The sequence below is a fragment of the Podarcis gaigeae genome (genome assembly GCF_964106915.1).
Source record: "Podarcis gaigeae genome assembly, chromosome: 11".
In the NCBI taxonomy this organism is placed as follows: domain Eukaryota; kingdom Metazoa; phylum Chordata; class Lepidosauria; order Squamata; family Lacertidae; genus Podarcis; species Podarcis gaigeae.
In genome coordinates, this window is record NC_139687.1 from 37,444,042 (window position 1) to 37,581,320 (window position 137,279).

The window sequence follows — 137,279 nt, forward strand, 5'->3', positions numbered from 1 at the left end:
TTCTCAAGAACTGGTGCCTAGCATTATAGCTCTTAAAAGGTCAAGTTCCGCATTATTACATGGAAAAAAGACTACTGTATCCATGTAGTTTACAATCTGCTAGCTTTTCAGTATGAGAGTTTTATTTAAAATTTGTATTTAAAAAGCTTTATATTTTATATTTATAAACATTTTGCTAAAAAACTTAGCTCACTCTGACTAACTTAAATGGCAAAATTCTACAACTTCAAAAGGCAATATAGAGGCAAAACCCCATGTGTACACCGTTGTCTTCACCAAGAATCAAATCACCTTTCCTTAGTAGGAATCACAGAAATTCCAGAATCGGATGTATTGTTTTAGAGAAGACAACACACCAGATTTAGAATACAACTGAATGAAGTCAAGTTGCATGCGTCACTATGCAAATGTACATTTGATGTATAATTCTAGTCTGGGATTTTTATTTTTAAATATATAGTAGATAGTACCAGTAGATCAGGTAGTCAAGCTAAATAATAAAAAAAATTCTTAAATTTTACAATTAATGTTTGAGCTTGTTTACTAATAGAGGCAACAATCCTGAAGTAACCTAGTGAGCTTCTCTATGCTTCAGAGTTTTCTACAGGTTACTTCCTATAATAAGACAGAGTTGTCAGAGCCAAACTACAAGATACACTTTTTTCTTTTCTTTTTTTCTAACTGAAAAGGAGTCTTGGGACTTGCCATGAAAAGCAGAACACCTGCTGCTTAGCAGTGTCCTTTCTGTGGTTTCTATTTTTCTCCCCACAGAGGGATCCAAAAAAAACCTATAGACTGGGCTGGCTCATTTAACTGAATCATCCTTCATGCAAAAAGAATCCCGTGCACATAGAAAGTTATCATAGGGAAGGTTCTTTGCCTAAGACAAAGTTCATTCTGGGGGGCCTGGTGTATACTTCCCCTAAAACAAAATACCACAATCACTTATTGCTTTAGGGATGACATCCAGCTGGTCTTGCTCAGGCAATCACTAATCCTATAGTAATGAGCAGGATCTCCAACTCAATACCCTTAGTACCTCTTTACATTATGCACCTACAATGGAATTAAAAGATAAGCTGGGGTGTCTGTCTGAGAGTGTTCCTTTGTGAGCATGTGTTGGAAGGGTTTTTCACCCCCTGCCAACTGTTTCCAAGGACCTATGTGTGTGCCTGTACCCCTCATTCTAGCCCCTACCAAGCATTGCTAATTTTCATGAGTCCCCACTTGCTATATAATATACTCATATATAGTGTTCAAATTTCCACCTACTGACCAAGTGAAGACGCCTAGGCACCAGGATAGCACCTGACATCTCCACTATCTGGAGGTGCTTGCCTGGGGATCATCGGATCTTGACTGTTTTCCCAGACTAATGCCTCATCCTGTAGAATTCTATCAGTTACATTTTATCTGCACAACCAGGATGAATTTCAGGAACCAAAATGCTTTTTCTATGCAGCCTGAGCAGGAGCACTGGACAATGTTATAGTTAATTGTTGTAGCTTCTCTTCACTTACCCCACCCCACTTTCCTGCTCACAGTTGTGAAGAATATTTTTATATTATGAATGGTCTGCATCACCATTAAGAAAAGAGGTAGGAATAGGCCATTCTATATGTGGACTGTCCCTGGATCAAGTGACTTTTCTTAAATTCTCGAAGGTTGTTATACAACTAGCTCAAGGTTGTCAGCTGAACTAGCCAGATGTTTAACTGATAATCAGTCACAGTTTGACTATCAGTCACATCATTTGGAATCAGTCACATCATTTGAAATATAAGACTTTTAAGCAATCTTGTCCAAAAATAGCAACTAGATATTCTGTTCTGACGATTGTAACCTTGGTTTAGGGAGCCATTTGGCACCTATACAGTATATCTGAGTTTCTAACACTGGTCTTATAGCATATGAAAAGTGCTTTACTGTTAGCCTAATAAGTCTGAACAAGATATTTAATATTAGAGAGAAGAGTGGTAAATGATAGCAAGTTACACTCAAGGCTAAAAGAAAGAACTTTAACCCAGGCAACTTGCATCCATCATCCCATCTACAACACCACACCAGTAATCTCAATTTAAATTAATGAAATTCACCAATATGAAAACTGGTGTCAAGCATATTCCATTGCAGCTTATCCAAAGGATCACTAAAAACATGTGATTTTGCATATATTTAGCAATGACCATTACAAATAGTTTGGGAATGCCACAGTGGCTTTAACCAGCATTGACAGTAGCAGAGTTATATCCACGTGTTCCAAATGGACAGTTCTGCTATGCCAAAGGACATTATCAGAGCTAATTCTTGGTCATGCAAGTGAGAAAAGGGAGGAATTCAATGTCAAACTATGACAGATGATCTGCCATCTCATCCCACTCATGCGCTGTTCCGGGGCCACAGGGAAATGTGATGGGGCAACCCTGTTACACTAGCTGGACTTGTGCTGGCTCCCATTATGGTGTCAGGATTCTGTCAGCAGCTCCCGGCTTCCTGCCCAGGAAAGTATAAAGACAAGGAAAAGTTTCTTACCCTCTGATTTTATTTCAATCTTTACAGAGAGAGGCTGTAGAACCCAGCCTCTTGGATAATGGCGTTGTTCTGAGTGAATCTCCACCCCTCCCTGTCTCTTCCACTTCCACATTCATCATTCTCATCATCTCCTCTACAGGTGCTGCTACATGCCCTCTGTCTTTAAGCTCTTTGCTCTCCTACTTTTAAGGCTTGCTGGGTTCTGGGAGATTGAGGGTCTGGAATGCTTTCTAATGACAATGTGTCAGCTGGGTGTTGTATTCTAGACAACAGTCTCCTATCAGTATTCTAGATAACCTACTACAGCAGGAATATATTAATTGTGCTCCCCCCCCCCGCAAAGCTCTACAAGTTGATAGCAACAACTGAGTATAGACATTTCATGTGAAAGAATCTTCCACACTGTTTAAAAAGGAAAGAGCAGGTTCCCTACGGCAACCATAATACAGTTTGACTTGGGACCACATGTCAAAACCTGGGCACTAAATTAGTTTGATACAATTTGGTACTTTGCAATAAATTGTGCAACTGTTTTACTGCACATTCAGTACGCAACTCATCATCTATGTTACCATGCAAAAGACATCTTTAAGTGGTAGGACATGAATAACAATAAGAAATTACAATTTATTCACAACAAGGTGAATTCAAGACATATCAACATGTCAGTTTAATCATGTGAATTGGCTCTGCATGACCTTGCTGCCAAGTGCAATTTGTATATAGTTCATGTACAGCATCTCTATGCAAAAGGCCTGACAGTCTGGCAGTGCTGTATTCTATCAAACAGAAGATTCCAGGACATGGTCTGTGTTCAACAACTCCAAGACTATGACTATCTCTTCCATACTTCTGCTCTCAGGCAGGAGAATAACGCAGGAAGGTTTGTAAGTACTCAGTACATCGTAAATCAGGATTGCTGTGACATGAGATAACCTGGCAACTGACACAGCTTCAAGTGCAAAGCAACTGCTCTACCAACTGAATCATGTGACCGGGTTGTGCATCAGCAACACAAAGCAACTCTGCAGTGTGCCCAGGAGGAAGCACACAAATATTGCCTCTGCAAGAGAGGTGCACAGCTCCCATGACACTCCTAGCAGATGTAGTCTTCATTACTTCAACAGTGCTTTCTTCCATTTTCTATCTGCATAGATCTTTTATGATGCCAGAGTGTGGCATCTTTAATAGCACATAATGATTAACATCAAATTTACTAAACATCCACTCTAAATTTCACAGTAGCAATGGTAATGGCATTTCATGCCTCTTCCCAGGCATGACTCTTCAAGTCAAAAGTGTGTCAGACTTAAGCCATATGCTTCTGAAGCATTAGGGAGAGGCAGCGAAGCGAAAGGGTTCCTGAATCGACACAAAATCTGTCCCTTTGTTCTACTAGTGGAACCTTAATTCTAATCTTCAACTGGCAGAGTAGCAGCAGGTGTGATGGTGTTCTCTGCGAGAGCACCAATACCATGAATAACATGATGGAACACTTTGTCTACACTTAAGGGCTTGCCTCTCCATCACCAGCACAATCTCTTACCAGTTTTAGTAACATAGAACAGGGGATTTAGAGGCAGTGGCATAGTGTGGGTTCTCAGCACCCGGGGCAAGGCAAGTAATTTGTGCCCCCTAACCCGTGGATTTGCGCCCCCTAACCCTAACCCCCAGATGTTGCGGCCGGCCCCCCCTGCACCCCCACACTACGCCACTGTTTAGAGGCACTGTTAACAGCAAGTAAAACTGAAGTGAATGGCTGTGTCTCAGCCACCTAGCAGAGGAGGCCACTATATTAAATATCCCACTCTATTCCATGGGCTCAGGGCAGCTTAGAGCACTTTCTCAATGCTAACAGTTCTGCCTCGAAGGAGCTCATAACAGCAGCGTTTTCTGACAACATTATATTAAACCAGGGACGGTTTGTCTTATGTGCAAAGTGGGGCATAGCTCTGCCAAGATTCTGAACCCCTCTCCAAACCTCCAACGCCATGGTCCAGTCTTTGACCTGTCACTCACAATAATATCAATACATTTCCAGTGACTGAGATGATTCTGTCCATCTTTTCTGCTTAGCCTGTCATAAAAATCACTAGCATTAGATCCTGCTGTCTCCAAGAGAAGGAAACAGTTAAAAACAGCAACCCAAACATAGAGAAAGCAAGGGAGGCAGGGCAGGATCATTCCTCTTCCCCCTGCTTTCTCTTTCTCAGAAACCACCCTGGAGGCAAAATTTAAACTAAATTTAATCTCTCTAAGCCCCTGAAGGTGGAATCCAATGGGGAGGTTTCTGCAAGAGACCCAAGCTGTTTGCTTCTTTGAGTGTGCAGAGTTTCATTTATTGCTTCCCTCCCTCAATATGCTTGCATGTGAGAAAGAGAGGAAGAAGGATTTTGTCCAAGCACATGAGTGAGGTGTGTGTGTCAGGGGGTCTTTTTTGTAAACCCTTTGAGTTTACTTTAGAAATTCTTGAGAAAATTAATGGAAGAACCCAGCTTTCTCTTTTGCTGAAATGGTTGTGAGAAAAGGTGGACATTTGCTTATACAGGCCTCCGACCCCCTTGTGTGCAATTGGCATGTCCATGATTGCTGATGCACACACCATTATTGGCACTGCAAGGAGGTGGGGCAGATTTCTATCATACTGTGATTTATAGAGGTACTGCAGTGTACAGGTTCAGTGGTAAGACTGCTGGGCTAGGGGCCTGGGAAACCTGGGTTCAAAACCTCACTTAGCCATGAAGCTAGGATAATTGCTATGATTTTATTTTGGTGAACAATGTATGCTGCTTAAAATCCTCTATCCACTTACATAAGATTATTTAGCGCTTCTTTTAACCGGACAGGGAAGCAAGCCACAGAGTGGTTGACTTAGTATTACAACAGCTGGGCTGCCCTGCCTACCTGCCAAATTTGGCCTGCCAGGGGTGTGGGAAATAAATATCTGGCCATCCAACCAAAATGTTTCTCCACCCCTGCTTTACACCACACATGATAACAATATGTGATTATGACCATAAGTTGATGAAGAATTGTTCCAACCATAGCTATTGGCCATAATGGCTATGTGGAATCACCTGGCGAGGGCTATTCTCTTCAGGCCATCATTGTAGAGGCATACGATTTGTCACTGTGGGAAGCAGAATGCTGTACTAAATGGAGGACTGGTCCAATCCACGTGGGTACTTGAGATTGCAAATATATTTGTTTGTGTGGTTTAAATTCATTTTGTCAAATGAATATGACAAAATTCCGCTGAAAGATTTTAAAATCATATAAGGAACTCTACAATGGTTTCCCATGCTTCCATTCCAAGAATAATCATACAGCAGTACGTCGGTTTTCGAATGTAATCCATTCCAGAAGACTGTTCTGAGTTATGAAATGTTTGAAAACCAAAAATTCAATAGCCTACAGCTAGGCCTCAGGATCTCACACTCAGTGGAAGCCATGTGGCATGTTCGACTTCTCAGGCGTGTTCGAAAACTGAAACTTTTACCTTCGGGTTTATGGTGTTCAAAAACTGAAATGTTTGTCAACAGACGTTCAAAATTAGAAATTAGATTATCTGAAATAATCTAAAACTGATACAATGTAATCTACCCTGCCAGTCTCAACTGACTTTGTTGTTCTGTTCTTCTGAATCACCATTTCTTCTCTGTTGTTGTTAATAATATTAATATTAATTAAATTTATATCCTGTCCTTTCTCCCAAAGGAACCCAGGGAGGCAAACACACAAATGATGACACATCTAACGCATCTCCAATACAGATGCAAACTAGGAAATATCACTACTTAAAAGGTTATTGGAAGAAGGTCTTCAGTAAGCGCTGAAAAGGCAACAGAGATGGTGCCTGTCTAATATTTAACAGGAGGGAATTCCAAAGGGTAGGTGCCACAACACTAAAAGCCAGGTGCCTTTATTGTATAGAATGGATCTCCTGATAAGATGCATCTGTAAGGAGGCCCTCTCCTGCAAAGCACAATAATTGACTGAATATATGAGCAGCGAGACAATCTTTCAGGTGTCCTGGTCCAAGCTGTATAGGGCTCTACATACCAAAACTACCACTTTGAACTTACTCTGGTAGCTACTTGGCAGACAGTGCAATTCTTTCAGCAGTGGTGTAACATGGTGGTGATACCCTGCTCTGGGGAAAGGTTGAGCTGCCATATTTAACACTAGCTGCAGCCTCTGAACAAACGGCAAAGGCAGTCCTACATACAGCACAGTTCAGTAATCCAACCTGGCGCTTACCTGGATGACAATGGTTAGGCCATCCAGTTCAGAAATGTCAGCAGCTGTCTAACCAGCCAAAGCTGGTAAAAGGCGCTTTTAGCCACTGAGGGCAGCTGGACCTCTAGTGACGAAGATGGATCCAGGAACATTCCCTGACTACAAGCCTGCTCTATGGGGGGAGCCCACTCTTTCCAAAGCAGGCAACTGACTAATTGCCTGGACAGCTGTCATGCTTAAGAGTCAGTTTATTGGCCCTCAACAGCCCACCACAGAGTCCAGGCACCAAACCAGGGCTTTCATGGCATTCCCTGATTCATATGTTACAATTAGAGCTGGGTATCATCATCATCATCATCATTTAATTATTTATTGCTTGCCCTTCACCCTAAGACCCCGATGACACCTTACTCCATATCACTGTTTGTCAATACAATCAACACAAAATGTGTTGTACATACAACTTACACCATTTCCTCCCTGAGAAAGAGAGAATTGCTGACTCTGGATCATGAAGTAGCATTTATGCCCAACAAGGAATTTGAACAAGGATCTCCACAGTAAACTCTAGTACTACTCACTCTGCCACATTGCCTCTTGGGTCTGGAATTCCACCCCAGAACACCTATGTGGTGCCACCTCCTTGCCAAATCCCCCTTTAATGAAGCCACTGCTTAGTCCTCAATTTCCATCCCCAACTCCCACAACTGCATTTGAAAACACCCACCTGTTCTTGACTCTCTGAGCACTCCTTCCTTCTTTCATTTTCTCTCTGCCAGACTTTACACTTTAAGCTGCATGGGGAAAGGGGGGACTACTTGCCTTTGGGACAGGACAGATATTTCAGAAAAGAGGTTCAAGTAAACGGGAGTGCTATTTACAAAGGATTATGCACTCATAGAATGCCACCTAGATAACTGAAATTTCAGATAATTTAATACTATGTATGAATGGAACAACAAGAGAGGCAAACATCTGACAACAGTTAGAAGAATTTCAGATGCCAAACCATGCTGCTCATGTTTGCTTTTGAAGAAAACAAGTCCTTTTTCTGTACATGTCAGTACTAAATTATAACTATCTAGTCTAGGTCTGCAACTAAGAATTTTTCAGGAATCTATGAAAAGAAGAGATTTAAAACTGCAATAATTTGCCAGTCTTCAACATCATTCTGTCTCTGTAAGGCAATAAATAGTGGCATTTTTTGCCACTACATCTGTGATTTAAACACATGTCAATGGAGATACCTCCTAGTAAGTTACAGGTTACATTTAATAAACCATAGGTCAGATTGTCATTTTTCACATGCTAACTCAATGCGGGCAAAGAGGGAAGTAGTAACAATGTCACAAACATAGGCAGGCAAACAATGGCTGTGCATCTTTATCATCACCTTGTAAGAAGAAAGGGCTACGGTAGTGATGATAGCTCTCCCACAATCACATAGAAAAGAGGGGTGTGTTTTAAGAAGAAAAAGGGGCTGAAACAGTTCCTAATTCCAAGCACATTTTGTCCAACTGAGTATTGTCATTTCTGGTACAGACATCTAGCCAAGGGAAACAGTACTTGAGGAAGAGATGCTGCAGGAAGGAAAGTACAGAGTTCAGTGCCCCACACTAATACACACTTAAGCCACACCCCTATCTCAGGCTCCCCTACCTCAAACAGTAGCCTATAAATACTTGAAAACAACAACAAATATGCAATTGGAGCAGTTCTGGGTTTTAAACTCAAGTAGGAACCACCATCACATATAGTCTGGCCTTTTTGGTAACATGATTTTAGAGCTTTCATTAATATACTCTGTAGAAACATGAAATGTTAGCCAGCAGTGTTATGTCTGTAGCAGCTGGCTATCATATATACCTGAGTCAAAATTAGAGTAACCCAATGACTGATGGGAATGCAGCCAGGTGCCAAAAAGGCTTAGGCAAAATTCAACACACAACTTGTTGTGGATATCTGCTTCCATTTGTATTGGGCTTTTTATACATACAGTCTATGGAAGATTCTCTAGATGATCAAGCCTGCTCATTATAGCTTTTGCATAAGAGTAGATAAAAACAACCACCATTCCATGACTAAGAGTATTAAACACTCCAGCAGTTGCTGGTCTTTAGCAAGCCATACAGGTTCAACAAAGGTTCTGTTTTGGCTTTATTATTATATCAGTCTATACTATTGTTATTTTCCAAGGGTTATGCACTCACAAAATGCCATCAAGATAACAGAAGAGTCATTCCATATCTAGTGATCCATCTTTTTTACCTCATGTCATCCAATTTTCTTTTTTTGTACACTTGTTGGATGATGAAAACTAAATTTAAATCTAAAATTTTAATTTTTCATCTCATCCCATTTCACTTTTATAGTCCACCAACAGCACATAGGTCAACAACTATGCTTGTATTCACAGGTCGCATACCCAGTTATCTCAGCCATATCCAGAGATTTTGTACCTCCTTCAATGTCAAACTTCTCCCTCTCATTTCTAAAGGAGTACACCTTGGTCACAATTTCTGTTGGACTGGATGTAGCAATGAAATCCTTGTGTTCCCCCTTGATCACTTTCACTCTTGTCATTTTAGGAGCATTTCTTCTTTTCTGCACTCCTAGATAGAAAGGATGTTATCTTGGCACCAGTTAAACAATTCCAGCAGTGTCATAATGTTGCTTGATATTTATTTTGTTGCTAAACTTAGTTTTGGTCATTCAACAAGTGTACAAAATCTTAAGAAAATTGGATGACATGACGTAAAAAAGTTGGGCCACGTGATATGGAATGATCAAGAAGTTTCAGTTAATTTATGGATATGTATGGACAGAATGACAAAAGAGGAAAAACATCTGGCAAGGATTTGAGATGTCAAAACATACTCCCCCAAAACAGCCATGCTGTCTGCAGTTATGAGAGAGCTGGAGTCCAACAAAGTCTGAAGTGAACCAGGTTGGGGAAGCATTTGGCAAATCTACAGAACATGAGGAGGAAACTTTTCACAAGGGTGGCTAAGGCAAGTAGCAGACAGAAAACAAATGACCTGAATGCTACACAGAGGCATTTTGGAATGGGCAGTTTTAACAAAGCTTAAGATCAGGGAGCTATATTCCCTGCATGTACCGGTAAATGCAAATGTTTGCTTCTAGGTGGATCCATTCACCAACTAATAACTTCCTAAGGCATATTTACCACTTCAGTCATGCCACTACACTTTCCCTCACATTTCTGGGTTCCCACACATATGACAATTCAACCACAGCATTTATATAGTAAAATAATCATGTTTTCTCCATTGGTTGCTATTAGCAGAAATGAAAAGCATGCTAGTTTAATCACTACACTTGGCTTAGGATGTTCAAGGCAAGAGGTAGGCCAAGAATGGCAATCTTTTTGTAACCTTGACAGCATTTCAGAAATTGGCTATCCTATACATGGCGTATACATTTTCACAATGGGTGAATGGAAAACAATATACATGTGTACTCTCTAAATAAGACTGACAAGATCATCATCTGGGGCTACCAGTTCTGATCATGGTGGCTCTTCTCTTCTGGCTTTATTTCTCTGTCACATTAACTTTCTCAGAAAAGTAACTGTAAAGCTTCAGGTCCTGAATGGGAATAATTTTTAATGCCTTAGATTTTCTGTGCTTTGTTCTTCAGTACAAAACATATGCAGTATGTTGTAAATATCCCACTGATTTCACTGGAATCCACATTCTAATAACTATGCTGGCAGCATTTAAATGTTACACAAAAAAGCATGTAAGTGAACACTAGAATCTTTTCGTTGTCCCAAGAAGAGCCATGTTACAGAAGCAGTGGGGTCATTGGGCCTTTTTGCATGCAACATAGATTCGGGCCTTTAGATTTATGATGTAATAGATTAGGTTTTTCAAGGACAGAAGCAGGTTTAATAAAATAAAACACAAACCATTCAATGGCAATACTGAAGCTCAGATCCAAGTAGACCAAAAGCAAGAGAGAAAGCAAGGCCACAAAATCCCATGAAGTGGAAAAGCCATGGAAATCTACAGGCAAGACTGATTGTCCCAGCAAGCAAAGAAAACCTAAGCATGCAGTCTCAGGCTTCAGAAAAGACTGAAGATGGAAAGTTGGCATTCAAGGTACACTAAATCTCAAGTTATAGATTAAGCAATATTTTATAGTTATTTCTTCTTACTTTTTAAAAAACCCAATGCCTATGTGGGTAGGTAGGTGCTTAGCCCTTGTTACTCTATTCCCTGTCCTCTCCATCTCTCCCCCATAGATAAAAAGACAGTTTAGGGAGGGAGTTTGTGAACTGAAAACTAGCAGCTTCTTTCTGCATGCCTTTCTTCCATTGAGATGCCCCTGGCTGGTTTAAGCAGAACAAGAAAGGAGAGAAACAAGACTCTACACACAGTGACTCTAAGAGGAAACAGAAAAAAGGTGCTCATCTACTCTACTAAGGTCTCTGGCTTCCTAGTAATTACGCTCACTGAAAATTCACAGCACACAGGGATCTACCGAAGAGAACGTTAAATTATGATTAGCTTAGACCTGTACACAAAATATTACACATGCAGATGAATCCTTTCGCTGGGTTCAATCAGCTAAAGAAAGGTCTAGCATGGCTTGCAAGCTCATTATGTATACTTGACAATGAGGAACTTGGACCACATCTCCCTAGCCCAAGATACTGCCTGGTCTCCTGAGCTGCCAACTTGAAGACAAAAATAGAGATGCTGCAAGTTATATTTGCAGCAACAGAACTTGAATTCGGGGCATTTTAGGGCGTGGGGTTTCAGGTGCTGGCCCCTCCTTTGCCTTCTTGAAGAAACCATCCAGGACAATTAGTTAATGACCGAGCCCTACAGACACGGTAAGACATAGGAGAACACAAACCAGAAACCATACAGTACTATTTGTTGCCTTTCACTAGTTAGCCATGACATGCACTTTACTATGTAAACTAACCACACATTATCTTGATACATAAGAAGCATCTAGATTACAGTTCATATCACACATAGAATCATAGAATTGTGGAGTTAGAAGGGACCACAAGGATCATCTAGTCCAACCCCTGCAATGCAGGAATTTTTTGCCCAACGTGGGGCTCAAACCCACCACCCTGAGATTAAGAGTCTCATGCTCTACCAGCTGAGCTATCACATGATCCTTAGATTCTTTGGGGGAGGAGAGGGGAATGTGTAAAATAAGAATATTATTAACCAAGGATAGAAAGCAGAATATCATTAAAAAAAAAAAAAAAAACCCTCCATGCACATTCCAGCCAATACAGATTCCACAACTGCAAAAATACACATATGTATACTGTATGCATTAAGTGGCACTTTCAAAAACTCTCATATCTGTACTGGTGGTTGGCACCATCGATGAAAAGGTAGTACAGAAGTGTACAAACTACTTTGAAATAGCCATTCACCCAACCCACAAGCTGCTTAAGGAGCCATTTTCCTCACTTTTGAAAGCAACCAGCAGGGCTAAAAAAAATATCCCCAGCATTTTAAAGTATTTTGACTAAAGAGGATTTTCTAGAGTGTTAACTGCTTGCAGGAAAAGAGAGTCCGCATATTCCTCTTTCCATTATCTTTCTAGTACTTATGGAAAACAGGATCACTGATTAAGTGTCAGACCTGGCTGACAAAACAAGAGCAACAAATGTTTCCTGTTTTATGGCTGAAGCATTCCAGTAATATTTAACGTTATCCATATTCAAAGCTGAATAAATAAGTCTCTGGTTTCATTGCCGTTGTGACATTTCTCAGTGCTGCTAACCAAGATATTTACTAAGCTATTACGGAAGGTAGTCTTAGTGCCGATTTAAATTCCAACATAGTTACCTGTTACAGTGCCCCTCTTACAGATAATAGTGGAAATGACGTGGCCTATCTTTAAAAGGCAAGCATTCCAGACTTCATGTAAACTGGACATGTTAAAGACACCCACTCCCCTCCTTTACAACTCCTAGATTCAGTATGAAATCCTTACCCCATGATGACCAATGGAGACGTGCTATGTGAGTCGTTTAAGCAGACCAATTCCTAAATGGATTTGCCTTGCACTTTTACAACGCGGCCACTGGACCCCAGCTAGTTAGCAGTGCTGACACTCCTCCTCGGTCTGGTTTTCTGCCTTTTCCTGTAGTAGATCCCAGGTGTTTCCACGAAATCCACGGGGCCCTATAATCCTTCTCAGCAAAATTTTACACGCTAGAGTCTACAGGCATGTGGGAGCGTGACCGGGGGAGGGGGCAGAAACCCTTATGTAGAGAAGACAGGGAGTCTGGCTAGGGAGTCGGCCCGAGGGGACTCTCCCCCATAGCCTCCCGGAGCCAGTCTCCTCCGCACCCCCTGCACCACGGGGTCCAGGGGCAGCCCCAGCTCCCTGCCAGGAGGCGGCGGACAGGAGGTAGAAGCAGCAGCACCAAGCCAACTCTCCTTCTGCAGGGAGGAGGTGGGGGGGATTAGAAACCCCACAGCAGCGCTTATGCCGTCGGCAGTTAATAGAAATGCCCTGGAGCGGCGGCGAGAGCCCCGGATCGCCGTCCGTCTCAGGTGCAGAGCGGGATTGGGGGGCTTGCGGTGTGCGCAGCGCTCCGCGCCGCCCTTCCTTCTAACACCCCCGCCGGCAGCAGCAGCAGCAGCAGAATGGGGGGTGTCGCTTCATTTTCCCAAGCAGCAGCGGCGACGGCGGCAGCAGCAGCGGGAGGCGGCGGCGGAGGAAGAAGCCGTTTCGCCGGCGCTGACATCGGGCTCCGGTAAAACGGCGGCTGAGGCAGGGCACCGGCCGCGCATCCCTTGCAAGGGCGGGATGATGAAGACGTGGGGAGCTAAAGGGGAGATGTGGCGGGTCCCCCTTCAGGCACGCCTGTTTCTGCAGCGGGGGAGCATCTTCCTCCGGCTCGGAGCTGGCAGATCAATCATTCACAGCAGCAGCAGCAGCAGCAGCGAGGCGGGAGGAGAAAAAGGAGGAGGAGTGGCGGTGGTGGTAACCGCGTCGATAGCAGCAGAGCCCCCTCGCGCCCCTCTCTGCAGCAGCGGGGCCACAGCGCGGGCTGCTGCGGCGACAGCGGGAGGAGGAGGAGGAGGGCGCTTGCCCCTACAACACCTCAGGCACCGTTCCCCCGACGGGCGGGCAGGCAGTCAAGGCGCGGGGCTCTCTAACTGCAGGGTCAATCCGTGCCCGGCCGCTCAGGCTCTTCCCTGCCCGCAAAAGCCTCTCCGCGCCGCCCGCTCACATCCTCCCGCCTCACACCTCCTCCTCCTCCTCTCCCTGCCCTCGCACACGCCTCCGCCTCAGTCGGTTGCTCCCTCACTCTCTCCCTCTGCCGGTTTCCCGCGCAGGACAGGCTGGGGGCGTGAGGGGGGAGAGCCGGGAGGGCGGCGCTCAGAGCTGGAGGCGCCGCAGAAGAAACGGGCGCCCCGCTCTCCCTTCGCTCCGTCCCTCCCACCGGCGCCCGCAGCCACCCAACCCCAAAAAAATACAATTAAAAAAGCGGGTGGAAGGGCTGCGGCTGCAGCGGCGTGTAAGCAGCCCGGGCTAGGCGCGGGGTCTGCCCCTCCACTCGGGCCCAGCTCTTTCCCTGCGGGGCTGCGCGGTGCAATGTCTTCTCTCGGCTACTCCGCAACCACGAACCCCCTGCGCGGCAGCACCTGCTTATTCTGCCTCCATCCTCTACTCAGGGACCTTTAAATAGGGCACGTCACCACGCTCCCCTACGCATCGCCGTCACACACTGCTCCCGGCGCTGACGTCACCGGGGTGCGGGGGATGATGTCAGGTTGGTCCACGCCGCCGGAAGCGCTTCTATAATAGGGAATGGAATAGGGGCGCGCGCGAGTGCAAAGGGAGGAATGGATAGGCTGGGCTGCCGCGACCCACCTCCAGGATCTTGGCTTGCCCCTGGTGCGTCGTCTAACCACCCACCCCCCATAGTTACCCTCAAAAAAATTGCTTGTCTAGAAAAATAAGTTCTGACTCTTCGTTTTCCACCTAAAGACTGAAAACATGCCGTGAAAGTAGCAAATACGCCCTGAAGCAAGTCAAATCCAGACTCTGATGCTGGGAGTCAGCGTTGCAATTTGAATTGCAAACCAGGCAGGCAGCTAGCACAATGCTAAAAGGGTCACGTCCTCTTTGATGTTGTTTATATGTTGCTTTGGAGATTTTTCCTCAAAGAGCAACTCATAAATACTTAAAATAAATAGAACTACCCATAGTCTAAGGATGAAGTGGGCAACGACTAGATTGCACTGTAAAATATTTTTAGTAGAATTTTACGCATCTTTGGGTTTTTTGGTTTTGTGTTAAATATGACTTCTATGATTGCATATAATAAACATATTTTCAAATAAAAGATGGCTTGTATGATTACAGCTTAAATTGGAAAGTATGATGGCAAAAAACATTTAAAAATTAGAAAGAAGCCAATGCTGTGAATTGCTAAAGGGAATCGATCTACCTCTTGGTGGAAACAGGAAGCTGTTTCTACCAAGTCATCAACCAACAAAAGAGTTCCTCTTGGGCAGAATTGTGAATGCTAACCAGCAGCTGCTTGCCAGGTGTCAGAGAGAAATATTTCCCAGTTCCTATCTAGACACCAGGGGCAGAACCAGGGAACTGAATAGAAAACCACTAGAAACCCACTTTTCATGTATCAACAGACATATAACTTAGTTATCTGTTTGCATTAAAAGTTTTACTGATTTTATGTGTTTTTGTTAATATTTTTTTTAGCAGTTTGCGGAATTTAGCTGTGTTTTATCAATAATTTTTATTATGTACACCACTTAGAGACAGGTGGGATGTAGCAGCTGTCTCAGGCAGTGGAAGCCCCCAAGGCAGCATTCCTGCAGGAGCCCCACCTGCACTGCCGCCACCTGTGGAGAAGCAAGCACCAATTTTCTGCAAGATGTTTGTGAGATCTTGTGAGATCTCAGCAGAACTTGCTGCCGCTGTACAACCTAGCTGAGGGATGCTTCAATGGGGGTTGCAGCACTTCCCATCTTGCCTCAAGTGGCAAAACAGGACACACTGACCCTGCCTAGAGAGACCTGTGACTGAGCAGCCTCAAAATCTTAGATATAATTGTTACTGCTGGGTCTGGAAGAATTTGTAAGCAGAATTAAAATAAGCTGCTAGTACTGTTCCACAAGAGTTCATGTAATACTATATATAGATAGGAAAACATTTCTATATTGGAATCCTGTAAGGCTAACTGTTTGCGTACAAATATACGGCCAGGAATTTACACAGATGAATGAAAATAAATTGAAACATAGTATTCCTTAACATGATAGAAGAGTAAAACTGTATTTTTTAGTGAAAGGAAGGAAATAAATGCAATTCAGCTCTTCCTACCTGCATGTCAATGACCTGGAGTTTTTGCTTCCTTTCAGATTGTCATTCTTTAGCCTTTTTTCTTTTTATTCACTTTCTTGTGGTTCCTTTTTACCGCATTCATTCTTTGCTCATATTGAGACGTCTTTGGTGGTCTTTACACACATAGCCCTGTCATTTATTCTTGTGATGTTCTTGTGCTGACTCTTCAAATCTCTCAACGGTCTCAACTGCCGTCCCCCTGGAAACCTCTAGAAACTTCTAATCCCAGAAGCAGAGTAAAGAAATAATAGTTTACAAAAGCACCTTGTTTCAGACTTGTTTAAGAACAGCACATTCCAAATGAGGCAGAGAAAATTATAAATTTGCCTTGTAAAGGCCATCAGCCAAAGTGGGAAGAGGTAGATTTCCCCACATCTGATCCATTAGTTAACTCAAATCTACCTCAAGTTCTGATTAGCTAATAAAAAACAAAACGTCTCACGGGAAACATACATGCTGCTATTTATAGACTTGCTTTAGCTGCTGCTGTTTAAAGGAGTATAAAGGAAACAACAAAGAAAATTAAATGGGTAAAAAGCTTTCTAATTTGAAAACAGTTTGAATTAACTACATTGTTTAATTGGATGCTTTAATTTCCATGCATCCATTCAAAGTTTCAACAAGTACATTGGCCTCATATCGACACCTATCGCCTCAAGCAATAATAGTGAACTTCCCAGAGAGGTATTCTAATACTAGTAACACAAGTGCATGTAGAAACATGTATTAATTGGTATTTAATGTCAGTTACTTTGAAACTGAAGGAAGTATGTTGTTATCTCTATGGTTTATTGATATACTGATTTTCAGCTCAAAGGTGAGGCAGTCTCTGACTTAGTACATATTAGGAAGTGTAATTATTGGTACAAAATAAAAATTAATTTTAAAATATTCACATTTATGACAGGAGTATAGAATTCACTGGGAAATGTAAGGTACAGAAACAAGAGTTGACACAGTTGCCCTTTCTTCTTCAAGTATGGGTCAGAAAGAGCAAAACATTAGCAGCATCAATATGAAAACTGTCATATCCCAAGAAAATAGGATACCAGAATGCTTTTACCTAACACTATTTAGAGCCCTTAATAAAAAATGTGGACTATTGGAGCATGAAAGAAAAATTAAGCTCTTGTTACAAGCTACTAATCAGTATGTAACTGGAAAGGGCACCTCCTACAGTATAGGCCTCAAGTCTCAGGAAAAGAAATGTTTGGAATCCATTTCCCAAAACTGTAGTGGAGACTAGTGAGTTTTCAGAATATAAATTCATTTTGACATATATCACTATGCTTATTTTATTTTTTAAATGATGAATTCTTAGTTTTTAAAAAATCTGTTTAATGTATATTTTATCTGGAGTTTTAAATATATTTTACTTTCATATGCACTTTAAATATATTCTATTTTATTCTTTTTTCGATATGGTCTATGACCAGTACAACAGTATTCTGTTTTATTCTATATTAGTTTGATAAACTACACAGACTTAGTTTATCTCCCATCTAGCCTCTGCAGGTTAATCCCCCACCCCATGTCAGCAAAAACTCCTACTCTTTACTGCTCTATAACTCCAATAGGATCTGTAGATTTTCCTTCCGGGTTGCCAGAATTTGTTTTTCTCTTTGAACAGGAGACCCTTGTTGCCACAGAACAGAAACTGCTTTTGAAAGTCCTCCAGTGATGCTAGGAGCTAAAGTTATGTGGATCTAGTTGTCCAGTATTATTTTTTTGTTTTAACATATTTGTACAAGACAGTTCACCAGAAAGGAATGGGTCTTTCCCACAAGTGTCCACTTGTTAGGGTTCTAATCTTGTTTTAAATGCGTTTGTCATATTTGTGTATTTTAACCGTTTTTAATTATTTTATGTGTAAATCAACTTGTGACAGTGGTTTAGAAGGTGATTAATAAAGTAATAATATAAAATGTACAATTAACATAAAATATCAAAAGCAAATCCTAAACACTCTCTAAAGGAAAAAAAGTCAATAAAACTGTAGTACTACATCACCAGCAGGTTCCTCAAAGCCCTTGAAAGTGTCACAGATATGCAACTTCTCTGCCTTAAAAAGTAAGAATGATAGACATATATGTACTTTGGCAGGGAGCTCATTTTATAGCTTTGAGGCAACCATATCTTATCTTTCCCCATGACTGTACAGTATTGACTCCACCTTGACAGCAAGATGAAGCTGACAGCAAAACCACCTTTTGCTTCCCTTCCTTAATGGACACGTCTATATGGGCTATTTATTCACACAAAAATTCGCTGTCCCACACTTTCTACTGCAATTATCCCTTCACATAGCTAGCTGCTAACGGTCCCATATGAAAAGCAACCGAAAACTGCATTGGAAAGCGTAAGATAACCACTAGCTGCCAGTGCCATTATCTACATTAAAAAAAAACTCCTGAGCACAGTCGTTAGAATTGCTCTGTTAGCACTGGCGGAGGAACAGGGGTACAGACGAGCAGACTGCCCCCGGCACCACTATTCCAGTAGGGTGCCATTGCGGTGGCCAAGCGCCACCCCCCCAGGGGACCAGCCACACCCCTGTCTGCTCTCCGCCCCTGGTAGTGGAGCATGCAGCTTCACCACTGTCTGTTAGTAAGGAAGTTGTTAGTCCAAAAGTTGAGTGGTACATTTATTGTTCCTTATTTATTTATCATAAATGACATATACGTATGTGTATAAGTATATTTAATCAGTATAAATATTTAATTAATAGTGTCTCGGAGACTTTTTATGCTGAGAAGTCTATGCAGTTGTTTAAAAATTATATTCAGTAGCCATTTTAATTACTGCTTTGTATTGCTGTGAATGGTTTTGCATGTTTTCATACACCTGTACATTGTCTTGATATTTTATGGTGGTGATATACAATTTATTTATGAATATGTGTGTGTGTGTAATTGCTTAGCTTATTAGCATCTTTCCATGCTCTTGCGTTAAGTAGCCTTGCAGCAGTTAATATATGTAGAATATGGACATTACATACAAAGGCTTGCCTTGGTCAAAATTTAGTAAGCATGCTACAGGATCTAGTGGGTATTTGACATGATTTATTGGCCAGAACATTTGCCTGGTGCTGGGCATTTAAACAGTAACCCCTGGTTACTAAAGCATTCCTGATCATGGAACGCAAAATTATACATAGTGCTTGAAATAAAGTGCAAAACTAGAATTTAAATACTAATTTGTAACATAATTTGTAACCTGAGATGTAGCACAAAAGAACCTGTGGAGGCCTAGCTGCTGTGTCACAGATGTTCCATTCTCTCTCTCTCTCTCTCTCTCTCTCTCTCTCTCTCTCTCTCTCGTAACTACCTAGTCCATTAAGTTCCAGAAATATTAATCAGTAAACCTTCCTGTTCCCAATAATCCAGACAACTGACTGCAACACCGTTTGGATGACTGATAAACACTTAAAGACGTTTTTTGAAAAGCTTGGATACATTTAAAAAAAATGTTATTCAAGTATACAAAAACCAAAAAACCTTTTTAAAAACCTTTGACTATTATTCTTTTTAATTAAATTAAGTAAATTAATTATATAAATTTAATTTATATCCTGCCCATCTGGCTGGGTTTCCCCAGCCACCCTGGACTGCTTATAAAACACAACAAAACTTCAAACACTAAAAAACAAGATATCCTATACAAGCAACAAACCAACCAATACAGCAATAAAAACCAATAACAATAATAACAACAATAAACAATTTACAGTTATACCCAAATTAACCACCAACCCCAACGAAATATTTAACCAACACCAATCCAACAAAAATGAATTGGAGGATCCAAAATTAGAACAGTTTAAAACATTTTAGCCAGTTACCCCTACCCAAGAGGTGTTCCAACAATGTCCCTCCAGCCTCCCAGGAGCCTTTTAGCTGATCAGGGTGAATCTGGGCCCCGTCCCCTAGGCCAGGTGGAAATGGGTCTTGCAGCAGGGAGCAGACTTTCTTCCAGCAGCAATCACAGGTTTTGCTGCTTTATGTCATTACATCAAACTATATACAACTATTAAAATTATATGATAAAAATTTTTTTGCAAAATTTTAATGCCCAATGCTAAAATCCTGTTAGCTAGAATGTAAATGATAAAGGAATTGTTGATCCAATGGGAGGAATAAGGGGATGCACAAATGCAGGAACCAAAGGGGAAGGAGTTCTCAAAGATGCATAGAGACTACTTATTGCCCAATGAGCTTTGAGTAGTGAAACTTTTATTCAGAGGTGCTTCAGATGCAAGTCTTTCAAAAAGAATCAAAAATTGTATTCCATTGAATTTAGGATATGACTTTGCAAGCAAACTTTAAAAAATGTATCAGAATGTATGGACTACCATAATGACATCCAATCTCAGAGTTACAGACGTTCATTGAAAGCCTTCATATGCATTAATTTATCAGCATAACCATTTCAAAACATAAAAGGCTTATATAGAATTGATTTTCTTTGCATAATGTTGTGCTCTCGCAACACTAGGACACCCATAGATCGAAGCTGGAATGCATGGATGCACTACTTATGTAGGTGATGGTGTACACTGAAAATCTAAAACTGCCCTTGATATAATTCAAAAACTCTGAAACTCTGGTAGATTGTAGCAGAGGAATGTGGAGAAAATGTTGCTGTTATTTGTTACTATCTAGCCATTGCAAAACCTGCATTGCAAATATAACTCACAGAAGCACCAGTTTATGACAATATTTTAATTTGCTTTGGCCCATTTCATATTCAAATGGCATACTTTAGTTCACTTGGTTATTTTTTAGAGCCTTCAGGAGCTGGGAATATATTGTGTGTATCAGGAGTCTTGGCACCAGGCTCCACTAATGGATTCATGTCTGGAAAACACTTCAAGCGCTACAAAAGAATCCACATATTGTTAGCAATAGCCATGCAAATGTTGCATTTTTGAAGTTTTGTACATTGTAATGGTCCCATTTCAATAGAATTTATGAACCTTCCAAAACTGATTGCTGAGCAGCCTAATCAACACACATTATGTGGAATGTTTATAAAACAACACTCCAGAGCTCTAATGGATAAGTATTATGTATTCAAGAAATTGCAATCATCACCATGGATCAACTTCAAAATACCAGATGACACATATTGACATGGTTGGACTTTTACCGATTATTTGATAGATCTTGCCGTACAAACGATGTTGACCTTTTCATCTTTGCTCTTGGCAAAATTCATTCAATATTTGTTGCTCCTTACCACCCACATTTATTTTGCTGTTTGGTTGGTTTAACTGTAGAAGACACTGCAAACAAGGTTGCGGCGTCACAACAGGGAGGCATTCATGCATTTATTCACATGTGCTGCAAAGAGGAGGATGGTGATATGCATTTCAGTCAATATGCCTTTTAGTTGCCCATTATAAATGGCAAGGCTATTCAATGTGTGATGGTGCTTGCGAAGAGTAGTGGTGTGTGAACATCTCCATCATCAGCATCCAGCATGCCTTGAAACCCATTTGGGCAATTTGACCATTTCCTTCGAGTGCTTTTAAAACCACAGTGTTTTGTTCAAGCATTTTAAAGGAAGATTTGAAATAAATATATGGTGCTTCAGCTCCCTTCCCTGCATGAGTGTCTGCAAGGGAACAGGAGAAACAATTGTTCTGGATGAGCCACAATCCTTGGATTTCCAATTAAAGAAGAAAAAAGAACAAGTCTCAATTTGTTGCAGGCTCCAAGTTTCAAGGGGAAAGATGTAGGTACAGTTCTGCCTATTTATTTTGTAAGAAACTAGTCTACTCCTGCCTTTCAGTGTTTTTAGCTGATGATTCACATTTAGGAATCAGAGCTAGCTAATTAGACAGAAATAAAGTTAGAGTGCTACATCTATTGTCTGGAGAAGGAATTTGGTTTATTTTTAAGCCATTTGCTGCTCTTCTGGGGTGGAGATGTGACTGCTTCCACATAGTAAACAAGTCAGAAATCTAGCATTTTTGTGATTAGGCAGCAGTGTGTCTACCAGAAAGCAAAAGATAGCAGTAAAGACAAAGAGTTCATGATCTTTCTAACTCAGATCTTATTTCATACAAAAAAAAATGTGACACAGCCCATTTGATTACACTGTAAATGGCAATGGATACAAAGCCTGTCATTATATTGCAGGTGGCAGAGTTGTGGCTAAAAAAGCATTTGATACACCAGCTCTTTCCTGCTGGAGAAGCAGTAACAAATTCTATGATAATTCATGATTTTAGTAGATTTGATTTTGACAGAGTTAAAATAACCTGTGAGAGGCATTTCAGGGCTTTCCCTTCACAGCATGCCGAGAGGAAAGGCAATCTGGCCACGTGAGATCTCCTACTGCATTACCAGCTCACTTTGTTTCCTCACTGTGCACTGATAATGAACAGCTACAGCTGGGGTTGGAGGAAGAGAAACCTGTGCAATCCAGGTTCCTGATTGGGGGGGGGGGGGAGATTTCAAGGACGCTTGCAAATCACCTGCTTATTGAGCATGCATCCGGATTTGTTTGAGGGGAGGTTAGATGACGTTGTGACAAAGCAAGTGTTATCCCACACTTTCCAGTGCATTTTCCATCCCTTTCCTTATCACAAAAGTCCAGTCTTTTGGGGAAGCGAGCTTGTGTCACAAGAATTCCCAATTAACTATAACTGCACGTCCTGAATTCGCCAATATGTGATTGACTCCCACTCAAAAATAGCAACAGAAAAAGCTTTAATGCCCAAATATGACTATTCAGGTGTTCAAAGAACATAAAGTGCAGTGTAGTTTAGCAGTTAATCTTTCTTCCCAGGGAACTCTGAGAATTTTAGCTCTGTGAGGGGAATAGCAGTCTCCTAACAGCTCTCAACACCCATAACAATACTTCTCAAGATTCTTTGCAGGAAGCCAAGACTGTTTAAAGTCCTAGGATGCTGCTTTAAATGTACAGTGCAGGTAGGGCTATAGATTCTTCATGTAAGTAATTTAGAACCCTGATTACACAGGGTTCTAAATCCCACAGAAAGCCCATGTGTGCAAGACAAGTTCCCTGCTTCAGACCTTCCAGAACTTCCCCCCCAAATGAAGCCACTTTGGCAAGCACTTAGCAGCAGTCCTCTTAAACTTTGCAGCTGCTTCCTCCTCCTTTCTAGTTTTAGGCTCTGTTTGGAATCGTCTTCTGTGTTGTGGGTCATGCTGACGTATAATTTGGACTAATAGTGTAAGAAGTTGCAGTGGATTCCACACCACCCCTGCTGCAGTGATAAATGTTTTGATGCTTCAAAATTTGTAACAATAATTATTTTATAAATAAGAGAGATGTAATGGCCTCAGGATCAGACTCTCCAAGTTCAGGAAATAGTGCCATGGATTTCTAGATGATGGGGCAGAAGAGGGAACTATGACTCCAACTAAGTCTCCTTTTCCAGATGCCTGGAGGTTGCACTTTCATTGTCCAACAAAGTCTGAGGAATGTGCCTAGGCCATCTCTTAACAATGCCCCTGGTGCAGAGAGCGAGTGTCTGATCTAAAAGACTCTCCAGTGTGCCTGATACAAGTTTAACAATAGGATTGTTATGCACACCCCGATCTCTGAATGGTGTGATTTCAGGGGGGTGGTGCACCATGTTCCTGGTTATACATGGTTTTATTTATGCATATAAACTGACTGAGCATAATATGGATGGGTTCACAGCATTAGCACTCCAGCGGATCTTGCTCCCCTACTGGATTTTGGGTGGGAGGTTCCAAAACCATAGCTCAGGACCAAGGTCATAGTCAAGTGGGGATTTGAACCCTGGTCTCCCAGGTACTATCCCAACACTCTAACCACTATTCCACACTGAGCATTTTTGTACATTCACCAATTATATCATCTCCAGATGACATTGTCTCCCACTGCAAGAGTTACCCAATGAGTTTTGACTACAGTGGTAACTCGGATTACATACACTTCAGGTTACATACGCTTCAGGTTACAGACTCTGCTAACCCAGAAATTAAGAATTTTGCTTCAGGATGAGAACAAAAATTGTGCGGTGGCGGCAGAGGGAGGCCCCATTAGCTAAAGTGGTGCTTCAGGTTAAGAACAGTTTCAGGTTAAGAACGGACCTCCGAAACGAATTAAGTACTTAACCCGAGATACCACTATATATGTGATTTTGGCTTTAGGCGTGATCCCCAGAATGTAAACCCCTGTGTAAGTTGAAATCAATTAGACTTTTGAGTAGACATACATAGTAGTGCAGTTAGATTTTCTTTTGCCAAAGGCACAGCTGTACTCTCTAGGTGCACAACATACAAATTGTGATGAAAATAATACAGAATTGGAATGGTGTTTGTAAGAATCTCAGACTGTGGGTGTATTCCTGTGGTTCAAGAACTATAGCTAATCTCTGGTCCCAGCTATGCTTTTGTTAACTATGTTTTAAGGGGTGAAAACCTGCTGTAGACTTGGTGTTTTCTGCTAGGTTCACGGAAGGACATATCTCAGTTTCATTTTTCATTAATTCTAAGCTTTTAGATAGTTCTCATCCCCCAGTGATCTGAAAACCTTATTTTAGAAAATAGTAGAATCAAGGAAAAACATTGTATAAGCTGAATTCATTATAATGCACAACTGCTGGGGCACACTTTTTATATAAAGTGGTTTAGTATACTCTTTGTAGGCATTTACCTCACGTGAAAGTTTGCATGTTTGTCCAAATATCAAATGATGGTTGTGTTTCAGTTCTAGATTTTTTACAGAAAGTGTAAATTATGTACCGTATTTTTCCATGTATAAGACTTGTGTTTTTTACCAAAAAAAAAGGTTTAAAATTGGGGCTCGTCTTATACACGGGTAGTGCTAAGGGGTGTTTTCTTAATTTGGAGTCCCCCCAAATAGGGGGGTGTCTTATACATGGGAGCGTCTTATACACGGAAAAATACAGTATGTTCCCTTTAAAATGCAAACTGAATTTAATTTCTCCTAGGGAATGATGGCAAGTCATGGCTCTGGAGGCACTGTGGGAGAACTGAATTATAATGGCAGACACCAACCAAAGCCACTGCTGCTGCAGCACCAAGATACATGCTGCACTCAGGTGGCCATAACATACATTATGGGATTGTGACGTATTAGGTGGTGAAGCTTCCTGAAAGCTTCGGCTTTCAGCAACTGCCCATTAATATTACAACTGCCTGACGGTACTGACCCCTGGTTCCAGGCCTGGCTTTAATAAATGGTTGTTACTCTAGGACAGTGTTTTTCAACCACTGTTCCGCGGCACACTAGTGTGCCGTGAGATGTTGCCTGGTGTGGCGTGGGAAAAATTGAAAAATTCGAAAGATTTAAAAATAAAGTATTTTATAATTTTTCATATTTCTATTTACTTACTATTTCATAATAAAGTAATTATAAAATACTTTATTTGTGTTTATTTGATTCCTATTCAAGAGAACTACTTTATATATAGTCAATATAGGCACAGAGTTAATTTTTTTAACATTTTCTAATGTCAGTGTGCCTCATGATTTTTTTCATGAAACAAGTGTGCCTTTGCCCAAAAAAGGTTGAAAAACACTGCTCTAGGAATAACAGTGGATCTATTACTTTTTATTCTCCCCATTTCTGATATTCATGCATGGGTGCCAATGTTTATGTAGCCAAAATGGCACCATCTGCACAAAAGAGGCTCAGTGAAGAGGCTCAGGATTTTCAGAAATGCCACAAATATTTAGGGGGTACCCTCCCCTCATACAACCTACAAAGGGTGCTCAGGCCACAGAATGCTGAGCAAGTTTTGGGGGGAAGATGGCATAGAGTATGGCTGTCAGGCACACTAAACAAGAACACTCCACACTGCTACATTTTGTTGCAGCTTCCACTTCTGGCTACTGTTTACAATAGCTATAACACCTGCTGTGCTGTCTTAACTAAAGCTTCTAACTCAAGATACAGAGTTTGTGTCCATATAAGGATAAAAATTACAAATCAGTCATTAAAGCTTTTTGGCATGAGGCAGATTTAAAAAAAACACAAGACTGGTAATAATGAACAAAAGACCTACAGAACCATGTGTCAAGGAAATTTAAATATAATAATATGAACAGCATGTTTGGAGTAATTAAACATTGGTTAATGAAATTAATAATTCAGAGCTCTTATATAAAGCTGATCAATAAAGGGGGTAATTAAACCCATAGCATATTGCATATATTAAGAGTTCCTGTTATGGTTGCCATAGAAACCTTAACTTTGAGTTCTCTTCCATTTGCAGGTTTAAATTTTTAGCCTCAGTGTTGCATTAACATACCATTTTTTTGCATTGAATAAATTTGCCAATAGAGGATTATTAAGGAGCTTGACGTTTCTAAAGTGTCTAACCCTGTAGTTAATCTGCACATCAACATTTTAAATCACAAAAGTATTAATACTCAGCTCACAGAACATTCAAGATGTTCTGCCTTTGATGCGCTTATGCAAAGTTGGTCACCATTTTAAGGCTTCTGTTGCACCAGCTTCCTGAAAAAGCTTCCCCCTTTCCAACTACATGTGTGTTAGGAAAAGGTGCAAACTTAAAATCACTAGAGCTAAAGGTAGGTGGGGTGGGTAGGTGAATAAATAATCATTGACTACAAAACACACACCCTGCAATACAAGAAATCCATGCACATTTTATTAGCCCCATCCTCCAGAGCAGGGTTGCCAACCTGGTGCCCTCCAGATGTTATCACACTTCAGCTCCCATCAGCATCAGCCAGCAGGGGAACACATTTGCTATTCCTAATCTAAACTAATATCCTGGACCAAAACCCGAGGGTTCTTTATGACTGAGGAATCCTCAGCAATATCAATGGGTTTGGGGAAATAGGATCTTACTGAAAGGAGAAGGACCTTGAAACTAGGGGTTCCTTGGCCTTGCCATACCTTCTAGCACTGATCCAAGAAGGGCTAAATTGAACCTTAGTTACCTGGCTCTGCCACTAATGAACCCCTGACAATTATCAAGGAGGTGGAGCTAGGACCCCTGCTCAGTTCCAGTAGGGATACCATGTCTCTGAGGGTCAGCAGGCGAATCAACCAGATGTGCCTGAGACAGCATGGTAGAGGCTGTGCAGAGAAGTGCCCAGGCACACTGTCTATTTAAGGAAAACTTTCAGGAGATCCAATCTGCTGGGTGTAAGGCCAGTCTTTTGCAGAGGTTTCAATGTGATCCAGTTCTTTGAAGACTTGCAGCATCAACCTTTAAATGAACGCTTAGGGAAACTGAAGACAAAAGTAATGCTAGTCTGATCTTTAGTCTGATCTTATATTGTGTGTGATATGCACAGAAGGATACTGAAAGTCGCATTCCAATTTTCGCCTATTAATTTCTTAGGCTTTAAAATAAAGTTAGGGTGTTATTTAGAAGCTTTGTTATTTTCTTGTCGGGCTCTGTTATTGTCCTGTTTCTTAAAAGTCCATTTTAGAATTGCATTTTTGGTACTATTAAAGGCCTATATTGCCTTTTCAGAGGGATGTTTTTTCACTGGAAAAGAAAATTTCCTTTACTGCTAGCTAAGTTGATCTTTTGGCTTTCTTCCCAGAATGAACTTCAAAGTACTTCATATGGGTATTATATTTTGAAAACTACAATTTTCTCTGTGGAAACTGAATGAAATTAAACCCAATTAATGTAATTTATGTCTGTGCTGCCAGAATAGAGTATTCAATACGTTTGGTTTACTAGGTCATATTGGTCCCTCTGATATATCATATAAATTAAATTATATGCAAAAATATCAAAAACGTCTTGTTGCAAACTGGCAACAAGAAAGAAGGGTCATGTTCGGGCTATGCACATTTACTTGGGAGTAACCTCAATGCAGTGCCATTTGAATGTAAGTGCAGCCCTGCTGGATCAGAACAAAGGTCCATCTCAGCCAGGAATCTCTTACCAACAGCAGCTAGCCAGGTGGTTCCCAGAAGCCAACATTTAGGGTATAAAGGTAATAGCCTTCCTCCATTCCTCACCATGAGCCACTAGCTACGGTTACAGTTTCTCTGAACCTGGAGATTCCATTTATTCATCATGGCTAAGAGTAGTCAATTGACTGATCCTCCATGAATTTGTCTAATCCCAAAGCCATGTAAGTCAGTGACCCTCACCATATCTTAGGGCACTGAACTACGCATCGTGTGAATAAGTTATTTTCTTTCGTCTGTCCTTAACTGATATCAAGTCAATTATATGTCCCCAAGTTCTATCACAGAAAAAAACACCTCCATCTACTTCTCCAACACCATGCATAATTTTAAAAAACTGTTATCATATCTCCCCCACCTTAATGGTCCCTTTTCTGAGCTAAAGGTGACTACATAAGGTGCTCCAACCCCTTATTTTCATTTCTCACTGTAATATCTCTTTTTGAAATGGAATGACTAGAACTGTACACACTATTCCACACCAATAATGTGATACTGCTTATTTTACTCCATCCCTTTTCTAATAAATACTGTGTGACTACTGCTGTGCACTAAGTTGACCATTTCATTGAACTGTCCACTGTGATCCCAAGATAGCTTCCTATTTAGTTGACAGCCAGTTCAGATTTTATCACTGTGAAGTTGGGATTCTTTTTTGCCCCAATATGCATTGCATTGTATTTATTTATGCTGAACACTTGATTTGGCTGCTGTCCCAGAAGGAAGGCTGAATCTTCAACCATTTTGTTGTTGCTTTTAGCAGAAAGGATAAAAAGGACCTTGTTATTGCCAGTTCAGCCTGGAAATAAGTAGGTATTGTGTACCATAGTTAACTGGCAACAGCTACGTACTTATTACCTTTTATATCCTGACTTGGCAATGTAGTTGGCCAGGCCTTTGTAATAAATATTCAAGGCAGCTAGCAAAACAAAACCCCACAAAAAAAAAACCCTGAAAGCAATACAGAATAAAGACAGTGAAGATATTAGTAAAACTACAGAGCAATCTACAACTAAAAGACAATAGCATCATAAAAGACAGCTTAAAGATGGCACTCTGCAAAGGCATTATTCAAGGAAGCAGTATCAGGAAAAAATCCCTATAGAGCAAATATGTGCAGCCAATCATATACAGAAATTAGGGGAATATACCACAATCTCTCACAAGACTGTTGGTCAAAAATGCAAACATAAACTGGAATTTTAAGGAACACATTATAAGTGCTATGGATTTTGCTGTTCTGTGAATTTCTGTGAATAGGACTGTTGCTGTGTTTTTGCTTTATGATACTAGATATCTTGGACTTGACAAAGGCGTGTGAATAGCCCAGAACAGGTAATGTATACTCATGGAAAGATGTGTCCCTATGGAAGGAAGCTAAGGTTAGAAGATAACTTCTTGATACATGACCACTGGGATATTCAGAAAAGGGATTAGGGGGCATACACTTCCCAACTCCATATAAGGATGGTGTAATCTAGTTCTGTGTCACTGTGCAAAGGCACAAGAGATAGACTGCAGTTTTGGTAGTTAAGAGAGTTTTGGGGGCTCGGCAAGCTAACAGTACCAGGGAGTGAGGGAGGGACACCCTTTAGAGATTAAAGACTACCTGCTTCTCCTCACCTGTAATTGATGTCTATGCACATTATACGGCCGATTTATTCATCTGTCTTATTTCACCTTTACATTTTAAGTGTCCAAAGCAGTGTACATCATCAGTCGCAATATAAAACGTTTGAAGAAGTCAGAAGCTAGCAAACAAGAAGCATAGCTGGTAAAATACACTTCCTGAGAAGTTATCGGCTGTTATGGCCCTTTAGTTGAGGAGAAACCCTAATAATTCAGAGGGCCTTACTTCGAAGTAAGTATGTATTGGGCTGGCTCAAGGCAGTCGTGCTCAAAGCAGCCCCCCTGACATTAATGGGACATGTAGTTTTAATTCCATTGCTTTCAGTGGGTCTACTCTACACTTGTATTTTAGTGTTTTGTTGGAAGCCCCCCAGATGGGCGGAGTATAAATAAATTGTTGTTGTTGTTATTATTACTATTACTTGTCTGGATTCGCCTTCGTGTTTCTTAACCAAGCTGAGGAATTTTAGCATGCAAAATGGGTGAATCTTCCACGAGGCTAACTCTCCCGTTGCCTTTTAAGGAGAAATCCTCATACACATAACTGCGTAACATGTTCTTTTCAATACCATGCCTTGCCATTTAATTCCGAAATAAGGTTTCACTCTCCAGGAAGCACCCCGGATCACGTCGAGTTCTCAACCCTCGCCTGGCGCTAAGCAATACCAAGCCAACTCCAGACGGTTAGTCGCGCTTACACCGGGCTGTGGCGCATGCGCAGAGTGGGACGGGAGCCACTACTATGGAGAGGAACGCCGCGGAGCGGAGAGAGCGACGACGGAAGGGCGCTCGCGACGTATTCGAACACCTTCTCTCCCCCTCTTCTGGTTCTGGATCCGGGGCGAGAACGAGGCCTCAGCCATAGAGATGGCCAGGTGCAAGCGGTTCCGGGTTACTTCCGGAAGATCCCGCCTCTCCCTTCCCTTTCTCTCTAGAGAGGAGGAAGCGAAGAAAACAGAGCCGAGTCCGCTGGCTTCGGAGCGCGCTGGGCCTTGCCCAGTCAGCTGCCTCTCCCGCACCGGAGTAAGTTGAAGGAACGAATACCATTCGGGGGGCGGAGACATTTTTTTTGGGGGGGGACGGTTTCTACGTGGCCGTTCGTACATTCCCCCCTCAAGATTCTCGCTTGGAAGCGAGCGGGGCGCCAGAACCGGCGGGTGTGTGAGGGAAGGGAGGGGTCGTTTCTCAGATACTTAGGTGCTTGGGGGGGAGGGGAGCGGCTGGGCCTGAGGTACTTATTCATGGGGGGTGAGGGTGTTAGAAACTCTGGGGAGAGGCAGGGTGGTAGACTTGAGGGAGACTCCCGGTGGTCGCGAGTGCCTTGCGGGGGTTCCGGTGGGGCCCGAAGGCCTGGACGATGCTCCGGGTACGGATTGCCGATAAGGAACAACAGCCCTTGTGACGTCAGTGGTGTTCGGGGGGGGGGGGTTGCTGCTTTCTCTGCAGCTTAGCTGCCACCAGAAAGTTGCCTCGCTCGCGCCGGCGATGCCCGCGTGGACTGGTGTGTGCTGCCAAATCCTTCGAACGGAGCTGTCTGCAACACGGGCAGAAAGAGCTTTTTCCCAAGGCCGCGCTGGATGGTTGCTCGGTTTCATTAAAAAATAAAATAGAATGTGAATGTTTCATTCTGTATCTGGTGGGTCACTTACGACAGGCAAGGTTCTACCCGAGAGCAAGCTCGTTCACGATTACTGTGCTGGGGAAATGCTTTATCCGTGGGGCATGGTCTGTGCACAGTGGTGGGGGATGTTTTAAGGTCACCAAAGTGGCTGTCAGTAGAATTTGGTAACTGGCACACAAAAAACAGTGATGACTGTTTAACGAGAGAGAGGCTGTTTAAAAAGATTGGCCTTCTTGGAAAAATTGTGTAGCAAGCTATCTTGGAAGGGAACACACAGATGCTTATATGTACGCTGGTACTAGTAGCCTAAAACGAGGACACTGTTAAGGTAGGCATATGAAATTGGTGAAATCAGTGGGGCATGTTTATTGTTTAATGTGGTTATGTATGGAAATGGCAGGGGATCGTAGAAGAACAGCTTTGCTGGATCAGAACAAACAGGTAGCATCGTGTTTCCAACCGCAGTGGTTAGCCAGATGCCTGTAGGAATCCCTGTAGGGCAGAGTCATTTAGGAAATGTAGAAATTTTTCCTTTTCATCATGATCCAAACATGTATTTATCAGTGTGTCTTAGAGTAATTGAAGTTGCCCATTACTATGCTTTCTTCATCAGATACCTTCTTTACTTCATTCCTTATCTCCAGTTCACTCTTGAGTGCTTTGAACAGGGAGATGATAATTTGTGTCCTGTATTAAATTGCATTTCAAGGTAACGTATCTGGTCTGCTTAGGCCTTAACCCCCACCCCTTTTTAAAGATAATGAATTGGAAATATTAAGAGTGCCTACCTTGCTTTCCCAATGCATCTGGAAAATAATAAATACTAATTTTGATGTGTCTGTGCTTGTGAATATTTAAGGAAAAATACGTTGTAACAACACGTTATTGCCAAAAAACACTCGGAAGTTATCAGCTTGTAGTAATGGCTAATATATGTAAACCTTATGACTTACTTTAGTTGCCTGATTTCAGTTTTGTTTTTTTTAAATAATAGGTAGAAGAATACATGTTTACTTTGAGCATAGAAGAGCATGTTCCCAAATTCTTCCAACTTGGGTCATCCACCCTTCCCACTAGAACATCAACAATACAACTTCTTCATTAATCTTCCAGTGAACATACCTCCTGTTCTCTTTCACCAGCAATTCCAGAATACAACGTAAGTATGATAGAATTTTAATCTGAAATTTCCTGCCAGAAACAAATCTTGGATTTTTAAAGAGCCTACTTGCAGTCTTAACATTATCACATAAACTACCACAGAGAAGCAATTTAATGTCCATTTGAGCTTTAGGTTTGCAGTGAAAATAAAGTTTGAGTAATAAACCTGAGTACTGTAGTTTGTATTTCATCACAGTACTGAATGGTAGCATGCATGTTCACTTTATTACTTAAGTAATTACTGTATGAATGTTTAAATTTAAATTCAAAACACTGGCATGAATAATCATACTGCATTATAATTTTCCTAGAACTCCAGTAAGTGGTAATCTTCTGACCATCCCACCTGTTTCACCTCCACCTTTTGCCTATAGAAATGGCAGCCCAGTGCATACATCAGCTGCACCTGCATCATTCCGAGGCAGAAAGTAAGTGCATTCTGTGGTTCTCTTCCATGTTATGTTCCCTTAGAATAAAGCACTATAAAGTAATAGAAATATAATACTGAAGTGACCCCCTATTAAAGGTGTTACTCTTTGAGACTTGTTATGACACTTTGCCCACATTTTGTTTATTATGATGCCTATCTTGTTAGATGCTGACACACTCTCAAAATGGGAAGTTTGGAGTCATTTCCCACCCAGCTGTATTCTCCACTGTTCTCAAGGGTGCATATTGCTATGTGTTTGTGGCACTGTTCATGCATTTTTTTCTATTTGCAACCACAGAAAAGCTAGGGAGTGACTATTCCCTTCCCATACTCACAAGGGAAAATGGCTGTGAACACATCTGTTGTAGCTTTGGTAACTTTACTGAAAACAATGGAGTCATACCATATGCAGATAAACAGAGGAGACCCTGGCATTTTTAGGTGATGGTCCTTGAATCTTTACTGGTATTTTCCAAGTTAATAATATTTTCAAGACCAGAAGCAGTATGCTGGACTGGATAGTTTGGTCTGGTCCAGAAAGGCTGCTCTTATGAGAATGTGTGAACCAGATTTACTGCTCTACTGATAAGGGTGAAGTGTGTGAGGAATAAGAAGTGTGTGGTCAGTAGATTGGATCCTGAGTCGTCCTCGTCCTCCATGGACTACTTCCTCTTCCTTCCCACTTTTATCACAGGGCACACATTGCACACAACTTCTCACTGTAGCACTCTCCTCAGATTCAAAACTGCTCTCTTGAATAGGAAGTATTTCAGAATGAGAACTGTATTTGCTGTGCATAAGAATGGCTTGGCAATTTGATCTAGCATTGTCTTTCTATGGGACACAAATTCAGCGCTTGCACATACTTTTGAGTCCCCTGTTTTAAGACTTTATTTGCATCATATCAAAGTTGGGCATTCCTCTTTAAAAATAATACATAGTCTTAATTGGTAGCATTGACAGTTCAGTCTCTCCCCCCCCCCCCGCATAGTTAAGTACCGAAACTGGAATAGTCAAACCTCTCTTACATTTTTAGGAGGCTGAAAGAGCAGGATGTTCCTTATCAAGTGAAGCGCCAGCGATTTCATTCACCTCATCATGAATCTGCTTCAGCTAACCAAGTAGTGCCTTTACCAGAAGATCACAGGCGGTCATTCCCTGGATCAATTCCTTCGCCATTATTTCCAGCACATTACATCTCTGATTTGACGGGATGTGTGCCACCCTTACAAGAAGCTTCATTTCCTGACCTTATAGAAACTGCACTCCCTGTGGCCAAAGATAAGGTAAAATTGAGAACAGGTGCTCTTTTCCTTTCTATAAAGTTTTCTGTGCAAGACAGTGGCTCCCAAATCCTGGGCTGCAAGAGGAGCTGAAGGGTATCTTAAACAGAGCCAATGTGTTGGAAATATTTACACTGAGTCTTAGAGCAAGTATAGATTTCCACTCCTGCCTTCAGTCAATATAGAACCAGTAACATCATTCCCAAGGGAGCGGAGGAGAGTGTGTTGGGATTTCTTGCCACAGCCACTGCTTTTTTGTAAAAATAATAATAATAAATAGTTAAAATATAATTGAAGAATGCTGGGGAATGTGCATCTGAATTGTCACCTTTGCCCCTGACTGCAATGGGAATGGCAGAATGTTGAAGGATAATAGTAAATGATTTATTCTGTGGTTGCAAGGAGGATGCCTGCTTCTATTGTGGGAGCAGATTGAAGAAACACACAAAACAGGAACACTGCTTTTAATAGTAAAACTTCCACAGTTCTGATTGTGTTCAAGCAGCAATAGTAATACTATGCAGCCATGTATTATTGCAGCAAGAACAACAATTTTAATTGCCTGTGTGCTGTCCAATAACAGATGTTTGTCTGTAGAATAGCAAAGTTTAGAGTCTCGCTAATCAGGCTCCTGCTAAATGATTTATTTACAGTGAATTCTCGTAGGACTTTGATTGGTGATTTGGGGAAAAAACCTTTTTAAAAGTGTGTGTACATAAATGTATTTACTATATATGTATAAGAGATCATACTGATAGTTGTATAGTAAATGCTGGTTTGTTTTTTGCATATGTTAAGCTAAGTCAGCAAATACTGGAATTATTTCAAGTGTGTCAACAACAAACTTATGACTTGAACAAAAAAGAGCTTTGCCGAACACAACTCCAGAGGGAAATTCAGCAGATCTTTCCAAGTATGTTATCATTCCATATGTTTCTGACACTCAAATAGTCATGTTTTTAATTATTCCCTTCTTCTAAAGAATAAGATTTTATTGTATGGTTCTTTCCTTGCAGATAGTAGACTCTTTTTGGTTGGATCCTCACTAAATGGATTTGGTACTCGTAGCAGCGATGGTGACCTGTGCCTGGTGGTTAAAGAGCAGCCAGTAAGTACTAGAAGGAAAACCTGCTGTCTGTGAAAATAGCTTTCCAAGATTCTTAGCTTTTTTCTGAGAGAGATTGGAAGGGGAGCTGCAGTGTAGGAAGGGGCTGTGATGCCAGAGATCTTTAACAAACTTAGTTAAAAGGAAATTAATGAAATTCTAAACCTGAGTCTTTTTCATTTGCATTTTCTGCCCCTGCCTGATGACTTGGGCCCCCAACAAATCATGGTCAAGTGCAAATATTTTTATACTTGTAGAACGGTAGTGAAGAATTGGCCTGGTCCTTATCTCCCTTAACCCTTACAGGCCAAATATGATAGGGGGGCAGGGCCACCCACCGTTCGATCACCTGACATCACAAGGACTTCAGAGTGGCATGCCTGTCTTGCAAAGAACCCTGCACAGTACTTTGAACTACTTCAGATCAGTTAATAATTGTTCTTTAAAGCATTCTGAGCTCTTTGCAAGTCTCTTCAAGAATTGACTGGCTATGGAGTTCCCAGGTATCCTGCTTTTCTGCGGTGATCAACTGGCTGTGGAGTTGCCCATGGAGAACTCAATTGTGCAACTGATCCTAGCTGGTTTATTTTCACTGCCAATCAGCTGATTGGCGAGACAGCAAGCCACGTCACATGTGGGACAGGTGGATGTGGTTTCGAGGAAGCAGCCAAGTTGGAACTGGTTGCCCCCAGGCCAAAGGTTTCTCATCCCTATGGTGGAGCCAGTTCATATTACCTGGCTGTTCCTTCTGCCTACTGCATAAGGTCACATATAGCCGCCCCATCAAAGGTATACTTGCAGAATTTATGTACTGTATGCATTCTTTTCTGTATGTGAAGGCAGAAAACAAGACAGCTGACACAAGACAGCTTTTTAAGATGAAGGAAGGCACACTTCAGAGGAGCAGAACCTGTAGCAAAAAACCCCAAAATGAATCTGCTTCTCTGTAGCCGAGAAGAAAAAAGGGCAATTAGTGATGGATCATACGCATTTTTAAAAAAAGAGTACCTCTTAATAGAATGGAAACTTCACCAGATAATTTGAATAAAATAATCACATTTCTGGAACCATACTATCACTTAGATTAACAATGTAACTGCATTACACGCTGCATTAGCTTTAATCGTGCTTTTAAAAAGACCTACTTGCATTATTCTCATTCCTCATGAAAGCTGTTAATGATTAGCAATACTCATTATGCAAATACACCTTATTCAAGTAGGGGTTTAAGTTGTATTCCAGGAAGGGCAACTTAACTCACAGTGTCTCTCTTTAGTTCTGATAATTTTTCTGTTTTCTAATCTTAAGTGAGCATAACTTAAGTGAGTGGTGTGTGAGCATAACAAGTATTTTATTCCCGGTATCTCACACTCCTAGCATTATTGTTGTTGTTGTTGTTGTTGTTATATTATAATTATTATTTATTAAATTTATATGCTGTCCTTCATCTGTAGATCTCAGACTGGTTCACAAGATAAAAATACAAAATACATAATAAAAACTAGAACAAACCAAGCCAATGACCCCTTCCTCTAAGGTACTCTGGCCTGGAGGCTGGTAACATTTAATACCTTAAAACTTGCACTATGAACTGAGCGCTCGAAAAGATAACTAATGGAGGTGCTGTATTATCCGAGTTACATAATATAACTTGGGAGCCTGAGGTGGAAAAACCAATGTTATATCCAGGGAATGAAACACACACACACATATACGACACTTATCTGTCCTTTAATGATACCTCCAAACTGGACTCTTTACTTTGGATATGTTGTAGGATCTGCCCTGAATGGGACTCCCAGTGTGTTCTTATTCAAGCACTGATCATTTTAACCCTTTTGGTCTTGTTTCATAAATGACACATGAAAGTTATGAATGCATAGGTTGTTGCAACAGTGGATGTAGAAATATGTGATCTTTTAATTAGCTTCTATTTAATTTCATGTGTTTTTAACAGATGCCTCCCCTGGTTTGTTTTAATAGATATAAAATATTCAGGGTTGTATCCAACACTGCCAGTCTACTTGCACAACAAAACCTCCCCCTCTTCCCTGCAGCCCCCTGCACACCATCAAAAACTGCTGCAGAAGGTTGGGGGACCCTCTGCAGCAGATTGTGTGGGTGCGTGAGAAGAAGAGGGGAAGGGGAAGTCCTGTTGTGTGAGTGGAATGCAATTCATGCACTTTTAGATACAACCCTCACTCATTTCCTGAATGCATCTGAGTATTAATGGACGTAATTTATTTCAGATTAATCAGAAGACTGAAGCAAGACACATACTCAGCTTACTCCAAAAACACTTCTGTCGGAAGCTTTGTAAGTTCTGGACTATGTTATAGTGAAATGATGGTTGACTAATGCTTTGTGATATGCACTAATGGGCAAGAAACCCTTACATGAAAAAGTATACATTTAACTTAATTAAGACTGCATTTATGACTGCCCAAGTGAATGGGTTGGATTTGAGGTTTCCCTCATTCATTATTTAAGCCATATCTATGCTGCCATTCATCACTGGTACCAAGGTGGCTCACAACAATACAAATACATTTCTCTTAAAATCAGCTCATTAAAATAGAACACAAATACAAAAGCCACAGTAAAGCTGCCCAATTGTACTAAATGTTTGGCATAATCATAGTTGGTGCATAGTTGGTGGTTCTTTTGGAAGAGGTCTGACCCGGGGGCAGAGAGAAGGAGGAGAGTTGGCTGCAGCTTCCCCTCCCCTCTCCACTTTGCAGGGTGAGCTGCAGTGGGCTCCCTCAGCACCCTTGGGGGGGGGGAATGACCCGTGCGTGTGCCCTGGGCGGCATTAACATACGCTCTGCCATTGTTCCCTTCTGGTTATCTCAAGATGGATCTCAGTAGACTGGTCACATTCTAAGATGTCTATATAAGGGCATGGAAGGTGTCCCTACTGTTCTTGAGTTGTCTAAGGCTTTATAAGGAAACAAAAGAACATTAACCTTGGATTGGTAGCAAAGTGGCAGCCAGTGCAGTTATTTCAGAAGTGGGGCTCATGGTAGGTAGCACAGCTTCCACATTTTGTACTAGCTGCAGCTTCCAAACCAGCTTTAAGGGCCTAAAGTGTCTTATTAAGGTCGTCTGTCATTGTGCCCAAGGCATTAATCTGCATGCTTGCCTAGTGTTTTTTTAAAAAAAACAACTGCAGTCAGTCTTGAACTTGGAAATTAATGAAATCTGATGGTTGACCAAATACAATTTTATCCATGAACTGAATAAGAATGATTGAAATGTGTGCATGTTTGGTGCAGTACAGCTTAAGAATTGCTGTGTCATAAAACCCTTTATCTACCGTATTTTTCGCTCTATAACACGCACCTGACCATAACACGCACATCGTTTTTAGAGGAGGAAAACAAGGGAAAAAACATTCTGAATGAAACAGTGGATGTATCATTTTTGTGCTTCATGCTGTGGCCACAGACATGTGATCTGATGGTGAATTTGGGGTGACCCAATGCAAAATACAGTGGGTGCGTGATTTTTTTGGTGCAGGCTGTAGCCATGGACATGCTATGTGATCTGATGGTGAATTTGGGGTGACCCAATGCAAAGATGCTGAGAATCCCTGTGGACCCATGCTTTGTAACCACATTTTTGCACCATTGCAGCCCCAGGCAACAGTGGGTGCGTGATTTTTTTGGTGCAGGCTGTAGCCATGGACATGCTATGTGATCTGATGGTGAATTTGGGGTGACCCAATGCAAAGATCCTGAGTATCCATGTGGATCCATGCTTTTTAACCACGTTTTTGCACCATTGCAGCCCTAGGCAATAGTGGGTGCGTGATTTTTTTGGTGCAGGCTGTAGCCATGGACATGCTATGTGATCTGATGGTGAATTTGGGGTGACCCAATGCAAAGATCCTTAGGATCCATGTGGATCCATGCTTTTTAACCACGTTTTTGCACCATTGCAGCCCTAGGCAACAGTTTTTGCACCATTGCAGCCCCAGGCAACAGTGGGTGTGTGATTTGGGGGGGGGGCAGGCTGTAGCCATGGACATGCTATGTGATCTGATGGTGAATTTGGGGTGACCCAATGCAAAGATCCTGAGGATCTATGCTTTGTAACCACATTTTAAGTGGGGAGCGAAGGAAAAACAAAGAAGGGACATGAGAAGGGTATGCAGAGAAGCAGCTGGCTAAGAATGCAGGAGAGGGATTTAACGGGAGGGAGGAAAGAAAGGCAAAAGTTTTCCCTCACCCAAGCCAGCCATATCTCTCTCTCTCTCTCTCTCTCTCTCTCTCTCTCTCTCCCTCCCCCTCTCTCCCTCCCTCCCCCCCTCTCCCTCTCCCCCAGTAGCACCGGAGCACAGAGAGGAATTAGACACTCTGCTTTCCCCTCTGCTTGCCTGGAGGGGAGGGGCTTTCCCTGCTCTTTGTTCCGTTTCAGCAAACACAGCAACGAAACAGAGAAGGGTGGGCAGTAAGACCCTGAGGCAGAATGCAGGAAAGCAGCCGCTTTCTCTTTTCAGGTTTCCCTTCTCCGTGAAGCGCAATTTGATTTTTGCCTGATTTTTCGGCTCCAGGGACCACACATTCGCTCTATAACACGCACAGACATTTCCCCTTCCTTTTTAGGAGAAAAAAATCTGCGTGTTATAGAGGGAAAAATACGGTAACTCTTATCTAACCAGGGTAAAACAGTGTAATTGCTTTGCCCATTGCTGTTTAATATATCTGTGAGATGTTCTCTTTCCCCTTCCCTTTCAGCAAACTATATTGAGAGACCTCAGCTGATTCGAGCAAAAGTGCCAATAGTGAAGTTCAGGGACAAAGTCAGGTAACTATAATTTCCATTAGTTTTTAGATCTTGTTCTTGAAAAAATGTGCTGGGTTCTTTTTTATTGTGTGGCATAGTTATTAATAAGATAATGGTTACTGTTACCCAACCCACCGTATGCCCCTGTTGCATAATCAGTGGGAAATGAATCAAAAGTGAGTTGTTCTTTATGGATTTCAGTGGGGCTTAAGGTATGTCCTGGTATTCTGATATGCTTGCCTTTTCTGCTGTTATATTTTATTTATAGCAGAGTGATTCTCTGTGTGACAGCTGATTTAATTTCTCCAATAAATGGCTTCCATAATAAATGGATTGTCTTCCATTCATTATTTTAATACAATATAAAGAGCCCTAATTCACTTTAGAGCTGGAGAGTAGGTTGAAAGGCATACAGTGGATCTCTTCTTTCTGCTTTGCCATGTCTTTGTGGGAGGTTGTACTGCATCAAAATTCCTAATGTGGCTAAAACACAAGTTTTCATGTCTGTGTTTACATCTGATTTGCATTCTTTATAGAAATAGCAAAGTCTGCAGGGGTTGCTTCTGCTTTTGTTTCAGCTGATTCTCCCAGCTTCTCTCTTAAGACTTCTTCTTTTAAGTCTTTGTTTTTGTTCCCCCCTGTCTTTCTGTGTCTGTCTTACTATTAACTGTGCTGTACCTCAGTGGTAAAGCACAAATTTTGAACACAGAAGGTCCAACCCCTAGTTCAACACCTCTAGTTGAAAGGATCGGGTGGCAGGTGATGTGATATACTAGATGTCTGCCAGAAACTCTGGAGAGCTGCTGCTAGTGAAGTAGCCTATACTGTGCGAGATGGCTCAGTCATCTGAGCCTTTAGAAGGCAGCTTCCTATGTTATTAAGGCAGCAAGCTATATTCAGTGATGGTGTGAGACAGCACAGAGGGTTTTTGGGTGGTGTAAATAAAGTAACTACACGATTGTCACCATTCAGCCCTTTAGCATAACACATTCATTTTTTATGTAGCAGCATTTTTTAAAGCATTCACTTAACTAGAAGTTAGTTTGTATTCTATCTTCCTTGACCTCTAAAACATGTTTTTTTAAAACCTTTTCTGTTATTGCCTGGTTGGTGGGGATAAATCTTCAACACCCACATTTTATTTAATATTGGTTATGAAATACTCCCTGGGAGGATGGCTGAAGGGTGAGAGGATGGTCTAGATTGGCATGTTGGCCCCTGGAGATCCCCTGGGGCATCAGTGGAAAGCTCTGTCACTGTCCTGCTGCTGGTGGTAAAAAAAATAGGATAGAGATCCAAGCAGCAGAATTTTAAGAAATTGGTTAAAATGTCTGGGGAAATCCAGGTGTTTAGCAGCCAAATCGGAAGTGTTGATTTTTTTTGGCTCAACAACTTTGGCCCCACCAAAAAGCTCACCTTTTTTGTCTGGATTTTCACTTTTTGAAATATGGCAACCCTAAAATAGGATTGGGGGGGGGCATAGATCTGCAAGATCCTTACTGCTTTGGTTTCCCCAACATGCCCTGAACTTACTCCATCCTTGAAGATGGCAGAATTAATTCCCTCCCACCCAAGTAAATGAGAGAGTGGGCATAATGAACTCCCCCTATGGGGAAAGATTGTAACGTTAGGAGCTTCTCAGTTTAGAGAAAGGGCGAGTAAGAGGAGACATGATACAGGTATATACAATTATGAATTGTGTGGAGAAAGTGGATAGAGGAGTTTTTTTCCCCTTCCTCATAGCACTAGAACTCAAATATCCAGTGAAGCTGAATGTTGGCAGTTATAGGACAGACACTTACTCACAGTGTCGTTTGTTAAACTAGGGAGATCGCTCCCACAAGAGAGAGTGGTTGCAACCAACTTGGATGGCTTTAGAGAGGATTAAACAAATTCATGGAGGATAAGGCTTGTGTTCCACCTCCACTGTTGGGAGGCAGAATGTCTCTGGATGCCAGTTGCTGGGGAGAGTGCTGCTGCACACATGTTCGCTTGTGGACTCTCCTTATGGATCTAGTTGTCCATGGTACAAACAAAGTGCTGGATTAGTTGGCCTGATCCACAAGACTTAATGGGAAAAGAGTCCTCTCTTCAACACTGGCTTCTGCTAGCTGGCAGGGCATTGGACGTGGCAATAGTTCTGCCAGGGATTCTTGCCTGCATGGATTGCTCTTCGTTTCTATTTGCTATAGTACATGGTTTTCTGCCAAGTATCAGGGGGCAAGTGCATTATTTTCTACATGTCTGCTACTGCAAACGTTGTCAGAATTTCCTGGTTCTCTTAGTAAAGTGGAAAATAATTTTGTACCTTTTGTGCTAACCTGCTACTTGTCACGAGGCTTTGGTTTCCAGCTAAGATCAATCCATTACAGTTACCTTAATTATATTAAGTTGTTCAATCCTGCTTTAGAATTCATTAGAATCCATTTTCCCAGGACCTTGATAAATTATGTGTCTGCTTAAATATGTGGCTTGCTATGGAGCAAATTGAGAGTCAGATTGTGAGCAGCGCTTAATTGTTGCCTGTGCTCAGTACTGGAACACATAATGCAGTAAATGCCTTTGAGCAGCAGCCAAGTGCATTTTATTTCCCACTGATCCATAGCCCAAACTTCCACATCTAGAATTCAGAGGCAGAGCTGCCAGGCCAGAGAGTACCAGATCTGAGGTGGCATGATAACCTGCTCAGTAAAAAAAGCTTACTTAAAGCTTCACATTTCTGGTATTGTCCACTCACTAAAGAGTGTTTTGGCTGTTAACACTTTTCATGGTGTTACAGACTTTTACAGACTTTATCTGTAAATCACACAAAGGTGAAAATGGTAATATTTGTAAAACTTGCAATTGTTTGTGGCTCAGCAAAGATGCTTCTGGGTGTTTCAGCATATTCTATGGTTATATATTGGTATAAATCTTTCCAAATTTTTCATGTAACTTAGGGAACGATCACTCCAGAAAAATGTCTCATTGAAGTGGGAAATAGGTTACAGTGGCAAGAACACTTGAGTTTTATTGCCCAGCTACTGGGTGGAGATGACAGCATGCTGTACCAAGAAATTATAGGGTTTTAATCCAACTTTTTCAGACGAGTGACAGTTCTGAAAACACTAGCCCTGTTTTTGTTTACATTTGCACACAAATGAAACACAGATGGTATTCTGAAAAGCAAAGCAGGCTTGTGTTTGTAAATCAGTTTCACATCAATGTTTTTAATCATACCATAATGAAATAACTGTGTTAGGTGCCTGCTGCAAACATTTTTGTTTCAGCAAACCTACGCAAAATACAATTTAGGGATCTTTATTTGTTTTGAAAAGTTTTCCTTAGCTGTCTGTTATTGAATACGTACACTGGTTAAAGTCTTGTGATTATGCTATATAAAAGTCCCAATAAATATATAGGATTTATTTGTTAAAGTCCTTGTGCAAATTTATTTTTTTCTCCTCTAGCTGTGTGGAGTTTGACTTGAATGTAAACAATGTTGTAGGAATAAGAAATACATTCCTTCTCAGAACCTATGCATACAGTAAGTAGTCTGTATTTTTTATATATATAGATGGTGGGTTACCTAAGATTCTCTTTCTGTGTTTGCAAACTGAGATGCTACTAAGTATCTAAGCCAGTGTTTCCCAACCTTGTGCCTCCAGCTGTTTTTGAACTACAACTCCCATCATCCCTGACTAGCAAGACCAGTGACAAGGGATGATGGGAATTGTAGTCCAAAAACAGCTGGAGGCACAGGGTTGGGAAGCTTCAATACTAGATAGGCATACTTGGTAGTAAATCCAGCTATTTCAGTGGGACTTACGTCTGAGGAAGCTTGTATAGGATTAAGCTGCAAACATTTTATTATTATTAAAAAACACACCAAATGTATCGAAATTCAGTTGTTGAGGCATACTTTTAATAAATTGCTACTTTATTTTATTATACTTTGTTCACTGCCTAATGCTTTCAGTTTAATATAGGCCTGATATAATTTAGCCTCATAATTTACTTACTGTTCTATTACTATAGTTGTTAATATTACTATTATTTGGAAAAAAGGGACCTGCAACAAAATGTTGTAGCAAGGAATGGTCCTGCAGTTTTCCACTGTACTTCATTCATTTCCCCATTCCAGGTGTGCAGTTTCCCTACCATCACCACCACACAAACAGTTAGTAGACCACTGAGCCGTTTTGGTGATTCCTTCTCCCCTCCCCTTAGATTTTTTTCAAGCTTTTCTGGACTTGCACAGACAATGAGGCACCTCCCACCAACCATGACTATATCTCTAATGCATGGCTGGTGCTAAGGATACACCTCCAGAGAACGACTTTACTTTAGTATATAGGACATCACCATCAATGCCATTTTTACTGAACAATATAAGCTAAAAAGACAGGACTTGGTTCAAAGAAGCTTAAATATTCTAAATTTAAATTGTACCAGGAGACAGCAAAGAGAGGAGGTGGAAAGGGAGAGCTTAGGGTTTGAAAACAAAGAAGGGAAATGGGGCAAGAGAAGAAAATATAACATGGGATTAATATGATCAAATATTGTTGCTCTTTCTTATTTTGACCAGGGAGTAGGACCAGTGATTAAGCCAAAAGGCTTCATACAAAAAGGTCACTATTAAGAGAGGTGGATTTTCATAAGTAGAGATACTTCCAAGCATAAGGGACAGCAAGGAAGTACTGGTAAAAACTATTTAAAAGGCAGTACAGTGGTACCTTGGTTTAAGAACAGCTTAGTTTACGAATAACTTGAATTAAGAACGCTACAAACCCGGAAGTAGTTGTTTTGGTTTGTGAACTTTGCATTGGAAGCAGAACATGTTCCACTTCCTCTTGAGTGTGCTCCATTTGTAAATTGAGTCCCCCACTGCTATGGGAAAGCACACCTTGGTTTAAGAACGGACCTCCGGAACAGATTAAGTTTGTAAACCAAGGTACTACTGTATACCTTTGGGTATCTACAATTTTAGAATCATGGGTGGCAATGATGTATTCATTGAAAAAGTGGGAATACATGTATGTGTGTGTGGAGCTTTATAATAGGTGTTTATCTGATCAGATTGGCTCAGCTGCTCTGCCTGATACATTTTGTTTTGTTTTGTTCACAGTTGAGAGTCGAGTGCGTCCATTAGTGCTTGTTGTTAAGAAGTGGGCAAGTTTTCGTGGCATAAACGATGCCAGCCGAGGCACTTTAAGCAGCTATAGTCTCGTGTTGATGGTTTTGCACTATTTACAAAGTAAGTATATTTTTAACTTTGGTAGTCTGCCCCCGACCCCTGACTGACTTACCTGGATTGCTTCCTGCTTACCTTTAGCCACTGTTCTAGAACTTCTAGGAGCATCTCTAGATAAAGTGCTTTTTAACAACTTCACATGGTGCCACATTCTCAGTATATCACCCTAGAATATATTTTTTTACATTAAACATACATATTCCTCTTCTTTCAGAGTTTTGACATTCCTCTGTGATCTAACTTCATGAAAAAATACTGTAGGATTATTGTTGGGTTTCTTGCGATATTTTAAAATACAGTTAACAGCAGGAAACAAATTGGAAAACCTCCCATCCATCTTAATAATCTTGTAGCTAACTGTGTTTTAAAATGTATTATAAGTAATAGCTAATATAAGCAAGTAACTAATGTTGCTGCTATTATTTATTATACATTTCTATTACACTTATGTGCAATAGAATGCTGTTCATCTTCCTTAAAAAATATCCATTTAGTGGATAGAGGTGTGAAGTTTCAATAGTGACCATTCATAAATTTTTGGTAAATTGAATATATTTGGTTCTAGGTGCAAGTCCTTCATTTTTCCCCACTGCACCATTCTTGTTCTTGTCTTCATTCTTGTATAATGGAAGCTACTTGCCTCATCACCAGGAGTAGCCTCAGGGCTCCATTCCCTTTGGGGCAATCTTTTCAGGAGCTGCAGGGTCATTGTTGGGCAGGGCAGGGCAGGAAGTAAAAGTGGGTGGAGCAAAGAATTTGACAATAGGTTACATTCCAGCCATGGAAAACACACACATCTGCCTCTCCATCCAGGCAAGGAAGTGGCATTACTGCAGTCAAAGGACACATTCCATCTAGGCAAAAAATGCGCAAGGACTGTTTGGATCACAGGCACCAAGTATTATGACATGAGGAGTGAGGGTGTGGCCCAGGGAAAATCTCAAGGGCTAGATGGATTTCACCCAGGCAAGTGAACAAGCTTCTTGAAGAGAAAAAAACATTCTGCCCTTGACAGCCTTCTGCATTTCTGGGCTCCGTATAGAATGGGGAGGACGTCACCATTTCCCCCCATGCGGCATAGTAAGCAAGCTGGAAATTGGCATCCCACCAAATTCCTTGTCCAGGGGCCACACTCCCACTTTGTGTTTATGCTGAAAGTGCAGGAGGCAAAGCCTTGTTAGTTTATGGATAGCTCTATCCTTCCACCACTTGTCCACGAAACTTCTGTGCTTGATGTGCAGGAGGCAAAGACTTTCTAGTCACTCAGCGTAGAAACCAAATGGGTTGGTGGCCGCTCTCCGAAGCTTTCGTGGAGGAGGCACACAAAGAAGGGCCTCAGAGGGTGATCTCAGGGTCCAGGTACATTCATATGGAGAGAGGTGGACCTTGAGGTATTGTGGTCCTAAGATGCTTAAGGCTTTATAGGTCAAAGGCAGCACTTTGAAATTGGGACTGAAAACGAATTGGCAGCCGGTGCAGTTGGGCCAGGATGAGTGTAATATGCTAAAACCACCTTGCTGTTCTGTACCAGCTGAATTTTCCAAACTGTCATTAAAATATTAAACTTTTTCAGTTCTTGCTTTTGGTAGGAAGTTCTTTTGCTGTATAAAATGGGAAATTTGGAAGATTAAAAAAATAGAAATCCCATAAATGTATTAGTACTATTAGCTTTATTTAAAAACAGGATTGGAGAACTTATGGCCCTCCAGATGTTAGCTGGACTAAAACAAATCATTTCTGATGTTTGGCCATAATGGCTAAGGCTGATGTAATGCCTTAACATAACATCTGGAAGACCACAGCTTCTTTATACCCATTCTAGACCACACAGTCTATAATAACTATACAATAACTATACAATTGGAATACATATGTTGGCAAATTTAACTGGTAAGTATGCACTTTCTGAATTACAGCAGTTCTTAAGGAGCTGGATGTCGTGTGCCATAAACTGGGTAAAATGTATTGAATTCCAGGATTAAAAACATAGGGTGGATCTTAAATGCACTAGAAAAAACACTAAACTTCATTATTCAGTCATGCTTTCTCACAAAAAAATGAGAAAGCATGAGCACTAATGTATCGTATTGCAAACTATTTTTTGGATATAGCAGAATGTGACTTCTGTAGCTACTATTTTGTCTTCCAGTTATGTGTTTTGATGTTAAGAGACCCAGTTAAGTGTTTTGACACTCCAGTTTATAAGATTGCTGCCTCAATACAATTGTATAGATTATCTTCATTTGGTGAAGAGTTAATAAAATGCCAGCCCATTTCACTTACGGAAGGGGAGCAATTGGGACAGAATGATCATTCAGCCAAAGTTTGTAAAAGTTAATTCAGCTGGAAGAAAGCTTTTTTCCCATCCTCCTTTGGTGTTGCCATATATTATGAGGCAGTGTCCTCAGTATTTACATGGTTTTGGGATTTTGTTAGGAATTGCAAAAAGATGTAAATAATTAGGAAGACTCCTTTTTATTTAGTATTTTTTAGTAACAGTGGCTGTTTTTATGGAGGCAGACTATGCTTTCTGTAACCAGAGAAATAGGTAGTATTGAAAGAGTCATTGCATTTTCATAGATAAGAATCTACATTTGTTCTTCAGAAGCCTGTGTTCTGTAACAAATTCCCATTGCCTTCATAGTGAAAAATGTCCACATGGCCTTAGATAAAACCCTGTGTAAACACACCAAATAGCAATATATTACTAAAAACAAAAACAAATCCTTCCAGTAGCACCTTAAAGACCAACTAAGTTAGTTCTTGGTATGAGCTTTCGTGTGCATGCACACTTCTTCAGATACGGTATCACTTCAGATATGGTATCTGAAGAAGTGTGCATGCACACGAAAGCTCATACCAAGAACTAACTTAGTTGGTCTTTAAGGTGCTACTGGAAGGAACTTTTTTGTTTTGACTATGGCAGACCAACACGGCCACCTATCTGTAACTGGAAATATATTACTAAGTTTGGCTTAGATGAGTAACTTTCATATTATAGAATGGTTAACCAAGTTTCACACAAACTTATGAAAGGTAATTTTGCTTAATTTAAAGGCCTAGCAATTAACATTTGGAGTTAAGCATTTAATTCTAGACCTTCAGTTCACACCACTGGTGTAGCTGGTATGTTGTTTTCTGTGAAGTACATGAATCACAGCGACTTTAAACTTTTTTTTTATAGCCCTACCTGAACCTATCCTTCCATCCCTCCAAAAAAATTACCCAGTAAGTGCTTCTTATAAATTACTACATAATATGTTTATTAAAAATGGATGATCTACAATATGAATGTTGCTTTTAAATTTGGGTAGTGGCAAAATATGCCTATGACCATGCTTGTTAGATTTGTGCAGTGAGCCATCACTGTATGCCCGTGTTTGTAGAAAGTTCCCTTTGCAGTCTGGCTCCCTCCCCAATCCCTTTTGTTTCATACAAGCTAAATTTTTACGGAATAGTTCTGATCAGGTTCCATTGCTAGGAAGTTAGACCCATTTATTTCCTTGGGACTTGCTTCTAACTGTGTGCACTTAGGAGTGAAGCACATTGCGCTTAATCAGACTTGTGTCCTTTCTGTTCTGCATATAGGGCATGTCAGTGCCATGCCACGATTATCTGGTACTGTTCTGGATTTTAGTTCTCTGTAGCCCATTTGCATTTGGTGGTCTTGTAGTTCACATGCTCCTGAAGCTGGCCTTCTTTCCAGATCATCTGCATGCCTCAAGATCATGTTAAGTTGGCTCACTTTGCAGCTGCATGATTAGAGATCGCTTGCCTCCCTCCTAGATCTTCTTACCATGCCTGGGGCAAATGTGCAGCAGAGTGTTTGCTATCCTAGAATAGCTCACTTGCCACAAATTTATGCTGTAAGGGTTTAACAAACAAACAGAATCTGCTGTGAAACAGGTGAAAAATGCCCCAACATAATGGCCTAGATCTGACCAAGGCAGTAAATCTATGTCTGGACTATTTCAGACTTCAAGTGGGGGCTCACATGACTAAATTGGTGAGATCTAGGCCACTGTGTCCCAGACTGCTGAACAATGAGATACACTTTCTTCACATTATTACTGCTAACATAGTAACCTGTTAGGAGTATCTAGGGAATTCTTCCAAGGCAGTTCACTCAATCTGCGCAGGTAATACATATATTTGGAAGGTATTGCTGTTACATAAAGTATCTTTTGCTATGTATTTAGAAAAGCGTGCTCCTTGACCTTCAAGTATAGATTCTTCAGTGCCCAGAGCGCCTGTTGTGTGGCTTTCTGGGACAGAGCAGCTGAGTGAATGGCAGTAATTGAGGCGTGACACTTGGGAAATAATTGTCTCATATTCTAGAGGGGTAGTCATATTGGTGTGTGGTTGCAAAGGCAACAAAGAGCCTTGGGGCACCTTAAAGAGTAATCCATTGTGGCAGAAGCTGTCATGGGCCAGAGCTCACTTCATCAGATGATTTAAGCGGTCTGCCGAGTGATTAGGGGTATGTTTGATTTGTTTCTTTTAAGTGAGGTCAGAAGGTTAAGCAATACAAGTGAGTGCTGTAGGTATATGTTAGGAGTACGCAATGCATAAATGGATACAGAATCTAATGAAATTAATAAGCTTGCTTCCACACTAGAGCTGCTTAATACTGCTGAGGCATTTCTTTCCCATAATTAGTTGAGTTTGGAATAAAAATGGAGGTGCACTTCATATTAAGTACATACATTAAGTAGTAGTTCCCTTGTCCTGGAGCAGAATCCTTCTACAGTATTTACTCACAAGTAAGTTCCATTCAGCAAAGGTCCTTCCTAATGTCAATTAAAAGTTTTAATTGCAGGGCCAGCTGTTTTGGTTCTACTTATTATAATAACCTGCCCAGGATGGCTAACAACAATAATTAAAATCATATTTATCCCCAGTATTTAGATACCACCTAATGACAAAAGTCCTCTGCGTGGTTTGCAAGTAAAAATTAAGAACATAAAATACAACAGGAAAGTAAAACCTAACACGGGGGTTGGCAAGGCTTACTGGGCATGAGCCGGATCACTCCCGTGGAGATCCTCCGTGGGCTGGACAGGCACGTTGGTGCCAGAAATAGCTTCTGCACATGCCCAGATGTCAGAAACCGCACCTGCGCAGAAGCGATTTCCGGTGCCGCAGACATGCTCAGACGCAATTTCCGACGCATGCACAGAAGCAGTTTCCAGAGCCATGGAAGAGAGTCACTGGGAGGCTCAGTTTGGGGGCGGCCATTTACCTTTCCGCTGAGGCGGTACCTATTTATCTACCTGCACTTTGACATGCTTTCGAACTGCTAGGTGGGCAGGAGCAGGGACCGAACAATGGGGGATTTGAACCGCTGACCTTCTGATCGGCAAGCCCTAGGCTCTGTGGTTTAGACCACAGCGCCACCCGCGGGCTTACTATGTGACAAAGAATAGAATGGTTGCCTGAGCGGCTATAGTGAGAGAGATAACAGAATCTCCATGAGCAAAGAGTTTTACAGCTGCAGGGCTACCACTGAGAAGGCCCAGCCATGTGTCACATCCCCATAACAAATGTCCATTGAGAGTAGCACAAGCAGGTCCTCCCCTTCTGACTGGTTTTTGGTGACGCAAGAGATCACAGCTGGAGCATTAACATAGCCTCTTAAGTGCCCCAATGCATGTTCCCGTTAGTGGGGAATTAATTACTGGCTTCTGTGCCTTTCCCCCGTTTTTTCTTTTTCTGTTTTTACTGAAATAGCACAGTTTTGCTATTTAAAAAAAGCCAGGGAGAGGAAATGTAATTAAAGCCTCCCCTTGCAGAAAGTGGAACTGACATTGATGCAATTAAGAGACCAGCCTGACTGAAGCTGCAATTACATTTTATCTCTCTTTCTCTCTCTCTCCCACACCCACCCACATCAAATACTGCCGGCCGGGGGGGGGGGCAGGGTGGAGAGAGAAACATGGGAGGACAATAAGACAGCAGGCTGATGACAGAGTAAGTAAATAAAGGATGGTAGTTCTGGAAAGCTGGGCTAATGTGGAAGCAGCTTAAAACCGAGCCCCCTCAAGGTCACAGTAATGACTTCCGGGGCTCAGTTTGGCAAGAATAAGAGATGAGCAAGGTTGCTTATGCCTTAATTCCATTCCTTAAAGCATGTTGTGGATGCTGCATGATTTGTTCAACAAGAGAGGCTAAGGTTGGATTGAAATGGGTGTTGGAAAGTTTTGTGTTGACAAAGTAATTCCCTATGCTGCAAGATAAACCCAGCTTTTAAAAAAGTTTGTCATGCATGCATGCCGAAGCGAAGAGGTTTAAACTAAACAGTATTTTAGTTTCAAGGGTGAAATGGTGCAAGCAGGCGTCCACTCATGCGGTGGGGCTCTTTTGTCCTTCCTTCTCCCAGCAGCTTCCCACATGTCCCTAAAATCTGGGGCCACACAGGGACTGGAAGCGGGGAGAAGAGAAACTAGAAGTTGCTTTGCGCAAGTGGATAGCCATTGTTGACCACAAGAGTATATTATTTTCTATTGCTGTCCTGCATATGTATCTGTGTGGAATCAAACCTTTATGTATTCTTCACCATATTGGTGCCCTACTACTTATTTAAAATTGTGCTGAGCAAACTGTTCTGTAAAGCATCCACACTCTCTGCATAAGTTTATCAACTCATATTGAGAATCTGCTTTTTAAAATGCTGATCATACACAGTTAGACATTAACATCAGCAGTTACATGCTCTTTTTTTTAAGGCTAGCAAGGAACAGTGGAAAACTTCCCGACATATGGTAACATTTTAGAGTAAGCAGATTTATCTGTCTTCTTGCGATCTCATGTCTTAGGTTAGTGTTAATAAAGCATTTTTAAAAATTACATAGTTTAGAAACTACTTAGTTACTGTACTCTATAGTTTCATGACTCATTTATAATGTTGCAATAAATCTGAAATTTTGTTTTACCATTTTTCTAAATGTAATTAATTCTACATATTCATGTCACTTGACTTTTTAAAATTCATTTTTTTAATGCTTAATTGACTTTCACATATCAGTTAAGTGTAGCTAGTACCACACACTTGTATGGTTACACTTTACTGTGTAACTTAAAATTCCTATTTTTAAACACTGTTGCCTATGAGCATAACCTGGCTACATCATTTTCCATTGAAATGAATGGGAGTTGTGGCCAATGTATTGGTGTAGCTCCTAATCATGCACTTTATTTCTAAAATTGTATATCTTGCCCTTCAGTGGCCAATTGGTGTTCCAAGGGCTGCTTACACAATGTTTTGTTTTAATAAATAAGAAGAAAATAGCATTTATACAAAGCCTAGTGACAAGATGCATTTTGTATCCAAAGTAAGCACAACTTCCCATTCTTCTTGGTTTTTTTCACCCCATGTTGGCTATTTAGGGTGTGATACTTTTGTGGTAGTGGCTTTTTTTACATATACTGTACAATCAAGGGCCCACAACTACACTTGAGCACTGGAATACACATACCAGATGCATATGTGCCAGAATATGATAATCACCCAATTAGTAAGTTTCAGGTAGTCAGAAGGTTTGGGTTATGTACCTGCTGTGTCATTGAGCTGATACTTGCATTACAAAATTAGTGAATAGAGTGGTACCTCTGGTTACGTACTTAATTCGTTCTGGAGGTCTGTTCTTAACCTGAAACTGTTCTTAACCTGAAGCACCACTTTAGCTAATGGGGCCTCCCGCTGCCACCGCGCCACCGTTGTGCAATTTCTGTTCTCAACCTGAAGCAAAGTTCTTAACCCGAGGTGCTATTTCTGGGTTAGCAGAGTCTGTAACCTGAAGCGTATGTAACCCGAGGTACCACTGTAAAGCGGTTTTAAAAAACAAAAAGGTTCAGTATGAAAGCGGGAGTTGGTCTCATGCTCCTGCTGCTTGTGTCACTACCCTTTAGAGCAGTTTCAGGAGGATCCCAGGTAAACATGGTTTTGTACCAGGCATTATATTCTGCTCAGTGATAGCAGATATGAGCCTGAGACTCATTTCCCTTATAGTGGACAGAAAAATAAGTGTTTGAGCAGACTGCATTGCTTGACATGTACTGATTCTGAAACATTTGCCTTGTACTAGTGCACTTTAAGTTAATATGCAATCATAGGTCTTGTGATGCTCTGGTTGCATGCCATTATCATGGGCAGTTCGTTTTTTCTCCTATGGGCTTATGAACTTAACAGTTAGTTTTACAGAAAACAAGAAGCATTGACCAAAGTCTTTTTTTAGGTTTAGTTAAATGTAACAGTGATATTCAGAACTGTTCCGGTAGAATTTGCCTCCCCACTCTTCTCCCTGTGTTCCCCATCTTCTCCAGAGGGTCCCCTAACTCTTCAGAGGAGAAGGGGAGCTACAGAGGGTTGGAGAGGAAGGAGAAGTCTCATTGTGGAAATCTGTTTTACTCATGTATGGGCACAACTGGATTTCACCCACAGATCTTGGGAAACTTGTAAATCCTTATACAAGGACTACATGCCTATTTCTGGTTACTTTTGTCTACCTCTGGCAATTACCAGATGTAACTGCATTTTTCTGGCAAGTATTTAAGTAGAGTTTTATCACTTCCCAACTTCGCTAAATTTCTGGTACATGATAGGAATGTAAGAAAAGCCCTATGGATCCAGACAAAGTTCCAGCTACTCAAACATCTTGCTCCCACAATGGCTGTCTTAAATGCTCTTGGGGAGCCCAACAAGAAGGATATCCAGGCAATAATCCTCCCAAAGTTATGAGACCTGCATTTGAGTCCCATCATGCATACTGTCTGTGCCTGGGCTTCAGCTGGTACTCCTGGCTATAGTTCTCCAGTTGTAAGATGTGACTAGTGATGGACCTCATTTGATAACTTTGAGGGCAAACAAAATAAATATTTCTAAGTCTTTTGCATCAAGAATGAATAACATGGTTTTACTTTGCTTTGTCAATGTGTAATAGTGTTGATGAACTTTTCTGCTTAATTCACCTTATCTACTCTATGCAGTTTGGGTTTGTTAGAGTGGGGAAAAGGCTGGGTACTGTACTATCCTCTCACCTTTTTCAGTAAAACCTCAGCAAGGCCTGTGTTAAAGCAACACAGAAAGTTAGCCCTATCAGTAAGAAGATACCCTTTGTCATCCTCTCCCTGCTTACGGCTGCCAGCATGTTGAGTATTTTGTATAATTTTGTCAAACTTTCAACACACATTTCTAATATTAGGGCTCCAGTTTTGGAGTCAAGCTGTAGGGGCAAATTTGTACATTTGCATTCCGCCGTTCTCTCAATAAAAAGCCTGCTGGATCACACCAATGGCCCATCTAGTCCACCATCCTGTGGCCAACCAGGTGCAAGCAACACCTGATCAGAGGAGCATTCTTCCCTCTTGTGGTTTTCAACAGCTGGTATTCAGAAACAAACCGCCTCTGACTGTGGAGGAAGATCATAGTCATTATGCCTTGCAGCCTTGGATAGCCTTATCTGCCATGATTTTTTTCTAATCTTCTTTAAAACCCCAGGTTGGCAACTGTCACTGCCTTCTGTGGAAGCAAGTTCTACAGTTGAACTGCACTGTGTGAAGAAGAACTTTCTTTTATCTGCTTGGAATCTTCCAACATTCAGCTTCAATGCAGATCCTCTAGTCCTAGTGTTCCTCCATGCCATGCACAATTCTATACTCTTCTATCACATTGCCTCCTTACTCGCCTTTTCTCTCAACTAAAAAGCTCCAAATGTTGCAAGTTTTTCCTCCTAGGGGAGTTGCTCCCTTCCCTTGATAATTTTGGTTGCCCTTTTCTGAATTCTACGGTATTCTTTTTGAGGTGAGGTAACTGGAACTCAAGGCTGCTCAGGCTTGTGTACTCAACAATTTTCCACTGTAGCCCAACAACTGTAGGAAGTAAACATATGCTGAGAGATGGCAACTTGTTCAGGGCCACCTACTGACCTTCATGGCTGATTGGGACAGGAACTCAGATCTCCTTGGTCCATGTCTACCATTCTGTTCTCTCCAAAACACTTACTCCAATGTTTAGCAAGCAAAAGCTTTGCGTCGTTCCTTGTGCTTCCCCTTCATTTTAATGGGCATCTTTTAATTACCTGATAGAGTTTAAAACCAACTTCCCTGCATGCTGCAAATCAGCAAAATAGAAGGATATATGCTGAGGTGGCATTCCTTTGTATTACAGATGAGAACATTTATATGCAAGATACAGAGAGAGGAGCACTCAAAAGGGTCAAGGAGGGGCATTCCTTGTAGATGTTAGCTTTGTGCTTGGGATGGATGAGAGAGGATCTTTCTGAGGCTAGGAAGCTGATCCTCCGGTTACCAGAGTTATATTTTTCAGCGCCTGGCTCTTCTTCTAATGCTGATGCAGTCTGTTTTTCCCATTGCACAGTCAAACATGATGTTTTGAAAATAAGCTGACAATAATATGCTCAGATCTGGATTTCTTTTTTAAAAATTGCAATTTAAGTTTGAGTTTTTCAAGTCTCTCCGATTGTTCCAAACTGCATGTTAGTTGGAAGTGAGTACTACAGGTTGAATTGGGCTTATTTGGCCTCATTTTTTTTGCATGTTCAGTAACATATTAACTGATTTTAGCACCACAACACAGACACATTAAGCCTCGGTCTCTCTGTCTCTTATTGTTTTTACAGGAATCTTTTGATCCTACTATGCAGCTGCACCTTGTGCATCGAGCCCCGTGCACCATTCCTCCTTACCTTTCAAAAAACCAGTCAACACTTGGAGACCTGTTGCTGGGCTTCCTGAAATACTATGCTACAGAATTTGAGTGAGTGATCAGCTTGTCACTTAATGAAGCCTAATCTGCCTACTTTGCTCTGGCGGTTCGAATTGATTCTGTGCTGGTTGCAATTTACAAATGAACTAAAAGGTCTTGTATTTCCATTTGGTAGGGAATGCTTTCCTTTTTAATTTTTTAAAAAATGCCCATGTGTAAAAATGCACATAGTGAGAGGTTAAGGCTGGGTGGCTTAATAGTTTACATGCAAAGGCAGGTTAAAAATGTACGGCACAAGCTAAGAAAAGTTAATAAATCAGTGGGAGGGTACTTGGACTTAGATCACCAATAATTTGGCGGTCTGCAGTTCATAGTTTACCAAAATGGAGTCAGGGAGTGTTGTATATACAGTTGTACCTTGGAAGTTGAACGGAATCCATTCTGGAAGTCCGTTCGACTTCCAAAACGTTCAGAAACCAAATCGCAGCTTCTGATTGGCTGCAGGAGCTTCCTGCAGCCAATCAGAAGCCCCGTCGGATTTTCAGCTTCCAAAAATAGTTCACAAACTGGAACAGTCACTTCCGGGGTTTGTGACGTTCAGGAGCCAAAACGTTCAGGAACTAAACTGTTCGAAAACCAAGGTACGACTGTAAAGAAAAACCTTCTCACAGTTGTACTCATATGCATTTAAGTACTGAGCAAGATCTGCCTATGGGATGGACCTGCTGTTCAGAGATATATATGCCACCATAGGACTATGTAGCAGCTGGTTTAGCAGGATGAAATATTGCTAAGCACTGTAATAGAATGGAAGTCAGTTTTACAGTAGAATTGGCAAAGCACTGTCAAAAGTACCATTTGTAAATACAAATTCAAGATTACGTTTGCTTCACTTATTCCGCACAACTAAATTTGGGTGAATGCTGTTTTTACTGACTAGTACATAATTGTGGATGTCTTAAGCAAATACTGTACTTCTGTTTTACTGAAAATGCTAGCTAAATTAAACATATCCTAGAAATATATTCTGTAGGGGAGTGGGGAAATGATCTGCTTCCTGAAGTCCTTCTGACTGCAAACATTCTTAAATGTCCTATTTCATTTATACTGTTAAGGGAAGGTGGTAGGTTTTGCAGCTACCAATGAGTAGCAAAGCAGTTACTGGTGTAAATGTCATGCATATCTCCAGTGAGAGGGAGTTTAAGATTAAATGATCCCTTTAGATAAAAATTTAAATATTTGCCACTTAATAGCAAAGTTTAATTTTTTTATGAAGCAATTTCACTTTTATTAAGAAACATGGAACATTTCGGAAGATAAATAGGCAGTAATAACATTTTCATAAATCTTCTCCGTGTTACAATAATGCACAGTCTTAACTGCCCATTAGTTTGAATTTTTCATGGTGTAAAATTGTTTAAAATGTCTCAGTGGGACATTTCGAAAACTCCTACTTTTAAGCTGTTTGTTTTTAGTTACATAACAGACTACCAAGTTCAGATTTAAGGTCAACCTATGGTTAATCTGTATTTTGATAGATAAAACTAAAATAAGTATGGATTTGCTGTGTTCTCTTGTGGCAAAGCTTAGATTGACCAGCAACTCAGAATGAATAGTATTAGATATATCAAGTGCATACAACAATTCATATACATGGATTTAAATTTTCAAAAGCTTTCAAACTGGCATTCAGATTTGCTTTTCTGCATGTAGAATGGTGATTTTCTACTACTCCCAGAACCGTTATTGGGATAAGTCTTGCTGCTGCCATGGTTGTGGTTGTTTCTTGCAATATGTGGTCCTTTCGTCTCTCTTCCTTGCCTTTTATAATGAAGGGGGTTCTCCTAGTGAGTATTTTATATGTTTTAGAGGGGTACCTTTAGGTTAAACATTGCAGCCATTATTTCCAATGAAATAATTGCCCAACAAAAGTTCTGGATTCCTCTCCCCCCACCCCGACCTTTTTTTTTGTAGAGCTTGGAGCAAAGAATTGTCATATTGGATAACCCTATGACTTCCATTCAGTTTCATAATTTTTGCATTGCTTCCCTTATAGCTTCAATAGTTCTGGAAATTTTTTGGAGGTGTCCATAAAACCAGAAGTGTTTACATGCCCACTTAGCGAAGAAATTACAAAATATGCTATTCTGTCTTTGATTTCCCCAAGTGCATACATATATCGGCCTCAATAATTAATATAAAAAGGCAGTTATAAATATTTGGGCTTTTTTGTTGTGCTGAAAAAGCAACTGTTTTTTTCCAGTGATTTTTAGAAGCCAGATGGATTTTGCAAAAAAATGGTTAGCTTGGTTCAGAGTGCAGCGGAATGGTATTACTGTCTGCTGTGATCTGCTTAATTCTGTTACATAACTCTTTCCTTTAGCTTTTCCCCCCTTAAATTTATTGATAAGTTGGGATATAAGCCAAATGATGCTATAACATTTCTCTTTTCACTGACCTACATTCCCCTCCCCCTTTGGAACTTTGCTAATGGGAGTCATTAGCAAAAATGGAGAATCCAAGATCTGAGGTCCAGTTTCTTATCTTCCAAATTTTTACTTGGTCCTATATAGATCTTCCCTGTGACCCTGATAACTTTAGCCAAGCACAGCTTTTCCTGATTTCTGCCACCTACAACAGCCACAGTGGCATTTCTAGGTTATTTTCCATTCTTATGAGCTGCTTCAAAGTGATGTGCTTACCAAATAAATAAAGATCATTACACAATAACTTTTTAAAAAACCCAAATTGTAAAAGTTTATTACAATTGTTTTCCATTTGCTAGTTGGAGCAGTCAAATGATTTCAGTTCGTGAAGCCAAGGCCATTCCAAGACCTGACGGTGTTGAATGGAGAAACAAGTTCATTTGTGTAGAAGGTAAATTCTGAAGCTTTTTTGTAACTTAACTGTTATACATATATAATCTGTTGGAGTGAAGAGTGTTGTGCTGCAAGCTGAGAACATTTAAGCAGTATTAGGGCTTTTTAAATGCAATGCCAATTTCTGGTTTGTTGCAAAGCATCCATTCGCTATTTTGTCCAAGCAGGCTAATGAATGTTTTTTGTACGTGGGGATTGGAAATTGCATATTGATGTTCAGAGGATGGGTGCATGGAAGCCCAAAGCTTGTTTTCATAAGTCGAAACTAGGGGTAGCCAATGTGGTGTTCTCCAAATGTTGTTGGGCTACAACCCAACTAGTGGAAGCTGATGGAAGTTGTAGTCCACAGCATCTACCACCCATGCTCTAAACTATAGTTTGGCGTTAAGTGTGAACAGCCCCACTACATAAAGATACAATGTTTAGCTTGTCAGTACGTCACTGTTCTTACTCAATTAACGCTTGTACCATTCTTACAAAGCCTCTCACTATTATTGTTGTTTTCACAAAGATAGAATAAAAATAGAGACTGATTTATCCACGGAATCATTCCCTGCTGCGTATTAAGTATTGTGAGAGATATATTTCACCATAATTTAAATACTCTATGACTATTTCATACTTTTCATCTTGGAACAACCGTTAGTCCTCTGAAAGATAGCTTCCTTACCCATAGACCTTCTCAGATGCTATGGGGTGGGTGGGGCCCTTGAGTAGTTCTCCTACCCCCTGACATCAGAGGGTTGCAGCTTGGAAGAGCAGTCCCTAAGCTGCAGAATTCCTGCTCCACAGAGGTGCCATGAAAAGTGGGTAAAAAATCATATAAAGAAATCAATGTTTTCCTAGCAGTGGCCTGCCTTATGCCAGAAAAGCTGCCTTGAGGCTGTGTAGTCTGTTCTCTTTTTCACCTATTGGTGTGGTTTTTGCTTGTTCTCTCCTTTTGATAATTGCTTTAAACATGTATGTATTTAAGAGAATCCTGAAGAATTGTGCAAAGGCTGGAGATTCTCAGAAACATGCAGCTGTTATTTGCATTCTTTCATTCAAGTAATAATTTCTACTAAAATTGAAAAAAATACTCCCGTAAGGTGGATCTAACCCTTTGTATCAGTTTCATTAAGATAAGCGTACATAATTGTTCACTGAAATTGTAGTTTGCAGAGGAATATGTTCATACGACTCAACACAACTTCATGATTGCTAGGGTTTTGTGATTTGCTCAGATTATGGCCCTTGCAATGCAAAAAATAAACTGCAGTGGAAAAATGTTTCACTTTGACTACCCCCTCTCAGAAAATATAGTAAATGTAAGATCACCATCCTATACTTTCATATAGTTTTGTTGATTCCAGTGTAATTTTTCCTAAGTGAATAGTTTTAGGACTGCTGCTTTAGAATAAAAAAACACACCAAACAAACCCAAGTGAAAGCCACATCACTGGTAATGCTCTTTTAACCTTTCCAGAACCTTTTGATCGAACAAACACAGCTAGAGCGGTACATGAAAAACAGAAGTTTGACATTATCCTAGATGAATTTCGCAAGGTAAAAATGCACAACACTCCAATAAAGCTTTACAAAAAAGTGATTACATATAATTGTTTGAAGAAAATTATCCCCCCCCCCCCCCGGTGAAACTTGAAATCCAAGGCATATTTGTGCTTCTCTGATTTTTCTAAGCAATTAATCCTTGGCTTTCTTCCCCCCTCCGTGGCTGAAATCCAAAGAACGGTGCAACTATTTCTGTGCACCCAAAGGGATTTTGGCCTTATGTTTTTCAAACAGCAACTTCCAAAGGCAAATGACTTTGAAATTGAGAGGACTTTCAAAGCAGGCAAATGTATGACAAAAGTATGGCAAATGTACCTGCTGTTCAAAGAAGGAAAATGCATCTCCTTAGGATCCTTGCCATAGGACCTTTTTGTAGCCGGATCGCTGTAACTCACATATCATGACCTCGGTAATCAGAGTACTGTCTTCAATGTGTTTCATACTTGGAAGCTAGTTTGACTTCTAAAATGGAGTATCTGGGAACTTATATAGCTAATTCAAGCTACAATACATGTAAATCATATTTTGAAACTGCTTGTAGGAGGAGGAAGCGGGCTCTGGCCAATGGAGGTGGGAGGGTCAGCCAGCCCATCAGTCATCCAACATGACAACGTCTGATGATTTGGGTCATGTGAAATAATAATAATAATAATAATACTACAGTGGTACCTCTGGTTGCGAACGGGATCTGTTCCGGAGCCCCGTTCGCAACATGAGCAGAATGGAACTCATGTCTGCGCATGCGTGGGTTGCGATTTGTCGCTTCTGCGCATGCGCGTGACGTCATTTTCATTGTCTGTGCATGTGCGAGCGGCGAAACCCGGAAGTAACCCTTTCCGGTACTTCTGGGTCGCCGTGGGATGCAACTTGAAAAGACGTAACCTGAACTGAACGTAACAAGAGGTATGACCGTACTTTTATTCTTTATATACTGTCCACTTGATGGGCTTGCCCCAGCCACTCTGGGCGGCTTCTAGCAAATTAATCATCAAACACAGTAAAACATCACACATTAAAAACTTCCCTATACAGGGCTGCCTTCAGGTGTCTTCTAAAAGTCATAGTTGTTTATTTCCTTGACATCTGATGGGAGGGCATTCCACAGAGCGGGCGCGACTACCGAGAAGGCCCTCTGCCTGGTTCCCTGTAACCTCGCTTCTCACAATGAAGGGACAGCCAAAAGGCCCTCGGAGCTGGATCTCAGTGTCCGGGCTGACCGAGCAGTTCCATTTGCAAACTTTTGCAGCACAGCCAATCGCACCAGGGCTTGCTGTCACCATTAGTCAGCTGATCAGCACTGACAGCAAGTCTTGCTTGCCATGAAACAGTGCCCACTAAGACAGCTGTGTCTCTACCTGTCCCACACTTGATGTCCATATGCTGTCCGGTGTGGGGCAGGTGGATGTGGTTTGAGGAAATGACCCTGCAACGATTTGCTTTTCAAGAGAGTCGGAAATTCTTATGGCACACTCAACCCCTTGCACACTGTGCACTGTACTTACTTTGATTGTGAATCTTACTAATTTTGTTGTCTTTCTTTAATATGTTCCAGTATGTTCATTCTTGCATTTTGTTCTGTTTCATAGTCATGGCAGAGATTGAGAGACAGGAGGGACTTGAACTGTGTACTACCTTTAAGAGCAACTCTACAGAAAAGATAATTGGCTTCCTTCTCCTTAAGTGGACCATTCTGAAATACACAAAAGACATTACTGAAACCCCGGGATGCATTTCCCCCCTCCCTTCCCACTGACCTTATTTTTAAAGAGGAGATTTTTCTTTCAAAATTTTGTTAAGGAAACTTTTGTAAGAATTAAATACAACCTTCATGAAATGCATTAACAATTTGAAGACTGGCTTTCCGAAACATATTGAATCAGTGACCAATAAAGAGACTGCTGTAATACTAATTTTGCAAATCTGTTGGGAGTTTGATTCATTGTTAACTTACGTTGTAGTGGTTTGACTCAGCCACATGGAATATTGAAATGTAAAGATTAAATGTATGACAGTCAGGCCGTGACTTTAAAGTATAGCATACTGTGCACATTTCCTTACGAGAGAGAGTAGCTCCTGCTTTACAGCTGCAAAATGCAATATGCACTTTGGCTCTCCTTGGCTCTTTTCAGCTTTTAATAATCTTGTAATAAGAAACAGCAACTTTTAAAGAAAAATAACAACTACACCCTAAATGATGATGCTGATCTGGCTTAATTCTCAATGAGTTCGCAAATGTATTTGGATTGTGCTACTTTAGATTGCGTAGGACTGAATACTCCTCCATAGAACAGAATTCCCTTCCACATTGAAAACCAGGTACTGGGTGGAAGGAGGCCAGGTTAAACCCTTTCCTGACTTGCAGCTTCCTGTGTGGAAGGAATTTAGTTAAATGGGAGAGCCTATTCAAGTTGTGAGCCCCCCACCTGCAGTCTGAAGTAGCACAACTCATGCAGGAGGTTTGCCACCTCAGCGAGAATTTCTGGGGGTTGTATTCTTTACTGGAATTTTAAAGCAGCAGGATAACTTCAAGGCAGTTGAATCATCTGTGAGGCTTGCATAATGTGTGACATGCTGAGCTGAATGCAGCCTGCCATCCATGTATGGCAGCCCCTCGGGTTTGAAAAGCATTTTGTGTGTTTCCGGCCACCCTGGGGCTGCAAAAAATCAGGATGTTGTCAGGCAGTTTGCCTGCCATTAGGAATGGTCAGTGGGCTCTGTGTTCTTACTTGATATACAGGCACTGCAGGTAAGATTTCTTTTATGGCAGACTGCTCTATGTTGCTTGATGCTCACTGCAGACTGAGAGTGGCGTTGAACATTACAGTGAAGCAGAGGGAAAGGAAACACAAGGGAGAATTGTACTTCCTCTTAATTGCACTTCCATTGTGATATATGGATCCTACAAAGATGGTACCGTGGCTTGTACAACCCCCTCCCCAGTTTTCTGCGCCACAACAGCAGTGTAAGGAAGCATACTTTCTTTCCACTTCCTCATACACCCATCCCACTGCTCTGTTGTAAACTGTGGAGCTGCCATGAGTTGAGCCCTCTCCTACCATTTTTCCCCCCATATATATAAAGTAGTGACAACTGCGAAAAATAGCTGCTACGATAAGCCAAGTTGTTGTTATTTTAATTTGTTTCTATTTTTGTGTAAATATTTGTATGTTGGTCAGCTGCTATATAAATCAGGATTTAAGAAAACTTAAATTTTAACTCCCCCCCCCAAGAAGTATGAGACTTATTTTAGATCCGCTGTTGCACAATTTGTGCCTCTTATATTTATTGCAGACCAATTCATATGTTAACAAATGTTTACTTTTCACTGATGTCGAACTTCCTTTCCCCTCTAAGTTTAATATTTTTATTGTGTCAAGTGGAATAAAGTTTCTGTATTGAAAATAAAGCTATCTTTTGTATATTTCACCTTTTTTCTTTCAATCCGCTTCTCGGCTCTTATTGTGTAGCCTGATAGTATTGTGAAGAGTGCTTTATCAATCTCAGCGATGTGAAGAAATTTGGATTTAAACTTTTTAGTCTTGCATACGACTTACAGGGCTAGCCTTAATATGATGGGCTAGAAGTGTGTTCTGGGACACAGTTTACATGATGTTGCTACTGCTACACACACTCACAAACACCAGTTTCTTGGTAGCTGGGCTCCATGTTGCATTGATAGTGGGTTGCATGTGCCAATGGTATGAATCACTCAGATCACCTTTCTCTCTCTCTGCCTCTGTGGGAGCCCTGCTTGGGTACTCATGAGGAGGAGTTAGGTTGATAGACACAAGATAGAGCATTTTCAGTAATGATCCCAAGATAATGCCCTTTTTAAAATGTGCTGGGACTGTGTGTGTGTGTGTATGTGAGAGAGAGAGAGAGAGAGATTGCTTTTGTGCTTTTATATATATATTATATATATTTTGTGCTTTTATACCCTGAGACCTTTGGGTATAGAGCGGTATACAAATAATAATAATAATAATAATAATAATAATAATAATAGAATGTCACTTTTTGTACATCACCCTGGGAGGAGCTGATTTTTTTTAACAGCAGCTTATAAATCTATAGACTAACCAAAGTTGATAATAAGAAGAAACCATTTCAGTTCTGCTGCCATGTTGTAAGCTCATATTTTCCCAGCCCTGATGGGAGACTTAGGGATTGATTTTGGGACCTCCTGCATGCAAAGCCAAATGTTCTACTGCTAAGCAGAGGTCCTTCTGCCTCAGAACTGAGACGACTAAATGGGAAGGGTAAAGAGCGAATGTGCAAGCATGGATGCTGATGGACCTCCTTCCTTTACTTGATTCCACGGCTGAACAGTAACATTTCATGAGAATCCTGTGCCCCTGTACTTTTGTGTGTTTATGAGAGCGTGTGCTGCAATATAGACGAGAGCACATGCGAAAAGTTCTTACGTAACGCAAAGTATAAATGGCAATTCATAGCTCACTGGGTGACCTTGAGCCAGTCACCAACTCTCAGCCTAACCTCCCTCACAGGCTTCTTGTGAGAAGACAACAGGAAGGGAGAGACCATCTTGAACTCCTCAGAGGGAAAACATGATGTGAATATGATAAGAAACAAATATGTCTTGATCCAGCAATAGAGAATGTGATAGTAGCCTCCTGAACTGTCGGGATGCTGCAGGGGAAGACCTCTATCTGCATTCAGAGCCACAGGTAGTTAGGCCTGCCTGAGCTCTGGCCCGGGAAGCCGTAGATAGATCAAGGCCACTAATTTGCAGGCCAGCCACCTATTTGCTGGCCCTGGAAACAAGGTGGTGTTAGGACCCAGTGGCCAGTCCAAGGTGGCAGCAGCGGTTTGATGTTTCAACTTTCCGTCGTTCTATTTAAAGACTTTCCTGAGTCAGGAGAGCCGAGCTGCTGTGGATGACAGTTTGCTTCGGGCAACCCTGGAGAGTATTGAGTAGAGTGGGATAAACACAGCTAGAGAAAGTGACCTGGGGGACAAAATGGAGACCGACTGCAACTATGAGTCGGACGGATCACCTGATGTCTCCATGGAAGAGGAAGAGGAGGATGAATATGAGCCAAACAGGTACGGTACCTTTCAAAAATGAGACTCTGCAGCCTACTTACAGGCTGTCAAGAAGTTCTGGAAAACTGAAACGGGGAGAAGTGCCTTTGTGCAAATGCCATGCGGCATCAAAAAGGAGATGAAAGTTTTGAGGATGAGGGGGAGCTTTCTGATGATTCTGAATGCAGCTGGTTGTGATTCTGAAAGTGCCTGGCCTGTGTGCAAAAGGCATTTTCTATTTAAAGATCCTGCGTTGTGCCAGTTGGATTGGCATCTCCTGCTCCTTCCGAGCTGGCTCGTCACTGCATATCAATCTCCATTACTCTCAGGGTGTGTGTGTGTAAGTGAAGCGGACGAGTCCTTTAATTTGTTCTTTTAAAAACGCCATAACCCACGGTGCAATGAGAGGTGGGGGAGAAATTGAATTCAAGAATCGATTGCTTGCGGGGTGTGTGTGTGTGGAAATGAGTGGTGGTTGTGACTCAGTTTGTGTTTGGTGGCTACAGGCCGTTTGGTCTTCATGTACTTTCGGCATGGCTTGTTGCTTGGTCTGATAGCACAGGGCTCCTAAAAATGGGGTGATTTCAGCTCTGCACCCAATAGATGAATGGAAAGGGCACTCCAAAGGCAATAGCAGATGTACGTATATAGTTAAGGAAGATTCCTAGCCAGAAAAGTTTACCGTGATGGTTCCCAGTTTCTGGTTCAGGACTTGGTAGCAATAAGCCCATTTTGACTACAAAATAAAAACACTGAAACCAGGGAGGTCTGAACTGCTGGAGATGAAGACTTCGTAGTACAGGGAGTCTTGTCTTGCTGCTTTGGCTCAAGATCTGCTGTCACTTGGTTATTGAATTGTCCTTTTCTTCCTCCCCTGTGGAGACAGAGCTCTAGCCAGCATGCTGGCTGGCGGGGAGGGGCTAGTAGATCACTGCCTTACCTGCACAACTGGTTTTCCCTACCTAGATTTAATAATAATAAAAGAAGAAGAAGACATCTTGCTTTTAAAAGAGGGAAACTTCTAGCGGCAAAAACTGGTTCCCCCAAAGTCGTCATGCCACAGATGCAGCTCAGCTTTGTTCTCCAGAAATTCCCCTGGGGCAAGGTAGATTTAAGACTGGAGGTGCTTTCAGATGGACGTTTTATTGTGTGATGGATCTTCTTGTAGCAAGTCCCCTCATGATATCATTGGCATCAAAATGCCAGGCCATATTCCCCCAGCCATTAAGTCTTCATTTACCCTTTTTGTAGTAAACCCATTAAGTTAAGGCTGGATACTTCTTTTGTTTTCTTTGATGGGGTCCCTCTTTCTTCATGCTAGCCATTTAAATGGCAACACTCCTTTGCAAGATGGTTTGCATTTTTAATTAAAGGGTAAAAGCTGCATTTCATCTGGGCTGAAGATAATTTGTTGACTCGCAAAGCATTTCTGGGTTGAACGGCGCATACAATTGCAACCACCTTGATACTTATACACATGGTGCTTATATGTCCTGGTGCTCTCTGGTGTGTGTGTACATATCTCTAATAATGGTTCAATACAACTGCCTGCATTTGCAGACTTTCCTTAGCAGTGTGGTTATGGGAGCTGTCATGCTCGGCTCCTGCACCTCAGCATGTACCACCACGCCACTGATTAATATAGCAAGGATAAATGACTTTGCATTACTTACACGTAGTTTAATTAGCCAAATGGATTCTCTGTGTGTGTTGCTTCTGAAGAAGAATGGGAATGTGATTAATGGAAATGACTAACGTGACTTGATAAATGTGTTGCCTGTCTCTGGGAACTCGCCCAAATGATCTCTTACGCTGCGCCCTGAAGTGAGGGTGGCTGTAGCGTTAGTGGTTTTTAAAAATGTAGCTGCAAATTCATCTTCAGCATGAGAGCAAGCTGGACTCTGGGAGCAGAAAGTGAAGTTGTCCTGCCCTTTCTCTCTCAAGCACTCAAAGTGTACTTATGACCCAGTTGTGCCAGCTGCTGTGCTGAGGGCAGAACTACATTTTATGGGAGGCAGCTGCCAAGATCAGTGCTTCTAAAGCAATGATGTCAAAACACAAATAACAGGGGTTTTCTAAATGCAGATTTAAATGCAGAGAAGGAAATTACACTACATCCCCCACTAAAAGAGACGGCAGGCACTCAAAACCACTGAAATTAAGAGACCAAACCACTGAAGGTTTTTGCCTGGTGCCTAAAATAAGACAGAGATAGTTCCAGGTAAAAAAAAAGGTAAAGGTAAAGGACCCCTGGACAATTAAGTCCAGTCAAAGGTGACACCTGGGTGTGGTGCTCATCTTACTTTCGGGCTGAGGGAGCCGGCGTTTGTCCACAGACAACTTTCTGGGTCATGTGGCCAGCATGACTAAACCGCTTCTGACGCAACAGAACACAGTGATGTAAACCTCTCCACCTCAGCGTACCTATTTATCTACTTGCACTGGGATGCTTTCGAACTGCTAGGTTGGCAGGTAAGCCTCTCTGGGGACAGCATCCCCAGATGCAGGGAGCCACCACAGAAAGGGCCCAGTCTCTTGTTACCACAGTGTGGATCTCCAGTGAAGGGGCCACATGGAAAAGGGCCTTAGATGACAATTGCAGGGTCCAGTTTGGTTCACGTGGGGAGAGGTGATCCTTGAAGTATTGAGGTCCTGAGCTGCATAAGGCTTTATATGTCAAAAACAGCACTTTGAATTCAGCCTGGGCACCAAATTGGTAACCAGTGCAGTCATGCCAGAATTGGTGTTATATGTTTGGGTTATCCTTCCCCAGTCAACAATCTGGCCATTGGATTCTGCGCTACTTGCAGCTTCCAAACCATCTTCAAAGGCTGCCCCACATATTGCAGTAATCCAACCAGAGGTTACCAGAGCATAGACTGCAGATGCAAGGCTATCCCTGTCCAGATAGGGGAACAGCTGGGACACCAGTCAAAGCTGATGGAGAAGACACTCAGTGTCACCGAGGCTATTTGAGTCTCAAGCTACAGGAATGGATCTAGAAGTACCAGAATCTAGGTACCCCCTCCTCCAGAAGGGTTACACCCCCATTCAGAGCAGGCCCACATCCCAAAAGAATCCACAGGAGACTTTGGCTCTCACATAGTGCTCCCAAGCGGTAGCAAAAAGCACCCAGAAAGTCGAGGTCAAGCCAAGGTTAGGTGCAAGAGATCAAATCCAGGGTGAAATGTAATCTGGGTGCAACTAAGGAGATGTACTGGAAATTCACTCCCCAAGTTGTAGAGATGGCTGCCAGCATGGGTGGCTTTAAAAAGGGATTCATGGAGGATAAGGCTACACATGGCTACTAACCACAGCGGCTTTGCTCTGCTTTCACGGTATAATAATAATAATTTATTATTTATACCCCGCCCATCTGGCTGGGTTTCCCCAGCCACTCTGGGCGGCTTCCAACAGAATATTAAAATACAATAGTCTATTAAACATTAAAAGCTTCCCTAAACAGGGCTGCCTTCAGATGTCTTCTAAAAGTCTGGTAGTTGTTTTTCTCTTTGACATCTGGTGGGAGGGCGTTTCACAGGACGGGTGCCACTACCGAGAAGGCCCTCTGCCCGGTTCCCTGTAACTTGGCTTCTCACAGCAAGGGAAACGCCAGAAGGCCCTCAGCGCTGGACCTCAGTGTCCGGGCAGAATGATGGGGGTGGAGACGCTCCTTCAGGTATACTGGACCGAGGCTGTTTAGGGCTTTAAAGGTCAGCACCAACACTTTGAAGTGTGCTCGGAAGGCAGGAGGACTGCAGTTGCTGGGAATGGGGGAGAGCACTGCTGCTTTCAGATCCTTCTTGCAAGCATCCCATAGGCATCTGACTGGTCACTGTGAGAATAGGATGCTGGACTAGACGGGCCATTGGCCTGATCCATCAGGCTCTTTCTGATGCTAAGTGGATTTGGCACACTTGAACACAAATCCTCTCCCCAAATAAATCTACCATATTTTTTGCTCTATAAGACTCACTTTTTCCCTCCTAAAAAGTAAGGGGAAATGTGTGTGCGTCTTATGGAGCGAATGCAGGCTGCGCAGCTATCCCAGAAGCCAGAACAGCAAGAGGGATTGCTGCTTTCACTGCACAGCGATCCCTCTTGCTCTTCTGGCTTCTGGGATTCAGAATTGTTTTTCTTGTTTTCCTCCTCCAAAAACTAGGTGTGTCTTGTGGTCTTGTGCGTCTTACAGAGCGAAAAAATACGTAACTTTCTTGCACTAAAGAAAGAGAGAGGAAAATGCACTGGGAGACATGGGATAACAGTTGTGTGACATGATGTTATATAACCTCCCTGCCAGCAGATCATCAGGAATTCTCAATAAACCTTGGATGCCCTACAACCTTCCCACAAACTTGGTGCAAACAAATCAGGACGAATACTTAACAAACAAGAGACCCTAAAGTTCTCTGGTTTCCATATGTAGCTCAGTCACTGGCTTGGATGCAGTTCTGATTTTGAAGGAAATTGCTCAACTGAATTGGTGGGACTTGACTGTCTGCCAGAGCCAAGGCTGGCCGGCCTCAGATCATCCTACACTGGGAGGTTTGCTTCATTCAAAATAAAACCCAGAAGACGTGTCAGTGAGGCATGAGACACTGATCGATTGCAGCAGGTCTGGGCAATCTGTTCGGCAGAGAGCACTGCATTAAAAAGTGTGAAGATTTGCTGCTATTACTGCACCTGGTCAATATTTCTTCTAGTTAAAAGCAAGAACTCTTATCCCAGTACATATTGCAGGGATAGGAGAGAGGTAGTGGATGAGGAGCCAGGAGACTTCTGTGTATAATGCAGCAGAAATACTGTTCCTGTCAACATATTTGTTTATGAATCCTCTCTCGCCTTTCTTTGTCCCCTGTTTAATTTTAAGAGTCTAAAACAGATCTAAAACAATGGTTTGTCTCTATTCAAGCAACAAGAGCCTGGTTTCTAGTTGGGTTAATATTTTCCCATAGCTTTCATGTTTTAACTGAAACACCTTAGAGTAATGTAAGTAGGTATCCAACTCTGAAAGGCACGTATTCTGTATCTTACAGGGTGGCCATGTACCCTACTTTACAGAGGACACTTCTCTCTTTGAAGGACTCCTCTGTCTGAAGAGCTGTCCAGTTTAAAGATGAGGAATCACAAAAAGGGAGAGCAGGGACTTTGAAGTTGCCCATTAACTTTTAGTGCATAAATATCAGAATGAGTAGGCACATAGACACTATGTGAGATGTACTATATTTCTATTGAAAAATACATTTTTGCACCCTTCTGAGTGGAGTGTCTTGACAAATGAGGTGCATCAGCCTCTGTCCCTATATGGCTTCAGGCAGCATCTATTCCGAAGGGCCTGCAGGATCAGGCCAAGGGCCCATCTAGTCCAGCATTCTCTTCTTCCCGGGGTCAACTGAATGCCTGTGGGGAACCTTGATTGACAGATGATTGTCTGGTGCTTGCCTTTGCTGGAATTGTTGTTGTGGTTTTGATTTTCTATTATGGGGGCTTAATTAGAGGATTTTAAAAAATACATTGTTGTTGCATTATAATTGTTAGCTATCTTGCATTCCTTAGAAATTAGGCAGGGTGTAGGTTTTTTACTCTTGAATAAATGAAAATTCTTTTTCATGAGATCACACTTACAGCCAATGCTATAATGTGCTGTAATAGAAAATAATAAAAAACACGTGTAATTGATATATTTTAATCTTCTGTGATTCTGTTTTAAAAAATAATAATAATAAGGTTATAGTTTCTTAAAATCTGTTTTTTTAGCAGTTTAAAAAGCCTTAACCAGCATGAAGAGGTAAAATCAGATGCCATGGATGCCATTCATAGTGAAGATAGTGCACAGACGTGGGAGACAAGTTCAAGTAGATGTTCCACATCCCAAGCCTCAGAAACTAGTGCTACATCTGGTGTTTATAGTATGGAAAACTCCTACATGGAAGGTCCTCCAGGGAAATCTATATCTTTGATGGATGAAGGAAAGATGGTACAGAAAAGAACAAGGAACTCACCATATCAGGTGCCCCTGTCACCAAATGAGAAAATGGGCCCAGACAATGAAAAACGTGGCTTTTCTGGAAGGCCAACAGAAGCAAAAGCATTGGAAACAGAATTAGATCCTGCTGATCCACAGTCATGGACCCTTCAAGTGCAACCTTCAAAGATAAAAAACTATTTGGTACAAATTACACAGGAAGCGGTGGATCCATTGCCAGAAGAAAAAGAAAATGTTTTCATGAAAAAGGCAGAGCTGCCCCTCGAAGGAACCGTAAGAGCTAAGATTCAGCTACTCACTGCAGCATTGGAAGAAAGAAATAAAAAGATTTTCCGGCGGGTGAACAATGTAGATTTGCCCCCGCCTACAGTTGTTGTAATCAGGAAGCCAAGAGAACCACCCAAAAAATTCACCAGGCAAGCCATGTTCCAGGCATCTTTAAAGCATCTTGAACAACAAGCCACCATTAAGAATAACCAGAAGGAAATCCTGAATCTCAAGCGTATGCAGGCAATGCTTGCAAAGACTGCTCCCCGTAACAGAGATGAGGAGCGAGTGAGGCGGTCTTTTCTGCCTGAACCTCCAGATAAGGCTTCCAAAATGGTACCACCAACTGCACCGCTGTATACTGGCAAAGCAAAGAAGCTGGACACTGAATCACATTCCCCTGCCACGCGAATGACAGCCCCAGAACAGGCAAGGTTTGCTTCTCCAGATCATCATGACAGAATGGAGAAAAGGGGAAAGCAATCTCAGCTTTCTAATACAGCAAATACTGTGTCAGAAAAGTTGCCCAGCCTCCTTGTTGAAACAGAGGAGGAGGAGGCGGAGGAGGAGGAAATACAGCCTCCTCCACTTGTTTCTACCAAACCCCTTTCCCAGCCTGCTAATGAAGCAGAGAATCAGGATGACTCAACTTTCTCTAAGCTATCAGAATCTGCAGCTCAGGATGTGCAGTACCCAAATAATATTGCTGCTGAGCAGGATGAGTCCCAAGATTCTCTTTTTACTGAAATCAGAAACCCAGATATTGGCTTCACAATCCCTTCACAATTTGAGATCAAAGATTCAGGCTTGTTGCATTCTGCTGAAGAGGCAGGGAAGCAAGACGTCCCTGTTTGCTCACCCGAACCTGCAGAGCCTGTGCCTGAGCAGGGAAAATCACCTCCTCCAGTTAGTGAAAGAGAAAAGCAAGAAAAGAAACAGCTGGAGGCGGAATATTCAAAGAAAGAAGAGGCGCAGGAGCAATCAACCACACTTTTGCAAGCAGAGCCGGCACATTTGATGTATTCCTTGAAAGAATGGGAAGTTGGGGAAGCTGAAACCGCACCCAATTTATCTTCTCCGGCTAGCAGAATAGAAACACAGGAGCCTCAGAGTGATTCCTGTGAAGTTGCAGAGGAATATATTGGACTTTCACAGCCCACACACTTCATGGGTGAAGCAGAGAAAAGAGAAAACGAGCACCTGCAACCAGATTTGGCAAAGGAAGCTGTTGAGACACAGGTATCTGTGACAACATCACTACAGCCAGAACCGTCAGATGCACTGCACTCAAGAAGTGAAATTAAAAATCAGACAGCACAGCCAGGATCTCAGTGGCTGGAGTCTTCATTCCCTATTCCTGAAGCACAGAGAGAGGAAATCCAGCAACACTCTCTAGCATATGCACAGTCAGAAAGCGAACATCCAGTCATCTCTGAACCTATAAAGGCAACACAGGGATTTGAACTCTTGGAGCCACTGCATCTCAAAGGTAACGAAGTCAGTGCAAACTCTCCTGCTGAAGCACTCGACTCTTCAGAGCAACTGTCATCTGTTTCATCTGCTGAGAAGGTAGAAATGCTGGGGACTCGGCAGCCTTCACTAGAAACTGTAAAACCGTTTTCAGAACAGCGATGCTCTGCTTTACCCTACCCAGCAGAGAAAATGGAGAAAAAAGACAGCCTGCCTTGTTCTCCTGAGACAGCTGCTGAAACAGCAGAAGTATCACTTCCCACTGCCACCTTCCAAACAGCTGAAGTAACAAAAGTAGAAGTCCATCCCTTGTCTCCCACAGAAGTTCCATCAGAAGAATCAGTGTCTATTCCAAGAGAGCCGGATGTTGCCATAGATAGGGAAACAACTCAGCTGGTTTCGCCTTTATCTGTAGAACCTCCAAGTAAAGCATCTGTTCTACCCCAAGAAGCAGCAAAAGAAGAAAACCAGCAATGCTCACCTTCAGATGCAAAGCTGAGTTCTGAGGACCAGGATGAGGAAGGCCAGCAACATGGTTGGTTTCCTTTATTTGCAACCACACAGTTTGAACCAGAACATTCGGCTGAATGTGAATCAACAATGCAGAGCATTGAACAGGATTCCTCTGCATCATTTCCGTTAGAAGAAGCAACTGCATTCCATTCTGTTGATGATGCAGATAAGAAAGAGAGGTATCCTGACAAATCCATCACTGAGCCTTCACTGCATCCTGTATTCATGCCAGGAAAACAAGGGAGGATGGAGTCAGAGATTGAGCAAACGACTCATCAGTTATCAAGTACAGTCCTTCCAATGGAATCAGTCAGTAAACTGCAGTCAGCGGAGGAAATGGAGGTCAATGAGATCCTGCCTCATTTATCTGCAACTAGACAAGATTTATCTCAGTCGGTTTATTTGACAGAACCACAGGAAGACCAGTGTGTTTCAGCAGCAGCAGCAGCAGCAGCCCTTGAATCTGGTTCTTTAAGTATACCATACACTGCTGTTGAAGCAGAGAAACGTGACACTACAGAACCAGTATTGAAAGAGGTGACATATCAGGCTATTCAGGCTGTCACTGCAGAAATGGAAAAAGACTATCTGAAAGTGTCACATATGGTATCTGAATCAGAAAAACATTTAGAGGCACCTTTCCCAGCTCAGAACACAGAGGAAGGAAACCTTCAGTCACACAAGTTTGTGTCTCCAGAATCAGAAGATGAACACCTCATCTCATCAGAAAGAGAAGAATCTGAATTTTATCCACTCTTAACGCCAACACCTGAATTGGGATATCCTATTGCTGGTTCAGAAACACAGGAGAGCCAAAGCTATTTATCTGATGCATTAAATGAGGCATTAAATGCATTAAATGAGCAGCCAAGCTACTCTTTCTCAGTTCTTGAGGATAAAGCCAAGATAGAAGAAAACCAAACCACCTTTCCTGAAACTCCAAAAATGGCGCCAGATGAGTCACTGTCCTTTGCAGCCTTCCTCATTAGTGAAGCCAAGCAAGAGCCACTTGTGTCACCTGTGGACACAAAGATGACACCAAAGGAATCAAATTCCATTCCAGAAGATTTTGTTTCTGAGGAAGTTAAGGAAATAGCCCCTCCTTCCTCACCTTTATCCTCAGAACAACTTTCTAAGGAAGTAATTTCATCATATCCTGCTGCTGCTGAAGAAGAGAACCAAGATCAGTCTCATTCACTTCTGAAGGAAGAGTCAAAACATCTGGATGCTGGAGGAGCAGATGTGCAAGGCGGTCAGTCTCATTTGCTTGTTGCAGCCCAGCCTGAAGCAAGGAGCCAGGACATTGAGCTGCATTGCCCCAAAGCAGCACAACCAGAGCTAGAAGATTTGACCTTGCTGAATTCTACTGAAGAGATCCAGAAGCAAGAAGCTCCCCTATATTCACCTTCCATTGTACATGAAGAAATATTGCATCACAAGGGAGAAAGAGAAAACCAAGGAATTGTAATTTTGGGCACTGAAGAGACAAAGGAGGAAGATGCTCCTCTAAAGTCACCTGTCCTATCACAGGAGTTGGAACACCTACATTCACTGCAGTCAGTAAAAGAATCCCAGATGGAAAGGGCTCAGCCTTATTCTTCTGCAGCTGTTCAAGATTCATCGCAGCTTCCTGGTGAGACAGGATCGCAGGAAGGTCAGGGCTACTTTTACAAAACTGCAGAAGTGGATTCTGGAGTTTCTAAGCTATCAGAGCTGACGGATGCAGTTATGGAGCAAGAAATCCAGGCACCAAGGACTGAAGCTGTCAAGTTAGAACGCAAAGAGTCTGCTTTGTCAGTACAGCAAAACGAGAAAGTCCAGCATCCACTGGTAACTGCATCACTGGATCTGGAACATTTGGACTCATCTTATTCTACAGAAACACAATTCCCAGGAGAGCCACCACCAGATCCATCTCTTCTCACTAAGAAAGCAGAGGAGCAGGAAGTTCCTTCACAACCAGCATCAGTCTCACCAGCATCTGTATTGGATCAATCCAGCTCTGCTTCACTGGATCTAATTGCAGAAGTTGAGGAACAAGAGACCAAGTGTCCTCCCGAAGTAGCTAACGTGATGCCAGAAGAACCCTTGTCTTTTGCAGCCTTTCTCTTTGCTAAGGCAAAGAAAATATATACTACTTTGACCTCAGAAAAAGAGAATCTAGACAGTCAGCCGCCTTTCAAGGAAGCTGATTTGTTAATAGAAAGATCAGAAAGCATTTCAACTAGCCCCCCTGAGACAAATGTAACTATTAAGGAAGAAACTGAGCTTCCTACAACACATTTTGAAGTGGAACAGTTTGCTAGTAAACCTGAAGCAGATGTTACTTATCAAGATGAAAGGGAAAATATTTCTGAGACTCCTACACTACCTAATTTAATTCCAAATGAGCCTTCTGATGCTGTAATACCAGAGCCCATAAATGATATTTTAACAGACAACTTGCATTCCTCAGTATCTTCTGCAGACTCACATACTACTGACAACAAGACAATACAAATTAGTGCAGGAGACTTTTCGAAAACGGAAGAAATCAAGTGTTTGCCTAGTGCGGAGATAACTTTGAAAGAGCCTGAAAAGGAATTAAAAGATCATGAGAAACTGAGGGAGGAAGTCATACCTGCTGTTGAACTTCATCGAGGAAAAGAGATTTCTGAAGGTAACAAGGTAGTGAATATTCATGCTGCTCCACTCAATTCTTCAGCTGATAAAGAAGAAGAGAAGCATATGCCGGAGAGATTAGAATACTTGGAAACAGCTGCAGTGCAGAAAAGAAAACCATTCCATGAAGCTGGAGATATGGCTGTTGACCAGGAATTTTCAAGGTGCAAAATAAGTGTAAAAACCTCAGAAGGCATAGAAGAGGACAATCATGAAAATAAGGAAAGCAAATCAAATGAACTTGTCAAGGAAAAGGGGGTCCAGGAAAGTGTAGAAAAGTGTAGAAGCGTAGAAAAGAAAAAGGAAGTTTCTATTGTTCAAGAAAGCAATGAAGATGGTGGTGTAAATGATAACGGTATAGATCACATTGAAAAGCATACTGTCATTGATGAGACCTGCTTCATCCAGACAGGAAATGAACAGTCTTTTAAGAAAGTACAGAGGCAATTTGAAGTTACTGTAGAAAATTCTGCAGCACTTCCAGCTGCAGACACAAAAAATATTTTAGAGTTTTCTTCACTAGAAAGAGACTTGGAAGAAGGCTTCCATAGAATGGCTGAGAAAGAAAACACAACAGCTAGTCATGAAGACCCTTCAAAAATATTAATCAAAGGTGAAATAATTGATGCTATTAGGGAAAAGGGTGAAAACACAGAGGATAAGCTTAACTTAGCGGGTGAACCCCTATCTAACACACAAAAAGATGTGCTATCCCAATCTCCATTAATTTCTTTGCCTGCCACTACAGTCAGTCCTGAGCTGCTTGAGGTGCCACCTACTTTGGCATTTTTATATAAAGATCTTTATGAAGAAGCTGTGGAAAAACCTAAGGAAGATAGCCATAAATATTCATCAAATGAAGAGACTGAGAATACTGACTTATCCGCTCACACCAGAGGTCCTACTCGAGATGTTGGTACTGGAATGTGCTTTGAAAAGGATGTTTCTAAAGATGACACTCCAACTTTGGAAGAGTCCCAGAAGAAACAAGTTCTAAAAGATAAAGCTATTAATGAACAAGCTTTAACCCCACAAAGAGTTTCAAAATGTGCAGATGAACCAAGTGAAAAGAAGCCTCAGTCTCTTCACATTCTAACTGAAGCACATGCTGAAACAGAGGTCTCGTCACCAAGGGGAATGGTGGAACGGCTGGATGACGCATTGGTAGATAGACCAGCTGAGATCATGAGCGACATAAAAGTTGGAAATGGTCAGCCCACAAATGAAATTCTTTTTGGAAGTGGGCTCTGTGGTTCAGGAGCAAGTAATGAGGAACTCAGTCAGAGAAGAGAAGAGGAATCCTTGGGCTTTGAAAGGGATGTTTCTAAAGCTGATGGTCCAAATTTGGAAGAATCCCAGAAGGAACAGGTTCTAAAAGATGAGCCTAGGACTGTAAAAGCCTTAAATCAAGCAAGTGTTTCAAAAGGTGAATATGAGTTAGATGACAAGGAGTCTCAGCCTGTTTACATTCTAGCTGAAACACATGCGGAAACAGAGGACTTGTCTCCAAAAGGAATTTTAGAGGGGTTGAATGATGCATTGATAGATAGACCAGCTGAGATCATGAATGACATAAAAGTTGGAAATGGTCAGCCCACAAATAAAATTGTTTTTGGAAGTAGGCTCTATGGTTCAGGAGCAAGTAATGAGAAACTCAGTCAGAGAAGAGAAGAGGAATCCTTGGGCTTTGAAAGGGATGTTTCTAAAGCTGATGGTCCAAATTTGGAAGAATCCCAGAAGGAACAGGTTCTAAAAGATGAGCCTAGGACTGTAAAAGCCTTAAATCAAGCAAGAGTTTCAAAAGATAAATATGAATTAGATGACAAGGAGTCTCAGCCTATTTACATTCTAGCTGAAACACATGTGGAAACAGAAGACTTGTCTCCAAAAGGAATTTTGGAGGGGTTGAATGATGCATTGATAGTTAGGCCAGTTGAGATCATGGGTGACATAAAAGTTGAAACTTGCCAGCCCACACATGCAGTTCCTTTTGGAAGTGGGCTCTTTGGTTCAGGTGCAAGTAATGACGACAGCAGTCAAAGAAGTGCAGAAGAATCCTTGCCTGAAGAAACAGGCCAAGCATTACCAGAAGAAACGAGCGATGAGGAGTCTTGTCCAATACTTGATTATGCAGCAAGTGTCTTTGAAAATGCAACATCTGTGCAAGATGAATCAGAGGAAGTTGCAGTTGGCCAAAACCAGCAATCTGAAATAACAGACGCTCATGTGGTTGTCCCAAAACCTGTTGAAGAAAGCACACAATCTCATGCAGCATTCCACCATGTTAGCCCTCCCTGGCAAAGTGAGGGACAAGCAGAAGACCAGTTAATAGCACAGGATACACAACCTTTAGACCATAAACATACTCTCTGTAGGGACACTGAGAAACAAACATCTGAAAAAAGAGTTGGAGAAAATATTGTGGGTGATCTAACTGAGTCCAACAGAGAAGCAGCATACCAACCACCACCTGAAGCAATATCTGACAAGCCTTTTGGGGAACTGGACTACTCTCTGTTGTCACATGATTTTGATACCTATCCATTATATTCAATTAAAGAGGAAGAGTGCAGTGACATTGATGAAGATCTAGCTGAGCTCATGGACTATGAAATGGTTAGCCGAGATGATGTCTTTGAGGAAGAAACATCATCAGAAGTGGTTCATGAAGAGCTGCTGTTTGATGACAGAAAATCCTCAGACCGCATTAGTGATAGTTATGAATTTGTGAATGAAAGAGAGGCAAATACGTATGCTGAGGAAGAAGAATTTCAGTTGATGGGTCTCGACAAGCTACCAAGAAATGTTCCAGAAACTGAAGTCCTACAGAAAGAATCGGATCATGAACTGTTAGATAGTTATTGCCGCCAGTGTAAATGTCCCATCTCTGCTGAGGACAAGCTTTCTGGGGCGCATAAAGACCACACTGTGACAAACTTGGATACAGCTGTGACTGAATTAAAGGTAAGCAATTAACATTTTTGGAATTACAGCCCTGTGTTCTCATTGAAACTGATGCCTAACTGGGGATGCTTCACTGGACTAGATAAGATACACTGCAGGATCAGACAAGCCAATAAAGGTTAGTGACCTAATGTAGGCAGAATATATTTGGTGACATCCAATGTTAGTCATAAACAGGCTAAGATTAAAGCCATTGATTTTCAATGGATCTGCTTTGATTATGACCAACATTGGATATCACCCATCGTGTTTAATTTGTCTCACAGTTGTCTCTGAGAAAGAGCAATTCTGCTTGGAAACACACCAGGCACAACAGCATTAATGAAAGTGCTTTCACAATTAAACTATATTCTTAGCCCCTTGTGTGGGAGTGGTCACCTCTTTTTTTCTGGAAAGAATGCAAATACTAAAAAAAAAATCCCTTGTGCCAGGACCTCCACTCTGATCAAAATTAGTCAAATTTAGCTGGGTGATCCAATGATGGCTTTCCTGCATTGATCTGCTTTGGCCCTTAGTTTGGAATTTTAAAGTCCTATTTGCAGAACTGGTCCAAGACGTTTTCCTGCCTGAGCTGAAGGAAAAGATTGCACTCCCCTCCCCACCATTCTACATCCATAATCTAGCCAGATGGGACATTGAGTCTTCCTTCAGCACTGGTGATTGGGCAGCATCCTCCACTGTACTTATGTACAGTGCAGGTTAGTGGGTGCAGGAGAAAGTGTGTGAGGCTGCTAACACCACTCCACCCCAGCACAAGTTGCCAAAGGTGTCTTTCTTATTCTGCCTAATGGTATGGTGGTTCTGCCTAGTTCTAAATAAGCACTTTGATTCCTTGTTGGTCCTCTTGAATCTAGGTAACTGGTTGGCTTTCTCTAATATACAGACTTCAATGTGATGCCTCCTCAGATTAACCAGATCTTGAGTATCCCTATTTAAAAAGCCATTGATTAGGATCCAAATAACAGCACAATTACTCAAGGGTGTCTTTGCACCAGCACTGATTCAGCAGCAGGGCCCTATGGAAAATCGCCTTTGAAACTGAGGGGGCTTTCAAGAGAATAATGTAGGCAGGCTAGCATTAGTATGTACATTTTACAGAGGAGGGATAGAGGCTGAAAAAAGAATGGCTTGCCTGGCAAGATTTCTAACATGCCCTTTCATGACTCCAGTGAAGAGTTTTTCCTTTTTTTGTTTTTTTAAAGGGTGAAATCCATTGATGTACATAGCCAAATTCCCATTGATTTTTAATAGCGCTTCCTTCTCAGTATATAGAGAATCATACTACAACTGTGAAAGATAAGCAGTTGCTAAGAATATCAAAGAAGTCACATGCCTCCATTTCATTCCCTAGAGTGGTTTCTTCAAAGTCAAAGGACTTGAGCATGTCCCATGACATCATCCCCTGGCTCTGTAACTTGAAGAGGGAGCCAGGAATGAAATCTAGCCTTCATGTGATCTGCTTCACCAGGAAAAAGATGGCTTTCAATCCTTGACCAGTGTGTTTCATTTCCACTACCCACATGTTACTGAGTTCTTTGGTGCTCAGACAACAGAACTCTCACTGCTTCAGCTTTCATCAGCTATGCAATATGCTCAGTACAATAAGCTATTGATAGTGGCTATTGGGGGGCACATGGAATTAAACATTTCTCTCCCCACAAAAACACATTCACCTTGGAAGTGAAGAATGATTTCCCCCTATTTATGCACACAGTATAGTTTGCTGTGCATTTTATAATTCATAAAAGGTAAAGGGACCCCTGACCATTAGGTCCAGTTGTGACCAACTCTGGGGTTGCGGCACTCATCTCGCTTTACTGGCTGAGGGAGCCAGCGTACAGCTTCCGGGTCATGTGGCCAGCATGACTAAGCCACTTCTAGCAAATCAGAGCAGTGCACGGAAACACCGTTTACCTTCCCGCTGGAGTGGTACCTATTTATCTACTTGCACTTTGACATGCTTTCGAACTGCTAGGTTGGCAGGAGCAGGGACCGAGCAACGGGAGCTCACCCCGTTGCGGGGATTCGAACCACCGACCTTCTGATCGGCAAGTCCTAGGCTCTGTGGTTTAACCAACAGCGCCACCCGCGTCCCTGCTTTTATAATTCATAGGTGATGCTAATTTCCAGCCTTCCTTTAACCTTCCTTTTTAGGCATATAGAGGAATCTGATTAAAGTCAAGAGTGTTTATGAAAACACAAACTGCTTTTGAACAGATGGCCAAGTGCACCAAAGGAAGGTCAAGGAGGCTCCTGCATGGCAGACAGTTATAACTCATGAGTGCTGTCTCTATTATCTCAAGAACCACATCCTGGGCAGCTTTTGAGAAGCAGCTTCAGAAGCACAGGGAAGAAAGCAGATCAAAAAAATAAATAAAATCAGGCTGTTAGTCACTTAGATATCATTTAATGAAGATTATTTTACTGGTTTGAAGGCAGGCATAGGCCTTTGGGGATCCTGTCCTTAGTTTGTAATAAGAAAGCCTTTTTATTTAGATCAGTATGCTTCTGAACACAAGCTGCTGGGAATCACAAATGCACACTGTCCAGCTTTTGGAGACCCCAAACGGGGATAGGTGTCTTCCAGGATGTGTGCCTTTGGCAAGTCATGTGACCCGCACCTCGCTCTTGCCCCACACCCAAAAATACAGCCCCGAAAAACTGGGAGTTTTTTTCAGTGCAAGATCTGCACTGCACCCCAAATGGCCTTGCATGAAAAAATAGGATGTCCCGTTTTTTCTGGGGCACTTGGCAGGTATGCAAGTGGGAAGAGTGCTCTTGTGGTTGAGGTTCCATGTTTGGGCTTCCCATGGGTATGTGGTAAAGAACAGGATGCATCACTGGGTGGGCCTTTGAACCGATCTAGCAGGCATCACCTTATGTTCTTAAGTGAACTGCTTGCTTAATTGATTCCATTTATTAAAAACTGTGTATTGCCCACACTTCAGCCTGAGTGCCTTTTGAAGGATATGGCTTCATCATTGAATTAACAATCTCTTGTTGCTAGAAGGAGATGGCATCTTTAATAGTTTGTTTTCCATTCCCTATCTAAGTAATACCCAAAGCCAAGGCAGGTGTTTTTTTTTTTTAAGTCTGCCTGTCAGTCTCACCCCTCTAATGACAATTAATTCATCAACTAAAGTTTTAGTGGATTAATCAGTTTACTGCTTAAATCTATGAAAACTTTCAAGCTGCATAAAGAAAGGAAAAATGAAGAAACCCCCATAGTGCCTTCCAATTTATTTAATCTTTTGTGATACTTATTGCCTGGCTTAAAATCATCACACTCATTTGTATAATTTTCCTTATCCTGCAGTGTGGTTTTTGTTCTAGTACAACTTCATCAAGTGTCCCCGAGACCCCTCTGGGGACAATGATCCCCAGAGGTGGGGATTTGGGAAATTATTGTCAGTGGGATGCTACCAGGACTATGGGCCTGATCCTTGCAGTATATCAATGAAGCACTGAGCCATAGGATGCATTCTGAGATTAAACATTTTGTTTTGGTCTAGTTTTTATGTAAAATATAATAGCACCATCTCGCAACTTCCTGACCACTTTATTTAGATGGTTGTGAAACTTTAATATTTCAGAGCCAATTGGATGGATTCCTAGATGTTTTGCAAGAAAGATCTATGAAGATCGAGGGGTTTGTCAGTGAGATTGAGGCTCTGTTTAATTCTCTTGAGGTAAGTGTGTGGCATCTGCCTTCCTTCTCATTTGTTGAGAATTTATTTTTGTTGAGAATTAAAAAAAAAAAAATCATTCAACTGGATGGGCCATGATATGAACACAACATTTTCTTTCTACAGAAGAGGTGACTTTTAACAGCATACAAAAACACATGGACACAAAACTCATTCCAGTTTTGTATGAAACATTCCATTCTGCCTTTCGGAAGCTGGTTGTCAAAGTTCAAATTATTTCATTGAATCCTCTGAATTTCTGGTTTCCTTTGCATTTCTGTGGCTTTATACTACTGTTTTTAGATTCTGTATTGGTATTTGTGATATTGCTTATTGTTTTTATGTTATATATTGCTTAGAGATTTTTAAAATATTAAGCAGTTTTCAAATAAATAGATAAAACTACTGAAGGGTTCAAGTCAACCATCAATCATTTAGCCCAAGGGTGGGTGGTTTTTCTCTCTCCTGCCAAGCCTTTTGTTCCCTCAGTTATAATCTGTTGAGAGCTACATGACAGCAGTGGGCAGGGCAGGAACTGAAAGTGAGAGGGCCATCCTTTTTCTCTTCCTTTTTTTTAACCATACACTTTTCTGATTCTGTCATGCCCTTCCTCTCCTCTCTCCTCTCTCCCTCCCCATCACTCTCTCACTTTGCCACCTCCTTCCTTCCTTCCTTCCTTCCTTCCTTCCTTCCTTCCTCTTTCTTTCTTTCTTTCTTTCTTTCTTTCTTTCTTTCTTTCTTTCTTTCTTTCTTTCTTTCTTTCTTTCTTTCTTTCTCAGACCATTAGTTGAACTTTTCTGAATCAGACCATTAGTTCTACATTGACTGGCAGCAGGCTCTCCCTGGTCTCAGACACAGATCTTCCCAGTCCTGCCCAGTCCCCGAGACCTACTCACTTGTCAATCACCTGACATCACTGTGTGATTTCCCTTTCAACCGTCTATAGTCTCTGGGCTGAACTAAAAGAGACCCTCTTTGTGAACCCCATGGAAAGCTGTTGCTAGTCACCACTGAACAATCTAAGCAGGGAGAAGTGGCCCTGAAATCTCCAGTACACAGGAGAAAAATTCACCAATGATTTTTATTTTTTTCCAACATCTGGATTATTATTTTTAAACCTCTAGGAAAACTGTAAGGAAAAGGAGCAGCTTTTGGATGAGCAAAATGAAAGCATCATCAAGACTGTGATAGGGCACCATGACAGAAAGCAGCAGAGCTTTGAGGAAGTAAAGAATGCAAAAATGGACTATCTTTATGAACAGATGGTTAATTTTCAAGAATACATTGATACAGCAAAGGACACGTTGGAGACGATCTTAAAGGAAACTGAAGAAATGGATGATTTTGTTTTCCTAAGTGTGAGTATAAAATTACACTTAATGTTGATAAGAATTGTGCATTGTGCTGAAAAAATATATATACACAGGCTATATTCCTACCTACATGACAAAGGAATATAGTCTATGTCCATTTGTTCTAAATCTACATGCAAATACTCATAGACCCATCACATAACTGGGATAGAAATTGAAGGCTGCAAACCTATATACACACTTACCTATATAAGACTATAGAGGCTTGGGCTGCAATCCCTACCTAAGAGTAAACCCTATGGAACACAGCAGAACTTACTCCTGAGTAAATGCACATAGGAATCCCCTGTCAGGTTCCAATTCTGTGCACTTACCACTTAGTAAGGCCCACTGAGGAAGAGAATCGCAAAAATGGGATTGTGCTGTTGAGCTCTAAGGTAGTGACCCTAGTTCAGTGCTTTCCCCCCCATGGACCTCTTGAAAATTGTTGGGGGTCTCAGCAGACCGCTTAAATGGTTTTTCTGCCCGTTGTAGCAGTCATAATGTGCTATGCTAGATGCTGGGCGATCTTTAATTATATTTTTGTGTCTTCTTTTATTTCTTTTATCACATCACAGTTTTTATACCATAGAATTAAAGAATAGAATTCCATACAATTCAAAATCAATATGAATATTTAGCACAGTAGACCTGGCATAGGCAAAATTGGCCATCCAGATGTTTTTGGACCACAATTCCCATCATCCCTGACCATTGGTTCTGCTAGCTAGGAATCATGGGAGTTGTAGTCCCAAAAACATCTGGAGGGCCGGGTTTGCCTATGCCTGCAGTAGACTTTCTGAACGATGCCATAACCTCCAATAGAAAGTGGACTAAAACTGGGGTGCCAGCTTCAAGGACCACACTCCTGCACAAGTCACGAAGAAAGCACTTTTTTCATGGATAAGTTAGATAATGGACTATGTAGAGCAGTCAAAATTAACAGCAAAATTAAGAGAATCTGATGCTGAGTATTTTATGGAAGAATGGATGCCGTTTTCAGACTATTTAAAGAAATGCTATAGAATGATGAACTCACAGGCAGGATTTGAGCTATGAGCAATATAAGTAATTAGATTATAATATTGTGAGATTGTGTGTAGAAAGTGAAAGTAGCCTATTGTACCAAGGCAACCTTTACATTTCCTGCCCCACCTGCCACTGGTACAGTGGTACCTCAGTTTTTGAACGTCTTTGTTGATGAACATTTTGGAACTTGAACGCCATAAACCCGGAAGTAAATGCTTTGGTTTTTGAACATGCCTCAGAAGTCGAACAGGAAACGCAGCTTCCGCTGAGTGCGAGATCCTAAGGCCTAGCTGTTGGCTATTGAGTTTTGGTTTTTGAACGTTTCAGAACTCGAATGGTCTTCCGGAACGGATTATGTTCAGAAACAGAGGTACCACTGTGTATGTGTTGTCCAGAAGGGAATGTGGCTTCTGGGATGATAAATATTCCCCTTCCCTGTGCTATACATCTGGCACATTGGAGAAGAAGAACCCCCACATCTCTGAAACTATACCATTGCTAATTAATTTGTACAACTGGAAGTAATCTGAAATACAATACGGTTGAGGGGTCCATGGTGCGCTTTCCCGCTCCCCCACATGCAGCTGCTGGGTGACCTTGGGCAAGTCACACTTCTCTGATGGCTCTCAGCCTCACTCACCTCACAGAGTGTTTGTTGTGGGGGAGGAAGGGAAAGGAGAATGTTATCCGCTTTGAGACTCCTTTGGGTAGTGATAAAGCGGGATATTAAGTCCAAACTCCTCCTCCTCCTCCTCTTCTTCTTCTTCTTCTTCTTCTTCTTCTTCTTCTTCTTCATCATGTTATAAAGTTATTGAAGCTTGGAAAGTCTCAAATGCAGGTATTAGGCATATCACTGTGGTGTTGCAGCTCTGGAGGGCAAGATTCTGCAAAATGCATATGAGGTTAGGAAAGCTGTGCATATTTGAACTGGTACAATATCAGAGGTGGGGCATATGTCCGTGAATGGGATCTTGTGGATTTGATGTCCAATATAATTTTGTGACACGCATTAATCTGTTCCTTCCCATGTTCCTTTTCCTCCCATAGTCATCAGAAGAAATCAATAAAAGGTATATGAAATGTAGTTTTGGTGCGTTATAGTGAGTATTAGGAACGGCATGTTTGAATGCTTTTTAATACTTCCAAGCTCCGCTGAAGGCATGCAGCCATTTCCTCGCCAGATATTAAGGAGGAAATTGTGTGCTTGGTAATGCAGCTGAAAGTGTTTGAAATATTTGCATGCATTTTCTCATTCATCATTTAAATACTAATAAATATGGCATTATTCAATTCTGTATTTCCTGCAATAGCATCTATGTAGCTGGTTTTTTAAAAAGCAGGTGTTTATCACTGCTGTACACAACCATTTTAAAACTCCAGATGCATTCTGTTAAAATGCCAATATTTGTGAGTGTTCCTGTTTTGCTGATTTAATTTCAATGTTAGATGAAATGTTAATGAAAACGATCCTAGGCGTCTCTTTGGTAGGCTGAGCTAAATTTAGACCATAGTGAAGTCCTGCTAGGCCAATGAGTTTTGAACTTGTCCTGGTATTTCTGCTTCCTTTGCCAAGAGGATTACATTGAAGCTGCATGTAGTTTGAGATCGTTTTTAGAAGGGCTGATCTCCATAGTAAAATTAATATCAATCCAGGGACCATTTATTTGGCTTTGGAAATGATCTATGGCAAGAGATAAGACTGTAGAGTTATTGGGGGGCAGGGGAGGGATGCGTTTAAGACAGGTGAAAAGTTATTTGATAATATTGTTTTGCCCATACACTACTAAAACCTCCAATAGTAGAATGGGGGAACAACAATAACAACAACAACAATTTTATTATTTATATGCTGCCCATCAGACTGGGTTGCCCCAGCCTCTCTGGGTGGCTCCCAACAAAATATAAAAAACACAATAAGACACAAACCATAAAAAACCTCCCTTCAGATGTCTTCCAAAAGTCAACTAGTTGTTTATCTGTTTGACATCTGATAGGAAGGCATTCGACAGGGCAGGTGACACTACTGAGAAAGCCCTCTGCCTTGTTCCCTGTAGCTTCACTTCTCACAGTGAATGAACCATCATGGCTGGCTGGGATCCTGAACAGAAAGAGTGAGGCTTACACAGTGCAACGTTTTCTTGCAACTCCCACTTGCATTATTTAAAGAAGTGCAAACCTATTAGCCTCATTAGCACATAACAGTAAAGCAGGTTTAGTTAATAAAACAGGGGTAGCCAATGTCGTGCCCCTCAGAAGTTGTGGACTCCAGTTTCCATCAGCCCCAGCCAGCATGTGCAATGGTCAGGAATTATGGGGGTTGTTATCCAAAATATCAGGAATACACCACATTGGCTGCTCCTGCAGTGAGCCATAGTCAAAGATGAGACATTGGACAGACAATGACTTACATCTTTTATGCCCCCCTTCCTCCATTAAAGGAGGGAGAGGCAAGCCAGGTAGACCTGTTCTTCACTCATGGCTCCGTAGCTTCTGGGTGGTGACGGCTTTTTACACCCGTCTTTAAAGAGCAGCTCTGGGTTCACACTGAATGCTGAAGTATAATTGACATTTGCTAAGATTTATAAAACAACTATAAACCTTGGTTAATGAGCAATCTTTAAGCATAGTTGATAATCCATAGTTAAGCTGCTGGGTTGGTTTCCCACATAACAGTAAGCTGTTGTTTAATAAACCATGGTTTAATATTAGGTGCAAACTAGACCATTGTCTATTTGCTATTTAAACAACAATTCAGTTGCATTCAGCAGCACCAATCTTTTGCACAAAAATCTTTGGATGTTTCTTCTGTCTCAGAGTTAAAAATATATTCTTTTCTCCTTCTCTAAAATGAGCTCGGCAAATAAGAGCTAATTACTTCTAATCCATTTTGTTTTCATTTTTCCTTCTTTTTTGGGGGTTGTTAGCGACTCACCACCAGCTGTTGTACATTATCTCTTTGGAATCAGCCAGCTTCCTGTATGCTAGTCAATTTTCTATTGCATTCAAGAAACACTTCAAAGGATATTGTCTGTGCATTTGAACTCCTGCATTTCTTAAGGGGCTTGCACTGAACCTTAATTCTGAACACTACTCTGCTCCAGAACTGGGCAGTTATGCATCTGCCAGGCAGTGCTATATCTTCAGTTTTAAACTCAGGCATGAAATTCACTGGGTGACTTTCATGCTTGGGCTATGTCTCAGCCTAATCTATCTCATGGGTTGTTGTGAGAATAAAATGGGGAGAAGGAGAACCACGTACACTGCTTCAAGCTCCTTAGAGGAAAGAGGGTTGTTGTTGTTGTTGTTGTTGTTGTTGTTGTTAGATTAAAAAGAGGTCAGGGCTCCTGCACTTTTAGTAGTTGTGAAGAAGAGAGAGGTTTAGTACGAGCAACCTGTTAGTCTAATTCCAAATAGGCTTTTCAGGTAAGAATCTAGACATTCGTCTTTTCCCTAAAGGGTTCTGAGGCAGCAGGAGAGAATTGGGCAGTTGTGTCTTCATTCTGCTGCTCGCCAATTGTTTTGCCTGCTCTCTTTTCCTGCATGCAGTGGGGGGAATAATCAATATTCTGATTGCTGCCAGAAGACAGAAAGGAAAGGGGAGTGTGGGTCAAAGGTACATAGTGCAAACCATGAGTTGATGTTACACACATATTATGGAAATGCCTTTCAATGGGTCTATATTTTCCTTTGCATAGGTTACTTTCTGCGGTGGAGAATATTCTGGCTTTGGAAAAGATACCACCTGCCTTCTCACAGTTTGAACATTTTGCAAGTGGCTCCGCAAAAGGCAACCAGACCTTAAAACACATGCCTGGTAAGAATCTGTGCAAACATTTGGTGCATTGCTTGAAAACGCATGAAGCCTAAAAAATAAAAAAAGGGGGAAGATGTACACAGGAACGGAAATGTGACATTGCTGGCTTCTGCATGTAATTAGTAATCAGCTGAGTCTGAAGTGAAGCCTGATTGTGCTTGGATTATGGAGGAGGAAACTGGAGAAGGAGCAACTATCACTTCTTGTTCATGCTGAAAAGACAAGTCACCTGCAGGTCTGGATTAATCATGATCCCCAGTCATCTGTAGAGGAGAGCATCTTCGCACATTACAATGGTACCTCAGGTTAAGTACTTAATTCGTTCCAGAGGTCCGTTCTCTTTTTTTTTTGTCAAATACATTTTTATTAAGGTTATACACATAACAAACATACAACCAAATACAAAAGAAAAAATTGTAACAAAAAAGAGAGTCAAGATATACAAGCCAACTTTTTCCTCTCTCTAACTATACAAAGATAGGTCCGTTCTCAACCTGAAACTGTTCTTAACCTGAAGCACCACTTTAGCTAATGGGGCCTCCGGCTGCTGCCACGCCGCCGGAGCACGATTTCTGTTCTCATCCTAAAGCAAAGTACTTAACCCGAGGTACTAATTCTGGGTTAATGGAGTCTGTAACCTGAAGCGTCTGTAACCTGAAGCGTATATAACCCAAGGTACCAGTGTATAAGCAAGGGCCCAAAGAAGGAGTTCAAGTGAGCTGTGCTTCCTCTTGTTGTGCTTCCAGGGCAATATGAAAAAGGAGAGCTTGTTAACGTAACAGCCGGCTGGGTGAGGCCAGTGGCTTCTTTAGCCCAGCATCCCATTCACACAGCGCCCAACCACATGCCTGCTCATCTCCCCTGGAGCTTGGAGTTTCCACCTTTTAACATTGCCCCTGCAAATATTTCTTTATTTAGTAATTATTTCTGGCCAGGAAGTGTCAACATGCCTTGCCCTCAGGTCCCTTCTGGGGCTGAAACCCACATTGCCTCTCCCTCACTCAAACAAATCCTGATGTTCTGAGCAGTGCTGAGCAGCTGCATCTGTGACAGGAACTTCCTGATGGGACAAGTCTGCCTTGGAAGAAGGCAAGGATGTCTCTTTTGCTAGAGATTTCCTGCATCAGTTTGGAGGTAGCGGGGAGTTGACCCAGATGACCTTTGAGGTCCCTTGCATGGTCCTACATATCTAATAGGTTGGTTCCTTTTCAGGGACACAGAAAGCAAATAATTTTCCACCCCACCGATGTTGCTTTATTAGCTTTCTTGTAAAGCATTTTAACAAGAAATATGAATTCTGAGAACTGCTCATTTGCAGCTACCCACTCCTTCACCTTTCCCCCAGCATCTAATTTTATGTTTGTTGGGAGAGAGAGAGAGAGTGTGTGTGTCATTCTTGAGAAAAGTAGATTTTGGTGCCAAAATCAGCTATGTATAACCAGCTTTTTTAAAGTGATACCATTTCAAATTGTGTTTGCGACAGCAGCAAAATCCATCCAAATTACTGTTTTAGAAATTGGTCGCCTGCTATTTGCCCATAGGTAAAGCTGAGACACTGTGTATCAATATATGTCTCTTCACAAGAAGCCAGCTGTATAGTTCATCTCACACCTTCCCTCAAATTATACAAGTGATTTCCCTTGGAAAAACACAAGAAAAGCAATTTTCTTTTTTAAAAGAGAATTTTGGAGAGTGTCTAGTGTGTGTTGATTTACCACATATGGGAGTTGTAAGGGAACCAAACACATCCCCACAAACACAGTGGAAGACTACACAGTTTAGTGGATTCGGCCCTGGTGACTCCATCCAGATGAAGGATTCATGTGCAAAGTCCTGCATCAACTTCCTTCCTCTTTCTGCAGCAGTTGTACTTCCTGTACTTAGAACTGAATCACTTCCTGCATTTGTGTGTTCAGACCCAGAAACCTCCCCCCTAAGTAAATTCACACTTGACTCAAATTTTTGGTTTGGTTTTTGGCAGAATTTAGGCCACAACTTTATTGGTTACAGAAAGTGACTGGTTGCATTGGCTCTGGTTTGACTAGCTCCCTACCATGCAGGTAGCACTGACCCAGGGTTCCAGCATAGGTCAGCCAAGGGTGAACACCTGGATAAGTGGAAAGCCGGGAACGGGCTAACTCTGCCACCCAAATGTCCCCCTGGACTCAGGCACGGACATAACCTCCTCACAGGGGTTGACCAAACTACCAAGTTCCTGGATTCCTTTAATGGAATACCCTTCCCATTGGGATGGCGAGAGCGTTCTCGCATCCCTATCACCTGAACCAGAGCCTATCCGCAACCTTACAAGTTGTGATGATTTGCTACACGACAGGCAAAACCCAAATGGCAACAGCCAATCAGCCAAGTGGGGAAAATTTCTGCCATGCCCCTGTCCCAATGGCAGACGACACACGATGGCATAACAAGGTCAAGCGCAACAAGCCCTAAAAGTAGGGAGAGGTGGGCGGGTGTTCCGAATGCATGCGCCGAAAGAGGAAGCTCTGGGTCACATGCATGGGCATAAAAAGGTCCCTTGAACCTTTTGGACTGCGTGCCATTGGCCAAATTGAACCCAGCTTCGATGGACCTACCAATCGGGTATTGTGGCTGACCAATTGTACCCACCCACAACACAGGGTGTCGGTTGTCAAGGTTTCACCGCAATACTTGCCCTCTTTAAGGGAGGACCCGATTTCTCAATTAGTGCTGAATCAGTAGTGTGGGAAGCTGCTATTTGGGCCAGTCCCTGTCAAGAGTATCAGAAACCCTTCCAGCTTAGATCTTGATTCTTCCACTGCCTGTCTTGCATGCCTAAGTGAAAACTCTAATTCACCTGGACTGATGTTCCACCACTACAGTGATGGAAACTGGACCACAACAAAAATGTTTTAGCAAGAAGCATTGGTACCTTGTGAGGTATGCCCTCATTTCTTTTGCTCCGACATTTCTTGTTGCCTCCAGACAAAGAGATTTTGCAGATTTTTTAGTCTCAATACCACTTCCCCAGGAATACAGAGTATATCACTCTGTATGTGATTTCATTGACAGTAATATACAAAAAAACTCAGCACCTTCTAATACTTGAGAGTCTTAAATGATATTTACAATGCCAAAATGATAATGATATACACATACACAATATCTCAAAGCCAAACAGTCAAAATTTCCTGCAATAAGTAAAAAAATAAATAAAAATTTCTCTCTGTTTATACTTGTTGCTGGTGCAATTCTGACGGAACTCCGACGAGATAACTGGATTTCAGTCTCTGTTTTTAAATTTTTCAATCTCCACAAAAACTTGTTAACTTCAAATGGTAGAAAGGGGGTGAAAATAAATAGCAGGGGATCCATTTTTAAAAAATCTCAATCCCGGGGCTGGGATCTGATAGGGAAACACAATGTTGAAGAAGGTGTATAACGTTATTCCGCCTGCACTTCTTTTCTTAATGGAAATTTCCAAAATAGGGCAAACAGCAGGTTTTTTGGAGGGAAATTTGTTGGGAAAATGGTATTGGGTGTGGAAGGGTTGAAACTAACCCCCCTATGTTGTGATGTACACTATTCCATTTCTACTTTAGCACCTACTTCATTGCCATGGTGGGTTAACAGGCTTTCATGCTCGCTGAAATAATTATTCTGTCTCCAGCCTGAGTAAATAAGGAAATATAATCTCATTTGTGTTCCGTGATGGGAAAGATGAATGTTTTGAATGACAGGCAGCTCTTTTCCTTAATCACAGAAAATCTGCTGGTGTCAGCATGTGCTTTGTTAGTGCCACAGGAATTCATGATTGCATCAGAAAATAACCGAAAGCAGAAAACTTTTTTATTTTTAATGTGGATCTTAATGTTCATTTCACATCAAATGGAAATCTGCCAAGGAAAGAGAGGAAGGGAGTATTTTCTTTTGTTCGACCAAGTAATTTAATACTGAGAGATGTTGGTTTTGAACCTCTCTTTGCAGACATTCTACATAGTTAGGATCAATAGCCCCAATGTCTGCATGCTTAGGTGGAAGAGACACATTCTTAAAGGTAAAGGTAAAGGGACCCCTAACCATTAGGTCCAGTCATGACCGACTCTGGGGTTGCGGCGCTCATCTCGCTTTACTAGCTGAGGGAGCCAGCGTACAGCTTCCGGGTCATGTGACCAGCATGACTAAGCCGCTTCTGGCGAACCAGAGCAGCGCACGGAAATGCCATTTACCTTCCTGCCGGAGTGGTACCTATTTATCTACTTGCACTTTGATGTGCTTTTGAACTGCTAGGTTGGCAGGAGCAGGGACCGAGCAACGGGAGCTTACCCCGTCGCACCAACCTTCTGATCGGCAAGTCCTAGGCTCTGTGGTTTAACCCACAGTGTCACCCGCGTCCCTAGACACATTCTTAGATCTTCTCACATCCCCATAAAGGTGTTGGATCAGTTACACTGAAGGCTCAACTCCTGAGCAGCTGGGAGGGCAGTTCTGGGAGTCATACACTTCTGCTTCAAAACTATATAGAAAAATATTTTTTTAGAGAGAATTTTGCACTACAATGCTAAGGAATTATCCTGAGGAATGTTTTTAAAGAAAAATGGCAAATGGTGGGAACGTGGAGGACTGCATATACAACTAGAAAAATGAGACATATTGACAGATTTAGCCATTCCTAGCTGCAGCCTGGAATGCTCAACAAACAGAGAGGTGTATGAATAACTGATTGCCTATTTTCTTGCAGTTCCACAGACTCCAAAATTACAACCTCAGGATCCAAACTCAGCTACAAGCACATCGATTGCAGTGTATTGGACTGTGAATGAAGATGATGTCATTGATTTTTTCCAGGTCTATTGTATGGAGGAATGCGCAGGAAACAGAGAACAAAGTGGTGCGTGAGTGATTGTGCCTCTCTGCTAGCTGGAGAAGCCGGAGAGGGAAAAGTTTATAGAATCAAATTATAGGAGTAAATCAAAAGCAATAAAAGACATGATACAAAAGCAATATGATAGCATCTCAGAATGTTTTAGACTGGCAGTTTTCATCAGCCACAGAAAATGTGCACTACATCAGTGATCTTTTGTTTCTTATGCTCCAGTTCCTAGGGTTATTTGCGCAAATGTTTGGACCGCATTAAACTTGCTGTTGTTTTGGTCACAAGTCTTGCATTGCACCACTTCCTGCCCATTCTCTCATTCCTCCTCTTTCCTTATTGGAGGGCAATCTTAATGTATTTCTCTTACATAAGGGCGGCATCCCTATTGAAGCTAAAACGGCTACTTTGCTATCTTCATTTCAAGGTGCTGTTTTCCCATTCTTACATGTCCAGTTTTGTGACAACCCGCATCAAAATCTGGATGCGTGGATGCATGAGTGGAGTTGTAGAAATTCAGCATTTATTAAGGCTGGGTAGGAAGCTAAGGCTGAAGAATATACAGTGGTACCTCGGGTTAAGTACTTAATTCGTTCTGGAGGTATGTTCTTAACCTGAAACTGTTCTTAACCTGAAGCACCACTTTAGCTAATGGTGCCTCCTGCTGCTGCCGTGCTGCAGAAGCACGATTTCTGTTCTCATTCTGAAGCAAAGTTCTTAACCCGAGGTATTATTTCTGGGTTAGCGGAGTCTGTAACCTGAAGCGTATGTAACCCAAGGTACCACTGTACATACAATAAATACATGGGTAGTAGTGACAATGAATGAAAATAAAAGTGACAAAATCATTGGCCTCAAAGTGCTCTTAGGCTGCATCCTAGGCACACTTACCTGAGCATAAGCTCCATTGAACAAAGTAGGACTTGTTTCTGTGTAAAGGTGCACACTGTTAAGGAACAATATTTATAAGATACAGTCGTACCAACTAGACAGAATTGTACCTACCTAGATACTATGAATAGCAGAGCTGGTTTCTAAAAAATAGTACAGCCATACCTTGGTTGTTGAACGACCTGGAAATCGGATGTTTTGCCTCCCAAACGTCCCTTTCCCCCTAGTCTTTCAGAACCTGCAGAGGTATGAAGAGGGCAGAACAAAGACAAACAAGATGGTGTGGTCTCAGATTGCTTGGAAAGGACCTGGAGGTAGGAGTCTTAGAGAGCAGTGGAAAGGCAAGGACCTTCAGTCCTCGCAACTGCCTTATTGGGACAAGATCTAGCAGGAGGAGTTGCTGTGCTCACTAGACCTGTGCTGTTTTGTTTCTTTGAATAAAGAGTTAATTTCACTGACACCTTGTGAGTTATTGTTGACCTGCCGTGACATTCTCATGACTTGTTTCCTCTGTGTGTTTACTTGCTCTAGGCTTGGTAGAAGAATACCGCGTTACTGTGAAGGAGAGCAACTGCATTTTGGAAGATTTGGAACCAGGTCACTCTTATAGTGTGTGGGTTATGGCTGTGAACTACTCAGGATGTAGCTTTCCCAGTGGCAAATCCACATTTAGAACGGGTAAGTAGCTTGCAAATTTCCCCGGTGTTTGTAGTTTTTCTGTGTTTAATACAGAGGGTGTCTAATGGAATGCATGGAGAATGTGGCCTCTGCTATGATGTGCCCTGTATTGATCTTTGTGGAGATGTTTCAAATAGATGGATATCTTTATGAGATGCATATTGGGCTGGTTCATACATGCCAACGATGATGACAACAATGTCAATGATTTGTATACAGCTAAACATGACAAGAGGGATGCGGGTGGTGCTGTGGGTTAAACTACAGAGCCTAGGACTTGCAGATCAGAAGGTCAACAGTTCGAATCCCCGCAACGGGTGAGCTCCTGTTGCTCGTTCCCTGCTCCTGCCAACCTAGCAGTTTGAAAGCATGTCAAAGTGCAAGTAGATAAATAGGTATCGCTCCAGCGGGAAGATAAACGGCGTTTCTATGCGCTGCTCTGGTTCGCCAGAAGTGGCTCAGTCATGCTGGCCACATGACCCGGAAGCTGTACGCCAGCTCCCTCGGCCAATAAAGCGAGATGAGCACCACAACCCCAGAGCCGGCCACCACTGGACCTAATGGTCAGGGGTCCCTTTACCTTTAAACATGACAAAATGCAGTACTGCCCACATGTACGTTACTCAACACCTGGTGGCTAGCAATTAATTTATTACATTTAAAGCCCACCTCCCCCTCTCCTAGTCGAAGGGTGGTGTATTTCCACACATTGTGGCACTGATGGAACTAGCTCCCTCCCAATACCTAGGATTACAGGGAGGTGAGGGGGAATCTCCTGATGTTACTGCAAGCAACACATTTAATCTAAGGGGTAGTTAAGGCCACTAGTGTAGGATTGAAGACCTCATGATTTAGGCTAATTGCACTCAGCTGTATTTTTAGTTTAATTGTTTTAATTGCTAGCTGTGATTCCCCCTCCTTCCAAAAAGGAAATGAGGCAAAGGGCCTCAATAATAATAATAATAATAATAATAATAATAATAATAATAATAATAATAATAAGTTTGTCTAGATCTTATCACTATGGGTATTATTACCATTTGAGGAAGGAAAACATATGAAGGGGGGGAAAGACTTTAAAGAAATTGATGAGGAGTGTCAGCTTGATATTAGCAATACTGATGCGCTCATTCCTTTCAGCGTACAAAGACTGCAGCTATCACTATGTAGCAGAGCTAACACGATGTTGTATCCGCAGCTCCCCCGACCCCTGTAATAAAGGCAGAAGAATGCAGTGTGTGTTGGGACGCTGCCACCATCCGATGGAGCACCAGTAACCCAGAAGCGACAGACTCTTTCACGCTTGAGTACTGCAGACAGTATTCTCCTGAAGGAGAAGGTCTGAGGTCAGTCCCCTGTGCTCTGAAATGCAGATGGACTGGATTGGAAGCTAAGAGGAATGTTCCAGAATTGGGATTATTTTGAGGGGAAATAATTTTGTGTGGCTCGATCTTCCTAAGAAAGAGAGATCAGCTTTGCCATGGAGATTAACATTTGTGCCAGATGCTAATCTCTGAGATTATACTCGGAAAATCAGAAATACCTTTAATTTGTGTTACTAAAGAACAAAACTACTAGAGACTAAACCCCAAAGGCTTCCTTGGGTCCTGTCCAAGCCCTCCAGAAATGGATTAAATGTACGAGGCCTTGGGCTGACCTATCTGCACCAACATCCTATGCTAGCTGCTTTCTTTCCTGTTGAGTTTATCTGCAAAGACAGCAAGGCCGGCATAACTGCAGCACTTTTCCTAACTGCTATCCACTCAGTGGATAATGCTGGGCCTGTATCAGAGATACAGCAGTTCAGATTCTATGTGGATGTATCCCAGCTTCTCAGTCTGCTAGGTCAAGGGCTCTCACGCTAGCAAATGGGTGAGTTTTAATGTTCTGCAACAGAGGAATCCAACATAATGGTTGTGCCAATGGAAACTTGGTGCGTAACAGATTCCGCTTGTGCAGCTCTGCTCCACTGGTGTGAAACATTTTGCCAGTGGAACAAGAATGTCAGTTGCTTTATATGCCACTACATTGTGTACAACCCTAAACTGATATTGTTCAACCTGATGGAATGATTGTTATAAAGAGACAATGGGATATCCCTCCTATATGCTTCCCTGAACTGCTTGGTGGACCTGTGGGCTACAAGTGTAATAAACATGCTGAGCAGATCTCCGCTGTCTCCCCCGCCTGCAAAAAAAAAATAATGCACTAGATCAGCTTTCTCCCAACCTGGCACCCTCCAGATCTTCTCCAGCTGGCTGGTGCTGATGCTGCATTGCAAACCTAAATATCTGGAAGGCACAAGGTTGGGGAGGGATGCCCAGGTGATGGAGCATGTGATGGAGGAGGAATTGTACCATGCTCTGAGCTTAGGAGCCCAGTCCTGGAAGAAGGATGGCGATGTTCTTCTTATCAGTGAATTCCTTAGCTGAAAAGGGATAAGTTAGGACGCTCCCATTTTGCTTGTGCCACCTCCTCTATAGTTTACTTAGCATAATGGTTCATTTGGACCTGAGAACCATTTTCTCTTCCTGTTTTTTTGCTTTTTGTTTGCATTTTGTTTTGCTGGCAAATGCAAGTTGTTAAAGGGAGCAATGTGTATTTGTATACTGGCCTCCATCCCAGGAGCTGTGTCGGTCCTGGGGAAAGAAGGATGAGCTCCAGAGCAAAGACTGGGGTAATTAATTCATTAGTTGAAGGCAGGGACAGAGCTCTGCTATGATTCAAAAAAGCTTATTTTATTTTATTTTTGCAATTCATTTAGTGGTTGCACATTTTGTTTTAATTTGGGTGAGTGTGTGGGGGGTTTAAGCAGCTTTGCAACTTTTCTGTGATATTGACTCCTGAGAAAACTCAGTTGGTAGAGTATGAGACTCTTAATGTCATGGGTTTGAGCCCCAAACTGGCGAAAAAAAATCCTGAGCTGCAGGGCATTTGACTAGATGACCCTTCCAACTCTACAATTCTGTAATTCTTTGAGAGGGAAAGCTCTCCCTTCCAGCTCCTCTGAAGACCTGCCACACTAAAGAAGCCATATTTCCCCAGACAGAAGTTGCGTACACAAAAGGTCCTGGTTGCATGAAACAGCCACTGAAAGCACTACTGTGACTTCTTATCTCAAGCACACTGTCTATTTGTGCTCATGATTGCATCTGAAGAACAGAAGTAATGTTCACAAGCTCTTCAGTCTTGCCACATCTGCTGTGTTTATTACAGCTTTGTGGAGACACAGAAAGCTGTCTGATCAAAACAGCTTGCAATAGCAAAACTTGCTGAAGGAACACTTTTGTCTCCCTGTGATCAAAATTAAGAAGAGAGCAGCACTCGAAACCTGAGTAGAATTTTAGATGCATTAGCACTGCTTTGTGTTATGGAACGTGGTTTGAAAATCAGTCTTGCTCTGAGCATTTGTTACCTGGGTGAAGAGTAAGGTCCAACCTGAAACCAGGCCTACTCCACATGGACAGATGGCGCTTTGGTAACAGATTCCATCACAGGTTTTTTAAACTCTCTGTATCAAGTAGCTTACTGTCCCAAACTAGACTCATCTAAATGTTGCCATAACATAGCGCTTTAATGTCAGGGTGGGGAGAAATTGGGTGGGTTTGGTTCACATTTTAATGCAAACCTGTCAAATTCACACTCCTGGGGAAAAAACAGCTATCTGATGAAATTTGCATTTGCCAAATTTCTAGTCCACAGATGGGAGAGAGATTTGGTTTGCCTCACTTTTTAATGCGAACCTATTTGATTTGTATTCCCAAAATGTTATGCAAACTAAAATGAAGTTTGTATTTCTCTGCATTGTGTGATGCTGTTATCCAATCAAGTAATATGTTTATTAGGGGAAAGTGCATTATATTGCAGATGGTGGTTTGCAAGAATGTGTCAATTAGGAAAACTTTCATACAAAAGTGTGTACAAGAGGAGAAATGCACACTTTAATGATGGTGAATTTTCATGATGACTTTTTGGGGGGCTTGGGGAACTGATACAGAAATCTGGACAATTGAATTTAAGGCTGGAAAAATGAGAGAAGTTGGGAACTCATCCATCCCTGTTTGAGTCCCCAGTCTATAAAGGTAAAGGCGTAAAGGGACCCCTGACCGTTAGGTCCAGTCGTGACCGACTCTGGGGTTGCGGCGCTCATCTCACTTTCTTGGCCGAGGGAGCCGGCGTACAGCTTCCGGGTCATGTGGCCAGCATGACTAAGCTGCTTCTGGAGAACCAGAGCAGTGCACGGAAACGGCGTTTACCTTCCTGCTGGAGCAGTACCTATTTATCTACTTACACTTTGACATGCTTTTGAACTGCAAGTTGGCAGGAGCAGGGACCGAGCAATGGGGGCTCACCCCGTCTTGGGGATTCGAACCGCCAACCTTCTGATCAGCGAGTCCTAAGCTCTGTGGTTTAACCCACAGCACCACCCTTGTCCCTTCCCCAGTCTATAGCAAACATCAAATGCTTGTTTTTTCTCTGACTGATGTTTCTATCCTGCTGCAAACAGCAGCAAAGAAAATGGGATAAATCCTAGCAGCCTGGCTCTCTATCTTCACTTGAGGTCCGTGATAAAGAAGGCTTAGCTAGAGGGGAAGCTAAGGAGAGCTATTTTTGTGGCTGATTTCTCTTTATTTCCCTTAAATAAAAGAAAACAAATTATGGAAGGCATAATTCCTTGTGTCTTTCATACAGAAAGAGGGGAATTGAATCAGCAATAAAAGCAAATTTCCTAGAATCATCAAAGGAAGCCGCAAATGAGGGTCATTGATTCAGCAAGCAGTTGGATAAATGCAGTTGGGAGAATATAGCAGTAAAGTCTCTTGATGGGAAGTAAATTTTGTTTTATTTTAAAATAGAAATAAAATGACATTTATATTCCAGCTTAACTTTCTCCTACAATGCACCAACATTATGGCTTTACGAGTTAGAAGTAATATTGTACCAGAGGGTTTCCCCTAATAACAAACCCCTAATGAAAACATAAATATTTATAATTAATTACTGCTACTGCATCATTACTTTTATAAATATATATCTGTATACATATTTATGGGCGTGGAGACTCTCCTTCAGGTATACAGGGCTGAGGCCATTTAGGGTTTTAAATGTCACCACCAACACTTTGATTTGTGCTCAGAAACGTACTTGGAGTCTTTCAGGACTGGTGTGACATCGTCCCAGTGGCTTCTCCCAGTTACCAGTCTACCCGCCGCATTCTGGATTAGTTGTAGTTTCCGAGTCACCTTCAAAGGGAGCCCCACATAGGGCATATTTCAGTAGTCCAAGTAGGAGATAACCAGGGTATGTACCATTCCAGCAAGACAGTGTGCAGGTAGGTAGGGTCTCAGCCGGCATGCCTGATGGAGCTGGTAGACACGGAATTAACCTGTGCCTCCATGGACAGCTGTGAGTCCAAAATTACTTCCAGGCTGCACACCTGGTTCTTTAGGAGCACAGCCACTCCATTCAGGACCAGGGAGTCCTCCACACCTGCCCGCCCTCTTTCCCCCAGAAATAGTACTTCTGTCAGGATTCAACTTCAATCCGTTAGCCACCATTCAACCTGCTTCTCTTCATTCCTTCATTTGGTAAATGGCTTATCTGTTAGCTGTAGTGTAAGGAGCAATGTGGACATGTAACATATTTACTTGGAAGTAAGACCCATTAAATCCAATGGAATTTACTTCCTACTGCATGTGCAAAGGATTACACCCACGGATAGCAGAATGTGGAGTTTTCTATAACTGGTCAAATTTCCAGTCATTTCTCCTGAACAAAAGTTTGGGAGAGTTGAAGCAAGTTAGTTCATTATAAGGGACGCGGGTGGCGCTGCGGTCTAAACAACCGAACCTCTTGGGCTTGCTGATCAGAAGGTCGGTGGTTCGAATCCCCAGGATGGGGTGAGCTCCCGTTGCTCGGTCCCAGCTCCTGCCAACCTAGCAGTCTGAAAGCATACCAGTGCAAGTAGATAAATAGGTACTGCTCTGGTGGGAAGATAAACAGCGCTTCCATGCGCTGCTCTGGTTTCGGTGTTCCATTGCACCAGAAGTGGCTTAGTCATGCTGGCCCCATGACGTGGAAAAACTGTCTGCGGACAAATGCCATCTCCCTTGGCCTGTAAAGTGAGATGAGCGCGGCAATCCCTTAGTAGTCCGTGACTGGACTTAACTGTCAGGGGTCCCTTTACCTTTACCTTTAGTTCATTATCAGTCGGAGAAGCAAATGTTGATTAGCAATTTGTACAGTACCAACACTGAACCTGACAAAGCAGCCATTGCCAGCTGTTAAGTCCCCCTTCATCCTCCCTGCCTGTAGGAGATGCTGTAACAGAATTCCCACTGCATTCATCCACACTAATTCCCAGATAAATCAGTTGCATTGCTTACAGTAAAAATGGTCCTACTGATGAAGCACTGACGTGCATAACAGTTCACCATTTTTTATGTGTAGTAAAAGATAACATTGTACATTAGAGGGGAAGAGGAGGAGCACAGTTAGTCGTAGATTGTAGCCAAAAGCAATAGAGTTTGATTCCCATGACTTTTTTGCAGGGGGGGCGGAGCGGGGCGGGGAACAATCCAAAAATTGTAGAATGTGCTTAGGATCTTCCTGTCTTAGAGGAAGAGTAATGGTACCTTTAAAAAGTAATGTATTTTGTCCCTTTTTTTCTTATGTCCTCTGCATTCTGTCAAAAGCTCTCATAGCAACCGCGTAATCTTGAAAGACTGCCAGGATCTGTCACGCTCTGCTAGTACAGTGGAGCCATTCTATTTTCAGTGGTACTTAAAGTGCGTAGCTGTAGTATGTAGACTCTGCTATATAGACCATCTGTAGTGCTCAGCGTATTTTAAAAGACTGATTACCTCACCACACCTTCTTCTGTGATAGGAGTGACATAGAGCTTATCCGCTCTTCCCTTTTGCCCTGCTGTTTCTAGGCACAGGTCTGTGCTTAAAAGCTCTGGGTCTGAGCAGGGGGGCGGTTTTAGGCCCTGCGCTTTCTCCATGAAAAACTGCTCTTTAAAGCTCAATTGGAGCAAATGTCAATTTGGGTTCTCTGCAGATTGCTGTTTGCTCCAGTTGAGCTTTAAGTGGGTTTTCATGTGGAAAGCAAACAAAGGTCGGGCACTCTCACACAGAACATGAACCATGCCTGGAAAGAGCAAAGGAAAGGTAAGGTGGATAAACCTATTGTTCAACAGATTGTGATAGTTTACTTTATATTATACCCAAAAGCTGATCTGGAGACTAAGAAATGAATGAACTATTCCCCCCCTTTGCTGTGATCAATATCTTAGCAGTACATTATCTATGCTCTTCCCTTGCTGTCATTTTAGTTACACTAGCTCTAGGGCAGGGCACCTCAGGTCCGGAGGCCAAATGTACCCCTCCAGCCCTCTCTGTCTGGCTCCTTGGGCTATACCTCAGCTCCAGGCCACATTCCTCAATGTGCTCCACATCCTCCACAATGTGTTCCTGCTTCACATCCCCTTCTAGTTCATTTACGTGGCTGAAAGGTGCCCTCGAACTGTAATAATCCTGGGAACTATAGCTTGCCAAGGGTGCTGAGAGTTGTTTTAAAAAAGTAAAGGACCCCTGACAGTTAAGTCCAGTCGCGAACGACTCTGCAGTTGCGGCGCTCATCTCGCTTTACTGGCCGAGGGAACTGGCGTTTGTCCGCAGACAGTTTTTCCGGGTCATGTGGCCAGCATGACTAAGCCGCTTCTGGCGAAATGGCGCACAGAAGCGCCGTTTACCTTCCCGCCGGAGCGGTACCAATTTATCTACTTACACTTTGACGTGCTTTCAAACTGCTAGGTGGGCAGGAGCCGGGACCGAGCAACGGGAGCTCACCCCGTCACGGGGATTCGAACCGCCGACCTTCCAATCAACAAGCCCAAGGCTCAGTGGTTTACACCACATAATGCTTGGGGAAGGGAGCCATGACTGTTCAAAGTGGTACCCTAGAGACTTATATATATAGTGTAGGAGTCATTTCACTCAAATTGTTATTTCTTTAAAACTTTTTATACCCTGCCTATCTGTCATTAAGTAAATAAACTCCCAAGGTGACCCATATTGGACATACCTTGCCATGTAGCATTCTGCCTGTGCAGTTCTGTTACGAGTTGTTCCCATATGGGAGGGTTGACTGCATTCGACTGCTTATCTCTGTTCGCAGTGAGTGTGCGTTTGTTTTCCTGCGCTTGCTGCATATGCTGGCACTTCCTCGGAAATGTGGAACAGCTAGCATTTGTTATGTGAAAATATTGTGGATGTGTGGATGATATGTAGGAGGGCACTGGTATCCGAGTGCCAAGGCCCTGCGCATATACTGCTCTAGTCTTCATTAAGGCTGTACTGAATATTCTCTAGTTTGCCATGAAATCAGCACACTTAACACAGGCCACTTACGGGGGGGGGGGGGAGTACCCACTTTGCTGAACGTGTGAATAGTATCAGTGGTCTTTGCTACCACTTGGATCCCTTGGTTGCTGCTTTTGCCTGACTACTGCCCATGGTGATTGGGGCTGATGGGAGTGAGAGTGATAGAATCTTAGAGCTGGAAGAGACCCCAAGGGTCATCTAGTCCAACCCCTGCAATGCAGGAATCTCAGCTAAAGTATCCATGACAGGTGGCCATCCAACCTCTGCTTAAAAACCCCCAAGGAAGGAGAGTCCACAACCTCCCAAGGGAGACCATTCCACAGTTGAACAGCATTTGCTGTCAGAAAGTTTTTTCCTGATGTTTAGTCGGAATCTTCTTTCTTGTACAGTGGTACCTCAGGTTACAGACGCTTCAGGTTACAGACTCCGCTAACCCAGAAATAGTACCTTGGGTTAAGAACTTTGCTTCAGGATGAGAACAGAAACCGTTTGGCGGCTGTGGCTGCGGCTGTGGGAGGCCCCATTAACTAAAGTGGCACCTCAGGTTAAGAACAGTTTCAGGTTAAGAATCAACCTCTAGAATGAATTAAGTTCTTAACCCGAGGTACCACTGTAACTTGAAGCCATTGGTTCGAGTCCTTCGAGAACAAGCAGGAGAAAACAAGCTTGTTCTCTCTTCCATGTGACAGCCCTTGAAATATTTGAAGATGGCTATCATATCTCCTCTCAGTCTCTTCTTTTCCAGGCTCAACATACCCAGCTCCTTCAACCATTCTTCATAAGGCTTTGTTTCCAGACCAGCAACATCTCAAAAGTCTCAGATTTCCCATCCCTGATTTAGGTTTTGTTCACTGAATGTGGGTATTCAGAGCAGACCTTGCCACTGAGATCCCCCTTCCCAACTGCAACACATCAACTGGACAGGTGACCTCTGTCACTGATGCTAACCAGGCGCACAAATGTTCACCTGATTGGAATTACACATGTGCCTTGTTGAATTGAGGCTGTGCAGTCACATTCCCCTTTGACAGGCTACTTGTTTTCATGAAGCTGAGTTATATTTGATTTTGTATTTATTGTATTATTCTGGGATAAGAGTGAAGGAGCCTATACAGTGGTATCTCGGGTTAAGAACTTAATTCGTTCCAGAGGTCTGTTCTTAACCTGAAACTGTTCTTAACCTGAGGTACCACTTTAGCTAATGGGGCCTCCTGCCGCCGTGGTGCGATTTCTGTTCTCATCCTGAAGCAAAGTTCTTAACCCAAGGTACTATTTCTGGGTTAGCGGAATCTGTAACCTGAGGTACCACTGTAAATAGGGTCAGATTAAAATGGCTGCTTACCACCTTTCCTGGTGAGCAGTGGTTGCAGCCCGACGCGGCACCTCCTCTCCCCTTGGGCATGCTGACCATCTTTGCCTGTCTCCCTGTCCCCCTTGGCCGCTGTGAAGTCTCACAGGTTCCTACCAAAACTCGTCCATTCAAATGGGCCAATCCATGGCAGCCATGGGGGGGAAGCAGGCTTCCCTCAGGTCCGCCATACATCTACTTAGCCCAGCCAACCCCCAAACACAGCACCCAGTTGGCTGTGCCGGGGTTGGGTGTTGGGGCTCTGTGGCTGGGCTTGCAAGAAGAATATGAAAGTCTTTGAAATCCACTCTAGCTGAAAACAGCTCTCTTTGAAGTTGGAATGTATTTCAACCCTTCAGGTTTTTTTTAATGGTGAAAGGGCATTGTATAAATAAATGAGATGTAGCGACCAGTCCTCTCAAGGTCTCTGATGTAGAACTGTGTTGACAGTGACTGCTGTTTGCTCAGCATAAAGAATATATATGAAGTAAAAAGACATTGACTACACTTGTGAACAAAGAATAATGCTTAAAAAAAGGAAATCAACCATGAGAAGCTATGTCCTTTATTCTTCAGCTTCTGGTGCTATCTGGTGGAAGCTGGTGAAAAAACAGCTTCTAGCATTACAGTCTGACAACTTGTTTAAGAGCATTGAAGCTGTTATAAGTAGAAGCTCTGTTAATTGTGATGTGGGCATGGATATATTTTATCTCACTATTATCTTCAATCAAGTAGGGTTTTCAGCTTTTGGTGCAAAATTTGTTTATCATAAGCTTAAGGGATATCAAAACAATCCCAGTTTCACGCTGCCTTCAGCTCTCTGTTGTATGTCTCCACTCCAATAGAAGTGTTATTGTGTAGTGTTGGTCTTTTGAGCTGGTGCTGCAAAAAAAGAATACAACTCCTCACAAACACACTCCTTGTGCCCTGACAGGCTTTGGATACGGCAGGGAATCTGCTGGTCTGCATCCCCAGCCACTTCATAGTCTTCTCAGTTTTGACCTGCTTTGGGGGGATTTTGTCATGTAGCCTTTTCTGAAAAGCTGATGCACCAAAGCAAGGGGTGGGGGGTTCATTGAAATCTCTTCTTGCAAACATGGCTTCTGACAATCTCTTACAGGGGGAGTCTCCAAAGTTCCTTCCCTGTGATCATGCTCATCTTTTTGAAAGGACTGTCTTTCCAAAGGCAGCTATAACATAGCAGTCAGGAACCTTGTGGTTCCATGGGCATCACAGTGACACCTGGTGATTGACAGTTGGGTGGTCCCACTGTTGGTGAATTGCAGGAGGCCAGGTCCTGTCCCTCACCCCCACCATAAATGTTTCTTTTTGAAAACTGCACTTTGGGCAATGGTTTCTGTGAGAAAATGCTTTTTATCTTGTTTCTTCTTAGAGTTTTTGTCTAAGTTGGAACTGTTTTGTATCGATACTGATAAAATGTGTTTGTGTGTGTATATATATAAAAACATCTCAAGTTGTCTTCCTCCCCTCTTTAAGGAGAAAAATAAAGGTCCCTTTATCTTTTCCCCTGCTGAGAGAAAAGCAGCTTGAGGGCAGGAGTGATTTTTGAGAGGGCAAACAGTTATGGATTTGCTTCCACAGAATTCAGTATATGTTTATTATATATTTCAGATCCCTGGCTGGAATTAAACAACCTGAAATGAAAGTTCACCTAGAATCCAATGTAAATTATTTCTTTTACGTGAGAGCAATTAACATCTTTGGGACAAGTGAACAGAGTGAAGCTGCTCTCATCTCGACCAGAGGTAGATAAACACTTTCTAACTTGTGGGAAAGGATTCCTTTTTGTCTCGGAAGGAAATGCAAATGCCTTTTAGTAAATTCTGTTGTACATTGTTTCAGTGACAGTGATTACTGTAGGCCTTAAGATTTTGTGATTCACTACAAATGCACAATGTAATAATAATCCCTGAAGTGGTGTTTTATATCTTTCCTGTGAATCACATCAGGAACTAGATTTCACATAATGAAAGAAACAGCTGCCCCTGCTTTGCAAGTGTCACCAAGCGGAACTATGATATGCCTTCCTGAGGAAACTGAAGCCACTGGGTAAGTACTACTCATATTTACTCCTCCTTACTATTGAGCATTATTGTCAACAGGATGTGAAGATCTATGTAGGTTAGGGATGAGAGAAATTCATTTCAGTTTGCCTCGAAGCATGAAACCACCAAATTAGCAATTTCCAAACCAAAACACAACCAATTCAATTCTTAATTCAGTTCAGAACCAAGGAGTGTGTACAAAAATGTGTGTACTAGGGTGAAAGAATGCTCAAATTGGTGAAAATAGCATACAAAATGCATTATATTATGCAAAATTGCTTTGTAAAAATCTATACTGGGCACATCTCCCTCCCTCCCTCCCTCCCTCCCTCTCTCTCCCTCTCTCTCTCTCTCTCCCTCTCTCATTACTGAACTGGTTGGATTAAAAACAAAGCCAAACATTCCTATCCTGAATATTCGACAACGGACAAATTTCAATATGCATACATAAAAAAATGCAACACAGGCTTGTTTCTTCTTTTGAGGCAGGTGAAATCTCACTGTTAAAGGTGAAGACCAGGGGTCAGCAAGCTTTTTCAGCAGGTGGCCGGTCCACTGTCCCTCAGACCTTGTGGGGGGCCAGACTATATTTTGAAAAAATAATAATGAATGAATTCCTATGCCCCACAAATAACTCAGAGATGCATTTTAAATAAAAGGACACATTCTACTTATGTAAAAACACGCTGATTCCCAGACCATCCATGGGCCGGATTTAGAAGGCGACTGGGCTGGATCTGGCCCCCGGGCCTTAGTTTGCCTACCCATGGTGAAGACATTGGACCTTTCTGATGCCAAAGGTTCAAACCATTCTTTGACTTTGGCCAATATAATGCTGCATTTGTTTCTGTTCTTTCTGTGTGCAGCATCTCCCCAGTACTGGGTGAGCTCCTGTCTGCTCGAGGATGGCACTACTGGGAAACAACTGTGAGTGACTGTTCAGCTTACAAGGTTGGGATCTGCTATTCTACTATGCCACAAGACAGCATCCTGGGGCAGAACAATGCTTCCTGGTGCTTGCATTGTCCTAGCAAGACAAGGTAATAAAGAACATCTTATTTTTTTAAAAAAGCTGTGAAATTACATGTCCTTTCCAGTCTATTCCTTCTCTTCCCTTCCCCTATGGATGCATGGGTGTGTGTTGATTTTCTATTTGTAAGCCACTGGAAGAGGTACGTGGCAACTTTCAAAAGGTATACAGCGCTTACTGGGGCGTCATTTATTATTAAGTGTTGTACTTCTGCATCCCTCAAGGTTCCCCCAGATTCACTGGAAATTTTGTTTGTGGGTAGTGCTGCTAGGCCTACAAAACGATTGGCTTGGCACCACCAGAGTTGAGCATTAGAGGGAGTGATAAATAAATAGTGATGTGTTGCCTTGGAGGACAGCTTGGATGTTATGGAAAGTGGCAAGAAGCATAAGCACAAGTGATGTCCAAAGGAAGACGTCTTTGGACATCTTGTATGTTGAGATTGTGGGAATGTTCAGGATGGCAGGAGAGGATATATTGTTTATTAACAGCCTTCCTAACTTGCACTAGCAACTCATTTGTCTCAGTGCAGGAGAGATGTACAAATGCTCCCTCCCGATGTTACACTAGTGGCATGGAATATGGATGCTTAGTTGCACATTGGCTAAGCAACAGCTGGGGGCAGCAAGATGAGGTTCACGATGCATTGGGAGGAATGTTAGCCCTTTATCCGTGCTCTGTAATAAGCTGCTATCAGCTGCAGGAGGGAAACATCTATTGGCACCCAGTTTCCCTTGCCATGATTACAACAACCCTGTGAAAAAGGCCCATTTACAGCTGGGGTTCTGAGTCTGAACACTTAGGATTATAGTGTCTCAAAGAAATCCCATCTCAATATTTTGTTCCTGTTTTTTCTGGATGGCACAACTTCCATCAACCGAAATAGGAGCAGAAATTTGAGCCTCTGGAATTTGTAGCTGTAATGAATACTCCAACCACAAGATCGACCCGTCTGTTCCCTGGTCTGATTTTCCTGTGTATGTGAGACATTTCTACCATAGCTGCTTCACCCGAGGTCATCTTGATGATTTAGCAGGTGACAGGGCGAAGGAGAGGGATGTTTTTTTGGAGAGAATCCAGGACTCTGAAAGTCTGGATGATTGGTGACTTAGAATAGTGCTCTGATGATATACTCCCTGTCCTCTACACTGGCAGATAAGGTTACGCCGTGGGTGCTTCTTAGGCTTCCACTTTCCATCATCTGATCAGGAGTTTTAGTATTACCGCCGTAACCATCAATGGCAGGTTATATTTAATGCTTGTAATGTTGCATTTCAAGGTGCCCGCTTCCTGAAATATTTTATAGTATGTAACACATTTCAAGTGTTTAATTTGCATCACATAAATTATCTCAGGAACAGCTCTGTGCAACAGGTCAGAATTATTTGTCCAGTGTGGTCATTTACTTCTGTGGAGAAGTGTGTGTGCAGATGGGATTGACCCAGAGGGGAATTGGATCGTCTAGACCCACTCCTAATCTCTGTCCATTCAAGGTGTGGTTTCTACAGGAGCCTATGTGTTTTTACCCAAATGTATGTAGGCTTCCTGTGCACAATGGTGGTAACTGGACCTCGTGCTAAAACATGGTTTATCATGATGGGAATGAGCTGAGGCAATCTTTGGATTCATGCACTTCCCCCTTCCCATTCCTGCCTTGGTATAGCTGTAAAGAGAGGTTTAGATGCCTTCACAAACTGCAGCTTGTCCAAACCTGACAAACTGTGGTTGATCTTTAACTATCGCCTGCTGAAACAAACCAACGTCAAACCATGGGCTATGACATTGGCTTGTTTCCAACAAGCCATTGTTTAAGCTAACCACCTGGAAATGAATGAATGATTACACAAAGTTATTACTTTAATGTTTTGGGTGGGGGAGGGACTGTGGCTTAGGAGCGACCTGCGTATTTATTAGGGAAGTAAACCCAGAATAGTCCATCCATCCAGAATGACCTAATCCTTGTGTTTGGCGTCTCCTAGGTCTGTCATTTGATTAATCACTTGACTTTCAATCAATTACATTGAAATAAATTCCAGAGTCGCAGTCATGTTAGTCTGCTGCTGCAAAATCAACAGAGGGTTTTGTGGCACCCTAAAGACTAATAAATTTTATTATGACATAAGCTTTCATGGAGAGGAGTGGACCCTTCGACTGCAATAAAAGTTGTTAAGTCTTTAAGGTGCCACAGGACTCTTTGTTGATTGAAATAGATGTGCATATTATAGCAAAACGTTTACAATGGGTGTCCTTTGGAGGATGCCAAAGGAAAAGCAGTTTTCTCTGCAGTGTGAAACATTCACTTTACTAAACAAAGCAAAAGTGACTGTTCAGGGTTAAAAGGTAAGGCCACCCTTGCTGCTTTGCTCTGAAACATGGGAATGTGGAATGCTTGTCTGCAATAAAAGGCCACAGAGCCAAATGCAATTCCATCAGTACCACTGGGGATCCAAAGTTAAAAGAGACATTGTCAGAAGCTTCTGTTGCTTTTGATATTCACCTTGAAATGCAAAAATATCTGCTGGCTTTGAACAGATACTGCTAGTAAAAGCCATCTTAGCTTTTTTCATCAAGCTTGGCACAGCAGGTGGCTCTATATTGGGGGGGGGAGGACAACACGCTAAAACAAATGACAGAAAATGACCCTTGGAATGCATTGCTTCCTTCCAAATGAATATACAAATATGCTGAATTGGCCAAGGGACCATTAGAATGCATTAAAACAAGAGTGATGGATTGCTTGCTCATATGGCCATTTTAAGGAACTGTCTCCAAAGGAACAACTGGGGTAAATAGTCCTTCAAATAGCCATTGAAATGCATTGGTATAAGCTGGATCTGGGTAAATTGCCCTCTTCGACACCCCATCACGCCATCCTCATAGAAATCAACTGTGTGTGTGTGTGTGCTACTCATAGGCATGCATTGAGAAAACTTGGATCCAGGTAAATTGCCCGGGCTGGCCCTACCATTAAACAGAGCGAGGCGATTGCATCGGGTGGCAGCTGTTGAGCGGCAGTGGTGGTAGCCTGCTAGTTGTTCCTCCTCAGCCATCTGGCCATTCCTGTCTGTTCTCAAACAGATCTGTGTGAGCCATGCAGCTAGGCCTACACCTCCTAAGTTAACCTTAGGCACAGTGGATGGGGACCCTTTTGGGACCAGCATGCCAAATCCCTACCCAAGCAGGCCAACTTTCATTGAGGACAACCCACCTGCCAAGCACCTGGCGTCATTATGATACCAGATGATTGACAGGTAGGCTGTCTCACCTATCCATCAAAGTCCCTTTGTGCAGCACTCAGGGGAATCATAGATGTGTAAAGTTGGAAGGGACCACGAGGCGCCTCTAGTCCAACCCCCTGCAATGCAGGAATCTTTTTGCCCAACGTGGAGCTCGAACCCATGTCCCTGAGATTAAGAGTCTCGTGCTCTACCAACTGAGCTCTTCTGGGAGGGCCAAGCAGTGGGCAGTGAGCTGTGTGTCACAGCGCTTCTCAACTGCCTAACAGCCAGCTTTGGAACTGCATCGTAAGGCAGAGGACAGGTGGTTCCGTCAGGCAAGCAGACATGGAGCAATGATTACTGCTGTGCTGAAATCCTCCCAAGGTTTGGCAATTCTGATTACACTGTTCATCCGGCTCCAGACTCCATTGTTCCTTCATCGAATCATAACGCTTCCAAAATCATTGCAACTCGCTACACATTGTTGCATATATTACATAATCAGAACCAGATAGTACTCCCTTATTTTTACCGCAGCACTGATCTGCACCAAAGGGGAGCATTTCAATGTGTGAAAATGTGTGTATTAAAGCTTTAGCCGCTAAGGGTTTCAATTTGCTAGTATCTGGCAGATAGAAAGAAATATTGCTATAGGCTGTGTAGTGAATTCTTGTTGACCTAATCTTGCACTCTTCTGCAGTTTCCTGTATAAGGTCCTCCATCGTGGTGAAATGAGTGATGTCATTGTGACAGAGCAGCCACCCCGCATTGGCATTCTGCTGGATTATAATGCTGGAAGACTCTTATTTTTCAACGCGGAAAGAGGGCAGCTCCTATTTGCCATCCGGCAGAAATTCACTGATGCTGCTCACCCTGCCTTTGTGTTGGAGGAACCAGGAGTCCTTCACCTGCATACGGGCATGGAGCTTCCAGAATTTGTGAAGCAAAGCTAAACATTTTCTTTCGAGCTACGTGCAAGGCACACACACACACACAAAGCGGGTAGAATGTGCTTGGGGTGGCCTTGTTTCCTTCTTCTAAGATAAGTTAATGTTTAAGAACTACAAGCCAGAGAAATGCTCTGTGAACTCAGTGACTTCAACAGGACTTCCCCTTTGCCAACACTACTTCGTAAAGTATTTTTTTATATTTGGGGGAAGTTTCAAAAGCATATCAAGGAATCTCCTCTTAGGAACAAAAGTGTAAGGTTATTCACAGAGCCCACATAACTAACCCACATGCAAAGTCCCTGGGTGGTGGTTAACTCTCTTCCCAAGTTGTTTTTATTCACTGGAATCATTCACATAAGGCGCATGTGCGCGCGTGTGCACACACACACAGCCATAGCTCAGTGTTAGAGCATCTGCTTTGCAGATTTGATCCCCATCATCTCTGGGTAGGACTAGGAGAGACCGCTCTCTGGTGCCCTGAAGAACAGCTGCTAACACGACTGAGCTAGACTGACCGGAAGTTTGACTCAGTATTAGGTTCTGTGATCCTACATAGCACAAAGACACACAAGTTATCTCTTTACTTACTACTTTCTGTGATGCATACTGAAGGACTGCCAAAATGTTTGTGCTACACTCACTGCGGGTGGGTGCCAGGAACTTCTCCATTGGTCCCTTTTGAAATGAATTGATTCCAATGCATTTTCACAGGGCCCAGCAAGAATAAATTATTGGGAGGAGTGTGCTCATTGTCTGCAATCCAGCTAGTCGAGGACTGACCCACACAGGACTGACCCACACTACCTCTAGTCAAGATGGGTGGAGCTGCTAGGATTTGGGGAGAGGGGACTGCTTTCAGTCTCTACACCCCATATAATCTCTGACCAGGTTAGCACTCCTATTGATATTAATAACATTGCCCATCTTGATTTCAGTTACACTCATTTTTATTTTTATTTTTGACTGACAGGCAGAGCCTGGCACCTCAAGTGTGGCACATATAAACATACAGAGTTCCCAATCTGCTAGGATGTATGAGCATAAAATGCTGGATTCTTACTGTGTTGTCCTAACATTTGGGGCCTAACTGGATCAGGACAGTTTGTTCATATGAAATTTATTCTAATACTGTTTTAATGGTATTATGTGCAATTAAAAAATTAAAAACGAACAGGTTTTATTTCCAATGTCTTTGCCCAGAAAAACAATATACCATTCACTGCTTTAAAAATAAGTGGGAAATGTTTCTGATGTGTGAACAATAATGTGACAGCTTTCTGAAATTGCTCTTCTTGATGGTGATGAGTGTTTATTGTAGTATCAGTACTGCACATGTATGCAGATTTTTCCAGCACCCACACAGCATTGTTGGCATCAAAATGCCAGCCCTTATTCCCCCTACCCCCATTTAGTCTGGATTTACCCTATCTGAGTAAATATGTTAAGTAAAAAAACGACACAACAAAAACCCATTTGTGATACCCATTTTTAATATTAAGCTGTCAAATGGAAGAACACTAAAATGTAGGGAAACATACAGGGTTTCACCAAGCTTTTCATACCTGTTATCTGGTGCTCACAATCACAGAAGGAGAAAGCATGTTCCACAAGCATCTGATGATGTGTCACCATTTATTTCTGTTGAGCATGCCTATTTGGGTTGTTCTCACAGAAATCCCAATACATCATTTAAAAAGGAGAGACTTCATGTTTTCCCTCTTTCCAGCCACTGCCCTACCCAATTTCTGTTTTTGTTTTTTTATAATGATGAATTTGCAATGTGGCACCTGGGCTGGATCTGACCTGTTTAACGTTATTAGAACGTTATTAGTTATTATGCTCTGGAACATCACAGGCCATACTTGTAAATGAAAGCATTTCTTTACCTTTAAGATTTTGACCCAAGGCAAAATCTTAAATGACAGGCTCCTTTAAAAGGAAATGTAAAAGACAAAGAGGGTTTATTTAAGGGAAACATACTAGAAAATAAAATAAGGCATGTAAGAAAGCTAGTTAAACAACCTATGATACTTATATCGGAGTGATGTCAAGCCTTGCTCCTGTGACTTCCTCATGACTTGTCTTGATACCATTGCAGCACCGAATTGTGCACCTTAGGGACATTGTCCCCGTTTGCTCCAATGGGAGTTTTCTGTCAGGGAACTGCCATCAGCTCAGGGGCGAGAGGGGAAAAGCCGGGTGGATTACAGAGAGCCCCCAAAGATCATGGGAAGCAGCACCTCCTCAGCGGAGGAGGGTAGCCACGCCTCTAGTGGAGATGCAGGGCTCGGGGGAGGTGAGGTGGAGCAAAGTGGGGAGGAGAGAGGTCCTCTGTTACCCACGCCTTCTGTGCGCAGTAGGGTTCCGTGCAGAGAGAGGAGGCGCAGACTGGGTGTCAAGAAATTACTCTGCTGGGGAAAGTTTAAGGACCGCCCACTCTCAGATTCTGCCAGTGAATGAGCAAGACACGGAATAGAGGCGCTCTGCATTCCAAAGGTTTTTATCACCGATAAGAAAGCTGTAAAACACACTATTGAAGCATATTGCCTGATTGCTCTGGAGCAACCAACCTATGCCCCTTACATTTTCCTTCCTCATTATTAGTATCATTTACAGTAGCAAAACATGAAAATACGAAACATAATAAACAAAGTAATAACACCCCTCAATGGTAATTGCCACATGGCTTTGTGTGTGTTTTTTAGCAGTATCTCAGCTGAGAACAGTCGCTCCGACCCCAAGTCTGATATTTATTTATTTTAAACCTATAATGTAATTGCTAAGAATCTTGCTAGTTTCACATGTAGTTAGGCCTTAATTCAGCGATGGGAATCTGAGGCCCTCTAGATGTTGCTGTACTCCGACTCCCATCATTCCTGATCACTGGCCATGCTGGCTGGAGATGATGGAAGTTGCAGTCCTACAAAATGTTTGCAGGGCCAAAGGCTCTCCCAACTCTGCTCTGAATGCAAGCTTTAATTCTGTTGAAGAAATGTGTTCTTTATTACTTATTGGCTCTAGCCCAGTTCTCCAGCCTATCAAGATCATTTTGAATCTCGAGTCTTTCTTCAACGGTCTTGGCTCCCCCTCTTAGATTTGTATCTTCTGCAGATTTGATTAGCATTCCCTCTACATTTTCATCCAAGCCACTGATAAAAACGTTGAACAGCATGGCATTGCACTCAGTACTTCCCTCCGGCCTGATGCAGAGCCATTAATATCATGATGGTTCTTCAACCAGCTATAGATCCACCTAACAGTGGGCCAGATTTTGCCATCTTGTCAACGAGGATATCATGGGGGACACTGTCCGATGTTTTGCTCAAATCAAAATATTCTGCATCCACATCATGAGTGAGCATGAGTGACTGCCAGCACACGTTCTACATTTACTAATACAGAGGCCCAGACAGAGGAAGAGGCAGCCGAGACCAGGAGCCTATTGCTGTGATCTGCCACTTTCTTCCTCATTCTTCTCTGCAGGTAGAAGCAGGACAACAACCTGATAAGTTACAGTGAATACTCTGAATTGGTTAGTTTCCTTCTCCATGAGGCAAGCTTTGTGCTGTTATCTTAGGACTCTGCTCCACAGCTGCAAATAAAATGTTTTAGATGTGTTGTAAAGTGCAATATACATATGCGACACTAGATGGTGAGCTATGCAAAATTTAATATATTTTTTCAAAACGTTTTTCACAGTGTTTTCTTATGTGTGTAGATTCCACCTTAGTCTGAGGATTGCAGGCTGCATAGGTACAAAGGAGGCACACAGGTTAGTCATATTCTTGCTCTAATGTGAGAGTAGAATCCTGTTTTTAGGGATAAAAGAGCTTCCCCCACAATATATTGCAAGTTGCATACATTCACATTGCGATCCAGATGTAGTTAAATGTCAGTGGCTTTGCCATTATAACAGCACTGAAAAGTCACAACACTGGCTATCAAGGTTGGGGGCACTTTTTCAGCCTGAGGGCCACATTCCCTTTTAGACACCCTTCCAAGGGCCACATGCCAGTGGTGGGTAGAGCCAGAAGCAAAAGCAGACATGGCAAAAAATGTAAATTTTACCTTTGGACATTAGGCTAGTTTCTACACACATCCAAACTCCTCTCCATCTTCCATCCAGGTATGCAGAAGGCATTATCAGAGGCCAAGGATGTGTTTCAGCCAGGGAAAACCACACAGGGTGCAAAGTATGTTGGGTAAGGGGTGTGGCCTGGGGCTAGTTCTGAGGGCTAAACAAGGAGATTTCTTCCATGGGCCTGAGCTTCCCCAATTCTGGTGTAAATCTTCCACTGACAGATCAAGATGTTCCTTTTAGGGTTTTGGAGACGGATGAATGATATACTGCTGTTTTTAATTGATGCTTTCAATCATGTTTTAAATTTATATTTTAATTGCTTGAATTATATTTTGGAATTGTACATAATCCACCTTTTTGGGTCAATGGTAGCTATACATTCTATCTATCTCTGGTGAAGGAGCCATCCATGAAAGAGTGATGATCATCTCTTGAAGGTATTATGTAAATTAGATCCAACTCAATAACGATTTTAAATAGCAACTATAAAAGGATTCCCAACATCAACTTTATATTTGAATAGGGTGAAACAAGTTGCAACCAACGAGAATTCGCCAGAATAGTGGCTGTGCTAATCTGTTGCAGCAAGAATAACAAAGGGCCTTGTGCCATCTTAAAGACTATCGCCTTCAATCAGTTCTATTCACTGTGCAGCACAAAAAATGGACATGAATTTGACATCAGAAATGGCAACAACTCAGAAATCATTGGGAGAACATTAAAATCTCCCAGAACCTTTTGTTTTGTTTTCACTAACAAATATTGATTAACAAACAAGTGCAAAATGACAACAACCCCAAAAAACTGTCTGACTTGTACAGTCATCTTTTATGCTAGATCCCATAATACCGTGGCAATTAATCTTAAGACCCAGTTTGCACATGAATGCCAAGCCAAACCATGACTTAGTGTGAACTGGAAAGGAGACCACAGCCTCTGTGCTCCTATTATTATTATGCAGCCCTTCATCAAAGAACTCAGGGTGGTTCACATGATAAAAATACCTACTCCAAGGTAATAATAATAATAATTTATTATTTATACCCCACCCATCTGGCTGGGCTTCCCCAGCCACTCTGGGCGGCTTCCAACCAAATATTAAAATACAGTAATACAGCAAACATTAAAACCTTCCCTAAACAGGGCTGCCTTCAGATGTCTTCTAAAAGTTTGGTAGTTGTTGTTCTCTTTGACATCTGGTGGGAGGGCGTTCCACAGGGCAGGTGCCACTACCGAGAAGGCCCTCTGCCTGGTGAGCTGCAACCAAAATTTGTTCTCATTTTATGGCTCATGGTTTGTCTGCTGGAGGCTGACTGGGGAAGCACAGGGGAAGGCTTAAGGTTATGGTACAGTGGCTGTGATCTCCTCTTTGGGAACCCTCGTGAATCCACACTAAGTCATGGTTTGGATTTGGCTTAGCATTCCCTGCAAAACTGAGTCAAAGACTCCCAGTTCTACAACTGGCCCCAAAGCATACTTGTTTGAAGATGTGATACCCACTATAGTCTACGTGGTAGGAAGCAGATTCCTATGCTAGCCTGGAGAAAGAGAAACTGGCCTAAGATCAGCCAGTGAGCTTCTAAGCTGAGGGGGGTATTTGAAGCTGGGTATTCATACTGTGTCCACCATGCAAACATCTGACTCCAGCCAAAGTCTGAATTCCTAGATGTATTTTTTAAAAAACTTATTTTAAAGGATGTACCTCTGGGCTCGATTTTTGTTTCTTGCAGTGCCAGTTTCAGTATTGTACATAATTGTTTCTTCTGGTTGCAGCAGCAGCCTAGATCTATAGCCTATTGAAGTCAGGGGAAAACCAAAACTTCAATAGGTGTGGATTGGCCTCAGTAATCCTGAGGTCCTGAGATGGAAAATATATAGCTGGCTGTAAGATAGAAGCGTTTGTTTTGCTATCAAGGGAGTGATGAAGCAGAGTCTCAGTAGAATAGATGCTATTGATCTGCAAAACTCACAGTCTTTTCTGTTCTAGAAAAGAACATTAAGACGAGGTTAACGCTTTAGCTCGACGCCAGCACCAGGGGCCTTCCAGATATCACAAGACTACAGTCCCCATCATACTTGACCATTGGCTGGTTGTGGCTGATGGGAGTTGGAGTTCAAAACCCCTGGAAGGCACCAGTCATCCACCCTTGCAAGGTGTTAATTGTGTGTGTAAGCATATATACAAGAATTTAACAGGTTTTTTTTTTAAAAAAAATTTTTTTATTAAATTTTCCATTTTAACAATCCAATCCAATCACATTGAATATTCCAAGTTATACAAATACATATCATATAGTCCAAATATTCTGCAAATTATAATTTTTTTGTTGGGACTTCCCATGCTTCAAGTTCGGGGGGTTTCTGATCATCTCATATCTCTGCTGCCTTGAGTTTCCAATGCTTCCTTTAAATCTTCCTGTTGTTAACCTTCCTTCTTTCATGGCCTCTGAGTTGTTTCCACAGGCGAGTTGAAGTGAGCAATGATGTGTTTCTGTGTGAAGAGTTTAACAGTTTCATTACAGGTAGTCAGGTGACAGAATTAAAGCAAAAACCTCACCCACCTACCTTGTCCATTACCCACACATTTAAACCCTCCCACCATATATTAAAGCAGGCTTGTGCCACGTTAAACAGTCATGGCTTCCCACAAAGAATCCTGGGAACTGTAGTTTGTTAAAGGTGCTGAGAGTAGGAGATCCCTGTTCTCTTTATGGAGCTACAATTATCAGAGTGGTTTCTTGGGGAAAACTGAGAATTGAAGCTTTTTTTTTGGTACATTGTCTGATTAAAGAAACCATGCATGCCATGCTTAAGACTACACAGACAAAAGCTAAGAATGTTAGCAGTTGTTCTCTTCAGTAGAAAACAAGGTTGCATCCTAAAGCTAGGGGAAAATTTATGATATGCTTCGTTTTCCTCAAGTGCAAATCACATGCTGTGGTCCCAATACTGATTTTTTTTTTGTGGGGGGGTGCTGCAGCTTCTACTCTGTTTAAAAAGTGTGTTGAATGCAAGTATGCCTTTAGCATTGCATGCAGTTTAATCCTTAAACATTGCTAAATTTAGGTACACTGGGCTTTTGGGCTTCAGACAAGAAGGCGGGAAAAGGAAAACCTCTTTCATTAGACTAAGGCTGTGTCAGAGCTCTGCAGCTATATCATCACTCTGATTCTATGCCAGAAACAACTGCACCAATTGAATTTCTGCCTGGGGTGTGTGTGTGTTAAATTCAAAGATCCTTTATTGGGGGGGGGGTGTAATTGGCAGTTCTGCTTTCATTCTTCGTTGCAGCATTTCTGCTTTTATATAAATTGTCAGGGACCAAATAAGAGAAAGGCAGCAATTGTCACTTCCAGGAAGCTGCCTGCTTGCAATTAATTTGGGAAGTCCCTGCACATTAGGACCTCTCTCCTTTAACGAATGCTGTATTGATTTTGTGTTAAGCAGGTTGAGATGATCTTCTGCAATTTAAAACAAAAGCAAACCCCATCTCTTAGCAACTGAGCGGAGGGTAGATGGCTGTGGTTTATAAAAAGTACAGTAAATCGGTTGATGTGACTCAGTTATTATCCATATAAAATAAAGCTCAGCATCTCCAGATGCTCTTTTTGCATAGATGTTTGAATGCTTTGTAATATTATGCACGTGTTAACTTGCCATAGAAGAGTAAAATCTAAGTGTGGAGCAGAAATAACTGGCTCGCTCTACATTTTAAAGATGGTGCCTGTTTTGTGTGGCCAAAATTACCTCCAGCTTCAAAGGCCTCTCTCATTTGCAGTGCAGGGGGTGTAGCAGGAGGATGAATGGCTGCTGTGGAATAGACTAAACAAGGAAAGCCGCTACAGAGTGGCAGCTTAAAGAGATGTTAATGAGGAGAGAAGCAAAAACAAATAAGGTGGCACACATGGAAGTTATAGCATGGGAGTTTCAATAAGGAACAAGCATGATAATAAGCAAGTAAGTAAATAAAGATGTTGGTTTTCGCTTTATTTACTGAAATCTTTATTGCTTTGATGAGAATGTGCAATGTGTCAGGGAGAGCTGCCAATAAACAATTCGCACATGAAATGCAAACTTGTAAACTCTGGTTTCGGATCCCTGTTGTGTTGTCCTCAGATGTTTTAACAAAGGAAAGATGGCCTTACTAGGCTTTAAACAGCTGCACCAATTCCCAAAAGGAACTCTAGTTTCTTACCCCTCATCTCTCTCTGTGTGTGTACACATTATCAGCTTAAAATGGAACTAGGTCATTTTTTCTTTCTTAATTAGGATCAAAGCTGGTTTGGAGAAAAACACATCAAACAGTATTTCGTGAGAAACAACAGGATAGGTATGGATTGTGTGTGCATCACTTCTCAAACCAGTGATGTGAGTGCATTGGAGGCAAAGTAAACAAGAGTGTGTACACAGCCAGAGATGGAGAGAGAGAACCAATCCACTGAAGATGCTCTTATTCTGTTACAGATATTACCCCTCTTTTATTGCCCATTTCTGGGTCGCCCAACCACTGCCACAGTGTCTTTTCTCCTGGCAGATCTAGAGGAGCAGACGACAGCAAAGGTTGCAAGGTTTTTAGCTGGGGCAATCAGAACAAGATCCACTGTTTGACTGTCTGACTGCTGATTTAGGACCCTAAACTATTTTATTATAATTGGCTTTTATTGCATTTTGTGTACATCATAATGCTGATGGCTAACGCAAATAAAGTTTCATTCATTCATTCTATTACGGATATAGATAAAAACATTACTTGTTTCCACCTGAGTTTCCATCAGTCATGTTTGACATGTACAGTGGTACCTCGAGTTACAAACGCCTCAGGTTACAAACTCCGCTAACTTGGAAGAGTTACCTTGAGTTGAGAACTTTGCCCCAGGATGAGAACAGAAATCATGTGCTGGTTGCGCAGCGGCAGCAAGAGGCCCCATTAGCGAAAGCACGCCTCTAGTTTTAGTTTCAGGTTAAGAACGGAATGAATTAAGTTCATAACTAGAGGTACACTGTAATGATTGCACTTCAGTGTTGATGTTATTTTGAAATATTTCCAGACTGTGCAGAATATCTAAGTGAAAGGTGTCAGGCCTTAAATCTGCATAGGAATTTACACCTTTCATCCTGCAATCCTTTCTCCCAATCCCTAGACATATCAGATATGTTTGTGGTGTTATCCCAAAAAACAGATTGAGCTAAAGGCTAACACTAAGCATGTTGTTGAGCAGCCTTCCTCAACCAACAGCTGTCCAGATGTTTTGGACTACAACTTGCATCACCTCTGATCATTGGCCGCTCTTCAACTTCATTGAATGACCCTGAATTCTGACAACAGAGGGAGAAAAACTCTCTAGGTGCTTCAAGACACTGACTTAATACTGCAAACAGGTTATTCAGACATTACGAACAGGTTATTGGCAACAGGTCATTTCAACATTTCAGATTTTTCGTGAAAAGAGGGGAAATACAGGTTGATAGTTTGATGTAGACAATATTGTGTGGTTGCGACAAAAAGCAAAACAAAAACCCAACCATGATGAGCAGTACTGATCCCATAATAAACCCAAATGTAAGCACACACTCTCTCTTCCTCTTCCTCTAGTTTGGCCACAGCATGTGTCATTTTACACCTTTGTATACATTGCACCCGCAAGTTCCTAGCATCAAATCCTGACATTTCCAGTTGAAAAGGATCACAACAAAATTTGGGAAGGTGAGAGGTCTGCATAATATGCTTATTTTGACCACATGGATGTGTGTTTATGGAGCCAAACATGAACACTTAAATGTATAATGGCCTTAATAACATCCCTATAAACAATGCAAAAAAGAGGTGCCGGAACTCACCATGAACACCTTCCTTGTTTTCTTATAATGGCAATGACACCCACCAGAGAGGTGCCAAAACTGAGTTCCAGCGAGTTCTGGCTGGAAAAAAAGCCCTGTCTATAAGCATTTCTGAGATTTTATATACTGTATGTAAGTCACTTTGAACAACTCCTTTGTGAAGAGGATAAGATATATATATGAGATTAGTAAGGGTTGGTGTTTCTTTAACTCCAGCATTTCTTAAACCAGCTATAGGAATAAGCCTGACCACAGTCTGGTGGACTATCCAGCAACTTCTGGCTGCTTGCAAAGATTTCTCTTGCAGGACCTGCTTGTGTTCTTAAGCCAAGAGTGTACATACCCAAGATTAGTTATACCTTCATAATCGTTCAGATATCCTGATTGTGCAATATTGCTTTCCATATTTAAACCACACGGAGTGGAAAACAGAGCTTCTTGCTGTGCAATAAAAAGTAGATCATTCAAGGCTTAAGCCAGCTCATCCCTGCCTTCAGTACTGTATAGAACTAGCCCCATCTGCTGACAATTAGTGAAATAACCATACAATATATTTAGACTTGTTTTGAATCAATGCAAAGCTAGGGACCAGGCACAGAATCATAGAATCACACAGTTGAGAGGGTTCACGAGGGTCACCCAGTCCAAACCCCTGCAATGCAGGAATCTCAACTAAAAGATCTGTCAGGGTTTCAGGGACAGAGAGCGAGGGGGAGGGGTCCCAGGGCGACGAGGAAGAGGACGACGATGACCCGAGGTTGTCAGTGAGTCCGTCAAGTGAATCCGAGGATTCCCAAAAGGGAGCCCCCCTGGTCAGGCCAAGGGGCAGTAGAGAGGGAAGCAGTCAGAAGCAGGGGAACGAAGAGGGAATCCCCAGTGGGGGTTGGAGATCGGGACCGGCCTCTCCGTCGGAACGGAGTGAAGGGGGTGGAGTTGCCAGTGTGTCAGAAAGAGCAGAACAGGGAGCAGAGAGGGGAAGGAGTTCGGAGCAGAACGTCCTGCCGGAAGGGGAGGAGTGTAGTACCGAGAGTAGCGTAACGGTCGAAAGGAAGGTCAGAGGCAACGTACGCGCGCCAAGTTCAAATGTGGAGGCGCGCGGAAATGAGGAGAGCCCTGAGGAGGAGCCTGGTCCCAAAGCACGAAGGAGGGGGGAGCAGGCGTCAGAAGACTCAGCCTCGGGGGAGTCCCGAAGGGAGGGAGCACAGGGGGGCAGGAAGACCCTGCGGAAAAGGAAGGAGAGGAAAAGGTGGAGCAGTACAAGCCTCTTAAGCTGGTGCAGGGGCGGGACTGACTCAGAGGGGACTTCTAACATCTAAGGGTAACAGATGCTGAGCCACGGAGCTTGGATGTAATGACAACAATGTTCTTCAATAAAACCTTTTGTATATAACTTGGACTGGATTTTGGTCTCTTGTGAGCTGGGACCTCGGGTGGCTCTGACAGTAAGTCCCCTCACAAAGAATGCAAAATTTTTTTTTGCAAAGCTCACAAACGGTGACAGCCATGAGTGCGGAGGATCAGCTGACAGCACTGCGAACTACAGTTTCCGAACTCACCGCTGCAGTCCTTGCGTCTCAGAAGAAGCATGACGAAATGGAGAAGCGCTGCCAGGACCTGCAAACAAGGTGGGAGCGTGCAAACAGGGAAGGGTTCCCAGGGTCCAGATCAGAGGGCATTGGACTTGGAAGGCGGGGGGGGGGCAGCCTAGTCACCCACTTCGATGGGAACCTGAAGCACTACCCCAGTTTCAGAGCAGACGTTTTGTATGCATTACACTTGCTTCGTCATGACTTTAAAGATGAGGAGGAGAAAGTGGGGTTTATTGTTTCTCACTTGCATGGGCCGGCCAGAGACTGGTTGCGCAATTTGTGGCGTGAAGATGGCCCTGCCCGCCGCGATTCTGATGAATTCATTAAAGCGATGGATGCCTGCTTCCAGTCAACCGTAGATTTGGATCTTGCACGCAGGGAGATATTTGGACTGCGGCAAGGCAAAGCCACTGTGCGTCAGTACCATTCCAGATTTTTTGCTTTACTGACTGCGTTACGCTGGGAGAAAGACTGCACACCTGTGAGGGATTTGTTCTGGGAGGGTCTCAGCGGTCCCATAAAGGACGAACTTGCCAGGGGAGACAGACCTCAGACCCTGGAGGAGGTGGTGCAGAGGGCTCTGGCGATTGGGATACGTCACGAGGGACGTCCTTGGCACAATGAGGAAGAACGTCAGGTGCGTCCACCAGCGAGGACGTCTTCTTTCATCCCCAGGGAGTTCAGTCAGTCACATCCCTCGCCGCTGGGGAGGCAGGGGGAGGAGCCGATGGAACTTGGTGGTGCTAAGGCTCAAGCAACAGCCAGAGCCCCAGTTTCCGGTGCAGTAAAGGCGAAGCCTCCTAGAGGGACCAGGAAGTGTTACATCTGCGACAGTGCACTGCACATGGCGAAAGAGTGCCCCCAGAGGCTCCAGAAACACACTGCAGCTTTAGCGACGGTAGCTGCAGAAGTGATCCAGGAAGAGGAACCTCAGGGAAATGACAATGCCTGGCTGCAAGCAGAATTGCTGGGGCTCAGCCAGGCGAATCTGTAGATCAGTCCCCAGCGTCTTTGCAACCCACAGACCTTTTACCACCCAAGCCAGCGGTGCAGCTCACTGCAACACTTCAGTTGCCAAATGGGACCACCCTAGAAGTGCCCCTCACGATCGATTCGGGGAGCAACGCCGATTTCGTGGGGATGCAATTCGTCAAGCAGCATCGCATAGCGCTTCTGCCCGCCACAACGCCTCTGAACGTAGTCACGGTGGATGGCAGGAAATTGCTAGGAGGGCAAGTTGTGCAACAGACACCTCCCATGGTGATGCGGATAGGAGATCACCGAGAAGTCATTAGCTTCAATGTCACCCAACTGTCTGACACGCCTATAGTATTAGGCATGAGTTGGCTGGAGAGACACAGTCCTGCTGTAGCGTGGTACCAACGCCAGATCACCTTTTGCTCATCGTACTGTGCTCAAAATTGCATCCAGTCCTGCCAGGAGGAGGGGGCTGAGCACCAGCTGCGACTTGGCATGGTGCAGGCAGTACCTAGCAAGTACGAAGGGTTCCTGGAGGTTTTCTGCGAGAAGGAAGCTGACCAGTTGCCGCCCCACAGACCTTATGATTGTGCCATCGACCTGGTGCCGGGGGCGCAGTTGCCGACTGCAAAACTGTATTCCATGTCTGAGGACGAGATGCAAGAGCTCAGGGAGTTCATAGAGCACAATTTGAAGCGTGGATTCATCCGGGAATCGAAAGCAGTGGGGGGCAGTCCTGTGTTCTTTGTAAAGAAGAAAGACACGCCCCAAAAAAGACTCATTGTGGATTATAGGTTCATAAACAGTATGACCAAGCCCAAGGCCTTCCCCATGCCCAAGATAGATGATCTCCTAGCAACCGTGAGGAAGGGGAAGATCTTCACCAAATTGGATCTGCGTGGAGCGTATAACCTCATACGCATCCGGGAGGGCGATGAGTGGAAAACGGCCATGTTCACGCCTCTGGGCACGTATGAATACAGAGTTATGCCGTTTGGTCTCCAAAATGGATCTCACGTATTCCAAGCCTTTATGCATCACGTGCTAGCGGGACTCCTCTACAAGAAATGTGTGTGTTTCCTCGACGACATCCTGATCTTTTCGGAGACGGAAGAGGCCCACGAGAGGGACGTAAAGGAAGTCCTGCAAAGACTACGGGAGAACAGGCTCTACGCCAAGTTAGAGAAGTGCCAGTTTGATGTGACGGAGGTGGATTTCCTGGGCTACCAGCTGTCCGACAAGGGGCTGGCCATGGACAGCGTCAAGGTCCGCGCGGTGTTGGACTGGAAGAGCCCACACAATCGGAAGGAAGTCCAGAGATTCGTCGGCTTCGCCAACTTCTACCGCAAATTCATCAGAGGTTTTGCAAAGGAGACAGCAGCGATCACGGACACTCTGAGTTCCAAGAAGAAGAGGTTCGTGTGGACGGAACAGGCGGAGCGCTCTTTTCGGAAGCTTAAAAGCCTTTTCGCCTCCGAGGAGCAGTTGCTGCACGTGGATCCAGGCAGGCCCATGCGAGTAGAGACCGATGCGTCAGACAGGGCGGTTGGAGCCGTGCTCCTGCAAGAAGATCCACATGGGAACTGGAGACCCGGTGCCTTTTACTCCCGAAAGCTCAGCAAGGCGGAGCAAAACTACACCATATGGGACAGAGAGCTGTTGGCCATTCACGCAGCGTTCAAAGCGTGGCGACACTTCCTCATAGGAGCCAAGCACACAGTACAGGTCCACACGGATCACAAGAACCTAGAGTATTGGCGCACGGCGAAGCTCCAAAGCCAGAGACACATGCGCTGGGCGGAATTCTTCGCGGATTTCGACTTTCGGATAGAGTACATCCCCGGAGATTCCAACGTTATAGCCGATGCGCTATCCAGGAAACCGCAATATCTCGATGAAGCGACACCAGTAGCAGCCAGGCACATTTTCGCACCGCAGGCGTGGTCGTGCGCTGCCATCACAGTAGATCTGGACGCGCGTTGCAAGTGGATCAGTTCGCACAGTCCAAAATGGAGGAGTTGCGCAGAGGTGTGCAGAGTGGCGAAGATTTCCAACTACGCGATGGGCTGCTAACTCGCAAAGGTGCCCTCTACGTGCCAAGCGACGAGCTTCGCGCAAAGGTTCTGCAGCAGTTGCACGACGCCCCCAGTGCGGGCCACTTCGGCAAGGAGAAGACAATAGAACTGGTGGCAAGGGACTTTTGGTGGCCTCGGATGCGTGGAGAGGTAGCGGATTACGTCGCCAGGTGTGACACTTGTCAAAGGTCCAAGCCAGTACACCAGAAGCCAGCGGGGCTGTTGGAACCGCTGGAAACGCCACAGCAACCGTGGGAGAGGGTAGCCCTGGACTTCGTTACTGACCTGCCCAGCTCCAGAGGGAAGACAGCGGTACTGGTGGTTGTGGACCTGTTCACCAAGATGGCGCACTTCATTCCGTGCGCAAAGGTGGCGACGGCGGAACAGACTGCCAAACTCTTCATTGATCACGTGTTCAAGGTGCATGGGCTGCCGCAGTCCATCCTGTCCGACAGGGGGCGCCAGTTTGTTTCCAATTTTTGGCAGAAGCTTTTAGGTATCCTGAACGTCAAGATCAACCTTATGTCGGCGAGACACCCACAGACCAACGGCCAAGCTGAGAGGGTCAACGCGATCATGCAGCAGTACCTGAGATGTTACGCCAATCAGCGACCCGCAGCTTGGGTGGACTACCTGCCGATGGCAGAGTTTGCCTATAACAACACGAAGCACGCGTCCACGGGGGTGACGCCGTTCTTCGCGAACAATGGTCGTCATCCCAGAACCTTCCCGGGGTTCGGGGCACCGAGAGAGGGGGTGCCGCAAGAAGCCGACCAGTTTGCAGCGGAGCTGCAGGAGGTGCACGAAGAGTTGCGGAGACATTTGGAGCTGGCCAAGCAAGCATATAAGGTGCAGGCAGACAAAAACAGGAGAGCGGGGGAGGAGATCCAGGTGGGGGACTGGGTGTGGTTAGCCGCCCAAGCGATGCCAGCCAAGTCGTTGGCCAAGAAGAAGCTAGGGCACAGGCAGTTAGGGCCGTACCAAGTGGAGGCTAAGATCAACCCTGTAGCCTTTCGACTAGCCCTCCCCGAAGGTTCCAGAGTGCATCCGGTATTTCATAGGTCGGTGCTCACCCCCTACAAGGCACCGCACAGGTTTCAGGAGTCTGAAACAGTCCCGCAACTACACACTAAGTCACAGGAGAGGGAGAGGGCGCCTAGGGCCGAACCACTCAACGAGGTCACAGAAATCCTGGACTCGAGATGGGGGGAAGAGGGGGTAGAATACTTTCTAGCCACAGAGGGCACTCCAGCCAGTGCCAACGGTTGGGTGCCGGGCTACGCTTTAGACGAACCTCTTCTAAAAGACGAGTTCCATGCCCTTTTCCCGCATAGACCCATGCCAGCCGAGTACTTTGATGACTGGCTCTTTACGCCCACACTCTCAGGCAGTACTTTCCGGGGTTTTTCTTCAGCCGAGGAGAGAACGCCAGAATCTAGCCCGCCCAGGGGATCGTGCTCAGGGGTGGACACAGAACCCTCTTATTGGTGGGACGAGCAACCAGAGGAGGACTGGCGCAGGAAATGGCTGACGGGACCTTGGCCGGCAGCACCAGACGAGGTACCAATGGAAGAGGGAGAAGAGAACACTTTGGGTCAAGAACCCGAATTCGAACACTCATACACCGAACTGCAAGCAGAGGATATGGAGGTACACAACCTGTATCCTGCATCCACCTCCGAAGAGCTGCAGCTCCTACAACCTGCACCCGATGGGCGGGAGGGGGGAAGGGGGGCTTCGAGGGGGGGATGGATGTCAGGGTTTCAGGGACAGAGAGCGAGGGGGAGGGGTCCCAGGGCGACGAGGAAGAGGACGACGATGACCCGAGGTTGTCAGTGAGTCCGTCAAGTGAATCCGAGGATTCCCAAAAGGGAGCCCCCCTGGTCAGGCCAAGGGGCAGTAGAGAGGGAAGCAGTCAGAAGCAGGGGAACGAAGAGGGAATCCCCAGTGGGGGTTGGAGATCGGGACCGGCCTCTCCGTCGGAACGGAGTGAAGGGGGTGGAGTTGCCAGTGTGTCAGAAAGAGCAGAACAGGGAGCAGAGAGGGGAAGGAGTTCGGAGCAGAACGTCCTGCCGGAAGGGGAGGAGTGTAGTACCGAGAGTAGCGTAACGGTCGAAAGGAAGGTCAGAGGCAACGTACGCGCGCCAAGTTCAAATGTGGAGGCGCGCGGAAATGAGGAGAGCCCTGAGGAGGAGCCTGGTCCCAAAGCACGAAGGAGGGGGGAGCAGGCGTCAGAAGACTCAGCCTCGGGGGAGTCCCGAAGGGAGGGAGCACAGGGGGGCAGGAAGACCCTGCGGAAAAGGAAGGAGAGGAAAAGGTGGAGCAGTACAAGCCTCTTAAGCTGGTGCAGGGGCGGGACTGACTCAGAGGGGACTTCTAACATCTAAGGGTAACAGATGCTGAGCCACGGAGCTTGGATGTAATGACAACAATGTTCTTCAATAAAACCTTTTGTATATAACTTGGACTGGATTTTGGTCTCTTGTGAGCTGGGACCTCGGGTGGCTCTGACAAGATCCATGACTGGTGGCCTTCCAACCTCTGCTTAAAAACCTCCAAGGAAGGAGAGTATGACACTGTCTATTTGCAATATTCCCCTTTGGAAGCAACCTTTCCGCACACTGAGAAAATATGGGAGAACCACAGAATGACAATGCTTGAATAATGGCATTGTGTGGATGATGTGGGTCACCTCCAGCCTGTACATATTTTGTAGCATGGATTAAATCACATATCAGAAATTTAGGTTTGTGCAATTATGTACAATAATCCACTTTTTTTAAAAAAAACAAAAAACCTAGATTTTCTGTGGTTACAAAATGACGAGGAAATACACTCAAAAGTGTTGAATAAACCATTGATTGATGATAAGGTGTATAAGCTCTTTGCAAGCAAATCATAGTGAACACTGAGCAAATAGACACAAGCTTTGGGGCAAGCATATCAGAATGAATGTACAATAAACATGTTGAGTGGGGAAGCCCCAGTGAAGAATGAGTGAATAAAGCATAATAATTGCACACTAAATGCCTAATGTAGAAGCCCCCATTCCCCTCCAAAGAATAGAAGAAGCCAATACAGCATTGCACCAGATCTGCCAATGGGTGAGATGACAAACAGTAGCATACAGTGGTACCTCTAGTTATGAACTTTATTCATTCCAGAGGTCCATTCTTAACCTGAAACTGTTCTTAACTAGAGGCGTGCTTTCGCTAATGGGGCCTCCTGCTGCCACTGCACCATTGGCACACGAAGTCCGTTCTCATCCTGGGGCAAAGTTCTCAACTTGAGGTAACTCTTCCAGGTTAGCGGAGTTTGTAACCTGAGGCGTTTGTAACTCGAGGTACCACTGTATTAATGCATCATGGGAGGATAAGACTGAGCATGGCAGTTTAGTCTACTCACTGGCACCATTTTCTTTCACTTAACTACTTGAGCCACCACACTCAGGCCCAGTTCTGTTACTTATTTTCCCTGTGTTTTTTAAATCATCACCAGCTTCCCAGTGTCAATCAATCAGGACGGTTGCTCTAGTAATTTCCACCCACATGGCACTCACTGTGTGGTATTTTGAGGTTGGGACGTCAGAAAGATATGGTGCTTTATGAGTCACAGAGAATATCCCACTCATCTCCATATTGTCAGAGGTGTTTCAAGTTAGGGAGATGAAGAGGACCCCTGATGTTCTCCAAAGCCCTTTGCTGTTGGAAGAGACAGGCTGACTGCTTCATTTCCCCTCACTATGGAACAAAGTGGGAGTCTCAATACACTGGATGCCAATTCTCTATGGCAATTATTTTCTTTTGCAATGTTTTCCCCAGATCACTATCAACAACAACAACATACCTAGTTGAACATAAAGAAATGAACTGTGATGCTTTGGCTAAACCAAACTAGGGAAAAAACCAAAGTCCTGATGCCCACATAGTAACCTGAGCAGCCAGCTTAGCAACCAAAACTGCTCCCATAAAAAACTTCTTGCCATAAAAAGGTGTACAAAAGCAATTATTTTGGATGGGAAACACTGGGGCTTTTGCAAACCAGCTGATACAAAAATGCAGATTGATCAGTTTTGCTCTCTGAACATTTTTGGCTTGCAGGGCAAGAAAAGGAAGCAGTTTCACTGTGTGCCCACAAATAGGTGGAACAGACTCCGTTTATTCAGTGCAGGAGCTCATGCCTGAGGAAATCAGGCTAAATTGTATGTTGTGCTTATAGATGTTTATGCAAACTCATTTCCTCGTAGCTTTGTAGCTATAAAGTCTGTCTAGAGATTGTGAGAATTGTTACAGCCAATTGGAAGCAGCTCTGTTCTTTTAGCCACCCAGAATGGCTGGGGCAACCAAATAATAAAAATATTATGTATTATTTTTCATTTAGATTGAGAGAGAGCTTGCACGGGAAACTGTCAAACAGGTGTGGGAAATATTTGGTCCTCCAGCTATTACTGCTCTGTATTTATAACAATCAGGCAACTGGAAACTTAATGAGCTTAAACAAAGGGAAATTAAAAGAAACTAAAGGACATCAAACAGACAGAAATTGGGGTAGGGGTGGGGCATATTACTAGTTTGTACTAAGTCCAGGCAAATGATTATGCTTGGGCACTGAGTATATATATGACTATTGTCCAGCTTGTGTAGGGAATGAGCTCCTTTTCCATTCTAGAATTCTATTATTCCAGCCACATGTTCAATCGTTTAAAAAACATCTCTGTGAGATGTGCCCCAAATACCCCCAGAGACACATTCACTTAGGAGAACATAACATGTGCCCACAGACTGGAGTGCCTGAAATGATTCCTATAAACAGGGCAGCTGGGGGAAAAGGTGCTTCTGCAACTGTGAAAGCTGCCAGGAAGCTGCAGCTGTAGCTCTGGGTGCCTGGGGCAGAGGTTATATTTTTCACATGAATTCACATCCAGGAATAAGCAAGAGGCATCACATATTGATGTTTTGACATGCCCGGATCAACCCAAACGAGTCAGTCTGCTCAGATCTCCAGCACAGAAGCTATGAGAAAATTGGCCCTAAAACCTAAACACTGCCTCTTGCTTAGAATTGTGCTTGTGTCCTTCTTGTGGAATTGGCATAGGCATCTGATCAGCCGCTGTAAGAAAAGGATGCTGGACTAGATAGCAGAGCTCTTCTTGCACTCTTTACTGAGGATCAGCTGAACCTGTAGCACTTGAGGCGCTGCTGGACTCCAACTCCCAACAGTTTCAGGCAGCATGGCCAATGATAACAGAGTCATAGAATGGTAGAGTTGTGAGGGATGCGGGTGGCACTGTGGGTTAAACCACAGAGCCTAGGACTTGCCGATCAGAAGGTCGGCGGTTCGAATCCCCGCAACGGGGTGAGCTCCCGTTGCTCGGTCCCTGCTCCTGCCAACCTAGCAGTTCGAAAGCACATCAAAGTGCAAGTAGATAAATAGGTACCGCTCCGGCGGGAAGGTAAACAGCGTTTCCGTGCGCTGCTCTGGTTCGCCAGAAGCGGCTTAGTCATGCTTCCACATGACCCGGAAGCTGTATGCCGGCTCCCTCAGCCAGTAAAGCGAGATGAGCACCGCAACCCCCGAGTCAGCCACTACTGGACCTAATGGTCAGGGGCCCCTTTACCTTTTTTTGAAAGGGTTGATAGGAGTTGTCGTCAAGCAGCACCAAGTTTCCATCTAGGTAGCAACCCAGAGGGTTGCTATGTGTCCTCTTTTTCCAGGACACATTCACTTTCTTAGGGGTAAAATTTCTGTCTGGGTGACTTTTTAAAATTTGCCAAAATGCCTCTGGCTGTACTTTCCGGATGATACATAGTTATAGACATAACTGATGGTTGAAGATTTGCTATCCTCTTATTTCTCCTGCCCCCCCCCCTCAATAAAATATCACAGTTTCTATAGCCTGCATATAGTAGGGACATTTAAAATGAGAGTTGTCATAGCGTCCTCTTTTTTTGCTCTTCAAAATATGGCAATCCTACTTGATATGTACAGGAAAGTAAATTTAAAGCATGTCCAACACACGTTTAAAGTGTGTATTTGGATGAAGTACTGAGAATTCTGCGGGATCCCTACCCTTTCTTAGAGAATCATAATTTACAGAGCTTCCTAGGGCACAGAAGGTATTTAACCTGCAATGTGGTTCAGTGATTTTATATCAGAATAATATACCTGTTTACTCAGAAGTAATTCCAACTTAATTCAAATCAATCCATAAAAAGTACATGCAGGATTCCAACTACAGAACCATGTTATGCATGTTGACGTGGAAATAATTTTATCATGTTCAACAGGACTACTAACTTTGTGGTTTATATGTACCTGTAGAGAAAGCTCCACAGAACTGTCTGAACATTTTTAGAAAGAGAGATAAACATATATGTTAGGAGAAAAGAACCTGAATTATTCTTCCCTCATTAGCACTATGACACTGATTCGCTCATAATCTCGTCCCACGCATCTCTAGCTGAGTCAACCACCAAGGACTAAGAGAGAGCATCATAGTCAAGAGGGAAGCGAATTGAAAGAGAATAATGATTCTGCAAAGGCTATCTCTGCAGAATGATTCAGAAAAGTGACGCTGAAAGAAGGAAAACAAACACAGGAAATATAAAAGTGGAAAGGACGTAACAGAGACATAAACTTATGAAATAAACCTACACCAAGGATGGGGAGGTGGGTGTACTAAGATTACAAAAGGGGAGTGATGTTTTGCGTACACAAAAATAAAAGGTGGAAATGGGTCTTTTGATGTCTGAAGTGTAGCTTTACACCTATAAAGGCTTAATGCCTATTAAGTTTTATGTGTTTTTTAGTCTTAATAAATTGCTTCACGTATGATTTTTAACAGTTCAACACTCAGTTCAACATCTCAGCAGATGTCTACTGAGAAGTAGACCCCACTCACATATATATTCATAAAGGCCCTAATTTAGCTCAGCTCCCACCCCCCTGTATTGGCTGAGTTAACAAAAATCAGCTACACATTGCAGTACTTCATGACAACATATGATCTTAGAAACGAAGCTTTATAAACTTGGAGCCTGTATATGAGGGGTTGTATGTCGAAATCCAGCATGGAGGAATTGTTTTTACATTTATTTCGTAGAAACCAGTTATGTAAAAAAACCATATTAGGCCTTGAAATAAGAGCCAGTGTGATTCAGAGGACTTGTATAGAAGGAACATGTTGTAATTCCCTTATGTTTAAAATTCTGCCTTTCCTATTTGGTAATATGGGGGTGGGAAGAAGGTGAGATTTTATTGTTTGCCTTGCTCCGATTTCATAGTGGCATGATGACAGAAAATAAAGTATGCATGTCCTCAGGAAAGCTGAGGGCTGAGCCATTTCAATGAGAATTCCAGATACACCGTGTGATGCTAGAAAAATATATATTGCCTTTCAGGTTTAAAGGCTGCAAGCAGCATTTCTAAGTCTGGATTTTCTTTCAGCTCCCTTGGTTTTATCGACATAACACTCCATGGAAAAAATTCCAAGGTGACCAAGACTTGGGGATGGAGCCATGAGGAGTTTCAGCTTCAATATATCCCATTCCTTGGTCACAAGAGCAGAGTCTGAATCCCGAAATGTGCTTTGATTGTAAACCAGGCCAGCAATTAACTCTGTGGTGTTTGTTCCAGTCACCACAAAGCACTGCAATGTCAATGACAGAGAGTGCTTGCTTTTTTAAAGGCTGTTGGAAAAGATGGCATTGGCCACAATTCTAGACTCAGATGCTACAACTTTAAATGATGTCAAGATTAATATTGAGCTGGGTTACAAAAGGGTATTTAAAGGAGACCACCGCAAGGCAAGAAGGGCTACTGTTTTAATAATAAACCTCATTTTTAATGGTTTCAGTTCAAAACAATGGTAAAAAAATTCTGTTCTGGTCAAACCACAGATCATGTTAAGACTTTAACAAATTACAGTCTTTCCCCATGGTTATTTAGAAAAGTGATACTGGATCTTAAGTAAAAATGTTTAGAGATTCTGCTGCCTATATGAAATGTTTCAGTTTAATAGGTTAGAACAGAAGTACAGAAATATCTACTAATGTTAATGAAACTTTTATTTAAACCATACAGAAACAAGAAAAAAAGAATTGTGTTTTATTCCAAGTTGGCTAGACCCAGTTAAAGAAATGAAAAAACCACAAACATTCTGTTGCTCTAGGGATGTTTTTTCTCTAAAGCACCCGGCATCTATTTTATTTTCTCAGATATATATCAGAGCACCTAAATAGTGCAATTGTATGCATGTCTACTGAGTTAAATGGGGCTTACTCCCAAGTCCCAGGTATGGGTATGTAGGATTACAGCCTAAATCTAAAATGTTCCCCTGACATTCCCCCAAGTGAAGACACTGTAAAGGTCAATGGAACATTAGGATTTAGATTCCATATTAATAAACCAGTGTGGGGATGTCATGGACTGGGTGGACACAGAGGAATGGTTGGGGCACCAGCTGGGGAACCTCCAAGAGAATAAGGTTCAGAGCCCAGGGATTGGTGGTGGGACAACAATGAGCAGTTAGAAGGAGAAGAGGGGGCTGACTGGGAAGAAGAGATGTCTGAAGCTGAAGAGGTAACATGTATAAGACATGTAATAAAGTGTTGGAAATGTAAAGAAAAAGAAGGAATGTTTTATCACATGTGGTGGGATTGTAAGAAACTGAAGGGTTTCTGGGAGATGATATATAACGAAATGAAAAAGATGTTAAAATATACATTTGTAAAGAAACCAGAGGCCTTTCTTTTAGGGATTACAGGAAAGGAAATAAGAAGAAAGGACTGCAAACTTTTCCAATACGCTGTTACAGCAGCAAGAATTCTACTGGCCCAGAACTGGAAACAAGAGGAAATACCGACAATAGAAGAATGGAGAATGAAACTGACAGATTACGCAGAAGTGGATAAATTAACAGGGAAAATTAGATATCTCCGAGACCAAACGTTCATCCAGGACTGGGAAAAAATTGTTGAATACCTGAAAAGTACATGTGATGTGCAAACAACGCTAGCGGGTTTTAAAGAAGCACTGTGAAAGTTGAGATATATTGCTAAAAAGAAACAGATGGTGGGAGGGAAGACTAATGGCAATAAAAAACAGAAGAAATGTGTAATTGAGAGGTAAATATGGATGATTGTCAGAGAAGCTGAAGGAAGTCCAAACAGAGTTAAATTTGTGAAAATTTGGATAAGATTGTATATTTGTGTTGAAAATTAATAAAAATTATTTTTTTAAAAAAAAAGAAGCTGAAGAGGTAACAGGGTTGAGTGAGCAGGAAGATTCTGGGGCAGAGAGCAGTCCAGAAACAGAGGCTGGAGAGGAAAGGGGGTCCAAGAGGCAGAGATGAGTGAGGCTGGTGATGAAGCCAGGTTGTCTCCCCCTCCTGCTGTGACAAGCTCCCCTCCCCCAATGTCCCGGGACCAGAAGAGGTATGAAGATGGAGGAGCAGAGGCGGATGTGTTGGCGTTGTCTCAGATTGCTTGGGAAGGACCCAAGGGAGAAGGAGATTTAGGCAGCTGTGAAAGAATCTTGAAGGCCTCAGTCTAAGTATTTATTTGATCCCAAAGTTCTTATAATAAAACTGCACTTTGTTTCAAACCACTTCTCTGCAATTCCCTGGGTCCGTGAAGCATCTTTTATAGCCCTAATTATGTTTATTTAGACTGCCACTTAGGATTACAATCTTAATAAACTGTTTTATTAAATATGCTTTTAAAACAGGGTATTTTTAATAGAGAAATCAAGTAAAAGCCACCTAATAAAACCAGGTCTAGCCCTCAAACCTTATCAAAATTCATTTATTTTCCTAGAACTACAAATTCTACATAAGTCCTTTTTTAAAAAATCATATACAGAAGAAGAGTTTGGATTTGTTATCCCACTTTATCACTACCCAAAGGAGTCTCAAAGCGACTAACATTCTCCTTTCCCTTCCTCCCCCACAACAAACACTCCGTGAGGTGAGTGGGGCTGAGAGACTTCAGGGAAGTGTGACTGGCCTAAGGTCACCCAG

At 42.6% G+C, this 137,279-nt stretch overlaps 3 protein-coding genes across 14 annotated transcripts in view; 2 read left to right on the top strand and 1 right to left on the bottom strand.

Annotated features, from left to right (window-relative positions):
* Window positions 1–18,598, bottom strand: part of HOMER1 (homer scaffold protein 1) — a 79,146-nt gene extending 60,548 nt beyond the window's left edge. The window contains exon 1 of one of the 3 annotated variants that reach the window (XM_083703637.1): window positions 16,138–18,598. Coding sequence is in view for 1 of the 3 variants with exons in the window: in XM_083703636.1 (XP_083559762.1) it covers window positions 12,766–12,770 (5 nt within the window). In the remaining 2 variants the exon portion in view is untranslated. Of the gene's footprint in view, window positions 1–12,765; window positions 14,436–16,137 lie in introns of those variants that run through there. The other 2 variants (XM_083703636.1, XM_083703638.1) reach the window with 2 other exon arrangements.
* An 11,844-nt stretch (window positions 18,599–30,442) lies between these two features.
* Window positions 30,443–63,918, top strand: TENT2 (terminal nucleotidyltransferase 2). 2 transcript variants are annotated; one of them, XM_083703606.1, is made up of 15 exons: window positions 30,443–30,741; window positions 32,334–32,498; window positions 32,812–32,928; window positions 33,967–34,216; window positions 35,012–35,126; window positions 35,230–35,321; window positions 37,568–37,634; window positions 40,058–40,127; window positions 43,556–43,632; window positions 45,214–45,342; window positions 48,524–48,567; window positions 55,977–56,113; window positions 58,848–58,939; window positions 60,407–60,486; window positions 62,079–63,918. In XM_083703606.1, exons 2-15 carry the CDS (start codon window positions 32,371–32,373, stop codon window positions 62,151–62,153), a joined length of 1,473 nt encoding a protein of 490 aa, XP_083559732.1. In that variant the 5' UTR covers window positions 30,443–30,741; window positions 32,334–32,370; the 3' UTR covers window positions 62,154–63,918. The 2 variants fall into 2 exon arrangements, with proteins under 2 accessions (XP_083559732.1, XP_083559733.1); XM_083703607.1 differs by lacking the exon at window positions 30,443–30,741 and adding an exon at window positions 31,154–31,377.
* Window positions 63,919–64,980: 1,062 nt separating this feature from the next.
* On the top strand, window positions 64,981–113,871 carry CMYA5 (cardiomyopathy associated 5). Of its 9 annotated transcripts, none has more exons than XM_083703361.1 (14): window positions 64,981–65,559; window positions 71,296–77,803; window positions 78,182–79,399; window positions 82,993–83,088; window positions 84,210–84,443; window positions 86,514–86,536; window positions 89,162–89,280; window positions 94,001–94,150; window positions 95,555–95,701; window positions 96,900–97,047; window positions 107,069–107,202; window positions 107,407–107,506; window positions 108,369–108,542; window positions 112,451–113,871. In XM_083703361.1, exons 1-14 carry the CDS (start codon window positions 65,474–65,476, stop codon window positions 112,701–112,703), a joined length of 9,390 nt encoding a protein of 3,129 aa, XP_083559487.1. In that variant the 5' UTR covers window positions 64,981–65,473; the 3' UTR covers window positions 112,704–113,871. The 9 variants fall into 9 exon arrangements, 8 of the variants coding, with proteins under 8 accessions (XP_083559487.1, XP_083559488.1, XP_083559484.1 ...); XM_083703362.1 differs by having other exon boundaries at window positions 71,296–77,679; window positions 78,058–79,399; XM_083703364.1 differs by having other exon boundaries at window positions 64,988–65,559; window positions 71,299–77,679; window positions 78,058–79,399.
* The last annotated feature ends 23,408 nt before the right edge of the window (window positions 113,872–137,279 follow it).

Coding starts and splice junctions, on each gene's coding strand:
- CMYA5 (XM_083703359.1), top strand. CDS start 65,474: ATGGAGACCGACTGCAACTATGAGTCGGACGGATCACCTGATGTCTCC. Junction 65,560..71,295: donor GATGAATATGAGCCAAACAG/GTACGGTACCTT, acceptor CTGTTTTTTTAG/CAGTTTAAAAAGCCTTAACC. Junction 84,467..89,161: donor AGTATAAAATTACACTTAAT/GTTGATAAGAAT, acceptor TCCTTTGCATAG/GTTACTTTCTGCGGTGGAGA.
- TENT2 (XM_083703606.1), top strand. CDS start 32,371: ATGTTCCCAAATTCTTCCAACTTGGGTCATCCACCCTTCCCACTAGAA. Junction 35,322..37,567: donor TGGTGGTTAAAGAGCAGCCA/GTAAGTACTAGA, acceptor AATTTATTTCAG/ATTAATCAGAAGACTGAAGC. Junction 60,487..62,078: donor TCCTAGATGAATTTCGCAAG/GTAAAAATGCAC, acceptor TCTGTTTCATAG/TCATGGCAGAGATTGAGAGA.